The 144,179-nt window shown below is 32.7% G+C and overlaps 5 protein-coding genes and 1 long non-coding RNA gene across 12 annotated transcripts in view; 2 read left to right on the plus strand and 4 right to left on the minus strand.

Moving 5' to 3' along the window:
- Positions 1-15,451: 15,451 nt before the first annotated feature.
- Positions 15,452-16,282, minus strand: LOC134720659 (uncharacterized). The gene has a single exon (XM_063583462.1). It carries the CDS (start codon positions 16,280-16,282, stop codon positions 15,452-15,454), a length of 831 nt encoding a protein of 276 aa, XP_063439532.1.
- A 16,454-nt stretch (positions 16,283-32,736) lies between these two features.
- On the plus strand, positions 32,737-53,118 carry LOC134715963 (midnolin-B-like). The gene is made up of 7 exons (XM_063578566.1): positions 32,737-33,268; positions 41,997-42,084; positions 42,497-42,553; positions 43,521-43,760; positions 48,366-48,483; positions 49,006-49,176; positions 50,406-53,118. Exons 1-7 carry the CDS (start codon positions 33,057-33,059, stop codon positions 50,618-50,620), a joined length of 1,101 nt encoding a protein of 366 aa, XP_063434636.1. The 5' UTR covers positions 32,737-33,056; the 3' UTR covers positions 50,621-53,118.
- Positions 53,119-57,526: 4,408 nt separating this feature from the next.
- On the minus strand, positions 57,527-66,598 carry LOC134715967 (target of EGR1 protein 1-like). Of its 3 annotated transcripts, none has more exons than XM_063578590.1 (7): positions 66,520-66,598; positions 63,680-63,803; positions 63,081-63,121; positions 61,901-62,228; positions 60,062-60,321; positions 59,217-59,400; positions 57,527-58,238 (listed from the first exon to the last, which is right to left on the minus strand). In XM_063578590.1, the coding sequence occupies exons 2-7, from the start codon at positions 63,794-63,796 to the stop codon at positions 57,705-57,707; spliced, it is 1,464 nt and encodes a 487-aa protein (XP_063434660.1). In that variant the 5' UTR covers positions 63,797-63,803; positions 66,520-66,598; the 3' UTR covers positions 57,527-57,704. The 3 variants fall into 3 exon arrangements, with proteins under 3 accessions (XP_063434660.1, XP_063434651.1, XP_063434668.1); XM_063578581.1 differs by having other exon boundaries at positions 63,680-63,804; positions 66,516-66,573; XM_063578598.1 differs by lacking the exon at positions 66,520-66,598 and adding an exon at positions 65,188-65,338 and having other exon boundaries at positions 63,680-63,804.
- An 8,010-nt stretch (positions 66,599-74,608) lies between these two features.
- On the minus strand, positions 74,609-92,131 carry LOC134721364 (caspase-7-like). The gene is made up of 5 exons (XM_063584720.1): positions 92,047-92,131; positions 78,647-78,710; positions 76,897-77,180; positions 76,270-76,448; positions 74,609-74,794 (listed from the first exon to the last, which is right to left on the minus strand). The coding sequence occupies exons 1-5, from the start codon at positions 92,060-92,062 to the stop codon at positions 74,609-74,611; spliced, it is 729 nt and encodes a 242-aa protein (XP_063440790.1). The 5' UTR covers positions 92,063-92,131.
- Positions 92,132-100,324: 8,193 nt separating this feature from the next.
- Positions 100,325-144,179, plus strand: part of LOC134715981 (high affinity 3',5'-cyclic-AMP phosphodiesterase 7A-like) — a 57,777-nt gene continuing 13,922 nt past the window's right edge. Inside the window, exons 1-3 of one of the 5 annotated variants that reach the window (XM_063578612.1) lie at positions 100,325-100,629; positions 117,937-117,997; positions 140,013-140,102. In XM_063578612.1, the coding sequence (XP_063434682.1) occupies positions 100,477-100,629; positions 117,937-117,997; positions 140,013-140,102 (304 nt within the window). In that variant the 5' untranslated portion in view covers positions 100,325-100,476. Of the gene's footprint in view, positions 100,630-109,776; positions 110,180-112,911; positions 113,191-117,936; positions 117,998-119,848; positions 119,874-125,812; positions 125,940-140,012; positions 140,103-144,179 lie in introns of those variants that run through there. The other 4 variants (XM_063578620.1, XM_063578630.1, XM_063578640.1 and 1 more) reach the window with 4 other exon arrangements.
- On the minus strand, positions 115,383-125,835 carry LOC134716001 (uncharacterized). Its single transcript, XR_010106823.1, has 3 exons — positions 125,722-125,835; positions 121,192-121,254; positions 115,383-115,747 (listed from the first exon to the last, which is right to left on the minus strand). It is a non-coding gene; the product is annotated as an uncharacterized LOC134716001 (long non-coding RNA).

Genomic DNA, 144,179 nt, shown 5'->3' on the forward strand with positions numbered 1-144,179 from the left:
AGTTTTCAAAGTGGTAGTGAAGAAAGCGTGAACTAATGTGACGAATTCAAAATTTATGTAACTTTTCTTTCAAATTTGAAGTATTCATAACAGATAATAATGAAGTTTCACACAATATTTGCTAAAATGTTTGACAAAGCGCAATGGCAGATAGTCCGTATCGGAATTTATATAGTATAAAACATTGTATTTTTACTTGGAATGTCTCCTCCAGTAAGATGCACATAATAGTGCTATCTGTTGTTAAAAGGAGCATTGCATTATTCAAGAATACATCATACTCGTTTAAACTATACGATGAGGTTTATCCAAGAACTTATTAAGATAAGAATTATTCTAACTACAAATGATTTTCTTATCACATGCATAGATAATCTTAGACGTATTTGGTTCAACTTTATAGAATTTTGTGTCATCAATGCTCTTTAACTTTGTACTTGTTTGGCTTACTTTACTATTTTGATCTGAGCGTCACTTGTGAGTCCTTTGTAGAGGAAACGCACGTACGGTGTATTAAATTATACTCCCGGATGCTCAGACCAGAAAACATAATGCCCCTCTGCTTTCATAGGTGGGGCATAAAAAAACAAATACTAGATTCATAATAAACTGTAACAATCAATTGGAAATGGCTTACTCGATAGATTAGCACATGGTTCAAAACAGCTAACATACAAAAAGACATAAAAGTACCGAGTTGTTTTTTTAACTAAATGCATGTTCAAATAACAACAATTACAACTAATACATAAAATACGTTCTTTCAGATTAAAGTAAAATTTATAGATTTACTAGGAACACCCTTCTTATCACATCTATGTGTAAAGTCATGTGAAACGAGTTACTTGTAATGCTGCTACTATCGAAATTATTGAACCAATGCATGCATTTTACTCAACTGAGTCTTGCATGTATGTTTTTGATATTTACTACGTATCTGTAACGTATTATCGCAAAACAATAGTTCCAGTCTGTGATTGTTGATCGCGAACCAATATACTTCCAAGTTTGTTTCCGAAGATTACCGAAACGTGAAATTGATAAACAATATAAGACATAGCACATGGAAAGCATGACAGTTTTATAGGTCAATTGAAAGAGACAGAAAAAAAAAATTCATGCGTTTATATTTGTTAATTTAACTATTCCTCGACATTTGTTTTAAAAATGATTTATTAGACTTTAAAATTTGTTATTTCTATTTCCGTCAGGAACACGATTTCCCCTTCATTTTTGTTGTCGGGGGGCCGAAGTGAAATCGAAAGGTGTCGTAGTTTAGTTCATTGCATTCGGGAGAATATCTGCGAATTAACCTCAAAAAGTCATTATTTCAATATCGAAGATTATGCTATAATAGATTTTCTTTGTAAAAAAGTAAAATTTAGCCATTGAAGTATAAAAAACATTTTCAAATTTTTCTTTTCATTTTGTTTTATATAATTCTTTTATAAAACACTGATCAAAACTAAACCACCACAACAACACTACTATAAATTGAAAAATAGGGACGAAATATATCAGAGGGACAGTCAAACTCATAAATCGAAAAAAAAAAACTGTCAACGCCTGGATAAAAAAATGAAAGGCGACAAACAGACAAACAAAAGAACACATGACAAAACAAAGAAAACTAAAGAATCAGCAACACGAACCTAACCTAAAAACTAAGGGTGATCTCAGGTGCTCCGGAGGGGTAAGCAGATCCTGTAACACCCGTCGTGTTGCTTATGTTATAAAAAATCCGGTAAATAGTCTAATTCGGTAGGTCACATTCATGAAAGGGAAGGGATTATAGTTACAACGTAAGGAAAATATCTAATATCATATTGAAAATACACTGCTATTTTTGTAAAAAAAAAAAAAACCACACACGCAGATTTGATTTAGCAGCTAAATATATAAACATAACAACTAGACAAAAACGCATCGCATTTGAAACAAAAATGCTGTTTTGTCGTGTTTAGGTTTCAGGAAGTAAGGTTTCATTTTGATATCGAAATCACAAGAGTCTGATCATTATTCAATTTGTACGAGAATAATTCAGTGAAACTTGATTACCTCATGTTTAGACTACTTACTGATTCCATTGCCGACTTCTGTAGTCGAGGTTGTCAAAAGTGTCAATCCATAGAATATCTATATAAGTACCATTTAAAATGAATTTTACCATCTCTAAGGTTTATAAAGAACTCGTTAACTTCTGTTACGTGACAAGCTGCTGCCGTTTATATTTATGACTAGACACTACTTCCCATCATGTGATCTCGTTTCAAGAGACTTGTTTAAAGTAATATGGTATATCATATGTAGGTCAAATAAATTCTGCATACAAGACACGTGCTTGTGATAAATAAAAAGTAAAATCACAAACATACTGAACTCGGAGAAAAATTCAAAATAAAAAATTTCCTTATCAAATGGCACAATCAAAAGCTCAAAAATATCAAACGAATGGATAACAACTGTCATATTCCGGACTTGGTACAGGCACTTTCGCATGTAGAAAATGGTGGTTTAAACCGGGTTTGATAGCCATTTAAACAAGTGTGCACTGGATTGAATAATAGTCTTTTGTTTTCAATGTTGTGTCTTCTATACTATTTATTGTCTGTTTCTATTTTTATTTTTAGCCATGACGTTGTCAGTTTATTTTCTATCTTTGAGTTTGACTGTCCCTCTGGTATCTTTCGTCCCTCTTTTGTATGACATTCGCATTATAGTCCATTATATTGAGAACAATGTGTGAACAAAGAATTTATAAAACATTCAATGGGATCAAAAGTGAGAAGAGAGAAAATTTACAAACTGAGGAACGCCATCTGCGACACAACATGCATCTTGTGCAGTGTACAAATTCAACATACACATATTTGGATCTACGACAATAGATGACAGCTATTGTAAGGACAAGCTATGATAAACAGGCTTCTTTTTGTGGCCCATGGAATTCTAAATTAAAAAATGGTTTACACTCTACAGATTTGCATCACCCATATGTTTAGGAGACATATTAGTCTGCCAGATTAATACAATTTTGTCTAACATAAGTGCTAATGAATAGGACACCCTTTTTAATAAGACCTTCGCCAATTTAAATATCTAGTGTTTCCAACAGCTTAGTGTGAAATGTCATTTGATATTTAGGTTAATGTGTCAATTTCCACTCATTTTAATAACATCGTGGTGACATCATAAGGGACCTTTCTGCACTAAAATGTCAATAAAATTATAAAGATATGTATTATTTTTGCAATGAAAGGCTATATCACACCTTCTCCTTTATATTTTCGAACAGTTATTTTTACCTACTACACGTGGTATTGTCTTTCTAATTAAACTCCGTTTAAACCAGGTTTAATCCACCATGTTCTACATAAGAAAATGCCTGAACAAAGTCCGAAATATGACAGTTGTTATCCATGCGTTTGATGTGTTTGATCTTTTGATTTTGGCATTTAATTACAGAATTTTCTTTTTGAATTTTCATCGGAGTTCAGTATTTTTGTAATTTTACTTTTTTGAACCAAAACAAAGTGAACAAGATGCTCCCAAAATCCTGAACCGCACATCCTCTAAAAATTTATAGTTTTATTATTTTTTCCTGTAAGGCAATCAGCTATACTGCTTATTTGAAAATCTTATGCTGTGATATTTTGTTAAAATGTGTATTGAAGATTTTTTTTACTGTTTACAATTAACATTTACCTTTGTATCAAAATGTCGAAATAATTGACAAAATTATAAAAACAAAAATAATAAAACAATCGTCACTATACTTAATTATTATAAGGGAAGCAAATTATATAAGGTATCTAACAATTTGTCTATGTTGACTTATTTGTAGATCTTATTTTGGGTTTTAAACCATTTTTACATCTACAATAGTCTTGAAAAAATGCAGAAATCAATCAAAATTATCGAGTCAGTTGATAATTTGTAGGTGGTCGTAGATGTTCCGGGTCCCTGGTCGTAAAGATAAACACGTACTGCACTTATTTGTATTTGAACCATATATTAGCTGATTATATGCAGTTTGGGCTTTTCTCATTGATAAAAGCTGTATTATGACCTATTATTGTTATTTTTTTTGGCGTTTGGTCTTTTGTAAAGAGTTGTCTCATGGGTAATCATACCACGCCTTCTAATTTGTATATAATAAGAGTATATTTTGATATTGTACCTGCGGCTTTTAATGTGAAGTATGTACACGTTACAACGTACATAAAACACAATGTTGACTACTGTACCCCTAATTTTTACATTGTTACCTATTATGTCTGTTTATTTTGTTCACACATCGTTGTCAATTTAAAGGAATTGTATGCTACTGTCAAACAAGTGAGAGGTTTAGCTATATATTAAACCAGGTTTAATTCATCATTTTCTTCATTAGAAAATGTATGTACCATGTCAGGAATATGGCAGTTGTTATCCATTCGTTTGATGTGTTTGAGCTTTTGATTTTGCCATTTGATAAGCGACTTTCTTTTTTGAATTTTCCTCGAAGTTCAGTATTTTTTGTGATTTTACTTTTTTACTTTAGTGACGTATGTTTAGTAGTCAGAACTTCGGCACTGACATGATTTGTAGCAAACTTTGAAATTGTCCATTAATATTTTTTTTTTAGAAACTGATGTTTCACTCCCTCAGGCAAACTTGACCTTAGAATCTTAGGCTTATATGAATATCAATATATAGCTATTCTATGTACTTTTGGAAATATATAGGTCTTCAACTGTTTCGGTTCTTTAACATACTTGGCTCTCAAATAATCGGATTTGAGCTTTGCTGGTGAATGTGAATCCAGAAAAGCGTTTCGGACGCATTAGTTTAATAACGAGTTGTTTTAATATTTTTTAACCTTGTGAAAATGCAACGTGCAAAAAGAACTCTATATTACTTACTTGTGTAATACCAGAATACCAAAAATAAAGTAATAAGTTACCATATTGGTTTTGTTTATATTTCTAAAACAATTTGACAAGTTCTTTAATGTCATACTCATTTATATCATTGCCCATCGTTTCATAATCCATCTTTCAGCGAGTGGTTTCATCTCATTAATTCCACTGAACTTGACAACTCAGAAACTTAAATGTCTTTCTCCTATCTAACATTAAAAAGACAAAAATAAAACAATTTGACAATTTCTTCAATCACAAACTGGTTTATATCATTGTCCAATCGTTTCATAGCTCACCTTTCAATGAGTGTTTGTCATCTCAATCATTCCACTGAACTTGACATTAATGATACCTTTGAAACTACAAGGTCTGTGTCCAATCTAACATTCTTAAAAACAAAAATATAACAATTTGACAAGTTCTAAAATATCATACTCAATTATATCATTGTTCCGTCGTTTCATAGCCCACCCTTTCGATCAGCGGCTTCATCTCATTCATTCCACTTGACATTAATGATACCTGTGAAACTAGAAGGTCTGTCACCTTAAGAACATTCTTAATGACAAAAAATAAACAATTTGACAAGTTCTTTTATATTTATTATACACACTTATAACCATGTCCCGTTGCTTATTAACCCACATTTTATCGAGTGGGTTCATCTCATTTATTCCACTGAACTTGACATCCATTGGCACATGTGAAACAAGACGTTTTTGTCTCCAATCTGGATCTTTTACTTAAATTGACACAAATGAGTGACGTCAGACTATGATAGACTGCTACTTTGTTTGGTGTTAAAATATCTCAACAGGCATCTGTTTCATGGATATATGTAGCGTTAATGTGATAGTAAGCAAAAATAGATGAAACTCTAAATGGTAGGTATTTCTGTAATCCATTTCTTCGTATTCTCGATAGAGTGAGCTCATAAAAGTTGACCGACAATAAAAATAGCTCAAAGCAATTGACGGTTTATATCAAAACAGGACTCACTAATTATCCAGTAAAGATACGACGAGTACATTTAGAGAAAAAAAAATTATTGCATAATCACTGCACGGAGTCGCCGTATTGAGTACATGACAAATAAACTTCATATGATGCAGTGGTTACAATTCTTTTATCAGTAATGAAACTTAAAAACCTAAAATAATTTGACATGCAAAGAAATAATTAAGGCCATTACCTTATTTTTGTTTTGTTTCACAATATTTGTTAGTTTACAATCCATTTGATAGAAGTTTTAACATTGCATGAGACGGTATATGTACATAGACACGACAAAGTCTCCGTAATCTATTTAGATTTTCCCGATTGAAAATAAAACTTCATAAATTTGATGCGTCCGAAGAGCTTTCCTTGACATCTTTTCACTAGGAAAGCTAAAACATAAAGAAAGTGGAAGCTCTATTATAAATTATGACTTATATGACAGAAAAGCAACATACAAATAAAAACCAAATATATTTAGGTGTAATACCACCATTAATTTTCCCCTATGAGTCTTTGTTAACTTTGCACTTTTCAAAAAAATCTGTAGAATTTATCTTTGTTTCAAATAAAGAAATACTTGGCATGAATAAAGTTTTATCCTGTCCAGTACTATAGAAAAAAAAATCACATTATATTTCATTACATATAAGAAAATAACCATCACTGGAAGTTCACCAATCAAAGTTCTCCCCTAATTTTATCTGTGTACAAGGTTTAGTCACCATGTAACCTCAAGATTACTCTATATTCTATAGAAATCCCAAATACAAAAATAATGCTGCTTTGAAATACCCAAGACATATGTTTATGACACAGAAATCGTTTACTGCAATACAATGTAGGATTAATTACCTACATCTGTCAAATCAAGGGAATATTTTTTTCGACCTATTTTCGTATATAACCGGATGTGACGTACCATGATTTGATGGTATTACACCTTTAAAGTCAACGTAGCCTGAGTGAACCTAAGTTTCTCTATAATTAAATCAAAGCACCAAATGCGCTGTAGGCAGTTAAGTAAAAAAAAAAAGCAGAGGCAAACTTGGCAGAAGTTTATATAATAAGAAAAATATTGTTGCTTTAATTTGTTTTTTAAAGATTTTTTCAAATTTACTTTAGTACGAGCTTGTAAAAGTATGAATAAACTTGCTTCCCTGGAAAGAAATCTAAGTTTGTGTTCAACAGTACACTAAGTTATCAAACAGGAGTGGGTAGGGTGACCCTAAGGACTCTCCCTACATTTCATTTGATCAGTTCTTATACATGAATATATATGGTTTAATTTAAAGGTGGGATGTCTGCAGGGACTCTCCCTATATTTTATTTTATTTAGAGGTGGGGATCCCAACTGTTCCCAAGTTCTTAAACAGGAGGGGTATGGTGACCACAGGGACTTCCCCTATATTTCATTTGATTTATTATATAGTCCCATACATGAGTATATATGGTTAAGGGGTGAGGATCTTGAATTTTTCCAAGTTCTCAAACAGGAGGGTGAACAGTGACCATAGGGAAACCTTATAATTTATTTGATTTGTAATATTATCCCATACATAAATATATATATGGTTTAAGATTGTGGATTTCGACCATTATAAATTCTCAAACAGGAAGGGGAAGAGTGGCACCACGAACTCCATCTATATTTCATATGATTTGTTATATTGTCCCATACATGAATATATATGGTTTAGGGGTGGGGATCTTGACCGTTACCAAGTTCTCAAACAGGAGGGATGGGTGACCCCCAGGGAACCCCCTATATTTCATTTGTCCCATACATGAATAAATATGGTTTAGGGTTGAGGATCTCGACCGTTTCAAAGTTCTCAAATAGTAGGGGTGGGGTGATCCCCAGGGACTCTACATATTTCATTTGATTTGTTATATTGTCCCATACATAAATATATATGGTTTAGGGGTGGGGATCTCGACCGTTTCCAAGTTCTCAAACAGGAGGATGAACAGTGACCCTAGGGACCCCCACATTATTCTTTTGATTTGTAATATTGTCCCATACAAGAATATATATGGTTTAAGATTGGTGATCTCAACTGTTTCCAAATTCTCGAACCGAAAGGGGAGAGTGGCCCCACGAACTCCACCTATATTTCATATGATTTGTTATATTGTCCCATACATAAATATATGTGGTTTAGGGGTGGGGATCTCGACCGTTTCCAAGTTCTCAAATAGGAGGGGTGGGGTGATCCCAAGGGACTCCCTCGCCATATTTCATTTGATTTGTTATATTGTTCCATACATAAGTATATATGGTTTAGGGTGGGGATCTCGACCGTTTCCAAGTTCTCAAATAGGAGGGGTGGGGTGATCCCCAGGGACTCCCTCTACATATTTCATTTGATTTGTTATATTGTCCCATACAAGAATATATATGGTTTAAGATTGGTGATCTCAACTGTTTCCAAATTCTCGAACCGAAAGGGGAGAGTGGCCCAACGAACTCCACCTATATTTCATATGATTTGTTATATTGTCCCATACATAAATATATATGGTTTAGGGGTGGGGATCTCGACCGTTTCCAAGTTCTCAAATAGGAGGGGTGGGGTGATCCCCAGGGACTCCCTCTACATATTTCATTTGATTTGTTATATTGTCCCATACATAAATATATATGGTTTAGGGTGGGGATCTCGACCGTTTCCAAGTTCTCAAATAGGAGGGGTGGGGTGATCCCCAGGGACTCCCTCTACATATTTCATTTGATTTGTTATATTGTCCCATACATAAATATATATGGTTTAGGGATGGGGATCTCGACCGTTTCCAAGTTCTCAAATAGGAAGGGGGGTGATCCACAGGGACTCCCTCTACATATTTCATTTGATTTTTTATATTGTCCACTACATGAAAATATATGGTTTTGGGATAGGGATCTCGACCGTTACCAAGTTATCAAACAGGAGGGATGGGGTGATCCCCAGGGACTCCCCCTATATTTGATTTGATTAATTATATGTTGTCTCATACATGAATAAATATGGTTTAGGGGTGGGGATCTCGACTGTTTCCAAGTTCTAAAACATGAGGGGGTGGGTGACCCTGAGGACTTCCCCTATATTTCATTTGATTATTTATTTAGTCTCATACATGAATGTATATGGTCGAGGGGTGGGGATCTCATCCGTTTCAAAGTTATCAAACAGGAGGAGGTAGAGTGGCCCAATGGACTCCACCTATATATAATATGATTTGTTTTCATTCAGGTATCATATATATAGTTGCACTATGTGTGCCTGTCCCAAGTCAGGAGCCTGTAATTCAGTGGTTGTCGTTTTTTTTATGTGTAACATATTTGTTTCATAGTTATTTTTTTTATATAAATAAGGCTATTAGTTTTCTCGTTTGAATTGTTTCACATTGTCTTATCGGGGCCTTTTATAGCTGACTATGTGGTAATGGTATGGGCTTTGCTCATTGTTCAAGGCAGTACGATGACCTATAGTTGTTTATGTCTGTGTCATTTTGGTCTCTTGTGAACAGTTGTCTCATTCTGATTGGCAATCATACCACATCTTTTTTATATAAGAAACTTCCAGCTATTTTAACTGGCCCATCAAAATTGAGAAGAAAATACCCCTTAAAATTGCAGTATTATATGTTTATCTTTAAAAGCATCTAACATGCATTACAAACATTTATCACTGATAAAGAAAGTTTATACTGTTACCAGGAACATATATATTGTTAGATAAACTGTAATCAGCTGTCACATTGTATTGGATTTTGACATTAAAATTTTTGTGCAAAATGTTTTCTGCTTTTTCTTTCTTTTACATATATCTTTTGGTTTTCAATTCTAGCGTTTATATTTATTCACCATGCATAGATGTATTTTGTCACCTGTCTGGATTTTTTTTTTAAATAATAGCCAAACCCGGGATTACCATTATCCGCTTCCGGAATCGGATCCGATATTGTAATTGTCTTCCCCAAAAGCCATTTTATTTTCACTGTTGTTTTGACAGATGGAGTGAGATACGATTTTACTCGGATTTACACATTATTTGTCGGCGATTTTCTGTATAAATCTAGCGGTTGAACAAATTGAACATCGCTGTCATGGATAGTAATGATGAAAATAAGTTTGAGATCGTTTATTAGAAAACTTTGGTAAAAATGTTTGGAAAGTTATTTTTTTATTTTCTTACAAGGTCCGTCGGGAATGTTGGGCGTAGCTAGTAACCAAGTAGAAAGTCCGACTGCAAAAATGGAAGGTCGCAGACCTCGGACCACCGCTAATTTGAACCCCTGCGTCCAAATTGAAAAGATACGAAATTTCGTATTCTAATTCAAAATTGTCGGCAACAGCGTGATCAGTTGAACTTATTTTAATAGACTACTGACGTAGTTGACTACGTATTGATGACAAACAATATTCCTACGACTTTTGCAATTTGGGAATCTAAACTACTTGTCTTTAGAGATTTTCGGCGATTAAATATTTCATACATTTGTTCTTTGACATCTTAGCCAAAAGCTCAGGGGATAATACATAAGGATTCTTAATGTGCTCTACTTCCTATGTGCAACTTCAAAACTTTTGGGAAAATCGACGATCGTTTAATGTTTTTTTGGTCATATTTTTTGTAATCCGGAATGAAAAGTATGAAAAAAATGTCCAATAAGTTATAAATAACATAATATCCAGCTAGATAATAACAATGGCACGTATTTCAGCATTTGTTGGGTAGCACACAAATCCAGGTTGCTCGCATAAGGCAGCTTAACTGCCTAAAAATACATATACATTTAATAAACCTTAACTTGCACTATCAAAATCAAACATTAGTATTGGCCTCTTTCTTTTTGCATTAGTAAACCCTATCGTTGCAACTCTTGTTCAGTTCAGGTGATTCCCTAATTACCTTTTTTAACCTTGATTAATCTCGAATTAATCGAAATGAACATCGGTACACTATTTTTGCCTTAGTTGAGGTAATTTTCGTACGCTTCCTTGTAATTTTAGAATTTGGTTTTTAGGTAAAAATTTGATATTGTTTCTCTGATTTATTCATTTCCATTTTTTTTTAAACCCGAGATGATTAAAAGATTGACATATTTGTTGAACAACCATATAATGTAGAAGACTGTTTGTTAACCTCTTGTATCTTGGTGGGGTGTTTGTTAATTAAATCAAAATTTCAACAATGTCATTGCAGAAGAACTTACTACTAAAACCGAGCTGAAAATACACTCGGTGACTAGGAGACCACCATTACCAGTTCGACGTAGTGCTAGCAAAAGAAATAAAACTTTATAAATTTCGTTCGTCTAACGCGATGTTCAGGATTAACCTTCTCAGGAACACTTAAACTTTAACATTTAAAAAAAAATTGATGTGTAAGTAGTAACGCTGCGAGCTATATGACCAAAACGGAACTGAGCAGAACGGCCAAATTTACCGTCAACTTTGCTTGAGGTAGTTATTTTCTTAATAATGTATAAATGTACCAAGTGCATTTCATAGTCTATGGGAGACATGTGAACACAAATCAGTTTGAGGTTGACATCAGCGAGATACTTACTATTTGATTGACAACACGGGTTACGCTACATTCATGAATCCTTCAAAACACAGTTGTTATTCATATGAATCAAACTATTGTCCACTTATACATTTATTTGTCTAATTATACTTTATGCAGGAGTTTCATTTCTTCAATACTCAGCTAACTTTATCATTTAACCTCAATTTTAGATATATTCACGCTGTTATTACACTTACAGTTTAATGTTCGATGTTGAAATTCGTGTTTATCCTAACATGAAATTAAGGATACCATAGATATAGTTATTTATAAGATTCTTATCTTTATACTGGGAAATTTACACTAATATTCGGTTAAGAACTGAAATTAATTGATTTAATTTTTTTAAATTTAAACTTGCCATATGTATCATTGTATATAGCAACCCGTCTATGGTGCATAGTTAATACAATATTGGTAGGTTTGTGCTATATATCAGGATTCCATAAAATTTTAAATAATATTAATAAAGGAGTTACAGTCATTATGAGACACTGTCATGACACGGCTATCAGATCGAAATGAAATTGCTCAAATGCTCACAAATATCGTTCAATTGCCGAAACTTAAAACTTCGTCCTCATTTCCTTGTTTGCAACGTCATCACATTCGATAAACCGTAAGATATCTACTTGTCGGGAGCATCAAGGATAATGAATACACAATACTCACTCATCTAGTTTACCCAAGTTCATGAAAGTTTTAGATGGATCTAGTGGTACTCAATTTGTATATGTCTCTACAGTGTTATAACTGTTTCTGTTTTATGTAGGTTTTGGTTCCCGGTTTGCCTACAATATGGTTGTCATCCTATAGTACACCGTGCCAAATTAATATGATCCTTGATTGACATAAGTTTATGTCACACGGAAGACATTAACTCTGTAAAGATTGTGTTTTTGTGCATTAATTATAATGCATCACTATCTAAAAATACTGTTAGCTCTTTTTATTTTTATACTTTCTACAGGTATTTTTACCTTTAATACTATTTTTGTAAGTTGCTTCAGTACAATCATTAAAATTATCTAAATTCGAAACAAAATTTGACGTCTCTTATTTCTAAATTGATTAATTGAAAATATTCCTTTGACAGTATACTTAAAACGGTTTTGTAACTTTTAATGGATAAAACTTTAAAGAAAATGACTAGGCAAAATTAAACATATACTTTATATGAGGGGCGAAAGACACCAGAGGAATACTCAAACTCATATAGAAGAGGGGCGAAAGATACCAGAGGAACACTCAAACTCATATAGGACGTGTCATGTCCAGCCTTTTGGCTTATTGTTTTAAATCCTCAAAATACATTATAAATCTATAAATTATCATCAATTATCATCATTTATAAAATGGATTTGATCCGACTGTCATACAAATGAGAGTTTAGCGCTTTAATTAAGGTTCAATCCACCATTTTGAATTTCTACATTTTAGAATGCCTGTAGCCTGTACCAGGTCAGGAATATGACAGTTGTTGTCCATTCGTTTGGTGTGTTTTATCATTTAAGTTTGCCATTTGTTTAGGGACTTTCCGTTTTGAATTTTCTTCGGAGTTCAGTATTTTTATTATTTTACTTCTTAGATGTGCACATGACATAAGTCCCTTATATATCAGTATTAATATTTTTCCGCTCCGCTCTCCTATTTGATGTAAAGGGTTGCAATAATGCAAATGTACTTCACGCCTATATATGACTTCTTTTTGTAAAAATCATATATGATTACCTCAAAAAGTGACCCTTGCTTCCGGATGACAATTACATGAACATCTTTTTGTATATAAAATATCTTTTTAGATAAATTAAAAGCTGAAGTCTAATTTTGCCCAAAACTATTATTTTCATCAAGGAGGACAATGTTAACATGTATTTGACCTCATAGTGACATTAAAAATAGCATGTTTGCACTTAAGTGTCCTGATTATATCCTTCTATTAATTCATCAATAAAATTAACTTGACTTCCAAAGGATTGGCGTATTTTTACCATTTTTACATATTCAGAAAAACCGGATACAATAATTTGGTCTGAGTAGAATTTCCCGATATAATTCTAAATTTTCTGAACGTAATTTTTTTTTAACAACAATCACCACGTGCATATGCATAGGACTTCTATAGACACATTTAATGTGAAGACAACTACTGCAATACTGCAAGCATATTTACAGTTGTTCCACGCGATTTATTCCGTTCGATATACTCATTAAAAGTGAAGATAACTAATGTTATCAATCAGACGATAAATTAATGGAACAGTAATCTACCGATTTCATTAATAAGACAAATCAAGATAACATGAAAGAACGTAGATAATCGAAAGGACTCCAACATGATTGAGACCGAGGGGGACAAAAGAGTAACCGCCTCCTGCTATACATTTATCAACTGCCATGCGAATCCATACTCAGTCACAAAGGAGAATTGGACACACTCGGTACATTACCCATTAGAGTATTACGAAATTATGTTATCAGTAAGTTGAGACACAGACATACCGTATTAGTCATCCACTTTGTGATAGCTCAAATTTGATATTACCTCCTCATACGGTTATTGGAGCGTATTTGATGCAAGGAGTAATTCCCTGTTGTTGAAGACCATATAGTGTGAACATGCAAGACTGTAACGTGTCAATTGAAATATGTAAATACTTTATACGATTGGACTAAGTGTATATTACTAGAGAAAAATTGTCAGTTAATAATTGGGAAATTGAAATCATCACGTTTGTCATAGATTTTAGTTTGAAAAAAGTAAAATCACAAAAATACTGAACTTAGAGGAAAATCAATTCGGAAAGTCCAAAACAACACGGCAAAATCAAACAACAAAACGCATCAAAAACGAATGGACAAGAACTGTCATATTCCTGACTTGGTACAGGCATTTTCAAATGTAGAAAATGGTGGATTAAGTCATTCATATGTATCAATGTTAATAAAAAGATTAAGATATAATGAAGACCTTTAAACTTCGGTAGTATCCTTTATCTTATTTTCTCTTGGATATATGAAATACAAATACTAATTGAACAATGAGTTATTGAGTGACAGGATATCATTAATAAAATTGAAAGTGAAATGAAAGAACTTTTAACGCTGAAGATTTTCTTTTTGTCGTTAGAAAAATATGTATGAATACAAAGTAATCAGTACGTAGAGGAGCACAATAAGCAACAATTGAATTTTCGAAAGTCTTAAAATATCAATCCAACACACCTCAACAATTTTTTTTTATATAAAAAATAAAATAAAGCTAAATAAGAACAATGTCTATTTATTCACACATGTCTTTAATGTAGAACAATGACCACGGTCATCTGTAATGAAACATAAAACATTATAAGCAATAATAGGCACAGTTCAGTTCATAGTTATAAGTAGCAAATGTACATAAGCAATTATAACCCTCTATCTCCCCTTAAGTTTTTGGTTCCTGTAATGTTCCATTAAAGGTGGCAAATACTTGTATACTGTAATATGACTAAGATGATATCACACTAATCTCCGTTAGTTGAAATGCGAACTGAAAATTCAAAATGTCAATGTCATGATTGTTAATCCATACTATAATCTGAATGCCAGGCAGGTGGTCTACTAGCACGACTAGATTTACGTTGTGGAGTAATTTCTGTCGGAGTAATAATCAAAGGAGGAGTGTTGGTGGTCGGCTGTGTTCCTTTGTTCACTAGTAGCGTTTCTGTGAATTCCAAACGACGGCGCTCATGATGTGTGTTTTCAACTGTAGGACTTTTGAATGAAGAAAGTCCTGTCTTGGGCGTTTCCGGAATGTGAAGTTTTTGCTCGCTAGGCAAATCTTGTGAATAGGTAAACTCTGGTGTAGAGCTGTCCTTGGAGTCTGAAGTTGTCTGACCAAGTGGATAATGCTTTTCACGAGTAGAATCTTTAGGAGTGTCCATTAATGTATCAGACGTCGGTTGTGGTACTTGTTTGGTGTCCAATGATGACGGGACAGGTACATTCTTATAAAAAAAGGTCATCTTGTAGGGTCTTTGTTGTTTTTATGCCCTTGACAGGAACATACTTTCTGAGAAATTTCCTGTTGCGTAAAGTTACTCTCCCAGAGCCATCAACCTTCACAGCATATTGATCAAATTGGCGGACTTCAATGATGATGCCAGTTTTGTCCCATTTGAGTGGGTAATGCCCTATTTGGTTTTGAATACGCACACAATCGCCAGTTGCAAGTTGAGGCAATCTTTTGGTATGTTCTGATAAGCGTTCACCCTGTTTGATGTGGCGGTTTCTTAAAGCTTCTTCACGGGCATCTAACGTTTCCCTCCAAGTATTGTGAGGAGAATATCTTCCTGGTGGAATCGGAATGAAATCCCTGATTGGATGACCAAAGACGCACATTGCAGGGGAAAGTTTTGTGTCTCTATCAGGTGTATTTCTGTACTGAAGCATGGCCCGTTGGAATGCATCCGAGTCTAGATCACCTTTAGGACCAGTGTTGTCAGCAATCATGCGTTTGACGGTTTTTACTCCAACTTCCGCCCTGCAATTGCTATGAGGGAAGGACACTGACGATAGGCGATGGTGTACACCCCAGTCACGAAGAAACTGTCTTGTAGCAGTAGAGGTAAATTCAGGACCACCGTCAGATGCTAGTTCGTCGGGAATTCCAAAAGTGACAAATGTGCGTCGAAGACAGGTTATGAGTCCGGCTGCTCCATTTGATGATCTTTCAACAATTGGCCAGTTTGAGTATCGATCAACTATGACCAGGTAACAAATCCCTTTGTATTGAAAAAAATCAGAACAAACACATTGAAACGGGTAGTCTGGTGACATTAGAAGTGTAGGTGGAGCACTCGGGTTAGAAGATGCTATCCGATTACAATGGTTGCATCCGGCTCTTTGTGCTGAAATAGCAGGGGTAATACCTGGCCAAAAAAACTGATGACTCTGCTCTAGAAATCATTGTTGTTACTCCTTGGTGAGCTGCGTGTAAAGCAGACAACACTTCATCTCGGAGGCTTGGGGGAATGACGATTCTGTCCTTGTATATTATAACACCATCAATAGTGTAAAGGTGTTAACGGAATTGGAAGTATTCCCGTAATTGCGGAGGAAATTCATGACGAAATTCAGGTGTACCAGACTCAATTAAGTTGATAAGTTCATTCATATTGTCGTCACTTGCTGTAGCGGTACGAACTCTGTCCCAAGTGACTGATTTGACTGCAAGCGAATCAAGCGATGATACGGCTGATATAAAGACACTGTTATCTATTTCAGTAGCATCCAATTCTGAATCTTGATGGTGTGTGTCTGATAAAAAAAGATGTAGCAGGTGGCAACGACAGTGTACTATTCTTGATAGCTGCTATGTCATCTAAGAGAATAAGTTTTTCAGGATCCCCAGTTGGGTGACGTGACACACCGTCAGCAGCATGATGTTTGACGCCTGGTATATGAATCATCCGAAAACGATATCTGAGTGTTTTCTCTTTCAAATTTCGAAGGCGTGAATTCGAAATGTCTTCTAAAGATCTGTCACTGAATATTTTCAGGAGTGGTTTATGGTCAACTGCTATAATGAGATCGTCGCATCCCAGTACAAAATACCTCGCTTTGTCCAAAGCGTCGACGACGGCTAGCGCTTCGCCTTCTACTGGCGCATAACGGGATTCAGCTGGATGTGTAAATCTACTCCCGACAAGAGTTATTCGCCATCCTGTGTTACAACAGAATGGTTCACTTCCTTTGCAGGAACAATGTTTCTGAAATAGCCAGAATCCGATACCAGTTTTTGACCAATCTGTAGCAAGACATGTCGGTTTACTTTTATCAAAGATGCGAACACCCTCTTCTATTTCGCTTATAATAGCAGCTTTCGATTCCTCGAACAGTTTGTTGATGTGTTCATCCCAGAAAAATGGTGTTCCTTGTTTCAATAATTGCCTGAAGGGAAGCATCTTATCAGCCATGCTGAAGGCGTAGGAGACTTGATTAACGAGACCAAACCATGAACGTACATCCGTGATATTTCTAGGTGTTGGAAAATCTAGGATCGCCTTAAGGTATTTCATGCAAGGACGAACAGTGTTGGACGTGATCTCAAATCCAGCGAATTCTACAATATCTTGACCGAATATGAACTTCTCAGGATTGAGAGTGATGCCATGACGACCACAAATGTCGAGCCATTGTACAGCTTGAAAAAAACTTTCCTCAATTGAATCAGCCCATAGGAGGACGTCATCGACACATTTGGTTTTGTTTGGAATATCGGCAACAATTTCATCATATCGTCTTGTATAGGCGTCGCCTGAAGCTATGTAACCTTGCGGAGCCGTCTTGTAACGATATCTGCCCCAGGGTGTAATGAAGGTAGTCAGATGGCGATCTTCTTCAGGAATTGGTACACTATGATAGCCGTTCCAGGCGTCAAAAACTGTTTTCTTCTTTCCATTCGGTACTGATCTAGCCTGGTGAAAAGGTGAAGGCGTATGGTGTGTTTCACGTGTTGCATGCACATTAAGGGGTTGAAAATCAACGGTGCGACGTGGTTTTCCATTTTTCTTAGCACATACGACCATTCTATGGCACCATGTGACAGGTTCCCCAACTGGAACAGGTTCCAATACGCCAAGTCGGACGTCTTGATCAAGACAAGCTTTGACTTCCTCTTTCCAGTGGATTGGTACTGGAACTGGAGTGTGATGAGCCACAGGTTCAGCTTCGGGATCCACCATCAATCGCATTGGTGGTCCATCCATCAGTGGCAATGGCTGGTGATCACATGTATTGAAAGTACTAGATTTATAAAAGTCCATGAGAAATTGTTTTATTTTTTCAAGGTTGTCTTCAGTTGCTGGATAAGGTAAATTCTTTGGCATTGGAGGTGGCAGCTTCCGTTGAGGACAGTTACATGTGGTATCTACGCTGTTAACACTTCCGGTGTTGTTTGTGATGTTGTGAGACTTTACAGTACCGAGAGTTTGTTGCGTATCGTCAATTTCACCAATTGTTGGGAAGCTGTCGGAGATCATTCGAAGAGCAATGCAAGCTTCTCTGCTGATAAATAGCTTATCAGAGTTGTCAGTAACATATGTCATTTGTCTCGTTTCGACATGTCTGCCTTGATCATCTTTGCCTGAAATGCGGAGTATGGTTGCACCAAGGATCGTGATACCTTTGTTGTTGGCAGCATGCATTTTCATATTGACCGGGATTAATTCAGTCTGATTTATTCCTAGACGATGGATGACCTTGATACCGGCTAGGCAGCTCTGGCATCCTGTATCCGCCATGGCAGAGATTGCAACAGTATTTGTTCTTTTTGTCATGTCGAAACCAAATGCTTCATAATCTTCCGGTAATATTCTTAAAACAAGGTTGACGAAGGGTTGTGGTTGCGATGCCTTGCTGATCCAGGTATCTGAGAGATTATCATAAAGGTGATGGTCTATGGCTAGCGTTCTACCATTTATTTTATATGAATTGCTGGACATGCTGCACGGTGAATCAAAAACAGCACCTTCACAATCGTCCGTATTTTGAGTAGCCGTACCAGTTTTGGATTTGTCCTTGCTCCTACAAACCTTTTCAAAGTGGTGTTCACGGTTGCAGTATCCACACTTATGGCCATATGCAGGGCAATCTGATTTTCGGAGACGACCTGGTGCACTTTTGCCGTGTCCCTTTTTGCCACAATATGTACAAATTTCATTTTTGTCCCTCACGGCTGTCTGTTTTGCCTTTCTATAAGAGCTGCTAGCTGCTTGAACTGTATGAGAATCAAGTAATCTAGATGCAGAACGTTTCCCTGAATCTTTTGCTTCAACGAATTGAGTGACTTCTTCTAGGGTCATGTCTTGATTTTTGTCACCGAGGAGATCTAGTTGAATTTCTGGATCAGAAATGCCACGTGCAAGCACGTCACGAATAATGGTGTCTGTATAGTTCACATCTGTATTACATAGAGGGCACTGTATGAAGAATTTGCAGACACCAGCTTGTCCTTGCAAACGTGCACAAAAGCTACGCACTGGTTCGTCACGGTCTTGCCGCATATTATGAAGTGTGACTCTTGCAACCATCGTATTTTCTTCACGAACAGCAAGTTTCTTGATTGCAGCTAACACTTCTTCCACAGGTTTGTTTGTTAGACTACCCCCTGCTGATCGTGTCAAGTCCTTGCGTAGCTGTTCATCGCAGCATTCTAGAAGCTGAACTACCTTGTCACGGCCGGCAATTTTTGTTGCTTCAACATAATCGGACCACCGTGATTCAAAATATGCCCATTCCTCACTAGTTCCAGCTGTTGATATAACCGGTCTTTTTACTTTTTCTACTTTCGCTGCTGTGACTGGTCCCGGAGCGTGTGTTGTACTATGAACAGTGATGAGTACAGCTACGATTGCTGCATCAAGATCGTCAGTGACATAATCACATCCAGGTATTGGACACTGTACTGCAGGCATTGTCGTATAAGTGTTGTTCCTCACAGGTCTTCAGTAATTACTGGCCGTGGTCATAAATAAGAACAATGTCTATTTATTCACACATGTCTTTAATGTAGAACAATGACCACGGTCATCTGTAATGAAACATAAAACATTATAAGCAATAATAGGCACAGTTCAGTTCATAGTTATAAGTAGCAAATGTACATAAGCAATTATAACCCTCTAAAAGCCACCATTTCCATGATGACATTATCGGTGCATTTAGGTTTTTTTTCAAATCAGTGCTGTTCTTTACGACTGAAATACAAGTGAGAGTTTTACCTACAAAGCTATAAAACAAGGTTTAATCCACCATTTTCTACATAAAAAATGCCTGTGACAAGTCAGGAATGTGGCTTTCAAAGCTTTATCATATTATTTATCTTTAAATATGAAACGTGAACATATAGCATTTTTGGAATCGATATACATTGCAATGGTCTTAGTTATGCAATAAAGTGATGATGAAACATTGGAAGATTTTTTCAAATTCTTTAAATATTTATTATATCATTTCAGGAATTATCTTTTATAACAAATCTGCAATGGTCTTGTATATGAGTTACGCACTGGTCTTATATAACACTTCTGCACTGATCTTGTAAATCACAACTACACTGATCTTGTATATCACTTCTGTATTAGCCTTGTATATCACTTCTGCACTGATCTTGTGCATCACTTCAGCACTTGTCGATAATATCACATCTGTACATGTCAGGTATATTATTTCTACACTGGTATTGAGTATCACATCTGTACTGGTCTTGTATACAACTCCTGCACTGATATTGTGTATCAATTCTGTACTGGTCGTGAATCACTTCTGCACTTGTTTGTATATAACTACTGCATTGTTCTTGTATACCACTTCTGCACGTGTCTTGTATATCACTTTTGTACTGGTCTTGCGTATCATGGTCTTGTATATCATTTCTGTACTGGTCTTGTATACCACTTCTGTACTGGTCATGAATCACTTCTGCACTTGTTTTGTATATAACTACTGCACTGGTCTTGTAAATCACTTCTGTACTGGTCTTGTATATAACTACTGTACTGGTCTGGTATATCACTTCTATACTGATCTTGTATATCACTTCTGTACTGGTCTTGTATATCACATCAGCACTTGTCTTGTATATCATTTCTGTACTGGTCATGTATATCACTTATGTACTAGTCTTGTATACCACTTCTGTACTGAACTTGATTATCACATCAACTGGTTTTGTATATCACTTCTGTACTGGTCTTGTATATCATTTCTATACTGGTCATGTATATCATGGTCTTGTATATCACTTCTGTACTGGTCTTGTATATCATGGTCTTGTATATCACAACAGCACTAGTCTCGTACATCATTTCTGTACTGGTCTTGTATATCACTTTTGTACTAGTCTTGTACATCACATCAGCACTTGTATCTTTTCTGTACTGGTCATGTATATCATGATCTTGTATATCATTTCTGTACTGGTCTTGCATACCACTTCATTACTGGTCGTGAATCACTTCTGCACTTGTTTTGTATATAACTACTGCACTGGTCATGTATACCACTTCTGCACGTGTCTTGTATATCACTTTTGTACTGGTCTTGATATCACATCAGCACTTGTCTTGTACTTGGTAATGTAAATCATGGTCTAATATATCATTTCTGTACTGGTAATGTAAATCATGGTCTAATATATCATTTCTGTGCTGGTCTTGTATACCACTTTTGTACTGGTCGTGAATCACTTCTGTACTTGTTTTGTATTTAACTACTGCACTGGTCTAGTATACGACTTATGCACGTGTCATGTATATCATTTCTGTACTGGCCTTGTATATCACTTCTGTACTGATCGTGTATACCACTTCTATACTGGTCTTGTTTATCACATCAGCACTGGTCTTGTATATCATTTCTATACTGATCGTGTATATCACTTCTGTACTGGTCTTGTATATCACATCAGCACTTGTCTTGTATATCTCTTCTGTACTGGTCTTGTATATCATGGTATTGTTTATCATTTCTGTACTGGTCTTGTATATCACATCTGAACAGGTCGTGTATATCACTTCTGTACTGGTCCTGTACATGTATATCATTGTCTTGTATATCACATCAGCACTGGTCTTTTACATCATTTCTGTACTGGTCTTGTATATCACATCAGCACTTGTCTTTTATATCATTTATGTACTGGTCTTGTATTTCAAATCAGCACTTGTCATGTATATCACTTCTGCACTGGTCTTGTATATCACTTTTGTACTGGTCTTGTATATAACTTCTGCACTTGTCTTGCATATCACTACTGTACTGTTCTTGTATATAACGTCTGCACTGGTCTTGAATATCACTTATGTACTGGTCTCGTATATAACTTCTGCACTGGTCTTGCATATCACTACTGCACTGGTCTTGTATATAACTTCTGCACTGGTCTTGAATATCACGTATGCACTAGTCTTGTATATCACTTCTGTACTGGTATTGTATATTACTTCACATCAGCACTTTTCTGGTATATCACTTCTGTACTGGTCTTGTATATCACATCAGGACTTGTCTTGTATATCACTTCTGTACTGGTCTTGTATATCATTTATATACTGGTCTTGTATATCACTTCTGTACTGGTCCTGTAAATCACTTCTGTACTGGTCTTGTATATCACTTCTGTACTGGTCTCGTACATAACTTCAGCACTAGTCTTGTATATCACTTCTGCACTGGTCTTGTATACCACTTCTGTACTGGTCTTGTATACCATTTCTGTATTGGTCTTGTATACCACTTCTGTACTGGTCTTGTATATCACTCCTTTACTGGTCTTGTATACCACTTCTGTACTGGTCTTGTATACCACTTCTGTACTGGTCTGGTATATCATTTATGCACTTGTCTTGTATATCACTTCTGTACTGGTCCTGTACATGTATATCATGGTCTTGTATATCATTTCTATACTGATCTTGTATATCACTTCTGTACTGGTCTGGTATATCACTTCTATACTGATCTTGTATATCACTTCTGTACTGGTCTTGTATATCACATCAGCACTTGTCTTGTATATCATTTCTGTACTGGTCATGTATATCACTTATGTACTAGTCTTGTATACCACTTCTGTACTGAACTTGATTATCACATCAACTGGTTTTGTATATCACTTCTGTACTGGTCTTGTATATCATTTCTATACTGGTCATGTATATCATGGTCTTGTATATCACTTCTGTACTGGTCTTGTATATCATGGTCTTGTATATCACAACAGCACTAGTCTCGTACATCATTTCTGTACTGGTCTTGTATATCACTTTTGTACTAGTCTTGTACATCACATCAGCACTTGTATCTTTTCTGTACTGGTCATGTATATCATGATCTTGTATATCATTTCTGTACTGGTCTTGCATACCACTTCATTACTGGTCGTGAATCACTTCTGCACTTGTTTTGTATATAACTACTGCACTGGTCATGTATACCACTTCTGCACGTGTCTTGTATATCACTTTTGTACTGGTCTTGATATCACATCAGCACTTGTCTTGTACTTGGTAATGTAAATCATGGTCTAATATATCATTTCTGTACTGGTAATGTAAATCATGGTCTAATATATCATTTCTGTGCTGGTCTTGTATACCACTTTTGTACTGGTCGTGAATCACTTCTGTACTTGTTTTGTATTTAACTACTGCACTGGTCTAGTATACGACTTATGCACGTGTCATGTATATCATTTCTGTACTGGCCTTGTATATCACTTCTGTACTGATCGTGTATACCACTTCTATACTGGTCTTGTTTATCACATCAGCACTGGTCTTGTATATCATTTCTATACTGATCGTGTATATCACTTCTGTACTGGTCTTGTATATCACATCAGCACTTGTCTTGTATATCTCTTCTGTACTGGTCTTGTATATCATGGTATTGTTTATCATTTCTGTACTGGTCTTGTATATCACATCTGAACAGGTCGTGTATATCACTTCTGTACTGGTCCTGTACATGTATATCATTGTCTTGTATATCACATCAGCACTGGTCTTTTACATCATTTCTGTACTGGTCTTGTATATCACATCAGCACTTGTCTTTTATATCATTTATGTACTGGTCTTGTATTTCAAATCAGCACTTGTCATGTATATCACTTCTGCACTGGTCTTGTATATCACTTTTGTACTGGTCTTGTATATAACTTCTGCACTTGTCTTGCATATCACTACTGTACTGTTCTTGTATATAACGTCTGCACTGGTCTTGAATATCACTTATGTACTGGTCTCGTATATAACTTCTGCACTGGTCTTGCATATCACTACTGCACTGGTCTTGTATATAACTTCTGCACTGGTCTTGAATATCACGTATGCACTAGTCTTGTATATCACTTCTGTACTGGTATTGTATATTACTTCACATCAGCACTTTTCTGGTATATCACTTCTGTACTGGTCTTGTATATCACATCAGGACTTGTCTTGTATATCACTTCTGTACTGGTCTTGTATATCATTTATATACTGGTCTTGTATATCACTTCTGTACTGGTCCTGTAAATCACTTCTGTACTGGTCTTGTATATCACTTCTGTACTGGTCTCGTACATAACTTCAGCACTAGTCTTGTATATCACTTCTGCACTGGTCTTGTATACCACTTCTGTACTGGTCTTGTATACCATTTCTGTATTGGTCTTGTATACCACTTCTGTACTGGTCTTGTATATCACTCCTTTACTGGTCTTGTATACCACTTCTGTACTGGTCTTGTATACCACTTCTGTACTGGTCTGGTATATCATTTATGCACTTGTCTTGTATATCACTTCTGTACTGGTCCTGTACATGTATATCATGGTCTTGTATATCATTTCTATACTGATCTTGTATATCACTTCTGTACTGGTCTGGTATATCACATCAGGACTGTTCTTGTACATCATTTCTGTACTGGTCTTGTATATCATGGTCTTGTATTTCAAATCAGCACTTATCATGTATATCACTTTTGTACTGGTCTTGTATATAACTTATGCACTGGTCTTGGATATCACTACTGCACTGGTCTTGTATATAACTTCTGCACTGGTCTTGAATATCACTTATGTACTGGTCTCGTATATAACTTCTGCACTGGTCTTGTATATCACTTATGCACTAGTCTTGTATATCACTTCTGTACTGGTCTTGTATATCACATCAGGACTTGTCTTGTATATCACTTCTGTACTGGTCTTTTATATCATGGTATTGTTTATCATTTCTGTACTGGTCTTGTATATCACATCTGAACGGGTCTTGTATATCACTTCTGTACTGGTCCTGTACATGTATATCATGGTCTTGTATATCACATCAGCACTGGTCTTGTACATCATTCCTGTACTGGTCTTGTATATCACTTCTGTACTGGTCCTGTACATGTATATCATGGTCTTGTATATCACATCAGCACTGGTCTTGTACATCATTCCTGTACTGGTCTTGTATATCATTTCTGTACTGGTCTTGTATATCACATCAGCACTGGTCTTGTATATCACATCAGCACTTGACTTGTCTTGTATATCATTTCTATACTGATCTTGTAAATCACTTCTGTACTGGTCTTGTATATCACATCAGCACTGGTCATGTATATAACATCAGCACTGGTCTTGTATAACATTTCTATACTGATCTTGTATATCACTTCTGTACTGTTCTTGTATATCACTTCTGTACTGGTCATGTACATAACTTCAGCACTAGTCTTGTATATCACTTCTGCACTGGTCTTGTATATCACTTCTGTACTGGTCTTGTATATCACTTCTGTACTGGTCATGTATACCACTTCTGTACTGGTCTTGTATATCACTTCTGTACTGTTCTTGTATATCACTTATGCACTGGTCTTGTATATCACTTCTGTACTGGTCTTGTGTATCACTTCTGTACTGGTCTTGTATATCACATCTGAACGGGTCTTGTATATCACTTCTGTACTGGTCCTGTACATGTATATCATGGTCTGGTATATCACATCAGCACTGGTCTTGTACATCATTCCTGTACTGGTCTTGTATATCATGGTCTTGTATATCACTTCTGTACTGGTCTTGTATATCACTTCTGTACTGGTCTTGTATATCACTTATGCACTGGTCTTGTATATCACTTCTGTACTGGTCTTGTATATCACTTCTGTACTAGTCTTGTATATAACATCAGCACTTGTCTTGTATATCATTTCTATACTGATCTTGTATATCACTTCTGTACTGGTCATGTATACCACTTCTGTACTGGTCTTGTATATCACTTCTGTACTGGTCTTGTACATCACTTCTGTACTGGTCTTGTATATCACATCTGTACTGGTCTTGTATATCACTTCATCACTTGTCTTTTATATCACTTCTGCACTGGTCTTGTAATTTCACTTCTGTACTGGTCTTGTATATCACTTCTGTACTGGTCTCGTACATAACTTCAGCACTAGTCTTGTAAATCACTTCTGTACTGGTCTTGTATATCACTTCTGTACTGGTCTGGTATATCACTTCTGTACTTGTCTTGTATATCACTTCTGCACTGGTCTTGTAAATCACTTCTGCACTGGTCTTGTAAATCACTTCTGTACTGGTCTTGTATATCACTTCTGTACTGGTCTTGTAAATCACTTCTGTGCTGGTCTTGTATATCACTTCTGTACTGGTCTGGTATATCACTTCTGTACTTGTCTTGTATATCACTTCTGCACTGGTCTTGTAAATCACTTATGCACTGGTCTTGTATATCACTTATGTACTGGTCTTGTATATCACTTCTGTACTTGTCTTGTATATCACTTCTGCACTGGTCTTGTAAATCACTTCTGCACTGGTCTTGTAAATCACTTCTGTACTGGTCTTGTATATCACTTCTGTACTGGTCTTGTATATCACTTATGTACTTGTCTAGTATATCACTTATGTACTAGTCTTGGATACAATATAATCTTAAATTAATCCTAATTCTATCATTCAAATGTGACGTCAATTTTAATTTTTTGATGATCAGTTTTACAAATTCAAATATGACGTTCTTTTTTTACAATTTCAAATATGACGTCACTCGGCGTTGAGGATTTGACTTAATTGAATGTGTCTATTTTTGTGTTGCATTTTGTCGGGTTATATAATGTATTTCAATTGTTTCCTGTAATTAGTTAATACTCCAGTTTTATCATGTATATATTTTGTATAGTCATTTTATAAAATTTACACTGTGCAAAAGTATAAATTATTCTAAAAAATAGGGATGTTCTGGTACCTTACAGAAACCCTGGCTGTTTTTGGCACGACTTTTTTTAACTGTTGGTCCTCAATGCTGTTCAACTTTGTACTTGTTTCGGCTTTTAAACTTTTGTCACTAGTAAGTCTTGTGTGGGCAAAATGCACTTCTGGCGTATTCAAACTTTAAACTTGTTGCCTTTTGTAAGCTATTATTCGTGTGTTTCTTTGTCAATTGTGTTCTCCTATTTATGTATATTGTAGTCCTGTAATGTTGTGTTGTCATTTTAATGTTATAGTTCACATGGCCGTAAAAGAGGGAGGTTTGGCATGCCACAAAACCAGGTTCAACCCACCATTTTTTCCTTTAAAAATGTCCTGTACCAAATCAGGAATATGGCCATTGTTATATTATAGTTAGTTTCTGTGTGTGGTACATTTTGACGTTGTGTTTCCGTTGTGTGGTTTGTTTTCTCTTATTTTTTAGTGTGAATTCACATTACTATAAGACGTGTGACGGTACTTATCTATCCCAAATTCATGTATTTGGTTTTGATGTTATATTTGTTATTCTCATAGGATTTTGTCTACTGCTTACACCGTTTCTGTGTGTGTTACATTTTAATGTTGTGTCGTTGTTCTCCTCTAATATTTAATGCGTTTCCCTCAGTTTTAGTTTGTTATCCCGATTTTGTTTTTTGTACATGGATTTATGAGTTTTGAACAGCGGTAAAATACTGTTGCCTTTATTTGTACAACTTTTGTACTGAGCTAGTACATAACTTCTGCACTAGTCTTGTATATTATTATGTACTAGTCTTGAATACAACGTTTCGACTGAGCTTGTATATAACTTTTGCACTGGTCTTGTATATAACTTTTACACTGGTCTTGTATATCACTTCTGCTCTGGTATTGTATATCACTTCTGTACTTGTTTTAAGTATATCACTTCTGTACTTGTCTTGAATATCACTTCTGTACTTGTCTTGAATATTACTTCTGTACTGGTCTGGTATATCACTTCTGTACTTGTTTTAAGTATATCACTTCTGCACTGGTCTTGTATATAACTTCTGCACTGGTCTTGAATATCACTTCTGTACTTGTTTTAAGTATATCACTTCTGTGCTTGTTTTAAGTATATCACTTCTGCACTGGTCTTGTATATAACTTATGCACTGGTCTTGTATATCACTTCTGCTCTGGTCTTGTATATAACGTCTGCACTGGTCTTGTATATCACTTCTGCACTGGTCTTGTATATAACGTCTGCACTGGTCTTGTATACAACTTCTGCACTGGTCTTGTATATAACTTCTGCACTGGTCTTGTATATAACTTCTGCACTGGTCTTGTATATAACTTATGCACTGGTCTTGTATATAACTTCTGCACTAGTCTTGTATATAATTAAATTTTCTGAACTGGTCTTATATCACTTCAGTTCTTCTCTTGTATACCACCTTTTTAACCAAAAGTAATGATAAATTGTTTATATTTTTACTCTAGACCACGTTTTATGGTTAGTTGTTGGTTTTTGTTCTTGGTATGTCTTAGTTAGTATAAGTTACAAGCGCCAAGTGGTATAAAAAGTTAAATCTCCAAAATACTGAACCAACTGATATACTATCATTTGTTTATTTTATCAAGGGCAATGTGACGGGTGTCACTTGTGTTTTGTGCACTGTTCATTTTTTAAACCAGAAGGGCTTCACTTCGGTTTTTTTGGTGATTTTATAGTTCCTCGGTCTTTTGTATCAATGTTATGTTGACAGTCTCTGTGTCACTATATTTTTCTATGCATTTTTCGTCTTACTTGATGTTTATTTCATTGAACCCTCTTGTATTTATGCTTAGTTGTTTTGTAGTGTCTTTAACAGGTTTGTAGCTTCCAAATATTATATCTTTATCTTATCCTAGCAGAAATGTGATATCTTTGACATCTATTTTCACTTTTGTTACTATTAGTTTTATGCTTCTAATCTTGTTGATCGTTGAGTTCTCTGTATGTATTCAATTTTTCCAAAAAATATTCATCTTTTTTTTAATTTGGAAGTTGATGCAAAATATATTGATTAATGGTCGATTTATGACTTTAATAACGGTAAACTCCTGTAGACTTTATTGATGGACAGCTTGTTTTTAACTGAGTGAAATGACAACATGGCCCTTTGAGTCCGGTCAGATAAAATTGAAAAAAGTGAAGCAGTAAATTTCGTGACTATATATAATCATTATCATAAAAATCAAGGCTGTGAATTCTGTTAATGTTTTATAAAAATAAGATCGTATTATTTATTTTCACTGATGAAACCAATACCAATAGGAAAATGCTTCTGACTAATAAATATCCACTAATATTTTACAATTAATCGAATTCCAAATTCATAACATAGCTGATACTTATATATAAACAATATTTTTTCTACACTTCGCAATATTATAACGTACATCAACCTTTGAGAAAGATGGCATAACAAACGATAAAAGGGAGACAACTGTGTGTCGGAATTCGTGACACACATATTCTGCAGATCAATAAGTGATGACGCAAATTGCTACAACTGATTGAATTACTAAATGATTAAATAAAATAATGACTGTTGTCGCGACCTTGACGTAGAGCAGTCTACATTTTGTTTGCTTGTTATTTTTCAAAATTAGGCCATATTTTGTTTTCGTGTTAATGACCTTTGTAAAAAAACTCAGCAGAATTTGAATACAAATTTTCTATTGCGTAAGAAAAAAGATTTTCAAAAACTACACAATGGTGCCATTAAGGGATTGGATATGCAGCACCTATCATACATGCGTTAATGAAATATTGCTGAGATGCCCCTTCTTTAACCATATTATGTTGTAAATTAGATTTTCTACTCGTATGTTTCATTACTTGACTTATGCAATATCCCCAAATCTACCATTTATCATTTAAACACTTCAAAATTACAAAAAACGTTTAAATGTTGTTAAAGATTATGTATCTATTGTTTAACCTTTATAGTGGTCTACATATAGAGTCATTCACCGTGATTTCCTAACCTACTTAAATGCATCTTAATTAAACGCGGACATACAATATTCAATTGTTCCCTTTTAACATAGGTATTTGTTACCTTTATATTTGAATACTACAAAATGTTAAATATAACATATAGTTAAAGGTTGTGAACGGTTATTCATTATTTAAACTTTTGTGGTCTGCATTTATAATAAAGAGTCATTCACCGTTGTTTCATTTCCAAGTAAATCGAATGCATTTAAATACTAGTATAGAGCTGACATATATGTATATAAATATATTTAGGTACTTACTTTCAATCGTAAGGGACGAACTTGGTTATTTTTGTAGTTTTCATCTGCCCAAATAAGAAGTTATGTTTAAAAGCCATTCTTATGCCTAGGGTAAATGGGAATTTAATGGTTAAATAATATTCAAAAGTGAGGACTTAATATCTCCCCCCAAAAAACGAGTTATAGTGTTCGGTGTTGAGACGTATTTCAAGACGCTGTACACAGTTAGGAATATGACAATTGTTATCCATTCGTTTGATGTGCATGAGCTTTTTAATTTTGCTTTGCCACTTTAATAGGGACTTTTTGTTTTGAATTTTCCCTCCAGTTCGTTTTTTTTGGTCATTTTACTATTCACTATATAGATGTAAACATCTTTAATTGTATAGTATAAGCTCATTTGAGACCAGTGTTTGACCATTCACATCCTCATACCTCTTCCAAATAAATGATAACAGTAAAAACGGGAAAAGCATTTAAAACGGAAAACGAAAGTCAAAAGGATGTAATTTTACCATTTCGGGCACATCGTATCATTTTGGTGAACTAACACTTTTACATGGTGACACCTCAACAAAATTGATATGCCACTTAATCATGAGTTTAAAGTGAGTTCAATGCAAGGCAAATAATCGGCAGAAAGAAAAGAAAAGTAGAATCGATCTAGTTGACAGTATATGGTGCCTAATGGTCAGTTTTATATGCAATAAGTGGGATAAATACAGGTAACAGTAGTTTTCCGCTGTAGATCGATGATTATGTGTGTTCAATTCATAGTGTCATCTGGTACTAACTAGTATGTACGGTTTCTGAGAAGTTTTTTTTATAATTAGAAGAATAGTTGAAAGATCAAGGCAAAGATGAACAAGATTAGGTGACGTCAATAAGAGAAAGCCGATATGAAAACCAAAAAACTCACCTTTAATAATACACAGGTGTCTATATATACTCAAATATTGCCACTTCCTAATCTCCTCAATCCTGGACAAGAGGTGACTAAGTTCTAAAGAGAATATGATTAATTGGTCTGCTAATACCACAAACCAGAGACGCATATTCTTATATGTTTAGACTGCACAAACTGAACCCCCGGCCCAAATGGAGAAAAAAACGAATAGAGTATGACAAATGACCACCAGAATAATCGGCCGAGGTTTGCAGCTTGAGGAAATGCATGTTCATGTGACGAGGTTAAAAAATAAGATCATTGAAAATAAGAAACATTTTTTGTAAATGTTCATTCGAATATCTAGCATTTCAATGATGTTTTTTTTTCATTTCGTGGGGATATAAAAGATTAGATATGATTATATGTAACGCCATAAACAATTAAATCATTACTTGAAATCAATGATTAAAGTAATCCTTGTCATATTTCCTTCCCCTTCGATATTATTTGAACACATCAAACGTAATGTGTGTATAAGGAATCCTCTTATTTTAGTTTCCGCTTGGGTAGAAAACCATAAATGTACTTAGTAAGATTAAAGTGGAAATAAGACCCAAAATTTACGATGGCAAAATAAAAATATCAGTATACAATCCCCTCTTTGGGGTAAAACTTTTTCGGGTGGGCAGAAGGGTTCGAATGTATTAGTGATTAAGAATGATGATGCAGACCATTATATAATAACAAGATGGTCTGATGAGTTTGAGCGATAATTTAAAGTAGCATATGCAAAAGCAATTCAAACATGATCATCATTGTTTAGTCAGTGGTGGCTCCAGATTGTGTGGGTTCCGTGGGTTGGACCCCCCCCCCCCTTTTATACGCTCAACTCGTATGAATCAAGCATATTGTTGGAAACACACACACTTTTTATCCTAGGTTGGGAAATTGTCTTGAAAAATGGCTTGATCCGCCCCTGTAATCCTTGTTTTCCTTCTCTTTATCATAACTTGTTTGCCGTTTAAGTTTAGCAATATTTCATTCGTCGTTGTTTTCATACAGGTTTAAAACTGTGTACAGTACACTTGTTGCACAATATGTAATAAACAAACTGTGACGAAACTTCCCAGTGATAATTAATGTATTTTGATAAATAATAATATGCATTTCCTAATTCTTTGTTTTTGATTATCGTCACAACAAATCCATGTCATTACAAACACTAGTACATAGATCAATACCTCTCATCGATGTTTAAGGAAAACAATAACACGTGATTTTTCCCATTGACGTATTTGCGGTTTCACGGTTGATAGTAACGGACGAGTCTATTTTCATGAGGGATATCAATAACATATATACGGATGAGTTTTAACTTTTTGTTCCATATCCAAATATTCTGTGAAAATAAGTGGCAATAGCCAAATATTTCTTATCGAATTTATTTGTTTCTAGTGAACTGCATAACTCATTTTTGTACGGAAAGGACTACACTTTACTATCGAAAACTTATATGCACTTAGCATATCTTCGTTGGACGTTTCCCAGTTATAACTCGCTGAACATAAACATTTGATATTTCATTGTGTGCTTAAAATCTTGAAGTGAGTGTGTAAATTTTAATAAAGCAAGCAAATTGGAAAATGGAAAATAAGGAAAGTGTAACTTGCTGTCATGCACAAAATAACAATGATTTTACACGAGCAAACCACACGCGCATATTTATCTGCCCTACAACGGGTGGAAAACTTGAACTCAAAGTGTCCGGAAACGAAACTGTGCAAGGACTGAAGTACTTTATTTCAAGAAAACTACGTATACAACATGAGCGGATCAAGTTACTGCATAGAAACAGGTAGGAATCAAAAGTTGTAATACTTTGAAACTTTTTAAGCACTGTATATAGTTACACCCGGAATAAGCCTAAATAATTATGTTTTAAGTGCTGTAGATTGCTTTAAATACTTTTTCATTATAATGTAATAAAAAGGTTTGTGGTTTTCATTTCTTTAACTTTGTTGCACTTCTCATGTTAAAATTATAATGCACTCCAGAATGCAACAATTCAAGCAGACGAGGTATTTTTTTTTAAGTTACTCTTTCTTAGAATTACTTAGAATAGTTTAAACTTCCTTGTCATGAAATTAAATTAATATAATGACTTTCACTCCTTAACAATATTGATTTGAACGAAAGGGTGGCACACTCACCGATGAATATGACCCAGTCCACGGGGGCAATCAGCTGACTCATTGACCTATATATTCCTTTTATCGATAGTGATCAGTAAATGAAATTTACATTTCTTAATCACCTGGTTGGATTTGGAAATAGCATTTTCATGTATTATATCAATATTTAGTTACTACAGACTACTCTTAAGTGGTTTAATTAAAGATAAGTTTGTGTACGCTGGATATAATGTCTTTAAAATTAGACTAATAATAACTGCTGCAATGTTTCTTCAATTTTAATTTTATCTTTAATTAGCACAAATAAAACCCTTAAGAGGGTCAAAGGCATATTAACAGTTGTAATCACTGCAGAATATTAAATTGACATTTCTCTCGGTCCAGATTTTCAATTTCCGATGAGCAGACAAATTTCTATGCGAGTTTCTACGTCCTACATTTTCTCTTGGGTCCATCAGAATAGCTCTTAATATTATTGTGATTCTTTCAGTCTATCTCCATTACGTTTGCAATCATTACATTTAAACCTGCAATCAATACCAATGCTTTTAGATTGGAAAGGTCAGGAATGAATGGGCATCATTGTTCTTTTTTCCTTCTGTTAATAATTATATGTACGTTCAATGAATAGTATAACAAATCATATTTTGGAGCACAATGGTCGGAAATACAAATGTACGGTTTACGCATAAAAGTGTATTAGAAAATTCTCCAAAGAAATAAACATTGAAGTAATACGCTGTATCGAATTTTATACATGCTAAAATTTTATAGTTTCTGTTCGAATACGAGTCCATTTTACGTTCCTTTGTTTGGAACTTGTCGTAAATCTTAATGCCAGTAGCATCCATGTCAAAATATCATTATAAGCATCTTATACAATGCTGTATTTAAAATTGATGTCCCGGCTTATCAGCTGTGATTTGCCGCCTACACTTCTGTTTCCAATATAACAGTTTTGAGATATATGTCATTATGTTGTATATCTAATCTGAACTGCGGTTAACCACAAACGGGGCTTTTGAAGGCAGATTCCAAAAGCTGATCTATTGAACATCACCAGACATTCATTGTAAACGGAGCCTTTTGCCACAATGATGGAGTATTCTTTTGAGAATATTGATTTAACTATACGATATTTATTGTAAATTGTAAGCGTCCCCACGAGAGAACCTACAATCATTACTGACACCAGAAAAGCCACATCAGTTAATGATCAACGATTTATATAAATAAACTCTAGGCATTAAATACAACCGCAAAACATTATTTTATAGTAATGCATTACAAAAACCACAAGATTGGAGCAACAATTATTGTAATGTCTGAGTTATTCCAAGCATATGTTTGATTATTAAACATGGTACTTTAGGTTTTCTATGGTAATAAATTTTCAAACGTATTCGTTTATATTTGTCAACATTTACATGAAATCTTACATACGAATATATTTATTCGTGTATGATAAAGGTCGTGGCATTAAATATGACGCTTACGTTGACCTTTCCATATCTTGGAACAGATGTATGTAAATTTAGAAACATGGAATGAACTGAACTAAATGTCAGTTTGTTACGTTTAATCATAGACAAGTTGTTATATTGACACTTTATACATTTATTTATGAGTTAGCTGACCATGTGTCGATTTTCTTGTTAATATGTAACACTACTGTACGTAAGGAGGCCAACAGCTGTAAATTATCAGTCATGAAACACCTCCACAAAAATTTGGCAATAGTCTGTGTGGGAAGCTTAGAAGGGGGGTCATAAACCTTCAAACATGATCTGTGTCAATGACTTACACATAAGAGTTTACTGTATTACAATTTTGACAAATTATTTAATGCATATTTTGTTCAAGTATTACATCTTCTCTCAACCATAACCAATAAGTAGGTACATATAACATGTATTATTGTTTATTTTACATTCGTCAAGGTGAAATATTTGAAACATCACGTTTTCTCATACAAGGTTCAAAATAAAGGACTTTCTATAACTAAACGTATGAAGTAAATAACTAAAGAAAAGTTAGCATAAATATAACACAGTAAAATCTAACACACAGAGTAAAATGAACTGATTTTGGCAGGAGGGCTGAGAGTTATTTTTGTGGAGGAGGACAACGCTAAATCCGAATAAACCAATCTCGCCTCCTCCTCATTTTTTTTATACATTTCATCAAGGTATATATGGTACATTCTGTATGCAAATACATTTTTGCAACAAGTTATGTCAAAATCTTGCAATAACATTAAAACATCGATTCGTTTCTCCAATTGGTTCTTAAAGAAAACATAAATCTGATCTGAAGTTCGATTTAATCACGTGAAAAGTCTATGACGTACATCTCTGCATCAAGGCTTGGAAATAAATTAACATTTTTTTCTTTCAAGATACACCTCAGTTGATTTAAAAGGTCATCTATCAATGCAAGATGATTATATTGACATATATCAAAGTAGGAATTCAACTTACTCTTCATAAAACGAAAGGTCATACGGTAGTTATACATCACAATAAAAATGGTTATAATTCAATATGATAGTCAGTCTGATCTAAGCATTTTAGCAAATATCAAAATTTTCATATTGTGAAGTATAAAATGTCGACATGTGAACTATTAAATGACATTTACAATTCTATGTTTTATTGTATTGCAAACGGTAATCAAATAAATACCATCGTTGCTATTAAGTTAAATTTTAATTATAACATATAGTGAAGACTGTACTGAAATCTAAAATAAAACAATTACTTGATCTTACTATTAACATCTTACTTTAACTCTTCAAATTTGCTGATGTATCATTTTTAGTCGGTGTAAATGAGACGAGAGAAAAAGAGACAACTTAACTTTTCTCATTGTAAACTTACCATCTTTGTGTAGCAACGTTCCAAAAGATTCGGCATTTGGAGTGATAACCTCTACGCTGTTTTTTTCTGTTAGCTTTTCATGATAGAGCTCGATCCTTACCCGGAATATATTGAAGTATCTCATCTTTATAAAAATTGTGAAATCCTAATTCATTCATTGTTGAAGACTTGGCCCCATTTTAAGGACGAAGAACAGCACATTAAAACTATCTTACTCTGATTTATTTGGTGTTTTAAAACATGTTTAATATGTTAGGTGTATGGGCTCCAAACACCTATTTGTTTCAATTGGTATCAATTAATAATTTCATATAATGACTTGATCATTCTAAGCCGGAAAAGATTTAAATTGTAAAAAAGAAGATAAAAACTACATAAACACTTTTCAAATTTGTACAGTACATAGATTCAGATTCAGATTCAATAGTTTATTAAAGTCTCACCACTTATTTAAAATACATATATAACCATTTCACAGTAGTTTTAGACTCCACTATAAGTTAAAAGTTTAGTTGAGGATCCCAGGGGTAAACTTGTTTACAAAATTCTCAATATAAGAGCTACATAATGAAAGTTTTAAAGAGTAACGATAATCAATATCCGCATCAAGCTGGACAAGACATTTCAATCGCAAGTTACTAATACCGTCTTCTCATAAATGTTTACTTCTAAGATAAATATTAATATCGGATTGACCTTTTACTTAATGACTATGTTAGGCACACTATATATTAGCAATAAAGTGTTGACCTTTACGTGGTCAGCTATAATTGCAATATAGCATGAAATGCCAGCAGTAATGATGCCCAGTAGAATACTCTTTAACTTCTTTATTATTTAACCTTTGTCTTTACATGTTTCTTAAGGAAATGCGGAATTTATCAACTTTACAATTACATGGCGTGGATTGTATTGCAAAGTGGAGAGTATGTTGTATTGTAATTTAATGCTATTAGGCCACACTTAAAAATATTTTGGTTTGCCCAAACCCTACCCAAGGTTGGGACAGTGGGTAGGTAGGTAGGCATTTTCTTTTTTTTTTCCAAAAAAGAAATTGAAGTATCAGATGTTTATTAGTCTTCATGCCTATTTGATTAAAAAAAAAACTTCTTCAAATCAGGACAATAAAAGAATTTGAGTAGGCAGCTTTTTTCTGGGTAGGTAGCATTTGGGCAAACAAACCTATTACTTATTATGGCCTTATTTGAAAGTTTGCTGGTTTTGTTTGACGTGTTTCCTTTTCTCAGAACAATCACGTAATGGGTAATAGAATGAATACACAATTTATTATTTCAAAAAGATTAAGTTTGAAAAACCACATGTCAGTCTAAGCATGGAAGTAAAAAATAATAATGGTCTAAGTAAGATGTAGGATGAAGATGGACAATTCGGACTTATACTGACCTTAAAACTATACCAAAGCAGTGGCAACCTTTATATTAATTAACAATGTTACAAGGTGATAAGTGTTTGAACTAAGTTTGGTTCTAGTTATTAATCTCAGCTATGACACTGTAGAGACCAAATTCATCTGCTAATAAGTTTGGTCAGCTCAAAAGATGAGTGCAAATTCTGCACCTAATGACAATTTAAGAATTCAATATATACAGGAGCAAACCAATATGTGTCACTGATATAACCTATTAAAATGAATATGTTACAAGGTGTGAAGACAAAAATAAATATGGTACACCACACGACATAAATTAGGAGTGCGTTACATATTTGATGTCTTTAAACTTATTTATGCGAGGGTGAAGTATATTACTACGACTAAAATTGTCTTTTTAATTACATCATCACGTGCATGATTAATAACCTTTGAATAGGTCAATATCTTATTATTTCGTCTTAGTTGTTATTTCATTTTTTGTCATGTTTATATTAGGAATGTTTTTATTAAATTAAAACAGAAATGAATATGGAGTGTTTATAATGATCATAAATGTTTCAATCAGTATAGGGGCGGACCCAACCATCTTTTAATGGGGGTGTCCAACCATGAAGAAAAGGGGGTCCTATCATATGTCCCCATTCAAATGCATTGATCGTCCAAAAAAAGGGTTTCGAACTTCCAACTCCCGGAATCCTCCCATGGATCCGCCACTGCAGTGGGCACATGATCATGTTATCTGGAGATGATCAATTTACATGTTTATTCTCCTAAGGCAGTGTATACACCATTCTGTGACTGCTACATGTCCCCCCATCCTTTCCCATAGAATATTCCCTACGAGTTTTACCTCTACTGTCGATCCCATGCAGGGTTTAATTAACAAAAGTAAACCATTATGGATAGAATAATCCCTACCCTCTTTCCATATATGCAGATCTATCTAAATTAAGTATATTACAATCCTTAAATCAAATTTCTATTACTTCCGCACTAATACCACGGGAGTCGTACTTTCACTAATTCGACAACCAATACGCTGAATCATTACGGTTCATTTAGTGTAATTCTAGTTCACAAACAGTAATAAATTTCAATAAACAATACTTATATAAGATCATTCAGAATATAAGGTCATATTACCATTTATGGTATGATTTGCGAGATAGTCAACAAGTCATGAAGGACGTTTAAATATGATATTAAAAAGTGAATCGCTTATGTTTCATAAATACTGACTTATAACACTGAATCATGTGTTGACTGAGTACCATCTTTTCCCTCTAATGATTCAATAGTAAACATAGACTATATTATCATAATAAATGGAGAGTATGAATGGGAAAATATAAATACGATATAATCTATTTAACAGATGTACAATGCTAAAGTATGAACGTTAAAGTTTGGCTTTTCGATGAAATGTTCATCACTTTAGAATTTGTCATTAGTGGGAGATGCTGATTAGACAGCCCGGGGCTGACAAAAACATACGAGACTGTTAGATCAATGACTGACGTCAATGGATAAATTAAGCGGATGGTTTTAATGTCAAGAGTTTGTATAAGATGTAACCTTCACCTTCTAATACAAATAAACATCTTAGTGAATGTAGAAGGCAGTTATTGACAATTAATCCTCTCTTTCGTGATGTCAATGCACTACATTCCAAATGTCAAAATAAAAGGAAGTTACAACATTAGGCAAGACTTTTCTGTAGGCTCGTCTTCAGACGTTTTAATATAACAATTACTTTCGCATTTCATTGTGCTTAAAATTCAAAGAATGACGATTCTGATTTAATCAGAATTATTTTTTATTGACCTATGTTTGGTTTTCATTCTCTTCATCCTGTTCAAAAGTTGTCATTTGGATGGTTAATATTTATCGTAATGAAAAGAGGGGAACGTGCTGTCCCAATTCGCATTATCATTTTCTTCATCCTGTTCAAATGGTGTCATTTGAATGGTTAATATTTATCGTAATGAAAAGAGGAGAACGGTGATATCCAAATCGCAATATTATTTTCTTCATCCTGTTCAAAGGGCCTCTTCAAAAGACGCAATTAATTTGGATGGTTGATATTTGTCGAAATGAAAAGAAGGGGCAAAGTGCATTACAAAATCGCATTTTAATTTTTTTTAAATAATATCAAAAATACTGATGTAAAAATGGTACTGGAAAACTTAACCTGTTTTAATTGGTCTACCGACTGACTTTCTTTTTAAATTATTCATATATTACATTCACATGTAAGCGACGTGAAGAACAAAGCTGTGGAAGGTCATCCTCTCTCTATTTTGAGATGTTGGTATATTTGATACTTCCAAGTGAATATCCATTTCAACAGACGTAAAGGTAGCATCGATTCTCTCAACTTTTAAAATCACGTGTATATATTGTCTAGGTTATAAACATAAAAATGTATACATCTGTGTGTTTGAGTGTGGTATCAAGAAAGCGTGACTACATTATTTTTTTCCTATAAAATCCATGACATGACTAAATTAATTGTTTCAACAAAATCCATATCATTTATGGTGTTGGGATTTTTCTGATATTTTAAGTCCCAATGGATCTTCATGACAATCAAACAAAATATAACCTCATAATCAACTACCAAAAATAAGAACTGCAATCACTTCAAACACTTTATTGAAGCTAACGGAATTGTTTCAAATTGTACATAAAACTCCCCTAATAAACCGTTATGTTGATCTGACTTAATTATATAATAAAAACCTCTTACATAACACATTATCAAATTACTTTCAATGTCAGTGCTCAAACCATACTGAAATTGTGTATAGGACATTGCTCAAATATTAATCCTGAGTGCGAGGGTCGTGCATGGGTTCGATCCCAGCCAGTCAAATCAATGTTTGAATCACTGCCATTCCGCTAAGCAGGTGGCATTTAGGCATTTACCTTGTGAATTACCACATTAAAAATCAAAATCAGGTGTGTCGATCTAGAAGAGCAGGGTTCATATTCAAACCAAATTAACATGATCTGGTATGCATGTAATATTTGTGACTGGGGTTTTAAACACTGATGTATCATAATCATATTTATAGTTAAGTACAAGCGAACCAAAACAGTCAGACAATTCAAATACTACATTCATTCCCTTGCATAGCCTTAAGACATGGCTGTACTTAATCATATGTATACAAAGTGATATGCTTAACAAACATCTCTACATGTAGGATGTTCGGAATTCTTAAGTCAGTATTATCATAATGATAATATATATATATGTAGGTGGTTAATGTTATAAAGTCATACCTATGGGCAGCTGACATATATACCGATCATAGGTCAGACAAAACAATGATAAAATTCGGTTTTTAGTGGTCTAATAATATACTAATATACTAAGACTAATATTTTACACTTTCTTTGTGTAATAGTAGTCTCGTATATATAATCTGACATAATGTTCTGTATGACTCTGTTAGTATATGTGACTGACTTGTCTGCTGAACTTCAAAGGTGTCTAATAAATTTTGTAAGAACAAAAGATACGGTATTAAAACGAATTATTTCAATGTCTTTAATGCTAGCTCGACCCATTGCTGCCTTTGAAATTTCTACCATTTTCTACAGAGGCGAATTTTATTTGAAATATATGTACAAATACCCAATAACTCTGATGACATTCTTTCTTCATAAGGAAGTTTTTACGCCATACAATCAGTAAATGCGCTGTGGCCTTGTTACATTTTGTTTACATTATAAGCAATAGGGTTGCTTAGATTGTTGTTAAATTTAATACCTATTATGACAATTACAACTTGTTACACTGTGTAGGCGTTTAATCTAGTTCGTGTATGGACATCAGATCCACTTCAATACACCTTTAAGATATAATTATGATTGGTTTGTCCTTGTTCTTAAATTGTCTTTGCAGATCAAGTATATGATAAATTTGTTTAGATTTTAGAAATAGCAATCATTATATAATATCGAGTACATGTAAAAACCATGTAAACAAAAAATTCTTCGAAACCATTTTAGTTGTATACAATTGCCAGATAATTTATATATCATGCTATGAAAATAATTATGATCATGTAAAGAATAAATGTTTAACAGTAACCATCAAATCTTTTGCAGATTACTGAACCATGGTACTCTAAGAGAAAATAACATAACAGATAACAGTAAAATTACTCTTATACCGCATTTAGAAAGTGGATTAACAGTAAGTCACGATATATCTGGAAAAATATTAGGTGAAACATGTGTACCCAAGCTTAACAAAATGCACAAAGAAAAGTTTAACCCAGTTTACGTACAAGTTCTTTTATTGGGTAGATAAAAGTTTACTTAACATATCAAAGTAAATAGAAAAAAAAAGAAGAACAAATAATTGGGCATTAAGGAAATTCTATATCCTGTAAGTTCTATTAATACATTCAATGGAAATTCCACCATGGCCAGTACTTCCCTGAATTTGAGTTTAAAAAATATATCTTTTGCAATGTTGTTTACTATTAACTTTAAACACACCCACCTTTATACACCTTATGTTGTTATTTCATGTCTTATTATTACATCATGCATAATATTATAAGTTAGTACTTGTCCACTAAGATATTTTTATTTTATTTCAGTTTCAGAAGGATGATTCCAATGTTTTAAAAGCTTTAGAAAGTTTAACTGATTCTCAGGTTAGTGTGACTAAATCTCAAGGACAAAATACAAAAAAATTTTTTACCAAGGAGACAAATGCCCAAAAGAAAATGAAATTCCCTACAAAAACAACTGAATTAAAAAGCAGCATCTGTTTTAATGTATGACCAAACCATTTACCAAACATAAGATTTATTGATTGTTGGGTGCTTAATGTCCAGTGGCACATATTTCATGAATTTTCAGGACATATTAAAGCTTTTCCTAAAAAATGTCAAAGGATATCTTGAAGGCTTTTAAGTATATGAGTGCATGCAAGATGTTAATAAAATAGAACTCTAAAAAATGGTTGAATAACAATGACTTTAAAAGTAACAAGAAACATTAAAATATTCATCTAAACACCTAATCAGCTAGAAAAAAAATAATTTGTGACATTCCCTAGAAGACTTTTGATTGTTGATTGTTGGTTGCTTAACTTCCAGTGGCATATATTGATTGCATGTTTAGGACCAGAATTTTGAAAATTTTTGCTGCATAGAACTTATAACCAAAACCATATAGAAATTCATAAATGGACACATATCCATTAAAGGGTCAAATCAAAATTAAAATACCAAAAACCTGCAGGTTTTGTAAATGCATTTAAAAGGAAATGTTATAACAGAGTTGTATACACAAATAAGGCTTTAATTTGAAAATATTTCTTTTTCCATATTAAACAGCTATCCATAAAAAGACATACTAAATAAAGACATCTGGTTATAACACATGTTCAGGGGCGGATCCAGCCTTTAAAAAAAAGGGGGGATTCCAACTACATGTTCCAATTCAAATGCATTTAACGATGCATTGATCCTCCCAAAAAAAGGGGGGGGGGGGGTTCAGCCCTCTGACCCACCCACCCCTGGATCTGCCACTGCATGTTCATATAAAGGGTGTACATTTTCAATTTTAGAATCAAAAGATAATTTGAGTATTTAATGTTGCAATAATTTTTATCAGGTAAATGATTTCCTGTCTGGTAAAGCTCCATTAGTGCTGGGAATGAGAGTGGCTGACCACATTGTGTTCATACAACTCCAACTATCAACGTACCAAAGTCGTAGACATCACCGTCCAGCTCCTGTTAAAGTCCCATCTAATCCTCCTGTCAAAGATCATCAAGAAGTTCCCTCACCGACAACTACTACTCCTGATCATAACAGCTTCACAAATTACAGACAATATGAACACTGTGTCAAGGTATGTACAATATATAGACTTGATGTTTACAGGAATATATAAAACCATTACACAAGAGTATTCTCTGATGTATTATAGATGAAAATTCACCTTCTGTTGGGAAAAATAAGGGAGATTTATTATCAGAGCCTGACGCAAAGTTGAAAATAGAAAGAAACAGTAAATATACATCAAAGGTTAAAACCATGTCAAGATTCCAGAATATGCATATTGGAAATTCTGATTTAATAATTGTTGTCGAAATTCATTGGCGGATCCAGGGGGAGGTTCAGGGGGTTAAAACCCCCCATTTTTGGGGACAATCAATGCATTTGAATGGGAACATAAAGTTGGAACCCCCTCTTCTGTCCTGGGTTGGGAACCCCCCTTTTTAAAATGGCTGGATCCACCACTATAATTGTTATAGAAAATAAATAAAAATTTCAAAAAATGGAAATTCCTTTATATGAAGGTATTATGCCTGATTCAGTGTTTACAACCCATTTCTGGAGTAACCTTGTGAAATACACAAGCAAGAACTTTGAAAGCCAAATTAATTAAAAGTGTAAAAGCATTAAAACACAATAAAGATTTGTGTCATGATCTTTGTATTATAAGACTCTCTTGTACACATGCAAAGATTAATCCTACCAGACTGTAAAACTAATAATAAAACCTTTTATACAAATAAAATAAAAATCTAAAAAGAAGCTGGTTCTCCCCTATTGCTATATTAGATCAGTTTGATTTGCTTAATCTTGTACCATTGTTTAACATTTGTTTTGATTCTTACAATTTTATATAAAATTTCTAAGTTTACAATTTGGTTCCCTTTTTCCGTAGTGGTAAACATAGACTTAAGCTTGAAGAAAGGAAACATTACAAATAAAAATAATAGACAGAGAAATCAATAAAGAAACAAGTACTCTGACAATTAATATTCTGTTCAGGAGTAACGTTCTATTCATTTCAGTTTAAATATGTAGTTTAATATGTGGTAAAGTTGTAACACTGATACGTAAGAAGGAGGAGAAAATTTCTTTCAATTTAAAATAGACAAACAAAAAAGTCACTTTGTGCGTACTTTCAATAGTATCTGGTGTATATTTTCGCATTTATATGCCTTTAAAACTACCAATTATGTTTAGAGTAGGATATTTATGGTAATTTTATTACTACTAGTTGAATTGATATTTTGCACCTGCTACTAGAAGACACTCATTTTGTTCCCTCTAAAGAATTAAATTGTAAAATAAACTGAAAGTTGCAAATAGGAACCTACATTTCTGTAATATCATTTTAAAAATTCCAAAATATGCCTAATTAAAATATTGACGAATGTTTAATACTGAAATATATGACGGAATTCTCATGAAAAAAAAATAGAACCTACGTCTTTGATATTGGCATTGCAATATCTATTACAACATGTAAGAGAATAGAAATGATAAATGACAAACATAAATATAGAAGACTATTTATAGAATATATCCAATTAAACACATCTCCATGTTAATGTTAGGGGTGTGATAAATAGAGAAAGACAACCACAAATTAATTTTGTAATATTTCTATTCCTATCTCATTCTTTATATAGACTACTTTTGATAGAAATTAATGCATGACTGTCAGTTTAGGTACAATTTATATATGACAAAAGATTTCCCATATATTTTGTACAATGTGAGCTGTAATTAAAACTAATATGGATGTAATGTTCAGAATCATAGGGTCTTGATTAATATTTAAAATAGAGATGTGGTATGATTGTCAATGACTACAAGTCACAACTATTCACCAGAGTTACAATGATTGGATATAAGCAATTACAGGTAACAGTAGCTTGACCTTCAACTATGAGAAAAAAATCATGCCATATCCTTAACTGTAAAAGTTCCCCACTTGAAAAATGTGGAATTATTCAAACGAGAAAACTAAAGGCTTTATTAATAACAAAATAATATAAGAAAAACAGGTATATTAAACAGACATAAACCAATGACAACTTCTGACTTACATGCTCCTGGATTAACAGATATTTTTTTTAAATCTAAGTAATTCAATTTGTTTTCAAAATTTCCTGTCAAATTGTATTGATAATTAATAGGGGTACCAAGATTTTATAATAACAAATGTTCTTATGCTGAGAAATCCTACTTACAATGATAAAAAACTAGAGGCTCTCAAGAGCCTGTATCGCTCACCTGATTCTACTTGGGTTTTTGAAATCATATAAAAAAATATAAAATTTGGCTAAAAGTGACAACACAACCTCATTTATAAGAAAAGGAACATGTTTAATTTCATTCAAAAGTCCCCCACTGGCGGCCATCTTGGATGACGGATCGGCTACAAAGTAACAACACTTGGTCAGCACCTCATAAGGAACATTCATGCCATGTTTGGTTTTATTCCATTCAGTGGTTCTCTAAAAGAAGTCATTTGTATGCATTTCCCATAGGGTCCTATGTTAAACTAAGTTCCCTGCTGGCGGCCATCTTGGATGATGGATCAGCTACAAAGTAACAACACTTGGTCAGCACCTCATAAGGAACATTCATGCAATGTTTGGTTTTATTCCATTCAGTGGTTCTCTAAAAGAAGTCATTTGTATGCATTTCCTTATAGGGTCCTATGTTAAACTAAGTCCCCCGCTGGCGGCAATCTTGGATAATGGATCGGCTACAAAGTAACAACACTTGGTCAGCACCACATTAGGAACATTCATGCCATGTTTGATTTCATTCCATTCAGTGGTTCTCTAAAAGAAGTCATTTGTATGCATTTCCCATAGGGTCCTATGTTAAACTAAGTCCCACGCTGGCGGCCATCTTGGATGATGGATCAGCTACAAAGTAACAACACTTGGTCAGCACCACATAAGGAACATTCATGCCATGTTTGGTTTCATTCCATTCAGTGGTTCACTAGAAGAAGTGATTTGTATGCATTTCCAATAGGGTCCTATGTTAAACTAAGTCCCCCGCTGGCTGCCTTCTTGGATAATGGATCAGCTACAAAGTAACAACACTTGGTCAGCACTCCATAAGGAACATTCATGCTATGTTTGGTTTCATTCCATTTAGTGGTTCTCTAGAAGAAGTCATTTGTATGCATTTCCCATAGGGTCCTATGTTAAACTAAGTCCCCCGCTGGCGGCCATCTTGGATGATGGATCAGCTAAAAAGTAACAACACTTGGTCAGCATCCCATAAGGAACATTCATGCTATGTTTGGTTTTATTCCATTCAGTGGTTCTCTAAAAGAAGTCATTTGTATGCATTTCCCATAGGGTCCTATGTTAAACTAAGTCCCCGGCTGGCGGCTATCTTGGATGATGGATCAGCAACAAAGTAACAACACTTGGTCAGCACCTCATAAGGAACATTCATGCCATGTTTGGTTTCATTCCATTCAGTGGTTCTCTAAAAGAAGTCATTTGTATGCATTTCCCATAGGGTCCTATGTTAAACTAAGTCCCCCGCTGGCGGCCATCTTGGATGATGGATCGGCTACAAAGTAACAACACTTGGTCAGCACCCCATAAGGAACATTCATGCTATGTTTGGTTTTATTCCATTCAGTGGTTCTCTAAAAGAAGTCATTTGTATGCATTTCCCATAGGGTCCTGTGTTAAACTAAGTCCCCTGCTGGCGGCCATCTTTGATGATGGATCGGCTACAAAGTAACAACACTTGGTCAGCACCACATAAGGAACATTCATGCCATGTTTGGTTTCATTCCATTCAGTGGTTCACTAAAAGAAGTCATTTGTATGCATTTCCAATAGGGTGCTATGTTAAACTAAGTCCCCGCTGGTGGCCATCTTGGATAATGGATCGGCTACAAAGTAACAACACTTGGTCAGCACTCCATAAGGAATGAATATTCATGCTATGTTTGGTTTCATTCCATTTAGTGGTTCTCTAGAAGAAGTCATTTGTATGCATTTCCCATAGGGTCCTATGTTAAACTAAGTCCCCCGCTGGCGGCCATCTTGGATGATGGATCGGCTACAAAGTAACAACACTTGGTCAGCACCCCATTAGGATAATTCATGCTATGTTTGGTTTTATTCCATTCAGTGGTTCTCTAAAAGAAGTCATTTGTATGCATTTCCCATAGGGTCCTATGTTAAACTAAGTCCCCGGCTGGCGGCCATCTTGGATGATGGATCGGCAACAAAGTAACAACACTTGGTCAGCACCTCATAAGGAACATTCATGCCATGTTTGGTTTCATTCCATTCAATGGTTCTCTAAAAGAAGTCATTTGTATGCATTTCCCATAGTGTCCTATGTTAAACTAAGTCCCCCGCTGGCGGCCATCTTGGATGATGGATCGGCTACAAAGTAACAACACTTGGTCAGCACCTCATAAGGAACATTCATGCCATGTTTGGTTCCATTCCATTCAGTGGTTCTCTAGAAGAAGTTCAAAATGTAAATTGTTAATGACGACGACGACGGACGACGACGGACGACGACGACGACGGACGACGGACGCCAAGTGGTGAGAAAAGCTCACTTGGCCCTTCGGGCCAGGTGAGCTAAAAATGTATCGAGTCATTGTATTCAGAAAACACATATACTGCAGTAGTCAACATGGATTTAAATTCTCTTTCAGAATACAGATTTACCATCAAATCATCCAGCCTCATTACCATCATCACAACATAACTCGGGGGCAGTTATTCACAGAATGCAACATCTAGGCCAAGGCATATACTCAGGGACATTTTCAGGTTAGTTTCTGCTATTTTGGGGATAAGTTAAAACAACCAACATCTTCCAAGTTTATAGGAAAGCTGTAAACTAGCCCATGATCTATTATAGGATTATAAAATTGACAAGAAGGCTAACAGGGTAAAATTGAACAAAGAAAACATCTATCCATAAAATAGAAAGAAACAAGAAACAGAGAGATCCTACAATTTTATGCCAGCAATTCTTTAAGGTTAAAGATGCTATTGCTGTTGTTCATAATGTATCAATATTTTATATGAATCAGCCTAAAGTATACAAACCTGTTTCACAAGCCAAAAAGGTGTCAATGTGGCAAATGGCAAACACCATGAAAAAAAGAAAATGCTAGCTTACTCTTCTGTTTGTCTCTAATCATGATTTATTCTGCAAAATCAATTGATTCACTTTGAGGGCAATGGTCTATAAGGGTAAGTCTAGAACATCAATTTACATGATGGAAAACTTTGGAATCATATAACTTTATTGCCAATTTGATATCAACATGCTATTTTTATCTACAGGTGTTTTAGACCCTTCTGTTCAAGAGAAAGATGGGCAGCCAAGACGTAATATAAGTACCATAGCAAATATATTGAATGATCTGTTAGGAGCATCTCCAAACATAGATATAGCTAGGGCTGGTTCTTTAAGAGACCAGTTAAATAAGACTACCTCAAAGACTCAAGACACAGGTAAATATCAAAACTAATTGAGATGAACTTTTTTTAGAAAAAGGACAATTTTGGATATTTCAAAGATAAAAATAGCTACCTGTAACCATAACATGTAAAAGTAAATTATACACTTATTTCATATTTGATGACCTAAAATAACATTATTTTATTTTAAATCAACTTATTTTTTTTCTAACTTTATCTTTGAGTTTAGCCCTGATTTTCTTCGCAACAAATTATTTTAAATTCTTTAATTTTCTTGATGTATTCATGTTAGAAAAGATCCAAAGTTTACATTCTTGTTTACAGTAACAATTACCATTTTCTAAAACAGAGGATTGGTAGACTTTTTGTATATAACGTAAGGGTACCCAAATTGCACTTATTTAGCATGTTTAGCAAAAATAGCAGCGGAAATCTTACAAAATTTTCTAGAGACTAAACAATTTGTATTTTTATGATTTGATACTATGCACGTCCTTTAACATAGGTAAAAATATTAAGATATACACAAAACACTAACAGTATTTATCAACAGATGAAGTGTTTACTGAAAAGGCAAAATGTATGGAAACGTCGCCATGCAACGTCATCAAAACGTCATCTTTTTAAAAATAGCAAATACAATATGTTACAAGTATCCATTTCTTAAAAAATGAAGAGTAAGCATTGACTATTATCCAATTTTTCAAAATATTTGAAGAAATTAAACAAAAGCTCTGTTATTCAACTTTTGACGATGCGAATTTAAGCATGGATGCAATTTGGGTCCTCCTCATTACATAATCATTGATGGTTTGGAGGTCAGTTGAGACCAATTTTTCTATGATTCCATATGGATTCAAATTTAAATTGGTGAAACCATATAGTAAATAATGACACATCTACAAAATAAACACATAATGAAAACTTTTGTCTGAAGCATAAAAAAGCATAGGTTAAAAAACTGTCAAAATAGGTGCAATTTGGGTACCCTCACGTAAGAACTAAAATCAAATCATTTTGACATCAATCTAATTAAAATTAAATCCATGAATTACTCTTTCTTATACGTCACACATGGACATAACAGAACGAGAGCAATTCAAGGATTTTATTTTAATTAGATAGTTTTGACATGCAACAGTAAAACTTTAAGCTTCTTCTTAAAAAGTTTTTGAAAGTTAAAAAATAAACTTACAACTATAATATTCCCATAATCAAGGTAGGATTTACATTTAAACATTTATTTACCTTCTTCATTTCAGTTCAACAAGAGGATGTTGTAAAAGATGACCCAGTACTGAGAGAAAAAGTGGAACAGCTACAAAGAATGATGGGAGATAGAAAGAAGAGAAGACAAAATAGAAGACAAACTATTGCACCTTACATCATAGAATCAACACACCAGGAGAATAAAGAAAGCATTTGTGAAACCGCAGACATTATCACAACAAAAGAATCGGAAACTTTAGCTGTCTGAACAGTTCACAACTTTAAAGTTGGTTTTCCCCATGAAACTGACATAACTTTTGTTATTTTCAGTAAATTCTGACTTTAGAATTTGTCAGTTTTTCAAAACCAGTGGTTGTTGTATTCAGTGGGTTATAATATTACATAAGAGGTTACCAATGGTAACTGATGACAAGAAAGCCAAAGAAAGAGCATGGTCTGTCATGCAAAAGTATCAATGTTTGCTGTGATTTTTCAGAGTCATTAACTGGTTGAAATTAGTTTTGGTTAAGAACTCTTGACTGGTGTTTACATTTTGTATATATATTTATTTGTATGCAATCGAGCCAAGAAAGATAACTCCAGTCCAATTTATGCCCTGTCAGAACAATTTATTTTCTTTTTTATTCAATAGGAAGTTTGCCTTTTTTTTAAATTTTTAATAAAGACAACATTAACATGGTTATTTTTCTTTTATGTATTCATGATTCTTCAATTAACATAAGCAGTTAAATTTACTCAACACAAACTACTTTAATTCTATATTCATAGCATTCATTTGTTATGCATTCAAGATAAAAAGAGTATTTGTTAAAAATAATTTTATCACATTTTTTTTTTTAATTTTACAATCATTATTGTGTGAATAAGCATTTCAAACTTTTTACTCCACCCAAAAAGAACCATATATGGTGTTTCTGTAATTTGTTATTTCTGGTACCTATATTTTTATTGTAAGTGCATTCAGATTCTAATGTACATGTATGTTGTCTAAGTGTTAGTACTTCATGTCTTGTGAATTTTATTTCTGGTAAACAATTCATATAATTCTATTTTATTACCATAAGATATAAGTTGCTTCCTTGACCAATTAAATAGTTCAAGATGGAACAATTTTATACACAGCTGTTGAAGGTTCATACAGTATATTGTGATTGTGTCACACATTGTAGACAAAAAATAGCTTCACAAGCATATGTTTTTTCCAACAGGCTGTTTATATTAAACCTTGACAGCAATAATGACATGCATTGAATGATAATTAACAAGAAAAATAAAGTTTTTGTAATTTAATGATTTTAAAACAGTATGTCAGGTTTAAACTGAATTATATGTATTGGTTTTATCTTTAATCATGTAAAAACATAGGACTTTAATGCAAAGACAGTTTGAATCGCCTGCCTTTGATGGTATCATTAGGCCAGTATTGTTTTTTATATAACTCGGTCTGTTTATCGGACTTAGCTTTTGTTGTTTTATCTATGCACTGACATGAAATATTTCTGCCACCTCTGTAAAATTTAAGACCTAGTCTGGCTACTTCAGCATCTTGCTCTGGTATTATTTGTGTATTTATTAGGAAAATTAAGGCTTGAATATAAGACTGTTTTAGAAGGACCAGTAGTTCAAGTTAACTGTGATCCCATATAGCTAGGTTATATGGAATACATTTAAATGAGCTTAAAATTGTCAAAATTTAAGATTCCAGATGGTAGAAGAAAGATAAATGCTATAACTCCTAAAATGTATACAAGATCAACTACACATCACTGCCATCAGCAAAAGTTTAGACAATATCAGTTAAAATCCTATTGCATATGATCATAAAATGATCACACAGTAGGAAAAATATAGACTGCTACTTTGTTCAGATATTGTGTTGGGTATATATTAGGCAAAAAAACACCAAACGAATCTTATAATTGACATTGTTCTGTTTTCTCAGAATACTTGTGCTGTGTAGTTTGATAATGCAATCAGACTAGGTCTTTTTCCTGTAGCCAAAACAAATGACTTGTTCACATTAATTAAGATTGTGTATAAAGATAATGTATTAGCTTTAAGAGAGTGAATTATTATACGAGGGGAAAGTTTGCTACCATTATACGCTCATTTTAATTACATCTACGGGAAATATTTATAATATTTGTATATATATATGGATGTTGTGATAATTAAAATATAACAATGTGCAATGTAAAAATCATACTGTGATACACAGAATATGAATAAGATAGAGAATTCTAACCCAGCAATACATGGTCTAGTAAACATACAACTAACAATAACAATGTCAATCTAAATGCATTCTAAGAATGTGTATTCACAGAATTTTTATAACTTATATTTATGACGTTTTTATATCAAAAAACAATACTGTAAATTCAGAAATTATTGCGTGCATTTATTATTGCGATTTGGTCATTTTACACTGAAATACGATTTTAATTTTTGCGATATTGTTAAAAATCATGTTTCATTGATATAAAATATGAATAAATGCGACTTCAAATTATTGCGATCATAACCCTATCGCATTTTTCGCAATAATAAAAACATCGCAATAATTTTTGAATTTACAGTAATTGTAGGTTTGCTAGACTAAAATTTTCCTTATATCTTTATTGTTGACAGAATGTAGATCATTTATAGCCTAACTTATTGTTCCTATTATATTATAAATTAAATGTTGTTCTGTGGGCTTAATATAAATTAATATTTTTAATTTAATAAACCTTTTACTCTTTATAGATGTTGTTGAATTTTAGATAATTAAACTTCATAGAAATTTACTCTAGTTCTTTGGAATATAAAAGATGGAAAACTACATTGATTTCATTTTCATTATATACATAGATAAAGGAAGATGTGGTGTGAGTGCCAATGAGACAACTCTCCATCCAAATAACAATTTAAAAAAAAAGGTAAACCATTACAGGTCAATGTACGGCCTTCAACACAGAGCCTTGGCTCACACTGAATAACAAGCTATCAAGGGCCCCAAAATTACTAGTGTAAAACCATTCAAACGGGAAAACCAACGGTCTTTTTTGTAATATACATTGGTTTCATTGGTATATACATATAATGTAAGTAGATTGCCAATGAGATGGTTGTCCAAATGATGTAGAAGTTACTACTGTAGTCCCTTTTTGGCCTTCAACAATGAATAAGACTTATACAGCACAGCAATCTACATTTATAAAAGATCCAAAAATGACAAATGAGAAAAATTACGGTGTGATTTATGTACACATAATGAAACAAGAGTGCACATGCTAAAATGTCTCGCCTTCTTTACTAATCATTGATATTATTTTGATAGACCTAAATATAAAGCTTTATTACAACTGTCACATTAACTCAATATTAACCAAAGAAAACGAAACATTGATCAATGAACCATGAAGATGAGGTCAAGGTCAGATGAACCATGCCAGACAGACATGTACAGCTAACAATTCTTCAATATAGCAAATATAGTTGACTTATTGCTTATAAATTCAGAAAAAACACACCAAAACACAAACACTTAACACTTAGCAATGGACCGTGAAAATGAGGTCAAGGTTAAATAAAACCTGTGTAACAGACATATAGATCATAAAATATTTCCATACACCATATATAGTTGACTCATGCATAAAGTATTAGAGAAATAGACCAAAACTCAAAAACTTAACTTTGACCAATGAACCATGAAAAAGAGGTCAAGGTCAGATGACATCTGTCAGCTAGACATGTACACATTACAATCATTCCATACACCAAATATAGTAGACCTATTGAATATAGTACAAGAAAAACAAACCAAAACACAAAAACTTAACTATAACCACTGAACCATGAAAATGAGGTCAAGGTCAGATGACACCTGCCAGTTGGACATGTACACCTTACAGTCCTTCCATACACCGAATATACTAGACCTATTGCTTATAGTATCTGAGATATGGACTTGACCACCAAAACTTAACCTTGTTCACTGATCCATGAAATGAGGTCATGGTCAAGTGAAAACTGTCTGACGATCATGAGGACCTTGCAAGGTACGCACATACCAAATATATTTATCAAATTAGTTATAATAAGAGAGAATTTAACATTACAAAAAATCTTAACTTTTTTTTTAAGTACCGTAGTCACTGAACCATGAAAATGAGGTCAAGGACATTGGATATGTGACTGATGGAAAGATCGTAACATGAGGCATCTATATACTAATTATGAAGCATCCAGGTTTTCTACCTTCTAAAATATAAAGCTTTTAAGAAGTTGGCTAACGTCGCTGCCGGATCACTCTCCTAATGTTGAGCTTTCTGCAACAAAAGTTGCAGGCTCAACAAAAACAATGACAGCAAAAATGTAGGTACATCCAGCTTAGTGTCAATTATTATAATGATTCCAAACTCATTATGTTCAATCCAAGCAAAACTGGTTTTAAAATATTTGAAGCCAATGGAAATTAAACTGCTGCAGGTACAAAAAAAAAAACACATGTTGACTGATTTGATATCATAAACCCCCACCAGAACTGACCAACAGTCAAAATAATGTTACTCAACCCTTGATTTTTCAAGAAACTGTTTTCTTTCTTGATAATAAAATGATTAAAAATTTGAACATGTAAGAAGTATTAATTATGATATAAACCTGATATAAATTTCAGAGTTCCCAACATATTGGAGAAAACACTTGCTTGACAACAAAAGTTTGGGAAGCCAATGCACACATTAAAATTTCTCGACTGCTTCACATATCATGACAGATTTTTTGTTCTAGGTGAACAGTATGTCATTATATGAAGGTTTCACTATAATTTTCAAATAAAATTAACATTAGCAATGATGATTGTAAATGCAGTCAAGCTCAGATGAACCCTGCCAGACAGAAATGTACACCTTAAATAAATAACCAACACCAAATATATTCAACCTACAGGTAACTGGTAAGGCACATAGTTTCCAAGAAACAGACCAAAATGGCAAATTGAACATTGATGAATGAATCGTGAAAATGAGGTCAAGGTAAGATGAACCCTGTCTGGACTTGCAAACATTCCATACACCAAATGAAGTTGACCTATTGCTTATAGTGTTTGATAAACAGACAAAAACATGACAACATACCTTTGACCAATGAACCATAAAAAAAGGTCAAGGCCATGTGAATCTTGCTAGAGTATGACAGACATATACATGATGCAATCATTCTATACAATAAATATTGTTGACTTATTAAAGTATCTGAAAAATAGACTAAATCAGGAAAAAATAATATTGATCAATGAACTATGAAATGACTCCAATTTCTGATGAGTCCTGCCAGTACACATGCACAAATTATAATCATTCCATCAACTAAATAAAAAAAAAATTCAAACAGTGAGTTGCCGGACCATGAAAAATTTAAAATGTGTCAAGTACAATGGACATATTCCAGACAGAAATTTTGTAACACATACAAGGTATGATGCATCCAAATCTTCTTACTTTTGAAATATAAAGGTTTAAACAAAGAATTTATGCCAACGCTGCTTCTGTATTATAATGCCTCTCTGGCATTTTGCTTCTTTTGTCAAAGGGGAGACAATAAAAAGTTAAGGAATATCATATTTAAACAAATTTCGTATAGTTCACTATTACTTTATATTACTATACAGACTACCCCACTATGCACTCAACAGATTTCATCAATATTTAACATTTATTTAGTAAATCAACATTCAATTAGTTTTAAGTCAAACATATTGTACTTATGTTTACTAAATTTACATGCCAAATTAATAAATTTGCAAACTTGTGCCAAGCTTTAAACAGTTATCCAGTTATGTTTCCAAAACATAGATATTGGTTTATTCACCCAAATTTGATATATTCATGCAATTGATGTGACCTTTTAAAAAAAGGTCAACTTTGTTAGCCATTTATATAACCTATTAGAAATAATGATTTAGACTACTTTTATAGGGGGGTCCAGAGTTCATCAAAAGGTACTTAATTGACTAAAGATGTGAAAATACAAGTGAGTGAAAGTAGGCAAATAATTTTGGGGGATTAGATGAAAAGGTTGAACATCCTCTAGACTCATTGATAAAGCCCAATGTTTTACATTTTGTTTTATAATGTTCCTACAGCCTGGCATGTGCAAATGTTTGCTACACCAATAACATTCTTTACTGTTTATGTTGTTTTAATGTTTGGTGGTGTTATGTTTGATATGTGAGTCTAGGCTAACATGATCTATTCAAGAGAAAAAGGATTTTAAACAGACTTTTGGTAAATTAAAGAACTCTTACAATTTTGATTTTGTCACATATAGTATTGTGATGTGTATTGCCATATGTAGCAATTTGTATATATCAGTGCAAGTCATTCACATTTCGTCTCACATACTTTTATGATGCTTTACTGAAGCTGTGGTTTAATAACTATTTTCAGCCTTTATTGTACTGATACTATTCATAAACACATAATTACACATACCAGCACAATAATTAAACACACTAAATAGGATATGGACAGAATTGAAGATTTAAGGGGGCTCACGGGTATAAATCAAATTTTTTTTCAAATATAGGATTTCGCTATATTTTTTCATAAATGAACTTAAGCTTATACTTAATAGAAAAATGAAATAAAAGTATGGGGGCACCGTTCATTTAAACTCACAATCTGTCTCAGAAAGAAGCATACGTTTTTGTTTATGTCCCTTTTTTCTGTTGAACTAATCGGAAAAATAGAGGTATTATCGAAATAAAAAAAGAACTAAATTACAGAAATCGCTTATATTTTACAATTATTAAGTTTATGTACCCCATATGAAACAATAATAAAAAATATAGGTCACCGATGAGTTAAAAAAATATTTCAATTTTAATGCAAAAAATGGCATTTTTGCACCAAAGGGAGATAATTTGGAGCTTTTTCAATGGTATAAACATTTTAAAAGTCATCTGGGGCCAAACCAATCGATTTTTTTGGTTGATTTTTGTACCATATCATAGAGAAATAACCAATAGAGCTATAAATAAAATTTGTAATGAAAAATCAAATGTACATTTTTTGGCTGAAATTGTGCCCACGAGCCTCCTTAATAAGCTTCAGTGTACAGTTTGATCGTGATGTGAAGTTTTAAATGAAAAGTAAAACAAATAATGCATCAATATCTTTTAATTGATGATAATATGGTCAAATAGATGAACATGTATGTTAAAAGAAGAAAATGTTCTCAAAATGATCTTAAAATGGTAATTGATGAAAACAGGCTAAAATTTGACTCTTTGTCCCTGTAAACACTGATACAACATATTTAATTAAACACAATAATAAAACTTATGAATCCAATGGTCTACCTACTTTCAGTTTCATTAATTTGTCTCTATGTTCTTTGGATGTTTTGGCAAAGCTACTCTTTACAATATTAAGTGGGTGATCTTTACCTGTCAAATATATAGAATTTTTCATCTGCTCAACTCCAAAATCTTTCAAAAGTAAGCTTCCATTGTAAGATCCATACTGAGCTATGTACGTAGATAAAATAAATCCAGTCATGAAAGCATCAAACCCTGCCCTATGACTACCTGATCGTACAATTTCAACAGGTTTCTTCAATATATCTGCCGGAAGTGTTATTTCTTTAGCATGAGATTCATTGTGTTCCTCATTTTCCATCGCAGTTACCTCCTCTTGTATTGAATCATCAATGGTAGTATTACTTTCTTCTAATAACTCACTGTTTTCTTTATTATGACGTCTTCGCTTCCGTTTACGTCTCTTTTTTGTTTGAACAAACTGGTCTAAATCTAGAATTAGGTCAATGTCATGTGATCTTTTACATTTACTTCCTTTTCCACACCAACCATGACCCTGAAATAAATATTATTAATTCAACACTAAAACACAATGATGACAAATTGGTATCTTAAGATATATGCTTTAAATTTACTTAATCTATTTGACAGATTTTGTTTAAGTTCACAACTTCTATCATTCTATAGATCTCATATACATGTTTCTCCCCGCCGCATTTTTGCTCCTGTCCCAAGTCAGGAGCCTCTGGTCTTTGTTATTCTTGTATTATTTTATTTTAGTTTCTTGTGTACAATTTGGAAATTAGTATGGCGTTCATTATCACTGAGCTAGTATATATTTGTTTAGGGGCCTGCTGAGGGACGCGTCTGGGTGCGGGAATTTCTCTTTACATTGAAGACCTGTTAGTGACCTTCCGCTGTTGTTTTTTCTATGGTCCGGTTGTTGTCTCTTTGATACATTCCCCATTTCCATTCTCAATTTTATATTATCTAAATGATTTTGAGCTGGACTGAATTGTATAGAAACCTGTCTACTGTTGAAGACTTTATGTTATATTCAAGATGTCTTTTGGTTCTTTTCTCATTGGGTTTTTATCCCATCCAAGGTTATTCAACTGTTGATAGGTGACAAGACTTCTAAATGATATATATGGTTAACACCATAACAGGGGAAAACCCAAACTGCTCCGAACTGCCTAATTTAATGAAAACTGTTTTAACTTGGCCACACTCTTTATGTGCCTGTTCAAAGTCAAGCCTTTAATTCAGTGGTTCATGTCTAGCATAATTGTTTTTCATAAATTGTATCTCACAAGTTTTTTCCTCATTTAAATTGTTTCACATTTTTCATGCTGGGCCTTATAAAGTTGACTATTTGTTATATGTTATTCTTATTGTTGAAAGCTGAAGTGACCTACAATTGATTTTATCTTCGTCATATGATCTCTGATTGAAAGATGTCTCATTGGCAATCATACCACATCTCCTTGTACTTATATTCTTCAACTGGTTGAGAAAGAAAATAATAAGTTACCCCGAAAACTTCACAGACAGAATCCTTTAGCTTGTCAACCTGTTCCTCTGGTATATCTGTTGTATAGGACTGTGGTAATTTAACATTACATACAATTACTTGGTCAGACATCTTGGTGTAGTTAGGAATGTCTATTGCACAGTATGATCTATGGTTCTCTATTCCAAAATAATTATCTCTCTGTCTAAAAAGAAGAAATTTGAATGTGTTTATTTTACATCTTGATATCTATACTATTAAATTTGACAATTCATCTGAAACTACAATATTGCATCAAGTTAGGTGTTAATTAGTTTTTTCTTCTTTTTTTTCAAATACAATAAACAACCATGAAAATGAGGTATTTTGTAAGGTAGATTTATTACTGAGGGCCAGTTAATATTTCTGGTACCGAATAAAAAAGAAACAAAACACATGAACATACATTTTTGTGGAACAATAACTGATATTTTAATATTTTCTATTTTCATATGACTGATGGATAAAATTAGACCATTCCCTCTATAACTGTCCTGTAACTCTGGAATGACAAATGAAAAAATCAAAAAGGACATTTCTTTTCTCGATCCCCCAAAAAGCATTAAGGTTAATGAAGATTCATCTATGCAAACTGGAGATAGTGTGTGATATGTGAATTATTGTTTATATGATGGTCTAAGTCCTATAACCCTGGAACAACAAACAAACAAAATCTATGAAGGACACATGAAATAGAACTAAATATCCATGTACAAATGGAATATAAATGCCACACCATGACAATTGTTCATGTGTCTTTTGTTAAATTCAAAATTGTTCCATGCAGTAAAATATTTCAATCAACTGTTTGATGAATGGAAGCTTACCGTTTCCTGTATACATATTCTAGATATGATGCAGGCATTCTGTGTTGGAAATCTGTGACATATTTAGTATCTATCATTCCATTGGGGAACATTTCAGTGAGATCTGCTAGAAACATTGCTGAAGAGGAGGGTAAGTTTGTATACAAGTTCTGATACAGGAACATTAGGTCCATTAAGGCATTATGGAAAACAACTGGAACTTCAGACACTAGCAGACTGATGAATAACTGACGTAAAAATGAGGGTCCAGCAAAATCTGGCTGAAAATATAAATGCAAAACTACAGGTACATGTATAGAGACATTGAAGTAGACACTTTCTTTTGATTACAAAATTACCAGTTAAAAATTAACCTTCAATAATTTGACTACTGATATTAAACATTATAGATATGGTTTATACAGCCAAATGACAGTATTTTTTGGCATAATAAACTATCCTGTAACATATTTAAATTATTGAAACAAACAAAAATATTGATATTAAAAAGGTACTGTACATTTGTAACTGATATACCCAGGCCATAATAAATAATAGGTTTGTTTGCCCAAACGCTACCTACCCAGAAAAAAGCTGCCTACTCAAATTCTTTTATTGTCCTGATTTGAAGAAGTTTTTTTTTTAATCAAATAGGCATGAAGACTAATAAACATCTGATACTTCAATTTCTTTATTGGAAAAAAAAAAGAAAATGCCTACCTACCTACCCACTGTCCCAACCTTGGGTAGGGTTTGGGCAAACCAAAATATTTTTAAGTGTGGCCCCATTGCAGATTTATCTTTGTCCTGCATATTTTTTTCTATTTCAATCTTTAACATTCCATCATAAATTAAGGTTATATAATTTTTGTGTACAGACGGTTTATAACATCTTCTGGCAAATTAAGGGATTTGAACAAAAACAGCTCAACAGATATCAAGGTATGAACAAGAACTGATGACCTTTCAACAAAATTTGATTACCATTCTATGTTATTCAATGTTGTGTTTTTGGGACTTTTTTTTCTATTGGCTAGCTAACAAACGTGATCATGTTTTTTCAGCTTTCGAATTTTTTCCCCTATGGCATCTTCATACTTTTTTAATTTTGCATCTATATATTTAGAGGAATTGAGTATAATCCGAAATGCAGAATATCGAGGAAATTACAACTTTTCCTTAATCCTTGCAAAGGAGTAGGTTCAGTAAGACCCCTTTTTGGCCCCAAAATATAGCAGTTTGAGAAAATTGTGAAAATGTAATCTTTAATCTATATTTTGGAAAGTAAAATGCTTCTGCTACATAAATATGAGCTGTTTTTGATAATAAAATGTACAGAATTGCTTTCTAGCATCATTAAGTCATGCTAAATTATTGAAATCTTCAAAATTTTAGCATTTTGGTTAATTTTTAGACAGTTTCCGTCTAAAATGAAAGTGTCCGCATTCATGTTCATTCATAATATTGAAATGTAATTTGTATTTCATGATAATACAAAACATATTTAAAGGTTGAAGATGAACACGGATGCGGCCACTTTTATATTTGACAAAAAACATCTGAAAAGTGACATTTTTTTGCATATTCGATAGATTTTTCATTTTAAAGCTTGAATCAGAGTGTTTTTAATGACTAAATTAGTTAAATTCTTTCAAATAAACTAATCGAATCAATTGAAATAGAAATTGAAATTGTTTAAAATGTGTCCAAAAACCTTCGTTAGATGAACCTGAAATTTGAGGCCAAATTTGGCCCTTACCTGACCCACTCCTTTGCACAACAATAAATGAATTCATAATAATTAATAGTGTTCCAATACTGAAGTCAATAATCTCAGTATAATAAAACAAAAATACAAACCCTGTCTGGTCCTCTGTAATATGAAATCCCTTTAGCATACTGTTTATTAAAATCAAATCCATGATCAACCAAAAATTCCAGTGATGGTGGTTCAACTATATATTCATCTGAACACAATGCTGTAATGTTAAAAGTCTGTACTGAAAATACCCATTTATTTGACTTAATAGATTTATTTTCGTCATCACAATCATCTCCATCACCATTGGTTACAGGAGTACTGTTACATGTTGTCACTTCTGTCAGTTTAAAACATGATAACCCAAGGGAGACAATTGACCTTGACTTTGCACTTTCTGACATGGACTTATATCTGTCCTCTAATAGTCTGTAAAATAAAATACAAGTAAATTTCAACATTGTCTTGTACCTTTAAACCTGTGAAATAAATTAAAATCTGAAATAGGAGTGTAAACCTTAAATGTTAAGTTAAAAGATTGGTAGTTTTCATGCCATAGGATGTGGTTCTCTCTGGGTAAGTCAGCTATTTCCTCCAAAGTAACTGACTGCCAAACAAAAAAACAAACAAATCAAGTCAGTGACAAAATAGTTTATTGCAATTAATGACCAGTTTATCAGTTATTACAGAAATAACAAATCTTAAATTGTTCTATTTCCTCTTTTTTTATTGACACAGTGAAATTTTGGAAGGAAATGCATGCTAACAGCCAAAATGTTTGATAATAGTTTAATACTTTAAGAAATTAAATCTATAATGTATTATCTTCTACCCATGTGAGAAGGGCATGTTTTATTGGTCTCTTGTGGAAAGTTGTTGCATTGGCAATCATACTATATCCAAGGCTCCGTGTTGAAGGCCGTACTTTAACCTATAATGGTTTACTTTTTAAATTGTTATTTGGATGGAGAGTTGTCTCATTGGCACTCACACCACATCTTCCTATATCTATAAACCACATCTTCTTGTTTATACTGTTTTTGTTTATGGATTGCAGTCATATATATACATGTACCATCCACTTTTTGATCAGGGAATAATTAACACATTCCAATTATTAAGAAGTTCAGACCACAACATATGTAAACTTGAAGTTGGTAGATGTTCACATTTAGAGATTTATTTCCATGTTATAATACTGGCATTCCAGTGTCATAACTGAGAAGTAAATGTATTTGAAGCAATTAATTTGTCATAATAATGACATTGTGATCAACTTACTTTGCATTTAAAGTCTTTCTGTTACCAATACCACTCAGTTCCTATAAGAAATATATCCATTTAATAACTCATCTTACTTTTCATCAATGAAAAAAAATAAGTTGCATATTTCAAAGCAAACATTAAAGATAGCCATAATGTCCATTCTTGTCTGTACATTTACTTTCTGTAAAAGAAACCATTTGATCTGTTTAGAAAGAGTCAAATCAAATATTTCAAGTTTCATTAAATTTGATTTAAGCATTCTCTATTGGTTGTAGGGAGTGTAACTAGACAGACAAAGACAGATGGACCCGTTTAACAATCCTAAAAAAAATATTGTTTACAAGAACTTCCAAGACAAATTAAATATAAGGAAACTATAAATAAGTCAGCTTATCTAATAAATTTGATAATGTGCATGTTAGTTCATGTATATAATATATTGTTTCTGTATTTTATAATGAAATTATCAGGCAAATTGTGAGTTTGTGTTTTTTGTTGTTGATTATATACGTAAAGACTGTAAATTGTACATAACATAACTAAATAGCTGTTCCCTTTATTTTTTGTATCATAAATTACTATGTACACCTTTTGTTTCATCAGATTTTACTCACTGTGTCTATCGCTACATAAGTTGAAGATTTCAAAGCTAACATCAAAGATGGCCATATTGTCTGTATATTATCTTTGTGTACATCAACCACTGACACTGTTTCAAAAGATGCTGACATGTTCTAACCTAAAATTAACAGATAAATCATACATACATCGTACATTTTGATAATAAATCAAATTCAATAGTGTTGCACTCTTTCAACAAATCCAAACTTGTTACATGGTATTTCATGTGATATCAATATCGGGAATATTGAATAGACAGTTTGTACCTCAAAAATTATTTTTTTTACTGAATCCTTTAATTTATAATTAACTTAAAACGGACCAATATATGAATATAATTAAGAAGATCTTTCCACTAGGATATCAAAATATGAACAATCAGTTTAAAATGTTATATCCTATGGCTGTATGATGTATTAATATGAATTTGAAGTAACTCCCGAGAAACCGGAAGTATTACATTGGCGTTTTCTAAATTCCGGATCAGGCCAGCATAGTAAATGATAGTAATGATAAAAATCTGTGTTTTACAAAATTGAACGGTAATGCCTAGGAATCCGTAAATATTCGACTTTGACCGTAATAGCGTAGTTTTAATCACAAAATCAGAGAAATTACAGAAAAATTGTAATAGTTGGCATCTAAGTAGTCAAGTCTAGAAATACAATGTATGTAAATAAACTCATGCATCATATCCTGGAATTTTGGTAAGTCGTTATCCTAAGGACATATTTTTCTTCTTTTTTCTGTAGACTTAGCTTTGATTTTTTATTACCATGCATTGTCAAGGTTGGTAACTAATAATTGTTTCTCTGTAACTCAACGTACAATACTGTCCTATACTGAACCTGCTGACCTTGTTTTGTTTACATTCAAATTCCATGGCGTCAAAATGATGTGATGTAAAATCGTTCTACTCAATCAAATTGCTTTACTGTCAATTAGGTGATTTTTCAGTCTACGGCAATTACGTTTGTGGAATATTGCTTTAAAATAGTTTGCAATAATTTGGGGTTTTATTCAACAGGAAACCTCATTTTTTGCCATCCCTTTCGACATCAATGGAATTTTGTATGAATATTTACCTACAGTCATGATGGTCAGAATATCGATCTTTTTAGAATGAATAAAAAATTAATTCTATGAAAAATAAATGTAAATTGTTTTTTATTTACCTACTCTATATTACTGTACAAAATTATGGCATGGACATCATTTTTCATTAGTTTTCCTTTCATTTTGGTTGGGCTTTTTTCACGGGAAAATCACGAAAGATGTTAGGAGCATGTCATTTTGAAATTTCTAAAATAATTACGATTTGCTTGTCTTGTATTGCCTGCCACAAGATTGATGATGCTGAATGAAATGTACAGAAAGCAACGGAGGACGGAAGTAGGATTTTGTGAAGTTCTAGCATGTTTTAGAGATTCGGAAGTCAGGATTGAAACGGGCATCAGAAAATTGGCAATTTTTAACATAATTGAGAACAATGAAAACGTACCTTTAAACATTTTCTGCACTGTTTTTTCTACGCCAGAAGTAGCATAGTGACGTCAATGCGTAGTTTTCCGTGTGTTTTGTTCAAACACAAATACCTAACGAACTGACAAGATGACCGATTTTAGATTTATCATGTTTATAAGGTAGGATAACAACTAGTCCAAATAATTATGACGTCTGGCAAGGCTATTTTTAATTTTTTTCTGGGACGCCTTCCTACGACGTTGTAGGAAGGCGTCCCAGAAAAAAAATGAAAACAGCCTTGCCAAACGTCATAATTATTTGGACTAGATAACAACATGCAAAATGATGTGATGTAAAATCGTTCTACTCAATCAAATTGCTTTACTGTCAATTAGGTGATTTTTCAGTCTACGGCAATTACGTTTGTGGAATATTGCTTTAAAATAGTTTGCAATAATTTGGGGTTTTATTCAACAGGAAACCTCATTTTTTGCCATCCCTTTCGACATCAATGGAATTTTGTATGAATATTTACCTACAGTCATGATGGTCAGAATATCGATCTTTTTAGAATGAATAAAAAATTAATTCTATGAAAAATAAATGTAAATTGTTTTTTATTTACCTACTCTATATTACTGTACAAAATTATGGCATGGACATCATTTTTCATTAGTTTTCCTTTCATTTTGGTTGGGCTTTTTTCACGGGAAAATCACGAAAGATGTTAGGAGCATGTCATTTTGAAATTTCTAAAATAATTACGATTTGCTTGTCTTGTATTGCCTGCCACAAGATTGATGATGCTGAATGAAATGTACAGAAAGCAACGGAGGACGGAAGTAGGATTTTGTGAAGTTCTAGCATGTTTTAGAGATTCGGAAGTCAGGATTGAAACGGGCATCAGAAAATTGGCAATTTTTAACATAATTGAGAACAATGAAAACGTACCTTTAAACATTTTCTGCACTGTTTTTTCTACGCCAGAAGTAGCATAGTGACGTCAATGCGTAGTTTTCCGTGTGTTTTGTTCAAACACAAATACCTAACGAACTGACAAGATGACCGATTTTAGATTTATCATGTTTATAAGGTAGGATAACAACTAGTCCAAATAATTATGACGTCTGGCAAGGCTATTTTTAATTTTTTTCTGGGACGCCTTCCTACGACGTTGTAGGAAGGCGTCCCAGAAAAAAAATGAAAACAGCCTTGCCAAACGTCATAATTATTTGGACTAGATAACAACATGCAATTTTTTAATCAGTTTGACAGTTCTATATTTATTTGGGGATTCTCGATATTTGTGTTATTGTACTTCAACCAAATATGCTTTTGTTTGCAAATCTGAACTAAATGCTTACAAAATCAAAGATAAATTATTTTCACTTTTTCTTTTTTTCCCTCCACATGTTTGTCTATGAAAAACACAGACGCCTTCCGAGTTAAAGCTCATTCTAAAGATAAAACATTAACGGGTGGATAGTTCCGGGTTATTTGGTATTGTCGTTTCGGCCATTGTACGACTTCGGCCTTAATCGGTTTAAAAGGCCATATAATAAAAATATCTTTGTACTGTTAAAAGCATGCACAAATCTTAAGGGCATACGATACAGTTTTGATTTGTATTTACAAGTTCATGAAAATTTGCATATAGGCTATTTTTTACCTGATTAAATCAAATATGTAATAAAAAATATACCTTCATATGCTACTTTTTGAGTAAAATGAGGTCGAAATTTTGTATATTTGCTAAAAATTCAGATTTGTGACCGTAATTTCTTTTTCGTAAGAAAGACATAATTTTTTTGTTATAAAAGATAAACACAAATTGTTTTTTGTTAAATAATCGGTAATTTCTGTATTTTATAAATATCCTAAACAAATATGCATTTTTTTATTCAGAAATAACTCATATTTATCAAATGTTCATGAATTGAGGAAAAAACTTCATTTTTTACTGCATGTTTATCAAAATTAAAAAAAATCCTCTATTTACAGTTTTATAAAATTTGGGTCACATAATCTCCCTGCAAAATGAAACAAAATGCCGTTTTGAAAAATAGGGGTCCATGAACTCGTTTTCAAATTAAATCAGTTTGAATGATAAAAATCAGTCGAAAAATGCATCTTTTCCCGATATGTCACAGTTTGACGTCGCGAAAATAACAAATTACGTTAGCAACGTCATTACCTTCCCTGTAACTGATTCGTATGCCCTTAATAGATACAGTCTGTACATCCCTTGTCAAGTGACGGCTTGTGACATTAATTACGAAAGATTAAAATATTAGGAGTTTAGAATTGCAAACTATGAAACATCATTTTTGTTTATAGATTTCAAGGAATTGTATATTTAATTCCTTGTAGATTTTAAAGACATATCATTGTTTTACTAACTAATTGGAGTGATAACTGGTATGAAAAAACCAACTGAATATGAAAAACCTTTTTTTTTTGCATTCACTAATGAATGTGAAAAATGAAATAATAATTCGCAATTCACAGCAAGTGTGGTTCGTGCATTGTGCGTGTTCAGTTATTATAAGGAAAAGAATGTCAACATTGAAAGTGAAACAAAGGATGATCATTTGATTTGAACTACAAAAAATCATTCCTGAAGAAGAAGAAGAAGAAGAAGAAGAAGAAGAAGAAGAAGAAGAAGAAGAAGAAGAAGAAGAAGAAGAAGAAGTTCGCTATCTGTTTGTATCTTCATGTATGCAGATACTTATAATACAATGTACATAATTTATCCCTGATTTGTTTAAATATCAGCAATTGAGTTCGCTATCTGTTTGTATCTTCATGTATGCAGATAATTATAATACAATGTACATAATTTATCCCTGATTTGTTTTAATATCAGCAATTGTGTGTGTTCAGTTATTTAAAGGAAAAGAATGTCAACATTGAAAGTGAAACAAAGTTAAATCATTTGATTCAAACTACCAAAAAAATCATTCTTATACAAGTTAAACTATGGTTAACATATATTTTTTTAATCTATAATATGGTATTAAACAGACCAAGAAAAATACAATTGCACGAGTTCGCTATCTATTTGTATCTTTATTTATGCAGATACATATAATACAATGTACATAAGTTATCCCTGATTTGTGATTATAACAGTTATATGCTTATCATCGGAGGTCTTCGGAGGTCAACTCGATAGTTGATAAGATGGCGTATACACTTAGATTTACACGAAATGAAACTACATTTTATCGAGCCCATCCCTGCAAATTGTTTATTTTAGACGATTTGTAATTTGGATAAATGTTTTACATTGTTATAAATAGTATTTGAGTCAAATTGATACACATGAATTGACAGCTAGTGATTTATGATATAAATATTCTTTTTGTATTTTAATCTATATATAAAGGTTGAGTTTTTGTCGTCAAGTCAATATATCAGATCCTATAAGCAATAGGTCAACTATATTTGTTGAATGGAAGGATGGTAAGGTGTTTATGTCTGTCTGGCAGGTATCATCTGCCATTTACCTCATTTTCATGGTTCATTGGTCAATGTTACGTTTTTCAGGTTAATTTTGTTTCTTAAATACTATAAGCAAAAGGTCAATTATATCTATGTCTGTTTGACATTGTTTATCTGACCTTGACCTCATTCATGGTTCATTGGTCAGTTGACTCCTTAAGGAGTTATTGCCCTTTATAGTCAATTTTTAACAATTTTTCGTAAATTTTTGTAATCTTTTACCAAAATATTCTTCTCAAAAACTACTATGACAAATTTAACCAAACTTGTCCACAACCATCATTTGTCATGGTATCTTGTTTTAAAAAAAATGATGGCAGACATGGCCAAGAATAGTACATAGGGAAAAATGCAGTTTTTGGCTCATATTTTTGAAACCAAAGCATTTAGAGAAAATCTGACATGGGGTACAATTGTTCATTAGGGCAAGATCTATCTGCCCTGAAATTTTAAGACCAATCAGGGAATCAGTTCTTGAGTTGCTGCCCCTGAATTGGTAATTTTAAGAAAAGTTTGCATCATTTGGTTATCATTTGGAATATTACTATAGAGATAAACTGTAACAGCAAAGTTCGTTATAGATAAAGATAATTGTAAGCAGCATGAATGTTCAGTAAAGTAAGATCTACAATCACATCACCATCACCAAAACACAATTTTGTAATGAATCCATCTGTGTCCTTTGTTTGGTTTGGTGTATTGAATGATTGAAAAGTGAACAATGTCACATATTTTCCTTTTGGTTTATCTGACCTAATTCTCATTTTCTTGTATCATGTGTTTAAAGTTAATGTGATAGTTGTGCTAATGCTTTATATTTAGGGATATCAATATAAAATGAGTGGTAAGTAGTAAAGACTAGACATTTCAGAGTATGCTCCCTTGTTTAATGCTCTTCTTTTTTAATTTGTTAGTTTACTAATTGGGATTTAAAAGGCAAAAGATTGAGATCAAAAAGAAAAGAAATGTCCTGAGACAGGAACCTTTTCATTGGTTGCCTTTCTTATATTTGATGTATATGTTTTTGGAAAGTAATTGAATACAGTATTAACAGTGAATTGTAAATGGTTTCCGTGAAATTTATTCCCTAATTTTAAAGAATTTGAACAATTAAGAGTTTGATTTGATTTCTGTTAAGGCTATTATGTTGCCCTCTAAATATATGTTTGTTATAAGCTTAAGGCTGGTGTCTCAATGATGTATACCCCTGATCTTTAACCAGTTAATATGTAGAACTTTGAAATTCATGAAATTTTATAATTATTATAAAATACCTCTATTTGAGATTGCAAAATGTGTATAGGTTCAACCAAAATATATCATTTCCATTTAGGTAAAGAAAACCATCAACATTTTGAGGATACCCTTTAACATTTTGAGGGTTACTTTCTGGCAAAATCTTAATGCTGCAATCAATGAGGACAGAAGCCTATAAGAGTTTGTGTAAATTTTATACCAACCTCCTCTAATTTTGTAAGGGGACGACCATTTGATATTCTGGGGGGGCAGGAGGATTTGTTTTTGATCGGTTATTTATTTTTGTAAACTAAGAGGACAGATTATTCATTTTCTGCACTATCGAAGCAAGATTTTTCATTTTCATTAAAGCAAGGGACTGATTATTCATTTTCACAACTATATTTATGATTCGAAAACATACAATTTTTTAAAATATTTGTTAATTATGAATAATACATGTATAGTCAAGTCAATATGTACCTTTTAATCAGAAAAGATCATTATCCCCTGCAGAAATTTTAAGATTCAAGATTTCATTCATAACCTCAGACACATACTTGTGTACAAGAGGACAATATAATATACAAACATTTTAAGATAATGCATAGCGATACAGGACAAACGAAACACAAATACATAGTAATAAGTATATTATAAAAGACAATTGGTATAATTAGATTAGGTTTTTTATAATTTTCTTCACAAAATGAATCATTTATATTCCAAAGCAATATACATGTATTGCAAACATACATCATAAGTAATAAAGTTAATTTAGTTTGGTTTTACATGTACTTGGCATCTTCCAAAGGAAGATTGTATTGTCAAACATATTTTTTTGATGGGTTTTGGAACCACTGAAGGCCCAAAACGGTATAGAACTGCTGAGTTATTTATTTTCAATACATTACAAGTCAGGTTATTTATTTTCAAACTACCACAGAACAAACCATTTATTTTTGTGATTATCAAGGCTGAGTTATTTATTTTCAAAATCCTCCTGGCCCCCCACCAGAATATCAAATGGTCGTCCCCTAATGGCAAATTCATACCGACTGCATTCTGATATAAACATCTACTGCAACTCTATCGAGTAGACTGTCTATGCATGAAATTGAAATAACAGACCTGTCTTAAAATATGTTGAAAATTAATAAAAAAAAATGTTCTTGTAAAAACAATTTCCTTTTTATTATCTTAACCAGTATAATCACATTTAAACAATATCCTGATTGGACTTTAATTTCATCAAAAACTTCCTTGACCAAAAACTTTAACCTGAAACTCACACTTTTAATTTCTATGTTCAGTGGACCATGAAAATGGGGTTCTAAAATAAGAAAGATCATATCATAAGGAACATGTGTATTAAGTTTCAAGTTGATTGGACTTCAGCTTCATCAAAAACTACCTCAACCAAAAACTTTAACCTGAAATGGAACGAACAGACAGACAGACGAACAAACAGACGAATGTACAGACAGAAGAACGCACAAACCAGAAAACATAATGCCCCTCTACTATCGTAGGTGGGGCATAAAACTAGAGGCTCTAAAGAGCCTGTGTCGCTCACCTTGGTCTATGTGCATATTAAACAAAGGACACAAATGGATTCATGACAAAATTGTATTTTGGTGATGGTGATGTGTTTGAAGTTCTTACTTTACTGAACGATTTTGCTTCTTACAATTATATCTATCATGAACTTTGCCCATTAGTAACAGAGAACTATATTTGGTAAAAATTTACATAAATTTACCAAATTAATGAAAATTGTTAAAAATTGACTATAAAGGGCAATAACTCCTTAAGGGGTCAATTGACCATTTAGGTCATGTTGACTTATTTGTAGATCTTACTTTGCTGAACATTATTGCTGTTTACAGTTTATCGCTATCTATAATAGTATTCAAGATAACCAAAAACGGCAAAATTTCTTTAAAAATTACCAATTGGAGGGCAGCAACCCAACAACCAGTTGTCCAATTCATCTGAAAAATTCAGGGCAGATAGATATTGACTTGATTAACAACTTAACTTCTTGTCAGATTTGCTCTAGATGCTTTGGTTTCATAGTTATAAGCAAAAAACTGCATTTTACCCCTATGTTCTATTTTTAGCCGTGGCGGCCATCTTGGTTGAATGGCCTCGCATCGGACAGATTTTTCAAACTAGATACCCCAAAGATGATTGTGGCCTAGTAGTTTCAGTGGAGATTTTGTAAAAGATTACTTTAATTAACGAAAAATGGTTAAAAATTGACTATAAAGGGCAATAACTCCTAAACGGGTCAACTGACCATTTTGGTCATGTTGACTTATTTGTAGATCTTACTTTGCTGAACATTATTGCTGTTTACAGTTTATCTCTAACTATAATAATATTCGGGCCAGGTGAGCTAAAAAAGTAGGAATTTGAACAAATAATTGAAATTATAAAGTTTAAAAGATATTTAACATATGATCATGATTATGGTTTCAAAATATTTTTTATAAAGTTTGTTTTTCAACATTAGCTAATTACAATGTATTGATTTGATTATCTCTATCATAAATAGAGTAAATGTTATATTAACAAACTGACCAAAGATTGATAGATTGATATATTGGAGTTAAATGCTGCTCTGCTTAGCATGCTTTGTTCACTAAGGAGAAAGAGCTGAGCCTGGATGTCTAAATTAATGGGTTCTGGTAATGGTTACATGTATTCCTGTATTTATTGGTGGAAGAAGCCAGAATACCTGCATAGAACCACCAGCCTTTGAGTCAATTAAAATTGGAAACAAATGCACACACCACATGAGGGTTCAAACTCCAAACCTTAGTGTTGACAGGCAATTGTTGCAGTAAGTGACATCATATTATTTAAAACAGTCAGCCACCAAGGTCCTAACAAAAAGTGGTTAAAGATTCTAGATAGCAAAGAATCAGAATGCTTTCTATGTAGAAGTTTTTATTTATTTTAAAAACAATTTGATTATAGAAAACAACAATCAATATAAAAATGTTGACACAGACATATGTCTTGCCTGTATGTAATATTGAAGGTTAAAAGAAAATTTTGATATCACATAAAATACTTGAACATGTTAACTATGCAAAACATCCAAGGTCATTGAACCATTACTGAAGGTTGAGGGCCAAATCTCAAAAGACAAAACAAGACAAAATATCTGTTTCTACAACTATGAGAATCAGATCATGAAATATATACAAATGTACTAAACAATTAAAGAATTGTTTTTATTTATATATGTGAAATAACATTGGTTGAGTGATACTTACGTAGTTGTCAGAGTTACATTTTTATATTGATTGTTGTTTTCTATAATCAAATTGTTTTTAAAATAAATAAAAACTTCTACATAGAAAGCATTCTGATTCTTTGCTATCTAGAATCTTTAACCACTTTTTGTTAGGACCTTGGTGGCTGACTGTTTTAAATAATATGATGTCACTTACTGCAACAATTGCCTGTCAACACTAAGGTTTGGAGTTTGAACCCTCATGTGGTGTGTGCATTTGTTTCCAATTTTAATTGACTCAAAGGCTGGTGGTTCTATGCAGGTATTCTGGCTTCTTCCACCAATAAATACAGGAATACATGTAACCATTACCAGAACCCATTAATTTAGACATCCAGGCTCAGCTCTTTCTCCTTAGTGAACAAAGCATGCTAAGCAGAGCAGCATTTAACTCCAATATATCAATCTATCAATCTTTGGTCAGTTTGTTAATATAACATTTACTCTATTTATGATAGAGATAATCAAATCAATACATTGTAATTAGCTAATGTTGAAAAACAAACTTTATAAAAAATATTTTGAAACCATAATCATGATCATATGTTAAATATCTTTTAAACTTTATAATTTCAATTATTTGTTCAAATTCCTACTTTTTTAGCTCACCTGGCCCGAATATTATTATAGTTAGAGATAAACTGTAAACAGCAATAATGTTCAGCAAAGTAAGATCTACAAATAAGTCAACATGACCAAAATGGTCAGTTGACCCGTTTAGGAGTTATTGCCCTTTATAGTCAATTTTTAACCATTTTTCGTTAATTAAAGTAATCTTTTACAAAATCTCCACTGAAACTACTAGGCCACAATCATCTTTGGGGTATCTAGTTTGAAAAATCTGTCCGATGCGAGGCCATTCAACCAAGATGGCCGCCACGGCTAAAAATAGAACATAGGGGTAAAATGCAGTTTTTTGCTTATAACTATGAAACCGATGATTGAGGATAACTCTAATTTTATGAATACTAAAATTCTTGGTTTTACTTTTTTCTGCATTGAATACTATTGGAAAGTTGTATTTTATTGAACATTCAACCATGCTTAGTTTTCGTGTGTCTATCCTAAGTCAGGAACCTAGTCAGCAGTTTTAAAATTCATGCAATATATCTTAATGTTACATTTTGAGCTTGACTTATTTGTATACACTAATCTGTTGTAGAAGACTATATGATGCAATTTATATATCTTTTTGGTATTTTATGACATTAGGTTGCTTTCACCATGATGTATATATGTCACAACTCACGTCTCAATTTATTTATATTGGATCATCTACATTGCTGGAAAATCTCCCTTGAACCCTAAAGATCTTCATCTATTTGAAATCTTACCAAGATTTTTCAGATTCTAAACATTTATTTACTTCTTTATGAACTACAGAATATTTAAGTATTTTTTGCATTCTGATTTACATACCTGGAACTGCTGCATATGCAAATAAAAAATCAGCTTCATTTGGAAGACGAATAGTTACTGTTGCTGGTAACCCCATCAACCATTGATGATATTCAGTGGTGTCTGCAATGGTATCAGCTTGGTTTGGATCCAAAAGTCCTACATTAATCCCACGACTCAAGGTTGTTCCTCTGCATGACTTAAACAATTAAAAAAATAACATAAATTATAGTTAATGTCTTTTAGTCTTCCTAGTTTATATTTTTTCCCATAACAAAATCTCTTTATCAATAGTTTTTTCAAGATAACAGGCAAATATAAAATAAAATGGAAAAGGTTGTTATATAAGGGCAAAAACATTTATAAAAAGTCGTCTGACATTTCTTATGTCATCCAACAATTGGTAGATCTCATTAGTCCTTTTCAAATTTTCTCCGTTTTATTGGTTTTCAAATTTATAGATGCGACTTGCATTTAAGGTGGCTCGTGGGTACAAAAATTTTAGCAAAAAATTAAACCTTTATTTTTTCATTACAAATTTTATTTATTACACTATTTGTTGTTACTTTATGATATGGTACAAAAAACAACCCAAAAAAATGATTTGGTTTGGCCCCAGATGACTTTAAAAATTGAAAAAGCTCCAAATTATCTCCCTTTGGTGCAAAAATGACATTTTTTGGCCTTAAATTTGAAATATCTTTTTGAACTCATCGGTGACCTATATTTTTTATCAATGTTTTCAAATAAGCTGTGCATAAACTAAATAATTGTAAAATTTAAGCGATTTCTTATATTAGGTTATTTTTTTATTTCGATATTTCCTCTTTTTCTCCTATTAGTTCAACAGAAAAAAAGGACATTAACAATGATGTATGCTTCTTCCAGAGGCAGATTTTAGCTTAAATGAACGGTGACCCCATTTTTTTATTTCATTTTTCTTTTTTAAGTATATGATAAAGTTCATTTATAAAAAAATATAGCGAAATCCTATATTAGAAAAAAAAAATCATTTATACCCAGGAGCCCCCTTAACCCCATTTTTTTTCTCTCTTTTTAGCCATGTTGGATGGCAAGCAGGATAATTGGATATACATATTTTAAACTATGTACCCTAATAATGATTGTTTCAGAGAAGAAGACTTTTGTAAAATTAACAACAACATTCATTGAGGGTGATGGACATGAAGTGATGAGGAAGACTCACTTGGTCCATTGAGCCTGCTGGGAGAGCTTAAATATTTATAGTATAACTAATCGCCGAATTTGAATATAAAAAATAAGACAACGGGTGACCGAACGACGCATGGATTAAACGATTGCGCAGCACAAGTTTAATCCATAGCGGCGTTCGGTCACAAGTTGTCTAATTTTTTATATTCAAATACGGCGTTTAGTTATACTTTTTATTACATTATCAAATTGCCTTTTTTTATGAAATTAATGCAGAAAATGTAAGGAACTATATGTTTTTCCTACACATGTTTTGTTTCGACGTTATCGACGTCTTGACAACGCCTATTGTTGTATGACGTCAGAGAGTGAAATAACCATGTTTAATTCACATGTGAAATTATCGGTTTTTATCTAACTGGGAAATCAATGTAATTCATTGCAACCAATGTAATATAAAGATGCAATATCCCAGTTAACTACAGCACTATAATTACTCACCTGTATTATTACTATTTTTGGTTTAAATCTCAGTGGTGGACAATTTGTGGCATTGAAGGTTTCTACAATGTCTTCAGTTCTCATAAAATGATCAGTGGCATAAACACCATTCTCTGTGCCATGGGACAAAATCACCAATGCAAAGCAATCTACTGGTTTCTTAATTAACTGTCTCTTTACTACAATACATATTGAATATACATGTACAATAGTAAAATTTCATGATGGTCTTTCTCACAACATGCACAAAGGGCAAATTGATAAAAAAGTGAATGTGGACCAATGCTTTTCAAGAAGTTTTTTGTTATGTCAAGACTCAAGAAATGCAGTGATGTTAATAATAATTATTGAGATAAATATATCTAAATGTGTCATCATTTTAGTAAATAATTAAATATATATTGTATAAACGTATTTACACTTTTGGTATTTAGCTGAATCTTGCCTCCGAATGACCTTAGATCTACTCCGAATCACCTTTTGACGTCGAGCAACAATCACTTTTAAATTGTGACGTCAAATATTTTAAATTATGATGTCAAAGTTTACGGGAACCTGTGTGATTTTACGTAATGGCGGACAAATTTGCATACAAGTGTAAATACGTCTATTGTATACTATAATTACCCCTTTCAAACCACTCAAGTGTAGCAGATTTAGTTAAGTCAGTTTCCAGTTCATATTCAAATCCTATCTCTGAAAATCTTTGGCTTATAGTGGAAGCATCTATATCTGTGCCAGTACGATCTCCTAATTCTTCACCTTCTACAAGAAATTCTTTGTTGTTGAGTACAAGAACTAGTCCTGATTTTATTTGGTAGTATTTACTATCAAACTCGGCTTTGGTTATCACAGCTGAAATAGGGGGTACGGGTACCGGTACTGGTACCGGTGCTGGTACTTGTCTTGGTCTGTCAAATGAAAAGATAACACTTTCTTATTCAAAAAACATTTTGAGAATCCTTGCATGATTAATAAAATATAAAGTTAGGAATTTTAATACCACAAAATACATTTATAATTTTAAAAACCTTCACTTAATGCTTTCATAGTTGAAGTTTCAGTTGAAAGTTAAGCTGTACCAATAGAAATCTTCTAAAAATTTGATATCACATCCTACTTTTTTATGGTGAAGATGTTATATCATAAAGCTTGTAAATAAAAATATGATCCATACTTAACTTATTTTTCCATAGAATAAACTAATTAAGGTTATCAAAAAAGCATTGTACTAGAAAGATCTTTGAATATGTACTTAATTTTGAATGCATTTATGGTTAGATTTTATCAAGCCAGGTGTTGAATGACAAATTTGTCTACAGTTTATTTGTTTATTTAGCCATAATTTTGTTTTTTGAGTAGTTTTTGTTTTCTCTGGATTTGAATATGTATAATAATTGATCATCAATTTTACATGTACAATAATTTTTCACAAAATAATATGGTTTTTGTTTACGTCTGTCCCAATTCAGGAGCTTTTGTAACCAATAGCTAGAATTTTGTATGTTTTTTTAATTTTAGTTCATTTAGTTTTCCTAGAGATTTAATAGCGTGATGTCCATTTCCACTGAACTAGTACACATTTTTGTTTGAGGCCAGCTAAAGCCCCCACTTTGGGTGCAGGATTTTCTTGCTGTGTGAAGACCTGTTGGTGACATTTGACTATTTTCTGTCCTTTGGCTGGGTTGTTGTCTCTTTGACACATTCCCCATTTGCATCCTCAAATTTATTGTAATGTATTTTCCACACAAAAATTGATACTATTAAATGTGTAAATCATAAGAAAATGTGAATATTCACAGCATTATTATAACAAAATAAACAAAAGAATGTGAAAATTCTATATCTACTGGTACTAAGTTCATTTCAACCATACCCTAAATGTTCTCAAAATAACTTTTGAAAAAAAAGTTTTATATTGGAAATAAAATAAATAGCAAATTCATATTTTTTGCATAACACACTGCATAAGTCTCCATTGATGACTGCTTATGACATTTTTGCTCTAAATATATATTAATAATAATAATAGTCTTTTATTCAGAAGCAATACATCTTATAGAATTTACATATACAAATATAATAGGAGGTGATCATATTGTTTGTGTACTATATGTCCTCTTCTGAGGGCCCTAATTTGGTGAATAAAAATATTCTATTCTATTCTATTCTATTGACAATTTCATATGAACTACATGTATATGACATTTCAAAACTAATTGGAATCTTAACTAGGAGTCTAAGGATAATTGATTTTAATGCCACTTTATTCAATTCTCAAAGATGCAGATGATGAAATTCAATTAAGAGGATGTACACCAGTTAGTTTAAAAGGACTGGCAGTTGATGTTACCTGAAATGTTGAGATTAATATTACCTTTGTCCTCTAGGATCTCCAGGTTGACCAACCCAGTCAGCTGGAATGAGACTGGCATCTAAAGCTAAATTAAATAAAAATAAAAATATAAGAACTGCTTACAGAAATGATTGTTGTTTGCTTTATGTCAAGTGATAAATAACTCATGCATGTTTAGGAACAAAATGACAATAAATACAATTGGTTGTATTGCAAACTACTTGGGGTTTTGAAATCATATAAAAAGATAAAATTTGGCTACAAAGTAACAACACTTTGCCACCACCTCATTAAGAAAGGAACATTTATGCTATGTTTGCTTTCATTCAATTCAGCAGTTCTCTAAAAGAAGACATGTGTATGTATTTCCCTTAGGGTCCTATGTTAAACCAAGTCCCCTGCTGGAAGCCACCTTGGTTGATGGATTGGCTACAATGTAACAACACTTAGTCAGCATGTCATAAGGACCATTCATGCTATGTTTGACTTCATTCAATTCAGTGTTTTTTTTAAAGAAATCATTTGTATGTATTTCCCATTTGGTCCTATGTTATTAAACTAAGTCCCCTGCTGGCAGCCATCTTGGATGATGGATCAGCTACAAAGTAACACCTTGGTCAGCACCTCATAGGGAACGGTCATACCATGTTTGGTTAAATTCCATTCAGTTGTTCTCTAAAAGAAGTCATTTGTATGCATTTCCCATAGGGTCCTATGTTATACAAGTCCCCAAGCTGGCGGCCATCTTGGAAGATGAATCCGCTTCAAAGTAACAACACTTGGTCAGCACCTCATAGGGAACATTCATACCATGTTTGGTTTTATTCCATTTAGTGGCTGTCTAGAAGAAGTCATTTGTATGCATTTTCGATAGGGTCCTATGTTAAAATAAGTCCTCCGCTGGTGGCCATCTTAGATGATGGATCGGCTAATAAGTAACATATTTGGTTTCATTCCATTCAGTGGTTCTCTAAAAGAAGTCATTTGTATGCATTTCCCAAAGGGTCCAATGTTAAACTAAGTCCTCTGCTGGTGGCCATCTTGGATGATGGATCCACTACAAAGTAACATCACTTGGTCAGCACCTTATAAAGGAACATTCATGCCATGTTTGGTTTCATTCCATAAAGTGGTTCTCTAGAGTCTAGAAGATGTTCAAAAGTTAACGACGACGACGACGGACGACGGCAAAAGACGGATGACGGACGCCAAGTGATGATAAAAGCTCACTTGGCCCTTCGGGCCAGGTGAGCTTAAAAGGATATTCATGAGAATATTTGACTGGAATTTCATGGAAATATTTGTTTTCGCAATGCATTAATACTTTTAAACTTGATGATTATTTTTTTTAAAATCCTATGCAAATCAATCATGTAAAAAAAAAATTCCATGGAAGAAATGGTTAAGCCATTTGTCAAGGACACAAAAGGAGCATGATAACAAGACTTTGGAAAGTATTTTGGGAGAGATAAGAGATAGTTCACATACCCGTAGCCAGGGGGGGTTCGGGGGGTTCGGACGAACCCCCCCTTGAAAACAAATAAGCACTGTTAAAGTCGATGCTCTGTCCGAATTGTGACTGTTAAAGTCGAGTTTGTGAGTCAAACGAACCCCCCTTTGGAAATTCCTGGCTACGGGCCTGGTTCAGAATAAAAAATTAGGCAGTCAAAGCTTATTTCATATTCTGTGTTTATACAGAAAAAAGATATTTTAAAAGATCTAGATAATGAAATTGTGGAATAACTTGGATGAACAGATGGTGGATGGAATTCAGCAAACAGCTGAGTACAGGTTCAACAGAAAGAAGTTTCTTGCTGCATGTTGGTAAATTTGGAATTGATAGTAAATAGCAAATACAATGTATACTTTATTCAAAGTATATGTATGTTCATCGTTCATAGTATACAGATAAAGCTAGAAAAATAGTATGTCCAAGCTGTCCTCCAAACACTTACTATGAAAGAGAGTAGTATTGCCCTTTAACATAAAGCGTCAAACAGGAAGTTTTATTACATAATAAATTTTCTTTGGAATAAATATTATGGTGGAAATTTCATCTTATGACGTGTATAACATTTTGACTTTTATCATTTTGACTTATCATTCATTAAAATGAAGAAAAAAAATGGAAAAAATCTTTTGTAATAATTATTTGGATTGGACAAAGTATTGTGTAATATTTATACCTGACTTTAAAAAGTATTATGTAATATTTATTCCCGATTGGAAAAAGTATTATTTAAAGACAAATCCTTCTATTCAGATCTACCAATAACATCTTCTTTATATTTTATATTTACTTTAGGTTAGGTAAAAGCTTCAAAATAAGCAAATAAAAAAATGGGGTCACCGACCTCGTTTCCGATTTAGAACGCCGTCTTTTTCATCGAGTTTGGAAATCGGGACCTCTAGTTAATAGCAGTGTAATATTTTTTTTAAAGTTGGTTTCCCATAAAAATTGTTTGTTCTGTTAACCAAGTTGTTAATACAAACTATTTTAATAATATTACCAATTTCCGAGGGGAAAATAATAGCGATAAGTTCCTATAATAATTTTCGCGCCTTTATTTATTGTGAAATAACTATAAAAGAATGATGTTTAAAAAAAAATGACCAATAATTTCTCGATGAGTATTCAACAGAATATGCGTTGTTTATTTCTAGATAAAATCATGAAATAAAACGATGGGGTCACCGGAATGGAAAAAGAGATATTTCTACAAAAGGGTTAACAATTTGAAATGGCGGGAATACATTGCGCCAATTCTAATATAACGTCGAAAGCCGTTCCGCCGGTTTTGGGCGTTATTCCTATACAAATTTCGTTATTTGCTGTTATGTTGTTTGTTTGTTTTCAACTACTATCAATGCATATTAATTTACACGTCATAGTACTTAGTTTTCAGTCAGTTTCACAGACACGTAATATAAATGCGGTAGTTGGAAAACAATGCGTTGAACAAATTTACACGCGAATGGATTATGCTTATATGAACAACATTTCTATTCAACTTATTTATAGTGCTTATGTGTTGAACAGAAATTCTTCTTAAAATAGTGAATACATTTGTTATATCATTTCATAGTTCAGTCAAAGTATATCTGAAAGACAAGACAGCCCTTTGCTTTCGATATCATGAATTCTAATTTCGCGGTTAAGAATGTTGTTCCTTTTTATTTTGATGATAATAACTTAAAATCAATAGAAATCTAAGACCCCTAACAATAAAGACCGAGGAGCCGATATTGCAAATATGATTCGGAAAACTTAAAAATACCACTTCCAAATGTAGTTTTAAAAAGATTGATTTTTTTATGAACCGGGTTCCGTTCAATATCGTAGCAGCTACGTAGTTCTACATATATTTTGATCTTATGAACGAGTAGCTAGGCTAGCTTCAATCAATATCTATGTAGCAGCTAGACTAGCTACATGTTCAATAGTCATAAATCTATGTAGCCCTATGTAGCCGCTACGATATTGAACGCAACCCTGATTAAGTTTAAGTTTAAACGCTTAGATAAATCGATCTACAATTCCAAATGTTTTATGTAATATATTTTTATAAGTAACTGATTTCAGAGTTTCATCCGTATACTCAAATGATTTGACAGAACATGAAGATAAAAAAAATTGTATACGTCGTTTTTTTGCGTCATTTTTCTGAAAGATAAAGATATGATAGCAAATAATACAAATTTCCACAAGAGACCAATTGACACAGGAACTATTTATAATAGGTCACCGTACGGCCTTCAACAATGAGCAAATCTCATAATGCATATAAAGCTATAAAAGGTCCAGAAATGACAAATGAAAAACCATTCAAACGAGAAAATAACGGCTTAATTTATGAACAAAAAATAAAATATGTAATACTTAAACAAACGACAACTACTTAATAACAAGCTCCTGACCTTGGACAGGACCCATTTCAGTGCTCGACTCATACCGTTACTTATATTTTCCGTATTCGCTAAATATACGTGTGTTAATCGGTGCATATTTTAAAAACTATCTTTTCAATTGTATTAATTTATTATTATTTTTTTTTTTATTATTATTTTCTGTAAATTCCTCATCTTGAAACAAAATGACCGTTATAAGTAAAATTATTCTGACATTTTTTTGTTTTTAAAAGGACTTATGACATATTTATCAAAAAGATAATTAATAAATGCAGAAGCGCATCTAATGAACCAAATATTTCCTTATTCTATTTACTACGAGTTTGGTTTTTTTACGAAATGACCGATTATTTTAGGATTGCAATGTATACTAAATTTAAAATCATAAGTTCTAAAAAGATCGTAAATGAGAGATGCTCTTAAAAGATCGATTCAATTTCTTGCAAGTGTTAACGGGGTCTATTTAACATTCTACTGTTTTGATCATTCATCAATAGGCATCTATCGTATCAAAATATTCCGTCATGTTGCTAGAAACTCAGTCTAAGTATTCGCATAAAGTTGTCATATCGTGATTATGAATGGAACCTAGTCCGACATTTTTTCTCAAATCAACTATTGATTTTTTATGCCCACCTACGATAGACTAATAAAGGGCATTATGTTTTCTGGTCTGTGCGTCCGTTCGTCCGTCCGTCTGTCCCACTTCAGGTTAAAGTTTTTAGTCAGGATAGTTTTTGAAGTTCTTGTTGCTTATGATATGATATTGTCTTGTCTTGTCTATGATCTTTCTAATTTTAAGACCCAATTTGACTTCTGACCCCAATTTCAAGGTCCACTGAACATAGAAAATGAAAGTGCAAGCTTCAGGTTTGTCATGTGTTTTTGGTCAAGGTACTTATTTTATGAAGCTGAAGTCCAATCAACTTGAAACTTAGTAAACATGTTGTTTATGACATGATCTTTCTCATTTTAATGCGAAATTAGATTATTTTCCCCAATATCACTGTCCATTGAACATGGAAAAAGATAGTGTGAGTTGGGCATCCGTGTACTTTAGACACATTCTTGTTTCATATGCATTCCTCTTTAATTCTTCATTCCGACGACTTTGAAACACAGGCAGGATTATGTTGTTTTTTTATAAAGAAATTGCGCACCTAGTACATACATGTAAAAATTGGCAAATCGGATCATACTCAGGAGTGGTCGAATACAAAAACCTATACTAAGTTAGAAGCATAAATGTTAACTTCTCTAGATGGACTTTATTTTACACGTATGCGTCGTTGGGTTACTGATTTGTTGGTGCTTATCAGAAATCTGAATATTATATTCTTCTAAAAATGTAATCGCCTTAAACATTCAAAATACGTATGTGCAATTTGCCATATCCATATAGCCTGTGCGTAAGGTTTATAATTCTATAGATACATTGAATTCGGATGACATGATTGATGATGTTCGTACTTTCTTAATGATTTGTGGAAATATAAGAACAATTTAAAACCTAGGCTACCAAAGAGATTGTTTCTATAGAACAGATAAATCCATACAAGAAGCAAATTATGGAAATTAGTTTTATATTATAATATGATCAATCAAGGCCAATCCCAAAATCCCGGACTTAAAAAAACGAAATCCCGAGGTCCCGAATTTAAATAAAGTAAAGTTAAAAAGGATTCCCGGATCCCGAAATATCGCGCTTAAAACACCCGATCCCGGAGTCCCGATAAAGGTCCTATCCCCCTCCATCTTGTTGTAGAGTATCCAGATTTTTGTTTCGTTTCTTGACAGTTGTTAGATTGCTGTATACAAAAGTGAGTTCCCAGTCAAAATAAGTCCTATCATTTCAACTAAAATCGATAGTTTTCGAAAAATTAATACAAAGTAACCGTATGAGCGATTTTCATAAAATAGATACCAAAAGATGTAGAAATGTCTGAAGTTTTATTGTTTATTTGATTACAATACTAGTGATGCTCATTTTAATTTTCTGATGAGATGAACACAAAGAAAAATATTTCTTGAAAAGTTTGCTATAATTCTAACCAAATTAAAATCGTATAAATTTACATTTGTGTTTAACTCATCAGATGATGAAAACGAAACTCAAGAAAAATATGACTAAATAAACATTTTTACATCTTTTGGTATCTATTTTATGAAAATCGCTCATACGGTTACTTGGTAATATTTTTTTGAAAAAATCGATTTTAGTTGAAATGATAGGACTTTTTTGGAGTGAGAACTCACTTTTGTCCCATGACTGTAGTTGACTCTCTTTTTATTCATATATTTTATCATTTGCTGTTTTGTTGTTTGTTTCAGATACACTTAATTCACATAATTAATTTATATATCCAATTCTGGAACATGTCTATTATATAAAAACAATTTTCATTTTCTTCTCGGAAAATCTACTTTTCAAAACGTTTGTCACTCTCTCCATCGTTTCAAAGAGGAATAACTCTCATTAACGTTTCGACTTCGCGGAAACTACGACGTCATAAAACGTTGACGACATAGTACTGTTGCGCTGGTATATGCGCATAAACAATAGAGGGATTTGTCTTTAATATTTATTCCCGATTGGAAAAAGTATTATTTAATATTTATTCCCGATTAATAAAAGTATTATAAAATATCTTTTCCGACCCAAAAATATTATTATATTCTATCTATTACTACTGCTGAAATGGTAAATTGGTATACATTTTACAATTATTATAAGAACAGGTATCATGAATATGGGGAATAATTGTTCCCAATGTTGTAGACATTGAATAATTATTTCTGAATTATCGACAATTACTGATATGCATATATCCAGTCATTTTAAAAGGGGGGTTCCAACTATATGCTCCCATTCAAATGCATTGATTGTCCAAAAATAGGGGGTTCCAATGTGTTGAATAAATGTTATCATGTTTTGGTTATAATAAATGAGTTCTCAACTAAAATTTCAAATTCTCATGTACAGTTTTTTTCATACATTCCGTGAAATAACTAGGAAATAGCATATTTCAATGAAAAGATGCTAATTTAGAATTATTTTTCAAAGTATTTCTCAATTTTTTAATTGCTTTCATATTTTGCAGAAGGTAGCATCTGTTTATAGTACGTATGCTGTGTGTTTTATTTTATATGCTTCTGGCATTAAAATTTGATGTAGATGCTGTTGTGAAAATAATAAGGTATTGGCGCATCTTACTATTACTGGGATGCTAGTTTTGCATATATTTTGTAAAACTATTTTTTTATTTTTTGGGGATGCTGGCATCCCGTTTTATTGACATGCTGGCATCCCGTTATTTTGGGATGCTGGCATCCCATTGTATTGGGATGCTGGCATCCCGTTATATTGGGATGCTGGCATCCCGCTATATTGGGATGCTGGCATCCCGTTTAATTGGGATGCTGGCATCCCGTTTTATTGAGATGCTGGCATCCCGTTATTTTGGGATGCTGGCATCCCGTTTTATTGGGATGCTGTCATCGCGTCATATTGAGATGCTGGCATCCCGTTTTATTGAGATGCTGGCACCCCGTTATTTTGGGATGCTGGCATCCCGTTATATTGGGATGCTGGCATCCCAAAAAAGCTGGATGCTGGCATCCAAAACTATAGGAGTGCAGACATCGCAAGATATCCAAATGCAGTAATCCTTCAAGTTCTGTTTGATATACCGTTGGCCGAATTTCTATAGATGTACTCCAATGCATAATTTTGTGTAATGCAAAAAAATAAAACAACAACAAAAATCCGTTTGTTGTTTCTTCCCAACACTTTATCTAATGACGTCAGGGATATTATGACGTAAGAGGTGGTTTACCACCATGCGTAGAGATTCGTGCAGACACAGTAAACATGAAAAGAAATCAATTCTCAAGAATCACTAATACCGATATAAATATTTTTCGAAAAGTAATTAAAACAGATAACCCTTTTAATATTCTCTTATATATTAGATTTTCTTATGTTTAATACTGAAAGCGCTTGCACTATTTTTTTACGCGGTAAATCCCACCCGCATGACGTCATGTAAAAAGAATGTTTAAAATCGGCGAAGTGGACATGGTTGCAAGGGGAAGGACGAAAAACACTTCTTTGGCCATGCAGTATGCCGCAATTTATCATCATTTTGATATAACAATATAACATGTTCGCAATAGAACGCTATTCATACGGGTAAGTAGATTTGCTTATATTTTACATGCACTTCGTAGTTCGAGATTTCTCAGATTTAGCCATTCATGACCCCCCCCTCTTCCCCTCATTCATGACATAAGGAATGTTCTACGCTCATGGGCCTAGCTTGTCTTGCTAAACAGCTGTTTGAAGTCCGAGTAATCTCGGACGCATTTCAGTGACTTGATACGCCAGCCGGATAATATATTTCTGATTACTTCCAGAGGGAAAATTACAGGCACAAATGGTTAAGCAACAATGATGAATGTCAGTCGCCAGATTCTCCCATGTCGTCGGGGAGGGATGCACTTTGATCCGTTTGTGGGAGCAAATGGTGATTCCACAACTTTCTATAAATGGATTTGGGGGGTCTCTGACTGCCATAACAGAGGGCCCCGCTAAAGTCTTCTTTTAATGTTTACCTGTATAATAAACCAATTTTTTTTCACACGAAAAAGGAGGAGGGCTGGATCCGCCTATGCCTATGGTAGAGATGAACCTCCAAGACATACATAGGGAATACACATATATTCTTTTTATTTTGCATTATTGAAGTATGTCCTTTTTCATGAAGTTATGAATAGTTTTGACAAAACTATGATCGACATAAACCCCACTGAGACGATTAACCACCATCAATATTACCATGGCCAGTAAAAATATTGGGTCTGCATAATTGATTTTGTTTACTCCTAGACAACCTATAGGAAAACCATTAAAATGCATCACTGGTAAGAGTCTGAGTTCAAGAAAAATAAAGTATGAAAAACTTAATTTAAGGAGGCTCCTGGGTACAAAAATTTTAGCAAAAAATTAAACCTTATTTTTTTCATTACAAATTTTATTTATTACACTATTAGTTGTTACTTTATGATATGGTACAAAAAAAAACAACCCACAAAAATGATTTGGTTTGGCCCCAGATGACTTTAAAACTTGAAAAAGCTCCAAATTATCTCCCTTTGGTGCGAAAATGCCATTTTTTGGCCTTAAATTTGAAATATCTTTTTTAACTCATCGGTGACCTATATTTTTTATTATTGTTTTCAAATAAGCTGTACATAAACTAAATTATTGTAAAATTTAAGTGATTTCTTATATTAGGTTATTTTTTTATTTCGATATTTCCTCTTTTTCTCCTATTAGTTCAACAGAAAAAAAGGACATTAACTTTTTCCAGAGGCAGATTTTAGCTTAAATGAACGGTGACCCCATTTTTTTATTTCATTTTTCTTTTAAGTATATGATAAAGTTCATTTATGAAAAAATATAGCGAAATCCTATATTAGAAAAAAAAAATCATTTATACCCAGGAGCGCCCTTAAGATTGATTTTAGGTCTAGAAAATTGAATGTGTTGTTTGCCTCTTTTTTTGCAAGGGTCTAAAACTAGTTAACTTGTGCCCGTCCGAGATTACTTTGAGTCTTGACTTCCTACGCTCATGGGCCTAGCTTGTTTTGCAAAACAGCCGTTTGAAGTGTGAGCAATATCTGAGTAATGGTATGATTGTTAATGAGACAACTCTCCACCGGACTGAGACCAAATAATATAGCACTAACATGATTAAGCAGTTTACAATTAAATGTCAGCATATGGCCTCCAACAATGAACAAAATGTAAATATCGCTACAAGAGTTTTGTGTTTCCAAGACTAGGCTAAAATTTAAAAAAAACACACAAATTAATGTGTTAACCGAATACAATCTTAGAGTGGGGTGCTCATTTTAAACATATCTTTCCATGTTTTCTACAGTTTATGTTCAGGTCTATGTTTTTGAAGTTAGTGTACTGATATTTCAACATGAAAATAATTTCAAATGCTAAACATTCCTAAGCTTGAAAACATGTTTGTTTGAAAATAATCATATGCAAGGTTACATTAAAGGGTGTTTGAAATTTCCCGAAGTTTCGTCAATGGGGGACACATATTCGCCGTTTTTACACATCTATTTAAAACCAAATAACTGCAGCTTTATATAATATTTATCAAATAAATTTCACTATAGATGAACAGCAGACATTTCAAATGTGTAAAAAAAACAGAAACTTAGGCCAATCAGTCCAAAATATATTAAGAAAAAAATCTTTGAAAATCCTGTTTTTCATTCAGGAATTGACTGAAAAAATCGTGGTCCGTTTTTCTATCTTTTGCAGTAAGTGCCGTAATTTTGTTTAAGTTTAAAAGACAATCATACTTGTTATAAAATTATAATTTATCGTCATAGTTCTTCCATTTTAGCCATCCTTTGAAGTGTTTACACATTAAAATCATAAAACGGCGAAATTGTGTCCCCGGGGAATATGGGCCCCCACTCTAGATGGGAATTAAATTTCACGAAAGTCACTAAATACATGTAGGATGTATTTCGAAATAAAAACTTCGATGAAATTAAACACTTTTCTCCTTTTCATAATGTACAGTATAGACCTGGATGTTGTTCGATAAAATTTCAATTGAACTATAATAGTGGTTCATATGTGTTTTAACGACTACGCAGAAACATCAGGCATATATTGGTGTGGAAAACTTAATTTAAAAGAAGTTTAAATGAAGATTTTCTTCGAATAATAATGCATTTTCTCGTAGGGAAGGGGGTGTGCAAGTATTTTATTTTTAATATCAACCACGAGTGAGAAAGCAATCTTTAAATTTAATTCTACATCTTTATGACATCATACATGAATATTTACTTTCTGTTCCCTAGTGTTGTGATGTTACAACGAAAAATTATTTTTGATAATCTTTCATATAATTATTATTTCTCTTTTCAGCATTTGTAAAGAGTAAAGAAGTGGCTTCACCTTTCTGGTTACTATTCATGTGTTGTGTGTTAATGTATCGCAACACTTTATAGTTATTGGACAGGTTAAACTCAGACGACGAATCATCCAAACAGCACCAGATCATTTGTGATTCCAGCTGATTTCAGATTACTAGCAATACATGATAATATAAAGTTTGAAAGTTCCAGTTCGTGTAACTGATTTGATTAAATGATTAACAAATATTGAAATATCAAAATACAGAAAAAAAGATACAAGTTTAATAATGATTGTAATAAAAAAAATAGTTGTGTTAATGACATGAAAGACTCCAGTACTAAAAGATGCTGACATAATGTACTGAGGGCATGTACTGACACATTGGAAAATGAATACAGCAAGTCCAGATACATGAGATTTACTGACTATATCCAGTACGTACAGATCAAAGACACTGCACCAGTATCGATAATAGATTTTTTTTTAAATATTGCATTGTGGTACATGTTTTATGGTATACAGACAATAGTGCGGAAAACAAATCTCCTTACTTCATACATTAAATGCAACTCATATTTAGCATCTTCATAAAGGTACAGTCTCCAATCTGTTTTGTAGAGTATGTCCTGGATGACTTAATCAGACATTCCAAAGGTTGATGGTCATTGGGCAATTTTGCATTAAGCTTATTTTCAAAAAAAAAAATTCTATGAACATTCGAAACATGAGCAGATTTGAAAATTGTAGTCCTGATGTCATATATGATAAATGTATTGTCTCGAGACCATTATACATGTAGTCAATAACATGTATACATCATGTCTTTCATAATGGTAATCAAAGTCAGAAAAATAACATTAAAATTGGCTTATTATTGGAAACTTACCGGTAGTACATTGACATAGTCTTATAAATATCAAATTGTTAACATCAGCATTCACATGGTAAACTAGCACTTTACAATTCAGACTCGGTTTGTTGGTCAAGTATACATTTCACACTCTGACCTATGATGTCACATTCTCAATATGCATTAAACTGGCCACTGGACATGAACAAAGACAAAACATATAATCTTCCCGGCATTCATCAGTAGCTTTTTTTTATGTTTACTTGATTGTTTTAATATACATTCAACACACATCAAAACCTTAGGAAATGTTCTGGGTGTTATACTGGTGGCTTAATGCTAAAATCAATTGATGAGAAGCAGCATGTAAATTCGTATTTCATAATGAAAAATGGTACATGTCTGCATGGTTGTGATGCCAGAATCCCTATATTCTGGAATGCCAGCATCCAAATATATAGGGATGCCAGCATCCCGATATTTTGGAATGCCAGCATGCAGATATATTGGGATGCAAGCATTCGTATATTTTGGGATGCCAGCATCCAGAGATTTTGGGATGCCAGCATCCGGATATTTTGGGATGCCAGCATCCAGATATTTTGGGATGCCAGCATCCAGATATATTGGGATGCCAGCATCCGGATAATTTGGGATGCCAGCATCCGGATAAATTGGGATGCCAGCATCCGGATATTTTGGGATGCCAGCATCCAGGTAAATTGGGATGCCAGCATCCGAATATTTTGGGATGCCAGCATCCAGATATGTTGGGATGTCAGTTTCCGTATATGTTGGGATGCCAGAATCTATAAATAATTGGAAGCGAGCATCCAAACGTTGAGGTTTTCAATGGACTTCAATATGAAATTAAAAGAATTACATCAGCATCTATCAAAGGTGGAGATGCAATTTTAGTTTTGTTCTTCATTATCCGCAGACACTTTTCTTAAATATGCCATATACAGAAATAAGAAGTGCTTTTTATACAAAACAATTTCACAACTACAAAAGTTATTAATATAATCGAGAGAGCATCCATAATCTTTGAGAACCAATAAAATCTATTATGCAGCATCTACTATTCATAGAAATAAATGAATCAGTATGATTTCTTTTAACATAAGCATATGTTGATACTAAAACAAATGCAATATAGTAGAAATATTCCAAATATGGAACATGGCCCTAACATTTTCTCTGGACATTGAAATATTTAGTAGAATACAACATAATTTTACCTTAAAAGTTCAAAAATTGTCAAAAAATTCTCTTTTAGCATATGAGAATTACAAATTTTAGTTGAGAACTCATTAATAGTAGTGTATTGCTATATTTTATTGTTTCAGATCAAAGGGACCAAGCTGTTGAAAACCATCTTTTGTGTTTTTCATTTAAAATCTTGAATGTTTTACTTACACCAAAGCAATTTATAACGACAATCATGATTTTCCAGTTATTCAACTGGAATTAGAATTAAAAATTAGGCGCGAACGAACCTGATACCGGCAGGCATATACATTTTTCAAACTGCACAGGTAATTCTGTACACAGTGTAGTGTTTGGGGTGTAAAATTATACGGCTACATAAGTTTGTCCATTTGTTATGATGAGTCTTAAAACGAAAGTAGGATTTGTTCATTTTGACATTGCGAGTGTTCTTATTATTTATGAAAAATGCATAACAAACTTGTTTACTGTATTTACATGATTTGCCTGACATTGTTTCTGTTAAAACTGATTGGAAAACACTTTTTTACAACAATAACAAATAAATATCCAGCAGGAAGAAGGGATATAATTCTGTCCGGTGTAAGAACAGAAATAAGCAGTTTTAATTTACCGGAAGTTATTTTGGTCCGTCTCCGACAAAAAAGATGATATATAATCTATAAAGCTATTTATGAATTTGAAAATAAGAATAAAGGTGCTGATTAATTTGGACTAGTGCAGCTCGAACTATTATACCTGGGAACAGTATACCTCAATATATATGTTCCTGGTTATACTAATAGTATAATAGTCCCAGGTTATAGTAGTCTCAGATCTTACCTAAAATCAGTCTTGAAAATATAATGAAATTACGGTTTGGTATGTATGACAGAAAGACCCAGGACAAAAACTCCCAGGACCAGCACAAACTTGAAGTCGCAATTCAGTTTTGAGATAAAAAAAAATCTTTGACAGGGACTCTCTATACTATAGACACAGACACTCATCTAATATAACATAAAGCTATATATAGAACAAAAATTGTTTGAGACGAGTGACTATAGACTGTCCCTGCTTTGAACAAGAAAACACTAAAAAAAAATTAAAAACTATTTGTTTGTTTTTGCTTAAACTAATAAATATAAAATAACTTTGCTTAGCCAAAACATTTTCTATTACTGTAAAGGGTTTTGGGTAATTGATTTCATAATATTATTTTAAAATTTGGTTAAAATATTAGCAAAAAAAATGTTTTGTAAATACATTTTCTCAACGTTTTTAAGAAAATATTTAAAAAAAAGAACATCGGAACAACAAAATATCTACATATATGCATCACAAAAATATTTCTTTGACAACGTTTTGGGAAGACATTTGCACAATTATTGATATATTATCCCTCCTGAATGACGCATCGGGGAAACATCGCATCATTGGTATAGTATCCCTCCTGAATTACGCATCGGGGAAAATCGCATTCTCAGCTTTATGTATATATAGCTAGCGTATTATCCTTTTGTAATTTTTTTTTCGTAAAGTAGTTATTTTTACTTTACACATCCAAAATTCATATTTGCCGGAATTCTGAAAGCTAATTTCAATCAAAAGATAAGTCGACAATGGAGTAAACAAATATTTTAGGATTTTGACAGCATAATATGAGGAGATGTAATATTGGCAATAAGAAAACTATCCACCAGAATCAATGATGTGCACGAATTTAATGTCATAGAACGACCTTTAACAATGACCTAAACTTATACCATATACATATAAGTATACGTAGTAAGTTAAAGACACACCGAAGACACAAGGGTTAAGCATGTTTGTGAGCGCCGAACAACTACATATTAACATGTGACAGTTGTGTTACAACACAACATATAGTATCAAAACTGGATGTATAGTCAGCATCTGTTGAAAATGGCTTGACTCGTCAGAGTGGCATCAATTACAAAAAAAAAAATTAAGAAGACAAAACACTTAAAAAGGAAAAAAGAAGATTTGGTATGATTGCCAATAAAGTAAACCGAGCTCAACGTTCTACCGCGTTTTTACTACAACCTTTTTCAAAGCCAATAACCAAATGATGTTCTCATATAGACAAAAGTATCAATCGGTACAAATCCAACAGATCATAAACAGTACGATGCTCGACCTAGACTAGTGTAGAAGCATGGCCTTGTGTACACAGGCCTTTGTGTTTATGTATTACAAAACATGAAAACATTATAGGATTAAACACATTTTTTCTAGAGGTTATTGATGTGTAAACCGGGGCGGTTAACTCACAAACTGAATAAAAGTCCGAAGGACTTTTATGTCAAGTTTGTGAGTTAAAGACCCGGTTTACACATCAATAACCTCTAGAAAAAATGTGTTTAATCCTTATAATTCTTCAGCCAAACATACGCGATTATTAGTTTACATTATAACTTTGATGGCTACTATATGTACCATCAGATGCAAACTGTCATGTCGTAACTAAGGAGTACGCCGCCATCTTGACTTTCTAAAAAATGTTCGATAAATGCAAAAGAGTCTAAAATGAACTTGCACCTACCTCAAAAACTTCATTTTTATTAGATACTTTCCGAATTTGAAGCGTAATAGTAACGAAATGATCTTCCGTCTGAAAGTTTTCAACCGTATGACGTCGTGTTTTGCCATGACGTAAATTCGCCAATTCATTCGTGAAATTTCCCGGAATTTTATTTAAATTTCATTTTTTATACATTTTCGAAGCTTGAGTGCATTTACTTTTTTTCTTTTTTTGGATTATATATGCATAAGAATAGAAACAACTGTCATGCCAATTATTTAATAATCTCAACTTGCTGAAAATCTCAGTATCCCTGCAAGAATGTGTATCGCGCATGAATAGACTACAAAAGTAGTTTCGGAAACATGGTTTATCGAAGTGTAAACCAAGAGAAAAATTCTTCTTGACCAATCCAATTCAAGTATTTATAGATATGCAAATGATATAAGAATTATCACGTTATAAATCGCATGCGTCTCAGTGAAGCGCTTTTATTGATGTACCTTAATCAGGAACGCTCAAGGCCGGATATTGAAAAGCCAAGGACGTCTAGCATCAATATTGCAATTTATGTTTAAGTTTTTTTTAAATGTGTCTATTGATTTAGTCAAGCCATTTCAATTGATATTTTATAGTATGTCTTTCTATGTTGAGTTGTTACACTATTGTTTTGGCTGGTGGTGAAGGTTGGCGCCTTATTAAAAAAAATAAGCCAGACTCATTAGTTTGCCACGGTCACCTGTCCTAATACAGGAATCTGATGTTCAGTGGTTGATGTTTATTGATATGTGATCATACGTGTTTCTCTTTTCTTCTTTTTTATATAGATTACGACCGTTGCCGTTGTCCTATTTGAATTGTGAAACAATAGTTATTTTTGTTGACCCGTTGTAGCGTGTGGTTCGGTGTGCGCAAAGGCTTCGTATTGAATGCCGTATTTGCTTACTTTTACAAATTATGACTTTGAAGGAAAGTTATCTCATTGGCACTCATATCCCATCTTCTAGATCTTATATTCAATTAAGACAGGAATGTTAAGTATGATATAAAAAAGCAGATGTGGTATGATTGCCAATGAGACAACTCTGAACAAGAGACCAAATTAAGACCGAATGACAAATGTAGTTTAACAATTCAAACGAGAAACTAACGGCTTTATTAATGTACAATAAATGAACGAAAAAACAAATAAGTAACACGTCAACAAACGACTACCACTGAGTTACAGACTCCTGACATGGGACAGACACATACATACAGAATGGCGCGGTTAAACATGTTAACGAGTCCCAACCCGTCTCCTAACCTGGAACAGTGGTATAACAGTACAACATAAGAACGAACTATAAAAATCAGTTTAAAAAGGCATTACTCATCAGAAGAATACAAATAGAAATACTTATAACAAAAACAGAGAGGGGATGTTGCCGGGTATATGTTTATCCCAACAACAAAAGACACTTAGTAAGTACTGTTCTTAGAGAACTTGCAGCTAATAACAGCTAGTTCAAAGCCAATAACAACTAATTAAAACAAAATGCATCTAAGACTAAATTATCAAGCAGTACACATCCAACTTGATGAGTTTAGTGTAAAGACGTCAAAAACCGTCAGAGAAAAACATGACCTTGTGCAATGCCAAGATACAGGTATCGACTGATTGTAAATCCATCAATGTGTATATCATGTATTTAACAATAATATTTAGTTTGCTTTTAATTTACTGATACAAAGATCAATATTAAAAAAAAAAAAAAAATCAATGATCTAATTACATTGTTGAATTTGATGTGCTATCCGGTTTGAAATAAGTTTCCTGTATGTACAACCAAACTTCGAAACCAAATCTTTATATTTATGGAAGAATTTAGTTAAGGGTTTAAGTACTTTTTGGTAACGAAATCACAGGCTTAATAATTTACAAGTAAAACATAAAATTACGTTCATTAATATAAAATACGTCTCAAAAGACACGGGTATATATCGAACTAGTTTAGTAATATAAACACCGTAAGATGGTGCCAAATGAACATCTTCATCCAAAAAGGGAAAATTTACAATTTGGAACGAAAAATCGTCCCCTTCGTCGTAAATGTTAGTGTGGAGTTTCCCGTGAAAAACCGAAATAGCTAAATCTAGGAATGAATAGTTATAACCGTTTAAATTTGTTTTGGGTAAATTTCAGCAGTATATTTAGAAATTTCTTGATTATTTAACGAAAAAATATCATCAAGATAACGGTAAGTATAGTTGAATTTATTAATTAAATGCAATTTAGACGGGTCTTTACTGAGTTTTGGTCATACACTGGGATTCATAACAGTACTAAAACAAGTCTGCTGTCAAAGGAGCGCAATCAGTTCCCATTGGAATACCTACAACCCGTCGATAACCTTGTTGCCGAAACGTACATTAATATTATCAAGCAGAAAGTTAACAGCTTCAATCATCTCATCCACCCCAGTAAGTATATCTAGCATATTTAGTTTCATAACTAAAAGCCAAGAAGGCTTTAAATGAATGAGCAAATACATTTGCATTCAGATTTATCGAACGATCATTTAAATAAATAGGAAAACTTTTGTTTCATAAGATTTCGTGGAAGTGTAGTGTATAGGGAGTAGAAAAGTCAAAACTGTCAACAGAATCAAAACTCATCCACCCCAGTAAGTATATCTAGCATATTTAGTTTCTCAACTAAAAGCCAAGAAGGCTTTAAATGAATGAGCAAATACATTTGCATTCAGATTTATCGAACGATCATTTAAATAAATAGGAAAACTTTTGTTTCATAAGATTTCGTGGAAGTGTAGTGTATAGGGAGTAGAAAAGTCAAAACTGTCAACAGAATCAAAACTCATCCACCCCAGTAAGTATATCTAGCATATTTAGTTTCTCAACTAAAAGCCAAGAAGGCTTTAAATGAATGAGCAAATACATTTGCATTCAGATTTACCGAACGATCATTTAAATAAATAGGAAAACTTTTGTTTCATAAGATTTCGTGGAAGTGTAGTGTAAAGGGAGTAGAAAAGTCAAAACTGTCAACAGAATCAAAAGGACCACCAAAAGCACGTATTTTATCTACCAAAACATTCACAGATGTTTTACACGCCCAAAAAAGTTAATTCCACCATTTCCATATATTTTATTATAAGTTCTTTGATAAAAGTAGAGAAACTTGGTAAAAGCACCGCCCGAGAGTTTAAGTTGTAGAATACTTACTGAAGGCAGAGATAAAACAAACTCAGCCAAAATCGTAACTATTGGTGCCGTCTTGTAGATTATAAAAATATTATATTCATTTTGTCAAAGCGTAAAATTAGAATGTTGATTATTTTGTTGCAGCAAAAAATATATTTCAGAAAATGACTTAAACATCTAGTTATTTTGAGTCTCATTTTTCACAAACAAACGCACGGTAACCTATATTTTATTTCGTGATTTATTAAATTATTACACATGAACTCCTTACAATAATTCCTAAAACTCATAAAATAACACAATAAATAGTAAAACTATATATGAACTCCTGTTTAAATAACTAGATCTTTTTTTCTGTCCTCAAATATCTCACCTATTTATCTGTACAATATAAACATTTTTAAGGTGTATCGAAAATCAGAGAATTCGATTTTGAAGAATGAGATATGTTATTTGTATGCCATAATTTGTATAAATCAGTTTACAAAACACTGAGCTAACATTAAAGAATATATACTGAAAGCAAGTTTAAAGAATATAGAAATGTTGAGGATGGTCGTATCTTCTGACGCTGTAACATGCATGTCGCCGTGTACTTCCAGTAGATTTCATATATTAATGAAAGGAATAATTAATAAAGACTGCCCAAAGTATCATGCTTCGTGTTCAGAAACATGAATGAAATATTGTTTTCGTGATTCAAATATTGATATTCAAAATAGGAATCATGAATAAATATTACTTTCATGCCCGTTTAAAATAGTCTGTTATTTGTGAAAACCACCATTATTTGTGAAAACCACCACGTATAAATCTATGTTTGTCTTTGTATAGGCGTATCGTTATCGTCATCAAATCATAGAACAACAAAACATCAGCTGAAATCGTCTTTGTTTTAACCTGTAGATTTCAATGTACCTTTGAACATCTGTCTGCAATGGTGATTCCTGCATCATGTGCGTCAGGTAAGGCTTGAGGAGGACTTGCTAATACTTTTTGAGCAATATAGTTTATTGAGGTATTGTAAATTGAAAATGTATAATTATTCATATACTAGTATATCTATGTTTATTTGCTTGAGTGTATGTTAAGCACAATGCCTAAATTGGTGACTCCTGCATTTGGATTACTTTCATATTTATTCATATACATCAACCACGAGGAGGACTTAACTCATTAAAACTTATTTCACAATGAATATGAAGCTGTGTTTGGTAATTGTTCAATAAACACTTTAACATTATGGTTTACATGGATATTTTATCAATTCATGTTATATTTCATGTTAAATGTGTTTTTAGTTTGTATTACCTATCTTGTAATTGTTTTTTTTTTTAGATTGGAACATGCTTACTTCTCAGTGTCATTTGGTCTCAGGTGGAAAGTTTGCATTTGCTATCTTACCATATTTTCTTATATGTGACATAGAGATAAAAACTTCCTCCCATGGATTAATTTTATGCAAAACCGAGTTCAGCATTCATTACACTTGTAATGCCCGAGCCTGTCCCTTAAAAGAATTTTATGAAGTATCAGAATTGGGTTTTTTTCAGCAGTTAAGATAAAAATTGTAAACTAATATCGAAGAGAATACAACAGACTCATGTATACATAGTACCATACTTTTTAAGTATATACATTCAGCTGATAAAATTTACGAGCAGTAAAATCACCAATAAATGTCCAGGACTTTCAATAAGTTAAAGTCAGTCTAAAAAATATCATGTTTGTATTATTTGTAAAACATATATATTATCGAGCCTATACCTTATTTATATGCATATCTGTTAGAAACATAACCTAATATACACAATTTTGTGAAACTTCAAGAAAAGGAAACGGAAAGGCATTTTTTTCTCTAATTTTCTGATTTTTTTTTCTGAAACTAGATACAAACAATGACTCCCGCGATAAAGAAGTGACCAATTGGAAATTCTATCGAACTTGGCTGTTAAGTTTATGTTGACTGATTTGACTCAGTTTCTCATTTTTGATTTATAACACACTAAAACGTATATGCAAATTATAAAAAGTCTAAAATAAACAATTAACAAGGTATGGGCTCGATAATATGTATCAACGTTTTGTGTGTATGTCAGTCTAGACGTCAATTTATCGAGGTGATCTCTGAACACTGCCGACGGTCATATAACCGATATAAACATAAATGTAGTTAAAACAAGTAGATAACGAACTCGTGCAATTGAATTTTTCTATGTCTTTTTAATCCATATCATATTTTATAAATATGTGTTCATTATCGTTATCATCATTGATGTTTCTGAACTAATTTTGACAAAATTGAACAATACTGGATGAAGTGAATAATTCATCATCGATGTTTCTTCTCTAATTTTACAAAATTGAACCATAGGGTTGGCAAAAAAAAAGTGAATTATCATTCCTTTCTATCATATGGTCTTTTCTTATTAATTTGGGAGCGGGCGAAATCATATTTTAATTATATATTATATCTCGTAGCAAGTGCCCCTTGATATATATTTGCCATGATGAATCGGAATTTTCTTTTGTCTGCATAGGCCTACCCAAAAAATATATATATTAGCATAATAGTTTCAGATACTACATGTATGATGAGACTAGCTCGTCTACTATAACATATCTGTTATAGTAGCGTCTCAGATGTATGTTATGTAGTGGCGGATTCAGAAATTTTCATAAGTGGGGGCCGATTTCATCACGCCTCAGTGATTCCCTATATAAGCAACCAAATTTTTTTCTCAAAAAAAGGGGGGCTGGCCTCTTGGCCCCCTCTAAATCCGCCTCTGTTATGTTATGAAAAATATTGTTTTCCTTTCATTTCCAGGATATAAAACTAAAAGAAAAGCCAGTTAACGTTATGTATGATGACACTATCGTACAATTTAATCGTATCTGTATCTAGTGTCTTTTCAGGTTTTCTGACTGGAAACAAGGATTTGTATAGTGAGACTATACAAATCCTTGCTGGAAATTAAAAATACTCTAATCGCGCACTGCAGTACTAATTAACGCTTAGCATGTGTCATTTCTGATAGGTAAATCCATGATGATAATGATGTGAAATGATTATCGATTTTATGACAGCCAGGTGTTTGTTCAGTTGAAGTGTTCATAATGCCTTACCTGAGAAGGCATGTTTTTCAATAAACACCGCTTTAGCAGCCGTAAGATGGAAAATGGAAGTAGGACTTCACGGGAGTAAAGGAGGATATCTGGGTGATCTAATGTATTTACCACTTGATTATACTGTGTCTGATTACGTTTTGAGAAGAAGAGGAGCAATATCATTTGGTTCAAGCACAGTATTTGCATCCACACCGAGGTTTGAGGTACGAAATGTTATAAAATTGTTTAGATACTGGAACTAATATGCCTACGATTTTCACACCTTTAGAGATTTAGATTACCCCCTGTTTTATCGACAGACTATTAACTCATTCCCTAAATTAATATTTTGATATATATCTATCCAGTTAAGCTAAGCTGGTTAGAGCTACAAAACAATCATTAGTTTGGGATGTGCTTGGATCAGTTTCCAACATATATATATATACTGGATATTTTTGTTTTTGTTTTTTAGAAAAAATGGGGGGGGTCCATTATTTGTGCTAGAATGCAATTTTATTTCCAACCCTGGGACCCCCTGAATTCTCCACTGCTCTATTCTTTACATCTAAGCACCCCATTATTATCTTTTCCTTATATTTTGCCTTTCTCTCTTTCTTTATCATGTTTATCTTGTGTACCTTTTGGCTATATACACCTTGTCATAGATTGTCACTACTTGGAAATCTGTGCTGCTTGAACTATTGACATCATATAATACAACAATCACTTAGAACTCCATTGTGGAGTCAGATATTTTGCATTATTAGGTCAAAATTTATCAGGAACATTTTTGATGTCCGGCAGACAGATAGTGATAAGGTGTACTATTTTATGATGAACTTGAAATGGAACAATAATTTGGACCCTAATTGTTGGAATGTACATGTAATATTGGGTCAGAAACCAATTAACTATGACTGCAACAATAATATTTGAGTCTACAGTTACTTTATATTCATATTAATTAAACTTAAGGGACTAGTTTTGTTGCTGAATTCTCTTATATTAAATAGCTTGGTTATAATAATACAATGTAACCAAAACCATTTTTTTTTTTATAGATCTGCATTGAACTTGAAAGTTGTTTAGATGTTTTACTGTTCTTCAAGATAATACTTCAGTTTAGTAGTGTTAAAGGCAAGAATATTCAATGGTTCAATGTGTAAATGAAAAGCATCACTTTTTGGTAGGAACTGTATACCGGGTAGTAAATATGGATACATCCACAAAATAAGCACAAAATGGAAACTTTTGTCTGGATCATGAATTAATGCAGGCAAAATAAAAGTCGAACTAAGTGCATTTTGGATCCCCTCGCCCTATACTAACTTGAGACAACACACCAAGTAATACCAAAAACAACGCAATCATGTCTCCAGCAAATAATTTTTGACGAAAATATATAAATATTTCAAGAATAAAAAAAATACGTTTTACCTGAAGCATGGCAGGCATAAAAAGTACTACAGGGATAATTTTTATGTTCACCTATTATGCTTTTTGGTCTGTGCATTCTTTCATCAATCTGTCTGTCCCGCTTCAGGTTAAAGTTTTTGGTCAAGATACTGTAGTTTTTGAGGAAGTAATGAAGTCCAATCAACTTAACTCTGTGCACATGTTCCCTATGATATGATCTTTCTAACTACATTGTACATTGCCAAATTTGAGTTTTTACCCCAATTCCATGGTCAACTGTATGGATACATTCTTGTTTTTTTTGTAACGACCTTGATGATGCGACTCTTGTGGTGAAACATGTAGACAAACATGTAGTAATTTTATATTATTTTAGTATAACAAGGTTGTTGATGTGTTTTATTGTTTAACTTTATGTACCTATATACATGCTGACCAATTCAGGGTTTTGGTTCACTGTATACCCATCAGCCTTTTTTTTTTTTTTACTATTAATCTCACTTTCATAAGTTGATTACTTGTGTTAAAGTGTATGAATCTCTTTGAATTTGTAAAACAAGGTTCCATACCACATATTAGATATATACATGTAGGGAAGGCCAGGATTGAGTTAGGGGGTTATTACTTCTAGGAAGGGTTCAAAAAGTTAGAGGGAATTTTGTTCCAATTATTTTTGGGGGTTCATATATTTTTCTTCAAAATAAAAAAAAAACATTCAAATTTTTGAAGATCCTTTGAACACATTTATTTTGACTCGGAAACCTTTTCAGGGTTTAACCGTCCAATTTCTGGGGTTGTATCAGCTGTGCTAGGCAAAGCGGTTTATTTGTTTTAAGTTCATGCCCCTCAACAAGTGAAATATGTGAAATATGGAAAACATTTGAATTCTTTTATTTCATTTTACATGCTCTTTTCTAGGGTTGCTATATTTGACTTTAGAGGGGAAGACTTTTTTTCTGGTCATTTATATTCATTTTGACCTGAGCTATTTTTACTCTGTGACTGCCTTGAGGTAAATGACCATTTTATCAACTGTTTGTTTATATGTCCACATTATAATATTGACTTATAAGTTCTACATCTATTATGTTAGTTCAAGTACATGTAAACCGTAATTGCCGTTAAATAATAATTTAAGCCAATATTAATAGCTAATTTTTTCTCTTCTGCTTAGTACCAGTAATTTGAACTATATATATATATTAATGATAGATAAAATCTTTGCCATGATTTAAAGCATTCAGACACTAGGAACCTTTTGTTTTCAACCAAATTGATGACAATATATGTTTACAAAACCATATTTGTTTACCAAAATCTGTATTAAAGATGAAAATCATAATTTTTTTAAAATGACTTGCATATGAAATTGACAGATTTTTGTTCCCCCTGCTAATGAAGAAAATTTATTGTGACAAATTGACGTCATTGATGTTTATCACTGCTCTGTTCACACTGTTGGAGAATAATGAAACTGAGTAATAAGTTGCTAATATGTGGCTGAAACTGACAAGTATGACAATAACACCATTGGGTTGATTGATTGATGGACGGATTTCTTACATCTGCTCTATGGATCTCGACTTCTCTATTTTGATCACATCAAAACGATTGAAAATTATTTTTATTTTGCTGGTTAAAGTTTGAATTTTTATCATAAGGTATTTTCTATAAGCATGAATTGATAAGAGTTGTTCTTGAATGGTAAATTAAACTGTTGTAGGCCAATTGTTCAGTTGAAAAGCTGATGACCGTAATTGTAAGCTATTGTCATTATAAGATAATGGGTGATTATGTGCTATAAATCCATATGCTATAAATCCTTGTGCTATAAATCCATATGTGCTATAAATCTATGGATTTATAGAGGCTTATTTCACACTACATGCAAATAAAAACTGGTGTACAGTGGACAGAAGGGTGGAAGACACTGCATATATCCCTTGCAAATGCAACGACCCCAACGTAATGCTTTTATATTTGTATTAACTGATAAAAAAATGGAGGTCAATTTTATATATACTATTTTCACTTTTACAGTTCAGAAGTTAGGGTCCTTGATAGATTAGAAAATGGCACTTTCTCTTGTTTCCATGAAACTTTCGCCTATTTAAGCTTTTCAAATTTTAATATGATGTTAATGATGTTGAAATGGAGGTCAAGTTTTTGATATGCAGAATTATCACTTATACTTAACTGGGGACATAATCATACTCTATTGTTTGTAAATACCCACAGAACATGGCTGGTCAAACAAGCCTGAAAAACACCTTACATGTACATAGACAATAACTGTTTAGTGTCTTTAAATATCAGCTGTATTTGTACGAGGCTAGGAAACAAGGTGTATGCAAGCTTTTAGCGAGCAACTACACCTGTTTCGATCGGAGTACAAATACAGCTGATATTCAAAGACACTAAAGAGTTATTGTCTTTATCCTGCAATTAATTCTGTATATTGTTTGTGTTTTGAAAGACGCTAACACTAACATATTTAGCATTTATTTGATTTGTAAACTAATCCCTTGAGGACCGCGTAGTAATATCAAAATCACACATTACGCTGAAGACGGGTTGGCAAAAAAAGAATCTTGAATGGTCAACAATAATACATCCCTCAAGGTCAATAATTATCTATTTTAACATAACAACTAATTTCAACAGTAAAAACAAATAACAAAAACATTGTCAAATTTAAAACAGAAGTTTACGAGTTGTTCTACCCTTCAGACTTGACATTCACTAAACATGCATGCTGAAATTAACATGGTTGATTTTGTTACACAATCATACACATTCATGTTTAATGCAACTGGAATACACATTCTGAGGTCACACAGGTTCAAACAATACTCAGTCCAGCAGTGGGCGGGGCTTTAAAGCGATATCTGTATAGTATACAGATACAGCATAGCGATATCTGTAGGGCTGTATCTGTATATAGTAGGACACCCAATTGCAGGATAAATTAGAATACAACACTTTCATTTGTACTAGTTGCCCTCGTTGTTCAACACTTGTTACCTTCAATATACAGAAGATACGATTAGTTGTCAAATTAAAAGCTCATTTCTTGTTATTTGATGTACCTCTGCATTGATAGTGCTAATTTAAAATTATAAGAAATTGAATTTTATTTTACCTTCGTCAGTGCACATAGCATCTGCCTTTATATGACCAGACTAATTTCAGCATATATATAGGTATTAATTTTCAGAATACATAATTAAAAAAATATTGAATTAACATAAAACAAAATTTTCTAAGATCTTATGTAAAAGTGACTTTAAAAAAAATGAGAACAAGTTTTATTGTAATTCAACCATAAGTAGAGTTATGTTTCTTCAAAGTGGATAGTTCCAGATAGTTTCATGAAGAAAAAGTAACTTGAACTTTTTACAACTTTTGCAGGTATGCATGCTACTGATAGCTAATACCACTAACCTTGAATTATTTCTTTAACCACTAAAATATAACTATGTTTATGTGGCAGACCATAGCCTATTAGTGAATGAAATTAATGGCGATAATTAGGAAAATAGTTTGCTTTAATGGTTTTTGCACACCTTACAGACAGAAGGATAGTTGAGTGATTCGTGCAAAATATGAATGAAAAAAGAAGTTTAAGTTACCATGACAACTTCAGGTTTTATCTTGTAAAAGATGTTAATTGATATTATTTTTTTTCACTCATTGGAATACATAATGACATTAGAATTTCTCATTAATGATATAAGTATGAGGTAAGAAATTCATTATTTTCCTGATGATAAACAAAGAAGTACCATTTAGTTTCAAAAGTACTCGATAAACATTTGTTATGGAAATTTTTAAAGTTCATTTACATTTGATTGGGTCAAACAAAAAAAGTTTATGTGTTTACTGTACCACTACCTAGGCTACCCTAAAATTTGTTTTACCATTTTTGGTTAAGTATTGTTTAAGTCACAATGTTGCTCCCATAGATTCAATGTAAAATAAAAGTCTTCAGAAGAAATAAAATTCCATACCTAACTATCTATTTTTTAAGCATTTTGTTTGACCTTGTTTTTTTTCCCTCATTGTGTAATTTTGAATTAGAAAATTATTTGAAAACAATTTGAAGAACATTTTTTAGCCTTGAAACTGTTCAGCTTTTTACTACCTCCAAAGTACCATAACATCTTGAAAGTTTCCATGTTATAACTTATTCTCTGTTAACTTTATTATTCATTCATTGATTCAATAAGGCCCTTTCTTACTCTAGCTTTCTTTTGACTTTTAAATTCTTAGACCAAACCTGCAAAGCCATAGGGATATAAACTAGAAACTTGCATCTGCTTTAAGGCCAGCTGAAGGACGCCTCTAGATCTGGGTGTGGGAATTTCTCGCTTCATTGAAGACCTGTTTGTGACCTTCTGCTGTTGCCTTTTTGAAACATTCCCCGTTTCCATTCTCAATTTTATGTATATCAAATGGGACAGCAACTGGACATCTTAAGTGGTCAACCAACATGTGAAGAATTGAATAAGGCTTTGGTCTCCAAATACTGAAAAAAGAAGACTTTCCAGAAGCCAAAATATTTTGCTATTTTAGCTTTGTGGGCTTGAATTCAGCATGGTTGCAGTTTTCATATAAAAATGTAGAATTTTGTGGTGCTATTGTGTAAGAATATATTAAGAAACATAATTTTTCTCTATTGAGGAAATCATGTAGAGTTTGGTTTATGTAAGACTATAATGACATCAAAAGAAACATCATTTCCCCTAGAGCTATCAAGCTCTTATATGCATATATATGTTTGTCATTTAAGGAGTGCACACTTCTACTCTGCACCAGACAATAACAACACATCAATTAGATGTACTGCAACATGATATTAATTCTACTGTAGATGCATTATTTTTTGTGGATTTCTTGAGTTTTTATAAGAATGTGTATAAGACTTTGGCAAAACCACCAAATTAAATATCTATAAAAGTTTTCCTCAATCCCATAAATTGTTACCCACAAAAAAATAAATGAATCCTCAGTATTTTAATTTGAAAAGAACAAAAGATACAATGTCAAAGTGTTTTATATTTTTGGTATTAATGATAAATGAATAAAAAGTTCCAAAACAAATGTAAATAGTTCAACATACATTTGTAGACTTAATTTTCTTTGAAAAATATTTGGATGTCTTGGTCAATTAAGATAGATTTAAATTTATAAGTTTATAAACCTTATCTTATTTGTAAAGCTTTTAGTGACCATAGTGGACATTTATAATTTAATTGAAGGTAAATATATTGTGTGTCATAGATCTCATTTGCCTATAGATTGTAAATATAATTAACTAAGTACATATAATTTTCTTTTTACTGAAGTATGGACTGAGTCTGGTACGGAAGTGTTCCTATGGTTGAAATCGCATATTTTGCCAAATTGTAATTTTGTCTATTGTGTAATTATTAAATAAAAAAATAGAATATCAGCAAGATTATGAAGTCTATAACTATATGTATTTACAAATAACGAATCTGAATTCTGACAAAGGGCAATGGACAGTAATTATATATATAATTGTTAAAAGATAAATCTAGCTTTTTGATACAATTAGAAAAAAATTGTGATTGTGTAACTGAATGTTTGTCCTTGCCATCATTGTCTGTCTGTCTGTTTGTCCTTGCCGTCATTGTCTGTCTGTCTGTTTGTCCTTGCCGTCATTGTCTTTCTGTCTGTTTGTCCTTGCCATCATTGTCTTTCTGTCTGTTAACAAATGTCCTTGTCATCCTTGTCTGTCTGTCTGTTTGTCCTTGCCATCATTGTCTTTCTGTCTGTTAACAAATGTCCTTGTCATCATTGTCTGTCTGTCTGTTTGTCCTTGCCATCATTGTCTTTCTGTCTGTTAACAAATGTTCTTGCCATCATTGTCTGTCTGTCTGTTTGTCCTTGCCATCATTGTCTTTCTGTCTGTTAACAAATGTCCTTGCCGTCATTGTCTGTCTGTCTGTTTGTCCTTGCCATCATTGTCTTTCTGTCTGTTAACAAATGTCCTTGCGGTCATTGTCTGTCTGTCTGTTTGTCCTTGCCATCATTGTCTGTCTGTCTGTTTGTCCTTGCCATCATTGTCTGTCTGTCTGTTAACTAATGTCCTTGTCATCATTGTCTGTCTGTCTGTTTGTCCTTGCCATCATTGTCTGTCTGTCTGTTTGTCCTTGCCATCATTGTCTGTCTGTCTGTTTGTCCTTGCCATCATTGTCTTTCTGTCTGTTTGTCCTTGCCATCATTGTCTTTCTGTCTGTTTGTCCATGCCATCATTGTCTTTCTGTCTGTTTGTCCTTGCCATCATTGTCTGTCTGTCTGTTTGTCCTTGCCATCATTGTCTGTCTGTCTGTTTGTCCTTGCTATCATTGTCTGTCTGTCTGTTTGTCCTTGCCATCATTGTCTGTCTGTCTGTTTGTCCTTGCCATCATTGTCTGTCTGTCTCAGTCTATAGAGCAACATGTTTTATTGTTTGACCCATGTCTTTCTGTGTGATAAACAATTAGCAATATTGTAACTTAATTGATACATTTGAATTATTGAACAAATCATATCACAGATTATGGGTATCTAAAAAATTAGCAGATTATAACAAAAGGGTTGGTAATTCTAGATTTGATGTTTTTATTGTTCTCATTTATAAGGATAAATTTACTTGGAAAATTCTTTCCTTGTTTTTGAATTAACTTTGAACTAGCTCTCATATGGCTTCCAAGATATTAGGTGTAACAGCCAGTTATCTGTTGTATAAATGCTAAATGATAATAGCTTAGATGTGGATTTTCAAGTTCCTGCACAATACATCAAATCTAGAAGCAACATGAAAAGTGGCTTATTGAGCAGAATTAAACTGTTTTGATTGAATTCTTAAAAATAAGAAAAATAAACTTTTTCTGTGTTTCCCCTAAAACAGAATTACAGCAACATTAATAAATTGACTCTGAAAGGACCATAAACAAAACAAAAGTGAATCTAATTTGATGTCTGTTATAGCTCCTAGAAAAAGAAGGTCGGCCAATCAGAAGTATATACATGTATATTGAGACTTATTTTTATATAATAATATTGTCATGTCTTATTGTTGACTTAATTACTTCAATCATTATACTTGATTTACTTGATGCTCTTTATGGGTCCTATTATTTGGAAAATAAAATATTCTATACAATGCTGACCTGCAATTTAATCCTTAAAGTACTGATCATCAAATTTTAGTGTATAAAGTGAACAGACTAATCAGACAACTTTATTTAATGGACTGTATTTTATTATTTTGAATATATTTAAAGAATATTGAAAATATTATGAGGAAATGATTGAAATTAGAAGTGTGATTAATTGCAGTTGTTTCCCTTAGGTTATAAACAACAATTGGCCGATAATGATTGTTTGTTGGTACACATCAGTATTGATCATTTAAAAAAGGCAAGGTCACACTGTATGACTACTCTTTTGTACACATCGAGTGCAGTCTTCTGTTAGAATACTTTACTTTATAATTACCTCTAACCCTATACAACAAAAACAATTGTTTGCATTCATTTGCCAAGTATTTTCAAAAATGAACCTGGAAAAATTAGGATCGAAGCCTGTATAACCAATTATATAACATACTTCTTCAACCTTATGATTAGGTGGCATTTGATATTTTGGTGGAATGTTATGCTTTGGTTTTGTGTTAATATATTCATAAATTTTAGGAAGTTTTAATAGCTACCGTTATTGATCATTGAGCGAGAGAACACAGTGACTTTGAACTTATTTCTATATCACTAAAAGTGCTCTCATTTAGATACATCAATTATGATTTAAAGTTGGTAAGTGATTGCGTCATAAGATTGAATATTCAGTTACAAATGAATATGTGCTATGTACACTCAATCAATCTTAATTAAATCGTCAGAAGCAGATCTTATTAACTTTGATTTGATATCGTTAATATTTTCTCATTCTGTAGAATCAGTGCTGTGTATTATAGAACTAATAACAATGTGTTGCTGAATAAAATATTGGGATTTTTGCGTCAAGATGTCTCAGTTGATTGAAGATGTGTTTTAAATAAATTCCAATAACTCAGGAATTAACCAATTTATATGATGTGTCGTCATGTTGGAAATAAAAACCTGAAGATTTTTGCATCAGTATTCTTTAAATGAAAATGTCTGATAATTCTTCGTTATGTGTCATGTTTTCCTTTAGAATGGACTTTTTACGGTGACAGGATAATTTCAAGCAATGATGCCCTTTACCACTGCAATGACTTGTATCCCCTCCAAAGGTCATTTAGCAACATGGAGAGTTACAGAGGGAAAATGTAAAATCATCTACCATGACAGTGAAGAGAGCCTTGTAAGTCCTTTAATTCTATTTTAGATTAACAAAGAGGGTCTAAATGTCTGCTGTGCTTTTAACAGTAACTGCTGTACTTTTAACAGTTAAGTTTGTAGTTAAAGAGGGTCTGTTTGACTGCTGTACTTAATAACAGTAACTGATGTACTTCTTACAGTTAAGTTTGTAGTTAAAGAGGGTCTGTTTGACTGCTGTACTTAATAACAGTAACTGTTGAATTTCAAACAAAAAAGTGTGCAGTAAAAGAGGTTTTATGTGACTGGTGTGCTTAATAACAATTACTGTTTAACTTCTAACATTAAAGTGTGCAGTCAAAGAGGGTCTAAATGACTGCTGTACTTGAACAGTACTTCTAACAGTAGCTGATGTACTTCTAATATTAAAGTGTGCAATAAGAGAGGGTCTATATGACTGCTGTACTTTAACAACACCTGCTTTTAAAACTTCTAACATTAAAGTTTGCAGTAAAAGAGAGTCCAATTGACTGATGTACTTCTAACAATTATGGGTGTACTAACAGCAAAGATGGTTTTAAGGACTAAGCACTTAAAGTTTACTTCTAACACTTACTGCTGTACTTCTAACAGCAAATTAGTTTGAAAAAGGGAGATTATGATTGATGTACCATTACTGTGTGCAGTCAAATAGGGTCTAAATGACTGCTGTACTTGATCAGTACTTCTAACAGTAACTGATGTACTTCTAATATATTAAAGTGTGCAATAAGAGAGGGTCTATTTTGACTGCTGTACTTTAACAACACCTGCTTTTAAAACTTCTAACATTAAAGTTTGCAGTAAAAGAGAGTCCAAATGACTGATGTAGTTCTAACTATTATGGATGTTCTTACAGCAAAGATGGTCTTAAGGACTAAGAACTTAAAGTTTACTTCTTACACTTACTGCTGTACTTCTAACAGCAAATAAGTTTGCAAAAAGGGAGTTATTAATGATTGATGTACAGTTACTGTTGAACTTGTAACAGTATCAACAGTACTTTTCCATAACAATAAAGTTTGCAGCAAAAGAGGGTATTAATGATTGCTGTACTTCTTATAGTACACATTGGTTGTACTGACAGTAAAGTCTGTAAAAAGTCAGAGTTAAAGAGAAATGTAATGATGTCTTTTTTGTTAGGTTTTCTTTTAGAATGAATATTTACTTTGTGTTAAATCTGACTTGAGGTTTTATCTTGATAATTAACCTGAGTTAAAAGTGTTGGAGAATTTGGCCAAATTATAATAAATTCCAAGAAATGAGTATTTGGATGGAGAGTTGTCTCATTGGCACTCACACCACATATTCCTATATCTATTTATCAAATATTGAGATGCATGCACATACATTTCTGTCATACATGTATCTAGTTAAAAACATCCTGTTTCCCCTCCAAATCATGAAAATGAAAAAGCTGTTCCTGTTCAATGAAGGAAAGTCAAACATGATTGTAGGTTAAAAATGACCTTTCATATGCATCTCATGTTTGATACTTTTGTAGCCTGAGTATTGAAATTAAAGTCAGTCGCTTGGAGATTTTCAAATATATAATTATTTAAAGAGATAAAATATATACAGAAATTATTATTTGTATATACGTATGTATTTGAACAAGCATTAGACCTCTTTGTTTTAGTCAGTTGATGAGAATGGTGATCTACTTGAGTTTAATGTATTAATCTACATTTTGTTGGCAAAGTTACCCAACAATGCTGATCATTTTACATTGAAACGGATGGGTAGACAAAAACAGTAAAATTTTGGGGTGTCATACAGATATTTTTTTACAACCTGGAAATTGAATTGAAATTTATGGTAAAATTTACAATTTTTAGAAGAATCTAATGTTTTCTATTAGCCAGACTTGAATGATATCAAGATAAACTGATGTGACCTCAGGGATCAATATACCAAATTGACTGACCACCAGACTAATTACATGACTGACCATAGGAATCATTACATGACAACCACAACTGGTTACAAATTAAATAGATGATACTCTCCTACACAAAAGTTTTGTCCTGGGGGAATGGATACGTCGTGATGGTTCTCAGTGAATCCATTAGTACTTGATGGTAAAATCTTAAAGTGGTCTCAGTTATTCCAGATACTACACATGTACAATGATTCTTGAGTAAAACTTATAAATTTTAGTGATCATCTAGTAAATTTCATAACCCCCATCATCCTGAACATGCATGTAATACTTACCACTGGTCATTATGTAAGCAACCAGCTGTCAATCAATCATAAAGTTTCCCCTAAAAATTCTTAAAACATCATATAATTATGCCTATTAATTTTTAGTGATTCAACAGCATTTGAATGATCAAACTGTTATAGTCACAAAATGACCCACTTGAAGTATCTCTCATTCTTTCCATTGGCCGATACTTGACCATTCATTTTGTGGTCATTTTCAGAAGGTGTAGATAAAAAGGTTGTTAGCATATTTATTTGGCATCTTTATTATCCTAAAAATGGTTATAGTAACCCAATCTTTTTTTGTTTGCTTTAGGCAAATGTAAACAGTTGACAACTTGACGTCATGTGTAGTTATATATTTCATGTTTGAGTGAACATAGTACAATTACGTCCTTAAAATGTACTCCAATCAGATGAAATTTTCGATTTTGTCAATAACTTACTTGTTGCCTAGTGAAAAAAGCTTGACTGTTCTTTTCATGAATACATTATTTTTTCCCTACATATATAAATAATCCCATCACAGATAACTGTCTTTCATTCCCAGTGTTTTTGCATTCATTGCTGGAGAGAAGTTGAATAGAAATGTTTGTAGGGAGTAGATACGATTGAATTGATGTAAATAAGAATTCATATACATGCATTTTCATCTTACTAGGGTTTCCATTCATAGCTATTTTGTCAAGTTAATTAAAAATTGTGATGAAGTTGAGAATAAATTGTGTAAATTGCCGGCTGTGAATGGTAGATATTGATGATGCCTTGATGGGATATATAAGAAACATGGGACACTGTTGTTCATCAGAGGTATGTTGGTGTATATGTCAATATATTAATTAATGAATTAATTGATGATGTCATAAAGTAATTATAATCAATCTCTGATATGGTGGCGTTGTGACAGATTAGAAGTGTTTGAGTGAGAAAAATATGTCAGTATGTCTGTAAATTTACATGACTTTCATTTAGAAATTCTTGTATAATAATTAGTTGGCAATAAAATCTTCACAGAATTAAGGAATTAATTCATTATCACCTATCAGATAATTACTACAGTACATATAAATGACATATTGCAGGTTTAGTCATATATATTTTTCAGTTAGACCTACTTCTGTTTAAAATTTCAAATTCAAACTTATTTTTTCTAATTTCTTCATTGAGATAAATGATGACGGACTATGTTGAACTGAATTATTTAAAGATTGATAAAATATGTTTGACTTGTAAGTCAAAAAACATTATACATTTATTTTTTTTCACCGAGATATCAAGGGGTCTTTTTCTGTTTAAATTTTTGTCACTACTGAACAACACCAAATCTTCTAGGGTATCATCTTCTTTAATCTTTGTCCTTTACGGAATTATCAAGAGACATTCACTTATATCAAGCAGTGGATAAAATGTAGATAATGAAAGGTCTAGGACCATTTAAATTTTTCTGTGAAAGGTCCTCCTAAGGAAATAAATGGTCCTGTGTAATGGAACAGTGTAAAGAATGGAAGGTCCTTGACTTTTGTGATTTAAAAATGAAAAGTCTTCTTTAAAAGACAGGTCCCCAACCCCTATTAATTTTCATCACCATGCTCTACTACACTAAATATCAAGGAATATTTGACTACATAATACTGTTTCACCACTCCATCACTACTCCTCCACCTCTCCTACACCATTACTTTTACCTGGTATGTATATTGTGATAGAGAGAAGAACTGCATGAATATGGTTGTAATCTGATTAATCATCCCTTTATTTGACTTTTCAACATTAACACAGAGGTTGTTATATATAATTATTAGAGAAGGAAATGTTAATCCTTATTAACACATGAGTTCCTTCTGGTTTTAATAGTTGGATTCATGATGGTCTATACATATTGTTTCTGTGAAGTTTTTTATGGAGTGTTCTTTTTCTTTGTCCTTAATTAATACATTCGTTTACATGATGTATTATGGTATACTGTTTTCCATCTGTCTGTTCGTTTGTCCTTCTGTCTGTCAGTTTGCCTGTCGTCAACATATCGCCGGCAAAATCTCAAAAGAATGATCGGTTTTCATAAATTTAAGATTTTAAGTTTTTGAGTTTTAGTTTTTTTTTTCAGTTTTCTGTCAATGCTTTCAGCAGTTACCATGAAACTTTGGTCACTCAGGTTTATATCTATTAAGAGAACCTCCCTATAGTTTTTCATGAATTTCTGATACTTGTATGACCTTGAGAAGTTATTGAACTTTATTTTCTTTGAAAAAGTGACAGCGTATCATGTGCTCATGGCGCAGCTGTTTAGTTAAGTGTTATTTTGGATTAAAATGATGCTGAACAGTACTGCAATAACTTTTTATGAAATTTATAGATTTTGTTGCACAAGTAAGTTTTGTCACTGCGATTCCTAATACATCCACATGACTGGATTTATTACGCTTTTATTTCTAAGAAAATGTCAGAACATGAACATCAAGCAACTTTTCAGTTCAGTATAAATTTTATCATAAGCTATTAGAAACCTTGTTACTGCTTGAAATAAAAATAGGTGTGAAACAGCTTGATTCTGGTGACTTCACCTTATATCTACCTAATCATTAGTTACACCTGCAGAATTTTATTTTCAACTATTTTTTTTATAGCACTGTGTTAATTCAGAAAGGAGTACATAGAAGATGAGGTATGAGTGCCAATGAGACAACTCTCTATCCAAGTCACAATTTATAAAAGTAAACCATAATAGGTCAATGTACGGTCTTCTACATTAAGCTTTCGCTCACACCCAACAGCAAGCTATAAAGGGCCCCCAAACATATCTAGTGTAAAACATTTCAAAGGGGAAAGCTTGAACAGTCTAATCTATATAAAAAACGAGATACACTTATGAACCACATCAACAAACAACAACTACTGAACATCAGTTTCCTGATTAAATATTTTAGTGGTACCTAACCTTCACCCTTATCTGAAACAATAGTGTAACACCACAACGTAGAAAGACACACTATTCATTATTGTGATTTTTTTATTATATTACCTTTTAGAAAAATTGGCTTACATATAAGTATATATACATGTATATGTTTGAGATATCAGAATGTAAGTTCTTTTCGAAATACTCTCCCAGTAGCATAATTTGCATTAAGGACAACCTCTCACTAATTTCTTAATTAACAGTTTATCTATATATGCATGTAATATTTTCTGAACTCCACATTAAGCAAATAATCATTTAGGGGCCAGCTGGAGCCCCGCTCCAGGTGAGGAATCTTTTAGCAACATTGATGACTCATTGGAGACTTTGGGTTGTTTTCTGATTTCTGATCAGGTTATTGTGTCTTTGATACATTCACTGTGTCTGATGATTCTCAATTCTATCAGTCATCTTCAAAAAAGAAATCTAGATAAAATGAAATTGTACCAGTCACTGAGTGACCAATTCAATAAACATTTTTGTAATGTAAATATGGTCATTTTCTTTTTTTTTTCAATGTTCATATGATTTCTGCAGTGAGTTATTTAATCTGAATGACAACTACTTTATTGACAATTTTATTTAATCTTTTATCATTATTATTTATATTGATAACCTTATTAATTTATTTTTGTTTAGACTAACCATGACGTTTGACAATGTTAATTGACATCAGTTTGAGGTCTGCAACTAGTACAAGAAGTAAATTAAAACTAAGTATGGTACAATAAGAAGGCCATATATATATTAGGATATATAATGTGTTTATAACAGTTTATGTATACATAGACACATAGAGGGCTATTACTACAATTAATAATACTGCTAAATACATGAAAATAGTGTGTATACGTGTTACAAAACAGGTGCTTGAAATTGGTTCATGTGCACGTAAAGAAAAAGGCTTGGATCATAGGATAAATTTGTTAGCATAGAAACAGTAAAGGATTGTACACACAATAAGAGTAAGACTGGAAAAATAATATAAATCTTTGCAGTATGTAGAAAAATAACAGACACTGTTACCACATCTTCCATTGTTGCTACTGTTTGCATGGCAGTGGTAAAATAGTGAGCGATATTTTATATATTTTAATGAATAATCTTAAAATTAAACTCAAATACAGAACAGTTAATCTGTATTTACATATTGAACAAGAGCCTTGCTAAGCACAAGACACAAAAAAAATAAAAGTTAAATTGTGAAATATGAATGCCAGTCTACTTAGATTTTAATGGTCTAAGGTTAGAAGTTCACAAGATTACTTTATAACAACTGCTGTTTAGTTTAAGACAAAAAAATGAAATAAAATCTTGAAATTGTGTGTATCAGCCTTAAAAGAAGAATCTGAATGCCAGTCTACTAAGATTTTCTAGGTCTTATATAGTCACAATTCACAAGATTACTTTATATTCCACTCTTCAATACATTTTGGCATCTGATTTCCTTAGTATTCTGATGTTATCACAAAAGTATGAATTAATGGGGAAATATCTGATTTTACCAATATCTGATTCCACTGAGTTTTCAATCTTAATTACAAGTTGAGACCTGTACAAACATTTGCTTAATAACTTTATACAGTTTCAATAAATGTTTAGTATTGCTTTGTAAATTTCCATAATGACGGATTTACTGTAATCAAAAATATTTATGTAAGCTTAAGTTTTTAGATGGGTCTTTAAGTAAAACAAAAAAGGAAGATATTCGAATCCCTCTGGTCCATAATTAAAGATTATGATCGGATTTTAGGTGAATAGTGTTCAAAATTTTAAAGATCATTAAAATTAATTGGAAAAATGATCATGTGCTATAGCTTTGATGTGTTAAATTTCAAAATTATGAGTAAAATGATTAATTGTTCGAAACTTTAGGAATGGCCTGATTTCGAGCCCAATCATAGTTTTATGTTGTAATGACTAGGGAGCCACCATAACAGACAGAGCAATGCACAAGTAAACCTATAAAATAAGGTCTGAGTTTGGATAAGGTTTTCATAATATTTCACATGTGTATAACAAAAGATTTGTGTGCTTAGTTTAAGCCTTTCAGAGAGCCATGGTGTAGTGGTTAGTGCATCGGACTACAACTACACAAAAGTTCCAAGTTTTGATTCTCGTTCTGGGATGAAAATTTCAGGGACTGAATTTTTGGCTGAATTCCCCAGACACCATTTGTGATTGTGGTCTTGAGGAAACGATGATAGTCCGTCGGAAGGGGACATGATAAATGGCTGACCCGTGTTAAGAAAGAGCCATATCTCTTGCACATAAAAGACACCCTTGTAGATTTCGAAAAAGAGCATGCTAATGCTGCTAGAAGGCAGCACTCACACCCGCAAAGTGGAAAGGGATTGATACAAGTTGCAAAAATCCACTCCAATTTCCAAATCCACTTTAAATAAATATGTTTAAACTAAGCCTTTAAGACTGTCATGACAAATAGGTGCACTCAGCACATATAAAATTATTATTTTTATGTTGGTAAGTAAACTCATCATAGATACTTAGGGCTGAAAATTTTGTACCCCAGACACTGGTTAAAGCTTATTCTATCACTGAATTTGATTGAATTTAACTTTTGTTTTTTTCTATTTCAGAGGCGAGGAGGTATATCATATGATAAGCAAGATGAAACGGCTATATATGTGAGAATGCTTGGTATGTAGATCATGTACAATTTGAAATATTGTGATATTGTTCTAGACTGTGAGTCCATCCTTTCATCAGACTTTATCTGGTTAAAGAAATGGTTTAAAGGCAGTTTAACATGAAGATGGGGTTACACCAACTTAAAATTTAATATGCATGCTGTTTATATAGATGTGAATGTAATAGAATGTTTGACAAATTAGGATTTTCACCCATATTTAGTGGTTTACTGTGCATAGAAATGGTCATAGTGTGAACAGGGCTTGTTGTCAAATGGACAGATATTCTTGTTTTCTAAAATAGTAAGGGCCGGGCCGGGGCTTTATGTTTTCTAGTCTGTGGATTTGTCAGTCCGTCTCACTCACTCACAGTCCAGCTTCAGGTTATAGATTTGGTCAAGGTAGTTTCGTATGAAGTTTAAGTCCAATCAACTTAAAATTAGTACACATGTTCCCTATGATGTGATCTTTCTAATTTTAATGTCAAATTAGAGATTTTACCCCAACTTCATGATCCACTGAACATAAAAAATGATAGAACCGCTGCAAGTGAGCCAGTGAGCCATTCCTGTTCTATGGACACATTCCTGCTCCTGGATAGACAAAATATGTGCAAAGTAGGGGACATTGGAACTCTGTTCTTTAATTCTATTAGCAGTTCATTAAAAAATGCTAGTGGCAGCATGAGTGACATGATTCTTCAGTAAGACTGACCCGGTAAACTTTGGTCTTTGTTTCATTTGTTAGTTCAAGAATTGTTCCAAAAAAAAATTATAGTGCCATTTGTTTAAAATACGAATTGTTACAATGAAAATGAAAGAAATAAATAAAAAATGATCATCACTATTCATTTGACAAATATATAACTGGTTTTGTAATGAAAAATAAGGTGAGACTTTGACATTAATTTAAGGGCAGGTGTATATTTTCACACCTTAGTTCTCAGTTTTACCCTTTTAAAAGTTACATAAACTGGAGCAGTAAAGATCATTTTAGGTAGAACATACTTATTTCACAACATGCATGTACATAAGTGTTCTCTGTACTATTGAGTGATTGGTATAAAAGGGAGTTTTTTATGGAAATTAATTGTTTAAACTAATTCTAGAGACGTGAACAAGATAAAAAAAAATCTTATTTTAGAAAACAAAGGGGTATGTACTGGTACACGTTAAGATAAAGAAAAATGTGTATAACATTGCACAAACTTAACTTAATTAGACTTAGCTTGTCCACTGGATGCCTCTTGAATATCTTTGTCATTTTAGGTTGCTGTCTCATTGATGTTATACCCTAAATCTCTATAATTGTTCATATACATGTAAACCAGTATGCATTGGCAAGGCTAATTGATAGTTTTTTTTTAATTAACCACTGTAAACATTAGAGTGCCCAAATAAGTTCAACAACAATATTTTTCAACATCCAAAAATGTAGAATTATGATATTTCAGAAAGTTTCTAATTATTTTATCAAAACCCTTGGAAGATAAGTGTTAAACAATTTTAAAGTTGGAATGTTTTTTTGCGTTATGGCCTCAAAGGGATGTCACTGATGGCCTCATCTGGGATTAATACAGAATCCAATTAAGCATTTTGAGTAGTCATCAATACTAACGATGGAATAATACCTCTACAAATACAACCTTTTTCATGTATGTGTATGATCTGAATTCTAATAATCGACCTGATTTTTATCGATCATGATGCACTTCGTACAATTAGAACTGAATGTCATACGTAATTTAAAACACTTATCTTTGTAATTAGATAATAAAATATTTGGGTTTGACGTAGTTCTGTATTATCTTTTAGATAGTCTTTATCTGATTCCATTCATACAATATACACACACATTGGATACACATCATACACAGATGACTTCAGGTAATGGCCATTGTAGAACAATATTGAGCAATGTATGTTTAGAGATGGGTTTTGAATTACTTTTGTGTCTTCAAATTGATGTAGGGTTCCTTATAGGGATTTTGACATTAAGTTTCAGGGATTTTGATTCATGTACAGTAGTTTGATAACCAATGTTCTAGCACAAATAAGTATCAGATATTATGCCTGACTTTTCATTTTCTGTTTTTTGCCAAGTTTTGTTTCAGATGAAAACACAGCTCTATAACGGTTAGTCGACATCCTATTATGACTTCTACAGATTTTGTTTGAATTTGAAAATTGAGAATAAAAATTGAACTTCTGTTTTCAAACACTTGAATAGCTATTTTGTTACCCAAACTTGACAATATATGTGCTGGTGGTTAGTATGAAACGAAAATGTTTTCAGTACTACTTTACTTATTTTTGACTTCATACAGCCTTGAAAACTACCAAATTAACTATAGCAATGGCCCCTTTCTGTTTTGACACTCATGTTTCTGCTTTTTCCTTCTAAACACGGTCTTTTGCTCCTCTTGTTGAAAGTAAAACCAGTTCAAGAGATTTTTTTTCTTTGTTATTGAACTTGGACTTTTGAAGAAAAAATGAAACTTCAAAATATTGGTAAGATATGTATCCATTCATGTTTTCTTGAATAATAGATAAAACTCTTAAAGTTTGAAGCTGGTAAAATTAGCATTGATTTAACAACATTAAATGTCATTAATGGTGTATCATGGCTTATTCTACATGTGAAGTTGTATGTTGTGATTAAGATAAGATTCCTCTTCATACTAAAGTATGATCCTTAACCCTATGATTTCACTTTGGTAGGAGTTTAAGTATTAAACTGAGGTTATCAATTTCCATGGATATTCTGGTTTATCCCAATACACAGGAAAAATGTGTACATATTACTTTAATTTTTTTCTAAACAAGCAATGAAAATTGGAATTTATATTGAAAGGAATCCTTCCTCAATTTTATTTAAACATATTTATTTATAATGGATTGGGAAACAAATTTGAAACTTATATTAATCCCTTTCCACTTTGTGGGTGCAAGTGCTGCCTTGTAGCGGCATTAGCCTGCTCTTTTTCGAAATCTACAAGGGTGTCTTTAACCTGCAAGAGTATGGCTCTCTCTTAACACGGGTCAGCCATTTATCGTCCCCTTCTGACAGACTATCATTGTTTCCTCAAGACCATACTTGCAAATGATGTTAAGGGAGAGCCAAAAATTCAGTCCCTGAAATTATCATCCCATAACTGGCATTGGACCAGGAACCTTTGTATTAGTTAAGTCCTATGCACTAAACCACTACACCACTGGTCTCTTTTCCAATGGTACCAGTTTGCCTTCCAAATTGACCACCAGACACCTGAAAATATATATATGGGTAGATTAAATGATTATTTTCAGAAACTTATAAATATTACTAAGTATCATACCACAAAGCACAGATCAAGTTTGAATTTTGGAACCTGTCATTTGTATCTTTCTAGGGCTACTGTAATGCCCCATCAGAAATGGAAAAATTCCCAATATTTTTGTTTCCACTCTCTTAAAATTAAGTTTTCCTCAACCAAATGTTTATTATAAAGCTTATACACAACACTTATTACCACAAAACTCAGATCAAATACAACATTGGGTGATAATTCTTTTACAGTTCTTGATTATTTCCCTTATATAATGTTTTATGCAAAAGAGGGGGAGGGGGCATCATCTGTGTCCCATGGACATGGACATGAGACATGGACACATTCCCTATTTATTCAAAATGAAAATATGCTTGTAAAACCAATGCAACAGACAAATGATGTCATATAGATAATACGATAAATAGTATTGCAGAATTTCAATATGTTTTCATAGGAAAATTTCAAATTGTAAATTTTTATTTTTTTATCAAAAATGCATATTTTTTTATGACCATCCTGTCAATGTTAAAAAGTTAATGATTTCCTGTAAATAAGGGGGTTGTGTGTCACAGATGCATACTATCCTGTCCTCTAACTATCTATAGGTAGTTAAAACACTTCCGGAACCCCTTCATTGACTTACTGCACACAAAACCACACTTAAATATTTATCTTAAGTCAAATATTGTACTATTTAAACTGTCTGCATGTTAATTATGTCGGTCATCATAGCCTTATTTAACAATTGTTTCACAAGATTACAGGTAGATCTAAAGTTGATTTAGTAAAGTATGAGGTCTTCAAACATGTATTGTATTGTATGAATGGAGGTGATATGGTTACAATTTTGTTGGTTGAATTCTATCTTGATATCCTCTTATTTATGTGTGTATAATTTGATAAAAATGATGATTTCTCTGATGTCAGTGCAGTGACATCAATGAAATTTTGTAGGCCTAAGATTTATCTTTAAAATTTGCCTTTCTTAGTGTCATGAATCAAAAGAGAACTAAAAGCTAGCTCTGAGTTCTTATAATTTGTCCAATATATGATCATTTCATTTTACTCAATAAGCTTGTTGTGAAAAGCATTTCAATGTCTGTGACCTTCCTATTTTAAAGAATTTTAAACTGTTTTGTTTTAACTTTAATATTAGGGCAACTTTTCATTAAGACTTAGTTGGAAAGCACTTAAAATTACAGAGCTGATAGTTGTGATTGTCAATTCACAGTAAACCATAAATTAGTATTGACTTTTCACAGGTCTAAAATTTAACAAAACCCAAGAAATCTTTGATACATGTAGTCACTCACAGTTAGAAGTTTAACTGAGTCTTAATGTTGGTTGTACATGTAAATTAATTTTACAAGTAAAAGTATGTCAATACCTGAATGGATGTTATCATTATAGTTGAGTATAATGTTATCTTGACCGTCAATAAATTATCTTTGGGTTTTATAGACTGTCAATATTAGAAATGACAGCGTAGATATAGATTATATAACTGTTCGTAAGGTCAGGTTCTAACTTATATTTTACTAGAAAGTTGTGAATGGTTATTTCAATCAATCCCAACACTGAAAGGGAGGGGGGGGGGGGGGGGTTGAATCTGAATGTCCAATTTTAAGCTACAGTGTCTATCTCTAGAAATATCAGTAGTACTGGTATTTGACATAGATGTAGGTCAATTTTCCTTCTAGCTTCATGTGCTGATCCAGCCTTTTTTTAAGGGGGAGGGAAAACCCAGGAATAACTAGGGGTTCAAATCATATGTCCCTTCTCCGATGCATTGATCGGCCCAAAAAAGAGGGGTTTTCTTTTCCAATAAAAGTGGACTTTAAGAGATTCAGTTTGAAGTGCAACATTCTACTTGAATCTTTAAACTCTGATATAGACACAAATTTTTCTGGCTTTATATTTCTTTAGAAAATACCTTAAATAAAAAATCAACTTTTTAATGGAACCATTGTAAAAAAAAAAATTACAATAAACTGCAAAAACTTTGTACTAAGAAATTATAAACATCAACTATTAGTATTAAGGGGAATGGAAAACTATTCAGGGCCCTGACACTATGCAATATCTTGCAATGGTTGAAACAATTGGTTTTTTTTTGTCACTTTGAAAAGACTGTGTAGTGTATGTGAACTGAGGAACAATTTATCTTTTACCCTTGATCAGTGGATTATCCCATTGATAATTTTTATTCAGTTTGAACTCATTTTGCCTTGACTTATGTTGGACTGTTTAATTTGCTGGAAACTCTGTCTGGTTATAATTAATAAATTGAGGAAAATTTACATTAAAAGTACACTAAATTACGAAAATGAATTCTTGTGATATGATTTTGACATTAACACTAGAGAAGATACCAGTAGGAATGACACCTATTGAAGAAATTTCTATACAAACAAGACCCCATGAACTACTGAGTATTTGGTTACCTATTCTTTACATAATAGTTTGAAGGTTGTTAAATTTCAGGTGAGATAAGTATGTATATGTAATTAATCTAACCTACTTATTGTATAGTACAATCAGGCTGCTCATTTGGAAATGTTGACCTAATTCTTTCTTTCTGATCATGCATGTATATCAAATTATTGAAGAGTTCTTTGAAAAGTGATTTCATTAAAAATGACACTGAAAGAGAAACATTGGTTACAGAACATATATTTGTTTAATATCTTGAAAAAAGTAATTGATAAGAAACTGACAAGGCAAAAATTATCAACATGTCTATCTACTTCACATTATTACCATCAGATGTCTTCTTGTAGGAGTTACTGTCCCTTAATAACCATCTTTTACTAATTTAAGATTTTTTTTAACTAAAGTAAAGCTGATATTATGCTGTAAAAGGAAAAAAAACCAATCAGCATTACAAGATCTTAAAAAATTCTTAGACTGAAACCACCAATTCACTGTTTATAGGAGTTATTGCCCTTATATGATGATATATTTTCAATTGACAAATTTAAAAGTTTTTACATATATTGAACTGATAGTTACAGGAATAAAACAAGGTTGAAACAAGTTTTAAATACAAATAAACCCACAATAACTCTTGAAAAGTATAATTATATTCAGCTAGACAGAAACTGTAAACTGCAAAAATTATCAGCAAGAAAAATCACATGATTGAAAATTATCAGCAAAGCAGATCACATGATTGAAACTGTCAATTGACTGTTAATTAGAGATATTGCTTTTTAATGAAGAGTTTTATGTACTTTTGGTGTTTTTAGATATTATCCAGAAAACAATAATGGATACAGAGAATCTGTAAACAGAATAAAAATGATAAATAAGGCAATTTAGATCTATAAATCATTTCATTGATAAATTGATATTGGGATGACTGCTTTAATGCCAGTTATTATCAAAGTGTAAGTGGAAGGGGCTTATGGAAGAATTTATAAAAATATTTTTAATTTGTACTGATTTGCAAGTAATTAAAGAATATTATCTTGGAAACTAAGACTATGAAAAGATGAAAACATTAACATCAAAATAACCTATTTTTTGCCTGGTGAACAAATCAATCTGATAAGACCTTTAAGTTATTTCGTGAACAGTTGTACATACTTAAACTTAAGATGTGTACATTATGACATGATAGACATTTTCTTCAAATTATTTTTAATATTTTAACTTGGTCAAAAATATATTTTTTGGAAATTTCCAAATTCAGAAAGACTTAGTTACTAATCTCCCAGGTCACATGATTGATCATGTTATTAAAAATTCAGGAAATTAGTTGAATATAAATAGATACACATGTATACAAATAATTAGATAATTGGTATGATTGCCAATAAAACACCTAGCCTCTAAAGTTCAAATGATGTGGATGTGAGCAGTTACAGGCAACCTTAAAGCCTTCAACAATGAGGAAAAACCATATTGTAAAGGCACTGACATGGTAGATTTGAATTACACTGAATTAGTTCAGAGAAATTAACTGCCTTATTTATGAAAAATACATGTTCATTGATATATGTGATAGGGAAAGATCTAGATATATTTTGTTTTACTGAATATTACTTTTGAGTTGCATTTAGACCATTTATAACATTAAGCTATGATGATTTTGTGTTATTGCACACATATCTAGTTGCTATTATCCTGGGTAGATTATTTATTTGAAATCTTACATCATATAATATTCTATTTGCATGTTTAAAGAATTCTGAGAAAAATGAAGAAAGCAGAGATCTATTTTGACAATTTTTGTCATTTATTCTTGTTTACAAGTCATCAAACAAATTATCTGTTATAAATATTCATGATATAAACTCTTTCATTTTTATTTTCAAATTTGTTTTTGTATACATATGTATTTAGTTTCAAGTGGCCTTAAGAAATTTACATAAAATTAGCCACCCATTAAGTGAAAATGTATTGTAAATTAAAGAACTTACTTTGAAAATCAGTTTATACAGTATGTACATAGAAATACTATATGTAATATTATATTAATCTGGACTCCTGACAAAAACCTCGATAAGAAGTTAAATATTTTCTGTATACTAACAGTGACTAATTTAGTTTACATTAAGTTGTAAACATTTCCTTTTTGGAACTTGACTCTATGTAAACACTTGTTCATTAAGGGGATATTTGCAGATCTATTCTATGGGTAAGATTTTTATTGTAGATTTAACGTGCTTTGACCTTGTGATGGGTGTCATCATAAATTTTCTAGTGCTTTCTTTACAAATGGGGTTAATTATCTGTTTTACAAGTACAAATCAGGTCAATTTAACATTTTACTTGTAACACATTAATAATGTTGTACATTTTGTACTTAATTGGGACACTAACTTGGCAATGATATAACCTGCATATTAAAATTCATATTAGATTTCATATAGTTTTAAAAGCATGGCTTACATAGTGGCCATGAAAACTCTTGAAAGCTCTGTTACAACTTGTTAATTTTACTGATACTTCTACTAAAAATGATTTTGTTTATTTTATTTATGACACAAAATTTTGGTTCTGTCTAATTTGTCTTCTGATGTTGCCATTCCTGATCATAACCTGGCATAATCACAAACCCTCTTTCAATAATTTATTCTAGCAATATTTTTTATTAAATTTTTACAAATGCAAGTGTAGCATGGTTGGTTCTATTTTATGGAACAGCGACTCAAAAAAAGGATTGTTAAAGTTTGTTGTTTCCCTGGCAAATGATTTAGCAAGCCTCTCATGGATATTCATTATCATTAATATTTACGAGATAACAGTATGTGACAGTTTGAACACAAAACTTGAATACCTTCCATTGGGGAAGACACTAATGAAGAGTTTTACACATTGGTTATTTCCCAGTATTTCATGGGGGGTCTCATTAGGGGGTTCTGATCCCGGATCTGGCTTACTGTTTTGTCAGATTCCCATATCCCGCTTACACTATGTAAGTAAGCAATTCTCATTTTTTTTGTAACTTCCCAAGTCCTACTAGACCTCATTTCCCGTTTTCACAGCACAATACATGTATATGATTTTCACGTGTCACTCTTACAAAAATTTGGCAATCCCGCGTCACGCTTAGACCCCAATGAGACCCACTTCATGTGATGGGATTTATATATATGTTGTCTCATGTTTTAACACATTCCTTATTTTATCCTGGAGCCCTCCACTTGAAGATTGCTTTATATATGTGACTCCATAACTCCTGTTTCTGCAACAGCTCCTGTTTTTCAAGACAAAGTTTTACTCACATAATGTGCCCTTGAACTTGTGTTTTATTTCTTCAACCATAAGACTTTTGGTGTTTAATATGGGCAATGAAAATGACAACAAAAGACATTCTGCAGTTTACATTTGTATCAGTTTCACCTAATCTCCTATGAATTTTAATGAAATGGGGGGGGGGGGGAGGGGTTGTCTCTTAGCAACTCATGGACTCTGCCTTCGCTTTATCCGATAGGAATGGTTATTCATTTTGCAACTGAATATTTTTTCTAAAGCTAAATTCAGAATTATTTATTGAATCTTTTAAAATAAATTTTTTCTTGTTTTTATTTCTTTGTTTATCAAAGGGTGGCAGGAGGTATAATTTTGTACACATCACTTTTAGAATGTTTCTAATTCAATTTATTTTTTCCTGGATAAATTGCAGTTCACATTTGCTATTTAAACAATGATCAGTTCAGTAAAGTTTGTAAGTAGGAGAGTCTGTGTCTGATACAAATACCTTCTTGATAGACCACAGCTTCTGTTTGGTACTAATACCTTCTTGATAGACCACAGCTTCTGTTTGGTACTATTAAGATGGAGTATGTGACAAAAATCAAAATTTACCAATTGAGATATACTTTCTCTCTATACACTCCTGATGACCACTTAATTAAATGTCGGTGGAAGTGTTTATGACGCATTTAAATTATCACGATTATGACCTCAACTTTCTCTTAACTTCAGCTTAATGTTCAGACAACTGTATAGTTGCTGGTACTGCAAAAATCTAAAGGGCCAATGGTAGTACAAAAAAAATATTCTAAAGTATAGGTGATAACACATTTTCTGAATTTGCTATTTATGATAAAAATCAGAATAAATTCACATATTCTAGCTAAAAGCAAATTATTATTCAGTTATTGAGATAAATCAAATGACTGCCATCACTGTATATTATTCTATAGTATCCATAGCAACTGTCATTTTATATTAATTTTATGCTAAAATCAAAATTCATTTATTAAACAATCTAAAAATGAAATTCTGCCATATATAATATTATTTTTTTTATCAGAATGAAATTTAGCAGTTATATAATGTCATACTTATTTTCAATTACTACTCTTTAAATAATTCAACCTCTTTTCTGACTGATTAAAATAATAATTGTATTTTTATTACACATAATCAGTGCAGTAAAGCAACTTTGAGATTTTCTTTTGCTGTAACAATTTAATTGGGGCATGAATTCATTTTAAAAAGCCTCAAGTCTTTCGTGATAATTTCGGACAATGACTTGAGAGACTTAATTATTTTCCTTTTATCTTCATCTTGTTGTGTAAAAATGACGTCTTTACAAATTTACATTTTAATATATCTTAATAACTTATAGTCTTCTTATAAGTATGTTCTCCCACAAGCAGTTTGGAAAGACTATAAACCATTAGGTGACATAAGCCAACAATAAAACGATTTTGCTTTTTGAAATATACCTATGCAGTAGAAAAATCTTTGCTTTTGGTCATTGGATTGTTCATTGCACTTCGAGAGTTTACTTTAAAAGAAATGAAAATTGATGTTTCATCAACTTGGTAAAAATAGAAAAATTTCTGACGATGAAAGCAACTGAAAGTGAGTATAATGAACAACTGGATTTCACTTTTTACGGATGGCCAAAGGGAAGTGACAGGTGGGAAAGCGACTTTATCACGCCAGTTGCCTGCTAGCGTGAACCCTTGTTTCTACTATGAAAACTAGAACCCACACCCTGAAATGTCTGAGGGGTCCAGATGCAAGTTTGAAATTGTTTATGAACTCTGATATCTTTATTTGAGGTCTCTTTAAGATAATAGATAGGGAGGGCAATCAATTTCCCTGTTTGTGCATTTCTAGCTTTCATCTATCCTGTATCAGGTTCAAGTTATATGTCAAGATAGTTTACTATAAAGTTGTGGTCACAACAACTTAGTAGAAACTTGGTACAATTGTTCTTTATGATGTGTGAACTATATACTAAATAAGGGTTTTATAACCCTAGTTTCATGGTTTACTGGTCATAGAAATATAGAGTGAGCGGGCCATTTAGTCTTATGGACACTTAGGATCTTGTCTTTCATATGTAATATTGTTTCTTGACTATAAGCATATGTCATCATGTAAGACCAGATGAATTATCAGTGTCCTACATGTGTCAACATCACTCAAAGTCAATGCTGTGTTTCATGCTTTGTGTCAAGCATAACACTTTTACAACATTTTATTTAAAGATTGTTGTAAAGGCAGCCAAATGTATTTTCTTACATTGTGCAATAGTTTATACTTGTTGACTGGGTATGAGTGTAATAGTAAGTTTATAATTGTCCTCTGAGGCGTAGCCAGTAGCAATAGTTGTATTAGAGGGGACAATAAACTTAATATTGCAATTCCACAAATATTCAGTCAGTTGCAACTTGCAAGTGTTTAATAATATCGGTGGGGAAAAAAGACAATAAATGGGATGCGATAAAATTCAACTATAAATGTATAAATATAAAAAGCAGAAACCCAACCATACTGTGTAACGTTTACTTCAAAATATTTTTAAATGCTAAGACTACGGCCTGCATCGACATCAACCCTAGATACAATAGGTAAAACACTATGTTATAACTCCTGCAGTTTTTTCAACATCCTCCAATTCTGTAGCTTCATTTGAAATTCCGCCAAATATAATGGCACTTGCGGTCAAATAGTTTCATCGAGGTCCAATAGTTGACCTATTTATTTTAGTGCAGTGTATTTAACCATTGATTACTTTGGATTAATTCCTAACACCTGGAAGATACAGCTAACAATAAGATCAAGATCTTCATGAAGTAACAAACTTATAACAACTTTTGTTCCCTACATTTAAAACTTTAAATCCTTTTAAGCCTTTAATCGCAAGTCTTAATCTATTGCTGTTTTAATATGATCGGAATACCTAAGTCCTTCATACTTAATAGTTCATTAGTACCAAATTGAAATGAGCATTTAAAATTTTTAGTTTCTTGTAGCAGAATGTGTAGTTTGCCATTTCATTGTGTATAGCGATATTTAGGGGAATGAATTGTCTGTTTAGTGAGAAATTCATATGTTTGTATGTTTTTTACATGGCTGAAATGGGAACAAGGTCGAAATGGGTACAAATGATACAAAAATAAACAATTTGTTTAGGAAAAAAAAACTTTTTCTTCGTGTAGTGTAAAGTTGAAAATATACTTAAGACTGAATTTAGACAAGAAGTAACTATATTTAGAGATTTACAACACATTTCTGACTAATCAGCTCAGTAAATAAGTCATATTTGAAAACTACTGTCTGATATATGTCAGAAAGAAGGAAAATCGTCATAAATTATGGTATAATTTACTGGTATACAACTGACCTTGACTTAATTAATGTGACATATATTAACAATGCTGTATGTCCATACCACAATGATACTGTTATTCTGTTCATTCATTTAACATAGAAGACATATTCACTCACAGATCCAGTATTTGATGTAAGTTGGGAGTGGGAGGGGGTGCTCTTGAGATTATTAAACTTTATGACCTTTTTTTGAGTTGGGGATGTGCTGGCTGATTGCATTCCCAACTGTATTTGCGCTTGATATTAAATTCTGTGTTTCATTGCTGTACTATTAATTATAGTAATGATCAACTCAAATGCATTGGTCAAATGCAGTTTCAATTTTGTTGAGACTTTACAAAGGTGTACTTTAGAATGATTGCTTTATCTGGTGGAAGGACTTAAAACAAAATTAGAATACTCAGGATTGAAATTTATTGCTTGCTGTCAGAGATGAATTGATTCATTTGAAGGGCCAGGTTAAGCCAATGTCCTCATTTGGCATCCATAGTCTGTTAAATCTTGACTTCTTTGACATGTATTACAGGCTAGTAACCTCTGTGAGGTTTAATGTCTGTCACCCTCACTATTCAATGTGCTTTTTGTATCAAACTATTCAAAGGTTAGACTTGAATATTATTTGCAATATATAGATTTGTATGCCCCATCTACAATATTGGGAGCCAGCATTAAGAGTTACAGTCAGTCAGTCATATTGATAGGTTCTAGTTTTGGTTTAATATGGCTTATTATGAAGTTCAACTGGTGGCACCAACTGAAAACTTCTTTTTTAGCCATGACTTTGGATTTGTGAGTTTGAATGTCCTTATAGTAATAATTCTATCTGACGCCCATCTTTTTTTAATACACATGTTCATTTACATTTGAATATTAGACCCAGTTAAAATTCTGACCTAGATTCCACTATTCACTGATTCAATCAAAGTGTTCAACATGAATTTGTGATCACATCAACTTGAAACAATCAACGTACACATTTCATTATGATGTGTTCTTTTTAAAATATACTTTTGATCAAGATTGCCTTGTTTTCTGAATTGGTTTTAAAAAAAAAGGATTCATTTGAATAATTCTTGGATTGCCATCAATTACATAATTAATTTTGTTTTATTTTGTGAAGATTTCATTTTTATATAGTTTTTTTATTGTTGCTGTATGAAAGGGACTCAATCTGAAATAAGGATTGATGTAATAGTATTATACATCATAACAACTTCATGACAGGTTCCTGCCTAATTTATTACATATTTACGTAAGATTGCAGTATTTTTTCTGTTTATGCAATTGTGATGTCAATGATTTTACTGAATTCAGTCCATGTCCTACGGCTGGTAGACAAGTTGCTTAATATAAGACATAGAATAATCACATAAATATTAGAAAAACATTGAGGTCTTTCCCAATGTAGGGGAAAGACCTTAACAAATTGCAAAACATTAATAAGTGATAAAGATCAGCCCTAGCTCATTCATATAAGTGTCAATATTATAATTAACTCAATGGGTTTCCATATTTTATGATCTGTCTTACATTAGTAAGTGGTGGTACTATTTTTTTGTGTGTTTTGATTTTCCATCTCTATTGCACTGAAAGTAATGAATTTTAGAACTTTATTACAAAGTTTAATGTTTTGCATAATTTAGCTAAATCCAGTTATGGTAATTATTCCTTGTTGCTGGATGCTTCTCAAATCTATTAAAAAAGAAGTATAAATGACAGATTGTTTCTAGGTTCAAGGTTAGATACTCCAGTCAGCTGAAGAAAATAACTTTTATGGGTTCAAGGAAGTGACAGATTATTTCTTGGTTCAAGGTTAGATACTCCAGTCAGTAGAAGGAGGTAACTTTTATGGGTTCAAGGAAGTGACAGATTGTTTCTAGGTTCAAGGTTAGATACTCCAGTCAGTAGAAGGAGGTAACTTTTATGGGTTCAAGGAAGTGACAGATTGTTTCTAGGTTCAAGGTTAGATACTCCAGTCAGTAGAAGGAGGTAACTTTTATGGGTTCAAGGAAGTGACAGATTGTTTCTAGGTTCAAGGTTGTATACTCCAGTCAGCAGAAGGAGGTAACTTTTATGGGTTCAAGGAAGTGACAGATTAATTCTAGGTTCAAGGTTAGATACTCCAGTCAGTAGTAGTAGGTAACTTTTATGGGTTCAAGGAAGTGGTAGATTATTTCTAGGTTCAAGGTTAGATACTCCAGTCCGGAGAAGGAGGTAACTTTTGATGGGTTCAAGGAAGTGACAGATTGTTTCTAGGTTCAAGGTTAGATACTCCAGTCAGTAGAAGGAGGTAACTTTTATGGGTTCAAGGAAGTGGCAGATTGTTTCTAGGTTCGAGGTTAGATACTCCAGTCAGCAGAAGGAGGTAACTTTTATGGGTTCAAGGAAGTGACAGATTGTTTCTTGGTTCAAGGTTAGATACTCCAGTCAGTAGAAGGAGGTAACTTTTATGGGTTCAAGGAAGTGGCAGATTGTTTCTAGGTTCAAGGTTAGATACTCTAGTCAGCAGAAGGAGGTAACTTTTATGGGTTCAAGGAAGTGACAGATTGTTTCTTGGTTCAAGGTTAGATACTCCAGTCAGTAGAAGGAGGTAACTTTTATGAGTTCTTGAAAGTGACAGATTGTTTCTAGGTTCAAGGTTGGATACTCCAGTCAGTAGAAGGAGGTAACTTTTATGGGTTCAAGGAAGTGACAGATTGTTTCTAGGTTCGAGGTTGGATACTCCAGTCAGTAGAAGGAGGTAACTTTTATGGGTTCAAGGAAGTGACAGATTGTTTCTAGGTTCAAGGTTAGATACTCCAGTCAGCAGAAGGAGGTAACTTTTATGGGTTCAAGGAAGTGACAGATTATTTCTAGGTTCGAGGTTAGATACTCCAGTCAGTAGAAGGAGGTAACTTTTATGGGTTCAAGGAAGTGACAGATTGTTTCTTGGTTCAAGGTTAGATACTCCAGTCAGTAGAAGGAGGTAACTTTTATGGGTTCAAGGAAGTGACAGATTATTTCTAGGTTGGAGGTTGGATACTCCAGTCAGTAGAAGGAGGTAACTTTTATGGGTTCAAGGAAGTGACAGATTGTTTCTAGGTTCGAGGTTAGCTACTCCAGTCAGCAGAAGGAGGTAACTTTTATGGGTTCAAGGAAGTGACAGATTATATCTAGGTTCGAGGTTGGATACTCCAGTCAGTAGAAGGAGGTAACTTTTATGGGTTCAAGGAAGTGGCAGATTGTTTCTAGGTTCAAGGTTAGATACTCCAGTCAGTAGAAGGAGGTTACTTTTATGGGTTCAAGGAAGTAACAGATTGTTTCTAGGTTCAAGGTTGTATACTCCAGTCAGCAGAAGGAGGTAACTTTTATGGGTTCAAGGAAGTGACAGATTATTTCTAGGTTCAAGGTTAGATACTCCAGTCAGTAGAAGGAGGTAACTTTTATGGATTCAAGGAAGTGACAGATTATTTCTAGGTTGGAGGTTGGATACTCCAGTCAGTAGAAGGAGGTAACTTTTATGGGTTCAAGGAAGTGACAGATTGTTTCTAGGTTCGAGGTTAGATACTCCAGTCAGTAGAAGGAGTTAACTTTTATGGGTTCAAGGAAGTGACAGATTGTTTCTAGGTTCAAGGTTGAATACTCCAGTCAGTAGAAGGAGGTAACTTTTATGGGTTCAAGGAAGTGACAGATTGTTTCTTGTTCAAGGTTAGATACTCCAGTCAGTAGAAGGAGGTAACTTTTATGGGTTCAAGGAAGTGACAGATTATTTCTAGGTTGGAGGTTGGATACTCCAGTCAGTAGAAGGAGGTAACTTTTATGGGTTCAAGGAAGTGACAGATTTTTTCTAGGTTCGAGGTTAGATACTCCAGTCAGTAGAAGGAGTTAACTTTTATGGGTTCAAGGAAGTGACAGATTGTTTCTAGGTTCAAGGTTGAATACTCCAGTCAGTAGAAGGAGGTAACTTTTATGGGTTCAAGGAAGTGACAGATTGTTTCTTGTTCAAGGTTAGATACTCCAGTCAGTAGAAGGAGGTAACTTTTATGGGTTCAAGGAAGTGACAGATTATTTCTAGGTTGGAGGTTGGATACTCCAGTCAGTAGAAGGAGGTAACTTTTATGGGTTCAAGGAAGTGACAGATTTTTTCTAGGTTCGAGGTTAGATACTCCAGTCAGTAGAAGGAGTTAACTTTTATGGGTTCAAGGAAGTGACAGATTGTTTCTAGGTTCAAGGTTGAATACTCCAGTCAGTAGAAGGAGGTAACTTTTATGGGTTCAAGGAAGTGACAGATTGTTTCTTGGTTCGAGATTAGATACTCCAGTCAGCAGAAGGAGGTAACTTTTATGGGTTGAAGGAAGTGACAGATTATATCTAGGTTCGAGGTTGGATACTCCAGTCAGTAGAAGGAGGTAACTTTTATGGGTTCAAGGAAGTGACAGATTATTTCTAGGTTGGAGGTTGGATACTCCAGTCAGTAGAAGGAGGTAACTTTTATGGGTTCAAGGAAGTGACAGATTGTTTCTAGGTTTGAGGTTAGATACTCCAGTCAGTAGAAGGAGTAAACTTTTATGGGTTCAAGGAAGTGACAGATTGTTTCTAGGTTCAAGGTTGAATACTCCAGTCAGTAGAAGGAGGTAACTTTTATGGGTTCAAGGAAGTGACAGATTGTTTCTTGGTTCGAGATTAGATACTCCAGTCAGCAGAAGGAGGTAACTTTTATGGGTTCAAGGAAGTGACAGATTATATCTAGGTTCGAGGTTGGATACTCCAGTCAGTAGAAGGAGGTAACTTTTATGAGTTCTTGAAAGTGACAGATTGTTTCTAGGTTCAAGGATGTATACTCCAGTCAGCAGAAGGAGGTAACTTTTATGGTTTCAAGGAAGTGACAGATTGTTTCTAGGTTCGAGGTTAGATACTCCAGTCAGTAGTAGGAGGTAACTTTTATGGGTTCAAGGAAGTGACAGATTGTTTCTAGGTTCGAGGTTAGATACTCTAGTAAGTAGAAGGAGGTAACTTTTATGGGTTCAAGGAAGTGACAGATTGTTTCTAGGTTCAAGGTTAGATACTCCAGTCAGTAGAAGGAGGTAACTTTTATGGGTTCAAGGAAGTGACAGATTGTTTCTAGGTTCAAGGTTAGATACTCCAGTCAGTGAGGGAGTTACTTTTTATGGGTTCAAGGAAGTGACAGATTGTTTCTTGGTTCAAGGTTGTATACTCCAGTCAGCAGAAGGAGGTAACTTCTATGAGTTCTTGAAAGTGACAGATTGTGTCTAGGTTCAAGGTTAGATACTCCAGTCAGTAGAAGGAGGTAACTTTTATGGATTCAAGGAAGTGACAGATTGTTTCTAGGTTCGAGGTTAGATACTCCAGTCAGTAGAAGGAGGTAACTTTTATGGATTCAAGGAAGTGACAGATTGTTTCTAGGTTCGAGGTTAGATACTCCAGTCAGTAGAAGGAGGTAACTTTTATGGATTCAAGGAAGTGACAGATTGTTTCTAGGTTCGAGGTTAGATACTCCAGTCAGTAGAAGGAGGTTACTTTTATGGGTTCAAGGAAGTGACAGATTATTTCTAGGTTCAAGGTTAGATACTCCAGTCAGTAGAAGGAGGTAACTTTTATGGGTTCAAGGAAGTGGCAGATTGTTTCTAGGTTCAAGGTTAGATACTCCAGTCAGTAGAAGGAGGTAACTTTTATGGGTTCAAGGAAGTGACAGATTGTTTCTAGGTTCGAGGTTAGATACTCCAGTCAGTAGAAGGAGGTAACTTTTATGGATTCAAGGAAGTGGCAGATTATTTCTAGGTTCAAGGTTAGATACTCCAGTCAGTAGAAGGAGGTAACTTTTATGGGTTCAAGGAAGTGACAGATTGTTTCTAGGTTCGAGGTTAGATACTCCAGTCAGTAGAAGGAGTTAACTTTTATGGGTTCAAGGAAGTGACAGATTGTTTCTTGGTTCAAGGTTAGATACTCCAGTCAGTAGAAGGAGGTAACTTTTATGGGTTCAAGGAAGTGACAGATTGTTTCTAGGTTCAAGGTTGGATACTCCAGTAAGTAGAAGGAGGTAACTTTTATGGATTCAAGGAAGTGACAGATTGTTTCTAGGTTCGAGGTTAGATACTCCAGTCAGCAGAAGGAGGTAACTTTTATGAGTTCTTGAAAGTGACAGATTGTTTCTAGGTTCAAGGTTAGATACTCCAGTCAGCAGAAGGCGGTAACTTTTATGGGTTCAAGGAAGTGACAGATTGTTTCTAGGTTCAAGGTTGGATACTCCAGTCAGTAAAAGCAGGTAACAATTCTCAGTCTGGGTGCATGTCAAGATTGACATTTTTTATGGGTCCAAGGAAATGACAGATTGTTTCTCAGTTCAAGGTTGATCATATTCCAGTCAGTATAAGAAGGTTAAGATTCTTAGTCTTGGTTCATGGTTAAAGTAGGTCGATGTTTACAGCATACATGTGATGATCAATCATCCTTAGGACAATTATTCTTACCTGTTCTATCCATCTGACATATATATAAGTGCAATCACAAAATAATTGACTATTTATGCTAAAGACACTTATAGTTATGCTTGGCTTTAATGCATTGGTATTTTATAGTAATATTTTTGTCAATTTAGAGAAGGTGAAAAGTTGGAAATAAGTAATGTTCAGATTTGATTGCTGTTTTTAAGTGTTTTATTTAAACTGACTGTTTACAGAGAAGAACTTTTAAAAAGGTTCAAATGGAAATTTTTAGTTATGAAATTTGTTATTCTGGATTGGAATACTATGACGATTCATTTATAACAATGTATGGTAAGGTCATTTCTTATATATTTTACTTAAATCTTCAAATTACAGTTGTCCATATGTTAGTCTTAAAAGTAATTTTTATTTTTGCATTAGTAAATTTTAGTTATTGGGATTCAATAAATAAAAAAATATTCTGCTACAAAGTCAGTGATAAAGGTAATATGGTTCCCTTTCTTAGTAATCTTTTTATATTGACCACTTTGAAATTCTTGTGAATTCCTGTACATTCCTGTAAATTTCCTGTTATAATGCTTACATTATTACGACGCAGTTGAAGAACAGAATGTTGGATGACGTCCTTTACTCTGATTGACCTTGTGAAACGTGTTACTCAATCATAATAACAACTCATGAGTTTGTTGTATATAAGGATATCACCTTTTAGTGTTATGTTATGTTTCTTATACTTCTGCCTGAAGAGTAAAGCAGGCATTATATAATGATAGGTTTGTTTGTTTGTTTTTCATTAGTTAGTCCATTCATGGTTGCTCTAATTTCTACTTCCTGAATTTCCCTACATCCATTTTACAACTAAGAACTAATTATTGAGGGCATGTAATTTATTTTACATTTAGCCAATTCTAGCCCACTTTGCTGCAATGTAATTTCACAATGTTCATTTTACTTAATGTAGCTAGAAAGAAAAGATCCAACTTAAATTGCCATGATTAATATTGGCATTATTTTTCTCCTCATGAAAGTCATGAAAATTAGTTGGTTTATAGTATATAAACTAAAAGAAGCAGCAATCTGGATAACAAGTGATTTAGGATATAAAATATAAAATAAAAAGTTTTAAAACTTTAATAGTCTGCTTAAGGGGGCTCGCAGGTCTAAATATTTTTTTTTATTTAATGTAAGATTTTGCTATTTTTTTTCTATAAATGAACTTTATCTTATACCTAATAGAAAAATGAAATAAGAAAGAGGGGTCACCGATCATTTAAGCTCACAATCTGACTTCGAAAGAAACATACATTTTTGTAAATGTCCTTTTTTTATGTTGAACTAATAGGAGAAAAAGAGGTAATATCAAAATAAAAAAAAAAACCTAATTACAAAAATAGCTTAATTGAAAACAACAATAAAAAATATAGGTCACCGATGAGAAAATTTATAAATCAAATTGATAGAGATAATTAATTCTGGTAATGCTTAAAATCAGATAGAACTACATAATTCTAGACCAGCCTAACTGAGTGGCCCTCATTTTAGTTTCTATCCTGGGACCATGTTAATGAATCGTTCATCAAACACCCACAGATAATAATAATCCATACTAAGATTAACATAGGTGCAATCATTGACATAAAGATAATATGCTATTCTGAATTAATAACCAATTCTAATTGGTTGTTGTGTGGACCTCATATTTATAAATCCTAGACACCACATGATCACAAGGACTCTTCCGTATACCAAAAACAAAATAATTTATTTTTCTTTGCCCTAAAGGAACAGAGAAGTTTTTCCTTACTTGTGACAAGACATGATTTTTTAAGTGCGGAATTGAAAGGCAAGGGAGATAACTAAAATTGTAGAAAGAAAACAAATTGGAAGTATTATTTTTCGGCTACAAATTATTTTTTGAAAAACTTATTTTTCCAAGTGTAACTTATATATACAAGATTTCATTCTGAAAATCAACTTTATGAAGTCTGTATCTTGAAATATGGTTTTATGGTTGACTATAATGGGGGCAAAGCTAAAAAAAGATAGAGTGACACTATGTTGTCAGCAATAGAAGATCAGCAAAAACAGAGAATTTTGTCATGAATTCTATTCTTTTCTTCAATGTTGGAGAGTCTCTTCTGATGATTATGCACATAGATCAGGGTGAAGGACACTCTGTAGGGCCTCGTAGTTCAGTTTTATGGTAAAAAACTTTTTTTTTAGACTGCAAACATTCAGTACACAATAACAATATGAATGAATGAATTAATGGGTAATTAATTGAAAACACCACAAAATCAGGACCACTGCCTACTTTTAAAGGTGTTGTAGAAATATTGAAATGTTTTGGTTTTGAGGACTATCATGTGTAACTTTAATACGACATATTTGTACAATTTATAAGTGCTATTCAATCATTGTACTGAACTAGTAACCTTTTATAAATTATCGGGTGGTTTTCACACTGGGTGTTATTAAATGTAAATGGGTTTAAGCTAGTTTTTCTTGTACTAGTACATTTAAATGTTTTCTGGTCGTATATTTGATAGTATTACATACTAGGCATGTTGTAACTGTCCGCAATAAATGAACAAAGTACTATAGTAATGCTTTAGTGTCTATAAATGTATAAAAGTTATAGAGTTTGTAATTTATCATTATACATGTAGAACTATAGGCTTTCAGTCTTAAGCAGACTATAGTATTTTTTACCCATTGCTAACTTCTACGTCATTTGGTCATTTGCTGGAGTCAGTCTTCTCATTAAGCAAACATGCCAAAGTTTGTGTAGTGAACTATACCATTAATGCTAGCATTGTACAAATATTCAGTATGTGAAGTATGATTGATACAATATGATGGCCTACAGAATTTTGATTTGCGTTGTCTAGAAGGCATACTGTGGATTCATTATTTTATGTGGGATACCAGTTTTTGTGGATTTCGTGGGTAAATGGGAACCATAAATTGAAATGTTCAAAGAATTACAATTCTGTTATTGAATTTGATGCAAACTCATGACAAAACCACGACATGAAGTATATTGTTGCTTAATCGAGGAAAATTGATACCCACAAAAAAAAAGAGAATCAACAGTATGCCATATGAAATAGAAATATGAAATAAAAAGTCATACTGCTTTGTTGTTATTTGACTGAACATTAAAACTTTATTTTTGTTGTATTTAGGTGATGTTCGGATGAAATCAAAGCCAGACAAGAGTAATGAAGGAAAGCGGAAAGCATCAATTTCAGAATCAGACATGAAACTTTTAGATAGTAAGTATGAAGTATAAAAGAAGGCACGCTGTATATTATTTCAAGTAGGTCTTTAAAAATGGAGGATATTTTTTCTCGACACAGAGTTAAATTTTAACTCACCAGGGTCCTCAGTCAAAAATTATTACTTTGTACTCAGAGTACAAAATTTGTGTTCTTAACACCAAATGTAGTATTTTAATTGATTGATTTCTGGGTCTGAGTACATAATGGATAATAGTGGTGGAAAGTGTCTAGTTAGTGTCATATGTTCTCAATGCATGACATCCTTAGTCTGTACATTGACTCAGTTATCATCCATCAATCATTAAGAAATCTTCTCCTGTTAACCAGCTGGGCCATTTTCAAACAAAATTGGTCACAATTATCCTAATGGTGTCACTGTGTAGTTTAATATCTATTCTGGTCTTTCTGCCATTTAATTAAAATGACCACTGACACTGTTACTAAAATAGACCATAGCAACATGTGCTCAATATTTCTGATTAAAGTGCATTTTCTTAGAATAAGGATTTAGTTGTATATAACATCAATTTAATATAAATAGGCTTTAAGGTTTTTGCAAAGTTACTGACAAAAATGAAAACAGAGACATTATGATATGTATTGAACTTTTTACTAGAAAATATAATCATCTTCACTGACAAAAATAAATGAAATATTCCTCAAATAAAACTTGTAATTAATTACTGATTTCTGAATAAAACTAAAAAAGATGTAGGTTTTTTCCATACTGCTATTCTTTCTACGAAGAAATTAAATGATTTTGTATTAATATGGATGTAATTTTTGTTTGGAAACCAGTTCTTTCTTTTTCTCAGCAGGATCAGTTTAAATTGCCTTCATTTGCTACAAATGGTAAATCTGACGTCAGCATTAGCCTAGAAAATGTGATTCTAACAGAATCAACAGGCATCACCTAATTTCACCAGGGAATTATTTCCTGGATAGTCTGAATAATTGTTTCTTATTAAATGCTTTCCTATATTGTTGAGGAATCGGAGGTATTTTGTAAGATTATGCCAATATATATTCTTTGCACTCGTTCAGATATCTTTGATTCTATTAGTTAATGACCAAATCTTGGTTTTGGTTGAATGTTCATTTTATCTAATGTGTGGCCGGAGACTAATTTAGGGAAAGTAGATAATTTTCCTGAATTGTCATTACAGCAATGTGTTGAATGTAATTTTCTTTGTACTGATAGGCTCATTTATGATAATAAGTACTTAATAAAAAACACCATTGATTTTTATACGACCGCAAATTTTGAAAAAATTTTCGTCGTATATTGCTATCACGTTGTCGTCGTCGTCGTCGTCCGAATACTTTTAGTTTTCGCACTCTAACTTTAGTAAAAGTGAATATAAATCTATAAAATTTTATAACAAGGTTTATGACCACAAAAGGAAGGTTGGTATTGATTTTGGGAGTTTTGGTCCCAACATTTTAGGAATTAGGGGCCAAAAAGGGCCCAAATAAGCATTTTCTTGGTTTTCGCACTATAACTTTAGTTTAAGTTAATAGAAATCTATGAAATTTTGACACAAGGTTTATGACCACAAAAGAAAGGTTGGGATTGATTTTGGGAGTTTTGGTTTCAACAGTGTAGGAATTAGGGGCCAAAAAAGGGCCCAAATAAGCATTATTCTTGGTTTTCGCACAATAACTTTAGTTTAAGTAAATAGAAAATAATGAAATTTAAACACAATGTTTATGACCACAAAAGGAAGGTTGGTATTGATTTTGGAAGTTTAGGTCCCAACAGTTTAGGAATTAGGGGCCAAAAAGGGACCCAAATAAGCATTTTTCTTGGTTTTCGCACCATAACTTTAGTATAAGTAAATAGAAATCTATGAAATTTTAACACAAGGTTTATGACCATAAAAGGAAGGTTGGTAATGATTTTGGGAGTTTTGGTCCCAACAGTTTAGGAATAAGGGGCCCAAAGGGTCCAAAATTAAACTTTGTTTGATTTCATCAAAATTGAATAATTGGGGTTCTTTGATATGCCGAATCTAACTGTGTATGTAGATTTTTAACTTTTGGTCCCGTTTTCAAATTGGTCTACATTAAGGTCCAAAGGGTCCAAAATTAAACTTCGTTTGATTTTGACAAAAAATTAATCGGTTGGGTTCTTTGATATGCTGAATCTAAAAATGTACTTAGATTCTTGATTATCGGCCCAGTTTTCAAGTTGGTCCAAATCGGGGTCCAAAATTAAACTTTGTTTGATTTCATCAAAAATTGAATAAATGGGGTTCTTTGATATGCCAAATCTAACTGTGTATGTAGATTCCTCATTTTTGGTCTTGTTTTCAAATTGGTCTACATTAAAGTCCAAAGGGTCCAAAATTAAACTTAGTTTGATTTTAACAAAAATTGAAATCTTGGGGTTCTTTGATATGCTGAATCCAAACATGTACTTAGATTTTTGATTATGGGCCCAGTTTTCAAGTTGGTCCAAATCAGGATCTAAAATTATTATATTAAGTTTTGTGCAATAGCAAGTCCTTTCAATTGCACAGTATTGCGCAATGGCAAGAAATATCTTATTGCAAAATATTGTGAAATAGCAATTTTGTTTTTAATTAGAGTTATCTTTCTTTGTCCAGAATAGTAAGCAAGAAATATCTAATTGTAAGAATTTTTTTTATTTGGAGTTATCTTTCTTTGTCCAGAATCAACTTAAATCTTTGTTATATATACAATGTATATTCACTTTTTACTACCAACTGATAAATTAAAATAATCTTTACCATTCAGTGATAACAAGCAGTTTTTTTACATCTTAATATTTTATGATGTATTTAAATGAGTAGTAATTGTTGCAAACTCCATTAGAAATTTTAATTGAGATTAGTTTTGGAATAAGGGAAAGGGGGATGTGATTAAAAAAATTGGGTTCAATTTTCTCATTTGAAATTTCATAAATAAAAAGAAAATTTCTTCAAACTTTTTTTTTGAGAGGAATAATATTCAACAGCATAGTGAATTGCTCTAAGAGAAAACAAAAATTTTAATTTTATTAGAACACATTCATTCTGTGTCAGAAACCTATGCTGTGTCAACTATTTAATCACAATCCAAATTTAGAGCTGAATCCAGCTTGAATGTTATGTCCATACTTGCCCCAACCGTTCAGGGTTCAACCTCTGCGGTCGTATAAAGCTACGCCCTGCGGAGCATCTGGTTTTTTATATATTTGTACTAGCACTACTGCACTACTAGTACATGCAGTTCATAATTCCCATAATGTCAGTACTTCTCATGTTAATTATAAAGTTGAATGTTAAGCCTTTAATTATGAAGAACCATTCATATATGTAAAAAAAAACTATTTTACAAAATTGACTCAGAAAGGTTGTGTTTTGTTATCTGCTCAAGCAATTATTTTCATTCCTTTACAACATAAAAGTTTTTCTTCAACCATCATTTTTTAACTGAAAATTGCTGCAGACTACATGTACTACATTTTGGTAAAAAAAGTAAAACAATCCATTAATTTAAAGCAAACCACATTGAACAAGACTGTTATTTTCAATAGAAAATATGAAGAAACTTCATGATAGATAATTTAGCTTTGACCAATCTGAGACTCATTCAATGTCAGTAGCAGTTGTATTGAATATAAGTGATACCAGGTGGGCAATGCAAGTTCTTTGGCGCTCAAGTTCATCTATTTAAAAACTCTATTAATTAAGAACATAACCTTATTATGATTAGCTGTTGCATTAATAGTATATAACTTTATATTACTATGACTAATATTTTCCACAAGACTATAAGATATTGGCAGTTTTTGTTGCAGCATCAATGATCACTTAGTTAAATCTTCTATGCAGTGTACCTACTGAATCAGGTTCTATGTATTGTACCTACTGAATCAGGTTCTATGTATTGTACCTACTGAATCAGGTTCTATGTATTGTACCTACTGAATCAGGTTCTATGTATTGTACCTACTGAATCAGGTTCTATGTATTGTACCTACTGAATCAGGTTCTATGTATTGTACTTACTGAATCAGGTTCTATGTATTGTTCCTACTGAATTAGGTTCTATGTATTGTACCTA

The sequence above is a fragment of the Mytilus trossulus genome, chromosome 1 (genome assembly GCF_036588685.1).
Source record: "Mytilus trossulus isolate FHL-02 chromosome 1, PNRI_Mtr1.1.1.hap1, whole genome shotgun sequence".
In the NCBI taxonomy this organism is placed as follows: domain Eukaryota; kingdom Metazoa; phylum Mollusca; class Bivalvia; order Mytilida; family Mytilidae; genus Mytilus; species Mytilus trossulus.

Bases quoted from the DNA above. Each gene is read 5' to 3' on its own strand.
- LOC134715967 (XM_063578590.1), bottom strand. From the start codon at position 63,796: ATGTCAGCATCTTTTGAAACAGTGTCAGTGGTTGATGTACACAAAGAT. The intron at 62,229-63,080 runs GTAAGTTGATCA...TTTATTTTACAG, and splicing joins AGAAAGACTTTAAATGCAAA to ACTATTAGAGGACAGATATA. The intron at 59,401-60,061 runs GTAAGCTTCCAT...TCTTCTTTTTAG, and splicing joins GAATATGTATACAGGAAACG to ACAGAGAGATAATTATTTTG.
- LOC134720659 (XM_063583462.1), bottom strand. From the start codon at position 16,282: ATGTCACCAGACTACCCGTTTCAATGTGTTTGTTCTGATTTTTTTCAA.
- LOC134715963 (XM_063578566.1), top strand. From the start codon at position 33,057: ATGGAAAATAAGGAAAGTGTAACTTGCTGTCATGCACAAAATAACAAT. The intron at 42,085-42,496 runs GTAAGTCACGAT...ATTTTATTTCAG, and splicing joins ATTTAGAAAGTGGATTAACA to TTTCAGAAGGATGATTCCAA. The intron at 48,484-49,005 runs GTTAGTTTCTGC...TTTTATCTACAG, and splicing joins ATACTCAGGGACATTTTCAG to GTGTTTTAGACCCTTCTGTT.
- LOC134721364 (XM_063584720.1), bottom strand. The intron at 77,181-78,646 runs GTAATATTAATC...TTCATTTGACAG, and splicing joins GGAGATCCTAGAGGACAAAG to ACCAAGACAAGTACCAGCAC. The intron at 74,795-76,269 runs GTGAGTAATTAT...TAATTGTTTAAG, and splicing joins CAAAAATAGTAATAATACAG to TCATGCAGAGGAACAACCTT.